General features: G+C 45.8%; 7 protein-coding genes across 8 annotated transcripts; 4 read left to right on the plus strand and 3 right to left on the minus strand.

Moving 5' to 3' along the window:
• Positions 1-7,458: 7,458 nt before the first annotated feature.
• Positions 7,459-13,770, plus strand: LOC136541935 (probable ubiquitin receptor RAD23). Its single transcript, XM_066534120.1, has 11 exons — positions 7,459-7,662; positions 10,134-10,295; positions 10,596-10,643; positions 11,296-11,366; positions 11,995-12,057; positions 12,216-12,393; positions 12,636-12,773; positions 12,859-12,972; positions 13,068-13,186; positions 13,267-13,339; positions 13,450-13,770. The coding sequence occupies exons 1-11, from the start codon at positions 7,597-7,599 to the stop codon at positions 13,591-13,593; spliced, it is 1,176 nt and encodes a 391-aa protein (XP_066390217.1). The 5' UTR covers positions 7,459-7,596; the 3' UTR covers positions 13,594-13,770.
• A 447-nt stretch (positions 13,771-14,217) lies between these two features.
• LOC136541936 (uncharacterized) lies at positions 14,218-25,728 on the minus strand. Its single transcript, XM_066534122.1, has 8 exons — positions 25,398-25,728; positions 24,021-24,173; positions 23,855-23,921; positions 23,648-23,731; positions 23,421-23,542; positions 21,881-21,963; positions 15,268-16,606; positions 14,218-14,703 (listed from the first exon to the last, which is right to left on the minus strand). The coding sequence occupies exons 1-8, from the start codon at positions 25,628-25,630 to the stop codon at positions 14,460-14,462; spliced, it is 2,325 nt and encodes a 774-aa protein (XP_066390219.1). The 5' UTR covers positions 25,631-25,728; the 3' UTR covers positions 14,218-14,459.
• Positions 25,729-38,323: 12,595 nt separating this feature from the next.
• LOC136541937 (DNA mismatch repair protein MSH6-like) lies at positions 38,324-47,522 on the plus strand. Its single transcript, XM_066534123.1, has 21 exons — positions 38,324-39,322; positions 39,401-39,497; positions 39,774-39,876; positions 39,955-40,008; positions 40,098-40,172; positions 40,292-40,360; positions 40,440-40,523; positions 40,710-40,907; positions 41,045-41,550; positions 41,627-41,756; positions 43,063-43,154; positions 43,361-43,533; positions 43,727-43,929; positions 44,014-44,115; positions 44,819-44,981; positions 45,547-45,836; positions 45,916-46,053; positions 46,136-46,215; positions 46,342-46,438; positions 46,535-46,664; positions 46,794-47,522. Exons 1-21 carry the CDS (start codon positions 38,449-38,451, stop codon positions 47,036-47,038), a joined length of 3,903 nt encoding a protein of 1,300 aa, XP_066390220.1. The 5' UTR covers positions 38,324-38,448; the 3' UTR covers positions 47,039-47,522.
• A 395-nt stretch (positions 47,523-47,917) lies between these two features.
• Positions 47,918-48,877, plus strand: LOC136541939 (heavy metal-associated isoprenylated plant protein 9-like). Of its 2 annotated transcripts, none has more exons than XM_066534127.1 (3): positions 47,918-48,179; positions 48,296-48,377; positions 48,466-48,877. In XM_066534127.1, the coding sequence occupies exons 1-3, from the start codon at positions 48,168-48,170 to the stop codon at positions 48,639-48,641; spliced, it is 270 nt and encodes an 89-aa protein (XP_066390224.1). In that variant the 5' UTR covers positions 47,918-48,167; the 3' UTR covers positions 48,642-48,877. The 2 variants fall into 2 exon arrangements, with proteins under 2 accessions (XP_066390224.1, XP_066390223.1); XM_066534126.1 differs by having other exon boundaries at positions 47,945-48,179; positions 48,293-48,377.
• Positions 48,878-48,998: 121 nt separating this feature from the next.
• LOC136541938 (dihydrolipoyllysine-residue acetyltransferase component 4 of pyruvate dehydrogenase complex, chloroplastic-like) lies at positions 48,999-52,191 on the minus strand. Its single transcript, XM_066534124.1, has 6 exons — positions 51,079-52,191; positions 50,804-50,995; positions 50,595-50,682; positions 50,445-50,515; positions 50,247-50,330; positions 48,999-49,362 (listed from the first exon to the last, which is right to left on the minus strand). Exons 1-6 carry the CDS (start codon positions 52,174-52,176, stop codon positions 49,258-49,260), a joined length of 1,638 nt encoding a protein of 545 aa, XP_066390221.1. The 5' UTR covers positions 52,177-52,191; the 3' UTR covers positions 48,999-49,257.
• A 12,343-nt stretch (positions 52,192-64,534) lies between these two features.
• On the plus strand, positions 64,535-77,640 carry LOC136541940 (cysteine-rich receptor-like protein kinase 43). Its single transcript, XM_066534128.1, is given in 4 exon segments — positions 64,535-65,522; positions 76,458-76,873; positions 76,977-77,123; positions 77,126-77,640. Coding segments are annotated over 4 exon segments (1,497 nt in total). The 5' UTR covers positions 64,535-65,071; the 3' UTR covers positions 77,609-77,640.
• A 13,758-nt stretch (positions 77,641-91,398) lies between these two features.
• On the minus strand, positions 91,399-91,932 carry LOC136546203 (transcriptional regulator SUPERMAN-like). The gene has a single exon (XM_066538166.1). It carries the CDS (start codon positions 91,930-91,932, stop codon positions 91,399-91,401), a length of 534 nt encoding a protein of 177 aa, XP_066394263.1.
• Positions 91,933-143,770: the final 51,838 nt, after the last annotated feature.

Genomic DNA, 143,770 nt, shown 5'->3' on the forward strand with positions numbered 1-143,770 from the left:
GGATGAGCTGTAGCCGATTGACGAGAGTTCTTTTTATTTTATTTTTTCTCTCTTAACTCGCAATCGAAGAAGTCGGTGCACCGGCAAATGCGACTGCTGGTTACAGCTTGATTAGCTTGAGATCAGGAAGTATTTTACATGCACAGATGCAAAGAGCCAGTAGAGCTTTTGTGTTGGCTTACGTGAGCATTTGTGAATTCAGGACGGTGAATAGTGTACTAAGCTAAACTGTCTGAACGTTTTGGAATTCATCAGGAGGGTTAGTGCTTTCTGAACCATCTGATCTGAAAATTTCTGAACAAAAAAGTTCAGCATGATGAGTTGGTAGTGCCAGAACAAGAAATGCTGCTCTTTTGTTGCATCTGAATTCTGTGATGGGGATATCGTATTAAAATGCCGCGCACGACAAACCGGATAATCATTCTCATGAAGCTTGCCAGTTGCCACGATGATTGAAAACGCGAAGCTTGCCATTCTTGGGTTCGCAAGAGCTGCGCAGCATGGGGCAGGGGCTCTGTCTGAGCTTTCTCTGAATCTGCAGCTCTGCATGGTGTGCGATCTCCTGAAACTGAAAGTGAAAGCTGATGATGGCTCAACTGCTCTCTCAGCTCTCTGAAAATATCACTGACAGTGCCGTATCTGAATCTCAACAGAATGAATTATAATTTATATACCCTCCATCAGTAATATGCCTGCGACTGCGACTGCGAGCAATGTAAAAGCTTAAACTGTCGAGGAAAGACGAACCATCGTGAAGCTTTCTGGTAGGTATAAGAGTAAGACGCGGCAGTTCTTGAGAAACCGACGGCTCGACAGCTCTCTGGTCCCGTCGTCAAACTAGACGACTCCAGATTTTCCTGACGGAACCATGGTTTTTTCAGCACCGTGGTGCACGAGTGTGAGTCAGTGAGTGTGACACAGACGACGTCGGTGAAATGCGAGACAGCGTGAAAGGCACAGAATGAAACAGCAACGCTGTCGGCGATTCAAGGTTAAAATGGCATGAGTGGCCGGCGGTCAGGTCACCCACGCACGCGGTTTCCTTCCTGTTCCTGACGTGCAGTCTCGATGCATTTTCCGGTCTCAGTGTCGTCCGGCGACCGGCGTGCGGCGTCCCCTCCAATTTTTCGTCGGTCAGCGCTGCTCGGCGATCACCGAGCTCCGGTCCGGAGGAAACGCGCGCCGTCTAGTCCAGTGTGTGCCGTCGTCGTTGCTGTCACACGTGCAGGCAGCTCGCGCCATAAACTCGTGCCATTAGCCCATTACCATACCCATTTTTCCTCATTTTTTTGTAATGACGCTAATCGTACTAATTTTTTCCCTGCGCCGTTCGTTCTTAGAACGGCCGCTGGAGAAGCTAGCTAGGCGCTGGCGTGCAGTTGCACATCGACCCCACTTGGACTTGGCAGCAGGATATATACGCAACTGAACTGAGTCAGTCAACCTATAGAATTTCCATGGCAACAACAAACGATCAGATACACACAGAAAGAAAGATCCCACGCGCTGAGCACGCGATCCCTAAAGAAATCCTCGTGCCATTGTTTTACGAATTCCACTCCGTTTTCAAATGAAATCTTCCACTCTCCTTCCAGCTCGACCACGAGGTGAAATATATATATATATATATATATATATATATATATATATATATATATATATATATATATATATATATATATATATATATATATATATATATATATATATAATCCGTCTGACTAATGAGTAGCGTCGAGAAATCACAAGTATAAATGGGCACATCAGATGGATTTGAGAATCTCGCTCGAGCGACAGGGCCTAAGAACGAATGCAGGGCTCTGACCTGCGCTGCAGATTTGCTTTGCTTTCCCGTCTGGGTCTTGACCATCTTTGTCTGCGTAATCATGGAGAAAACTAGCGACTAGGCTGTATCAACATGATTCCCTTAGGACTTTTAAAAGAGGAGTATAAAAGGAGAGCTCGCGAAAAGCGCGCAAACTTTGATATGAATTTCTCTCAGCAAGTTGCGCCATTATCTGCAAAAACCTGTCCGCCATTAAGTCCTCGGCAATTAGCCTGGATCATTAGGTCTCCGCCGCACTTGCTTAGTCGTGCCATCTTTTGTTCATTTTGAAGGAGAAAAACAATCTTGTGAGATAAATACAGAAACTCACCTTTATATGGAACAGCAATTGAATCGCAGTAGGAATACACCCTCACTCCCTGAGCGAAGGAATGGGTGGTGTCTTTTCTTTTCGTCTCATCGAAGCTAACTGATGGCTTTTCTTTTCTTTTTGTTCCTCGTGTTGGAGGTTGATGGGCTCATCATGGCCCAAGAGGCCAAATTTTTATGGGCTTGCATCCCAAATACAGTACGTAGCAGAAAGTGATGAACCGTGACAGGACGAAGAGAAAGGGATGGCGTGCGGCGGCCGAAAAGAATCCCCCGGCCCAGCGCAGAAAGCCGCCGCCATGTCGCAGAGGGATGGATCGCGGACGCGGCACTGTGCTCGTGCCCTCTGGTCGTTCAACTTGCGCGTGACTGCAAACGCGGCGAGTTCCGGTTTGTCACGCATGGTGCAAAAGTGCCGGTGTACGTGTTAGGATAAGCAAGCAATACGGAAAGAAGCCCCGGATCAATACGCCGCCTTCTGATGCTTTGTGTTGTGCGCGTACACCCCTACCTTTGTCTGCATTTGTCTGTTCAAGGCTTGTCCAACTTGAGAGTCCAAGTATCATCATCCTTCCATCAAGGTGCTGTTCGACCCTAAAGAGTTCTCGTATGACCAAAAGCTAACCATGTGACTTGTGAACTCTAATTAAGGTGTTGAATATGGATGGCAACGGGCACATTACCCGCGGGTAGAGGGTTTATAAACCCGCACCCGCAAGGCAAACCCTATGCTCGTACCTGTGCCCGCGACCCGTCACGAGCACGAAATTGAACCCGCACACGTCACCCGCGGGCACACCCGTGCCCGCCAGCCATATCACAAATTCACAGTTCACAATCACAAATCCAATGCACAACAACACAAGTTCACAAATAACAGTTCACAACTATTGTTCAACATCTTAATAACAAGAGTACAAGCCACATGTCAGGCGGGCTCGCAGGTTTACAGGCACGGGTAAGGCATTTTCATACCCGTAAATTTTTTACCCGCGGGCACAAAATCAAACCCGCACCCGTGCCCGTGGGTACAAAATGGTACCCGTATCCTCACCCTAACAGGTTTTTACCCACGGGCACATAGGTAATTTGTACCCGTTGCCATCCATAGTGTTGAACAGCTTTCATTATGGTTTCAAACCTTAATTATGTATAGGAAGGGATGGAAGACAACAAAAACCCTAGTTTCTATAAATGGCTTAATAGACTTTTGGCGAGCCATTTAACTAATTATTTTATTAAATAACTCAAATTTGGCTAATATGAAAGTGTAGAATAGGTCATGAGCTTTGATGTAGTGCAAAGTATTGACGAAGATTTGGTGTTTTGATAGTTTAAATTGAAGAACAAAGTTTGAACTTTTAGTTCAAAATGCTTGGACTTGGAAAATGCCCCAAGTCGATGAGAAATGACAACATTTCCATTTTGCCGTAGCGCGCTCTACATTTTTGCTAAGCAATAACTCATGCTCCAAATATAAAACTTGCACTACAAACATAGGACTAGAGATTGGGGGTGTTAACGATGAAATTGGACCAAGGTTTGACCTTCAAAATTGAAGTAAAAAAAGTGCAAGAATCACTGTTTTCATCCCTGTCCATGAGCTTCCAAACAGCCTGGCACTGTCAACTTGGGAGCCTTATAATTTCTAAACCATTGCCCGAATCATCATGGAGCCTTAATAGGAATTATAGTGTGACGTGTGATATCTCCAACTTTGGTAAAGGGTCATGGGCATCTTTCCATTCCAAAAATGCCAGAAAACTAGTGCCAAGACGCTCACATGGCTCTTTCTCCCTCTGTCGGCCTAGTCACTGCACCATGCCCGCGCTTACCACGCCACGCCATGCATGGCGCCATGCGTCGCCGCTACTCTGACACGCCATGCCAGGCTCGTGACCGTGTCGAGAAGAAGAAAGAGAGATATGTGAAATTAAAACCAGACGAAAGAAAAGAAAGGAAACTGAGCAGGAGAGAAAAAAAAAAGGATAAACGAACTAGAGGGAACAATAGATAGAAAGAAGAAAAAAACAAAAAAGAATTAGAAAACCGAATCAAAACCAACCCGCATGCGAGAAAAAAATGAAATGGAGTAAAACACGACAAAGAAATTAGAAATCGAATTATACAACGGGCGGAGCTAGAGGAAGGCAGTGGATGAAGAAGCAACGGGGGTTAATTTGGAAATAAAATGGCGGATTGGAAGAAACGTTTCACTCTTTAATATTAGGTAGATATAGAGATATCCATTTTTTTTCTTCTTTCCTCTTCTTTGTGTTTTTTGTTTTGGTTTTATTTCTCCGCATGTTTCTGTTTCCTAGTGTTTTTTTCTTTGTTTTATGTAAAATTCAAAAGAAAAATGTAACATTATGAACCTTTGAATCGTTGACCTTTTTTCTAATCCTAGGAAATAAAGATTTCCACCACCAAATTGTTTATGTAGTTATAATTAAAAACAACGTGTGGTGAACAAAGATTTTTACCACCAAGTTGTTCATGGCGTGCTTCGATTGGATCACAAGCTGGCTCTGGAGCCATCCCATCCTATATCCGAACCTGACAATTTAGGGGGTGTTTGGGACTGCTCCGCTCTACGTTTTTCAGCTCCGCTCCACGTTTTTTAGCTAAACGGTTTCAGCTCCACGCACTCTGCTCGAGAAAAAAGGGTGGAGTTGTGAGAGTACCTAAAGAGATACTCCACAAACTCCAATTTTTTGTGGAGCTGCTCCACAATGAAGTTTGTAGAGCAGAGTTTGTGGAGCAGTCCCAAACACCCCCTTACTTTGAAGCACGGAGCCGTCACATGCAGCACCAGGTGATCCTTTCTGTAGTTCATTTCCCGGACTCGGTTCGTCCGCCAGAAAAGCAAGGAGCCGCCTCGTCCAGCAAACCAAACAGCCTGGTAATTTTGATTAGAAATAACATTTATTCTTATTAAAACTTGGATCCGCCCATGGTCCAACTAATCAAATCATGTTTTTTCAGTTTTTTCATAAAATTTAAAAACAAAAATAGTTTCAACGTTATAGGCTGAATCATTGGTCTTTTCCATAGAAACAAATATTTCCACCATCAAATTGGTCACGTAGCTTTGATTGGAAACAAAATTTATTCTTATTAAACTTGCATATGGTCCAACTAATCAAACCGGAATTGAATTTTTAAACAGTTTGTTATCTAATTTAGTCCAAATAAATGTATCCATGCAATCCTTGATAAGAGATGCCACGTAGAAAATGGGGAGAGGTTCCCGCTATAATCATGGGCGACATTCTAATCTTAACATGTCGACAACTAACTCCTTGCCCATTTTAATTAGATATGAGTTATATATTTTTATGGGTTCTCAAAGAAAGTCACGGAACTCGATATTTAACTGTAGCATCACATAAATAGTATGAAAATTAAAGTTATGATATATTTATGCCTAAGTATTTTTGTGCTTTGCAATGGGAGAAAAAATCTATCAAAAATGTATTTTAATTCGATAGAGTTAATAGGACATTATCATATTATTACTGACATTAACTTATATGATGGATACATGGTCATCATAAAACAAATTTATATATTATAGGAAAGATAAAACGAATAGATATATCCTATAGGAGTGATTCCATTCAATTGAATGACCTTATCTGTCTTGCTATCATAGATAGGAATAATGAGAATTTCTTTTACAAGATTGAATAAGATCCCTTTGCTTTGAAAGCTATGCATATTTGCCAAGATACCGGATTTCGGAATATGATACACATAATACGTCAGATCTATCTTGACTACTTTCAATACATTTTGTTGTCGATTCAAGAAAGCATAATGATTATCCTTCAGATCAATTAATCAAGAAATGTTAGGATGATCTTCATATACAATCATGGTAGATAATATAGCCTTAGATAATGCCATCAAAAGAAGTAAATCCACTGGATTTAGACATTTATAGATACTAATCATTTCCACTCCATCAGAATCCCATTCAATCAACCATAAATAACCCGTTGATGCTTCCATCAAAAACATGTTATAGTGCATAGATGTAATATCCGATTTCTTATATTGAGAATAATCAATAGCTTCCAAGCTGTAGTTCTCTTTTTCGAGCAATTCCCTTTGCAAATATTCCATCCTGAAAGGTAGTACTCCCCTCACCTTCCATTCTTCGTCATCGTTTTTCATGAATGTTTGATAGTTTTTCTCCTATTGCAAAGCAGGAACATGTATGCTAGCTAAACTTAATAACATACACTAAACGTCCTATTAAGAATAACAAGAAGCAGAACAAATCTGAGGAGCTAGCTAGATTGGAAATGATTGTTACAACAACCAACTAATCAACCTATAGCATTTGTAAGGGAAATGATTGTAAAAAAGAGTAAATTGACCTTACTCGCAATTAATATGTAGAGATCGTATATGGATGGCTTTGTGCATCTCTTTGCTTGTCAGTTAGCAGGATTTGATGAGGATATTATCCAATCATCTTAATTTTAGATTTGTTTCGATAAGTTAAGACTAATTTCTAGAGCTAAAAATTAGCTAAAGCTAGCTAAAAACTTTGCTAAAAAGGCATCTACTAATGCACGGCCACACAGACGCACGCTCTCTCTTCTCTCTTCTTCCTCACGCCCGCACGCGCTACTCTTCTTCTTCTTCCTCCTCCCGCGGTCCCACCGCCTCGCGGCCCACCGCCCTGTCACGGGCGTGCTAACCGCGGAGCCCGACGAAACCTTAGCACAACCGCGGTACCACCTTTTCCCCCTCGGTCGCCAATGGCCATGGCGCCCCGGCCCTGACTTGGCTCGACCGCCTGCTAGGACCCTAAACCACCCTCATGCCGTCCCCACCGCCTGGCCAGCCTGCCTCCCGTGAGTTCCTTCTCTTCTAAGCCCACCAGAGTTGGGGGGGATGAGAGGAAGGGAGAGGATAAGCCCGTCGGAACCCTAATTCCAATACGTTTGAATGTGGGAGGAGGAGGAAGAAGAAGAAGACACCTCGCCGGCGCCATCACCACCGCCATCGGAACCCACGTGCACGTAGGGAGACTCGTGCGTGTGGGGCTTAAAAACGTTTTTAAGTCATTATTGCAAAAAAAACCATGTGCACGGGGCACGCACCCTAGTAAATGTCCCTATCCGACTACAACTTTAACGACGTTCTACCGTCCTGTTTACTTGGGCTTATTTGTCTATCGTATAAAAAGAGCTCCGTCAAAAACCCTACCGATTTGGATGACTTCCTGGAACAGAAACATAACATATAAATTCAGCAAACTAGAGGACCCAACCCGCAAAAAGCGCCCTTCGGCTGGGGACCGGAATAGAAATCTCCGAAGGGAGCTCGTCCCCTCTAGCCTTCGTCCCCTCTCCTCCGCCTGACCGCTGCTGTCCGCCTCCAACCCTCCAGTTCGACGCAGGCGGCGGCGGCGGCAGCGCGGCGAGATGAAGGTCTCCGTGAAGACGCTCAAGGGATCCAGCTTCCAGATCGAAGTGGAACCCACCGACAAGGTACTCATCGCTTGCGCTCCCGATCTGTCGCTATGGTTCTAGTTGCTGGATGTATTGGCGGGGCTGCTTCGCTAGATTTGGCTGCTTGTTAGGTTCGTTTGGGGTCTAGGATTTGGTTGGTTCCCCTGCGGAGGCGATGAGAGTGTTGGAAGCCGCGAGCGAAGCTGCCGTGGATCCAATCTGTAGGTTGCTGGTTTGGTTCCGGTGATGCGAGTGGAACAGACGGAACGGAGAGCTGTTGGAGAGTTCGCCTGTGGATTTTCTGGTTTCAGTTTGGGTTCCTTCCAGTTATGTTTTCGTGGATACATGAATCAGATGGCAAAGCGAAGTTATCAGGCATTAGTTCATTGGTTGCTCCCTTTATAGTTGGTAGATAGAGCATAAGTTGTAGTCAATCGATTGTCGATTTCATACATCTCTGCAGGTTGTGTGTTTGATTGATAAAAAAAAGTAAGGCAACGTGATACCTCATTACCTTGCGGGCACGAGCATTGATTAGTTATTGCGGTTTCAGTTTACGCTCAGGAGCCATTCTTGACTTGTCGATGTTAGATCTTATCAGTACAAGCTACTTTCTGCCAGTTTGTTTCTAGGCAGCTTTAGGATGTAATGCTGGACTTTCACCTATTTGGTAATTTGGTTGGAGTGGATCAAATAGGTGCATGCCATAAAAAAAAAAGCCTTTGAAATCTGAGATTTTTCAGTTCACCTAAGTTCATATAACACGAACCTTGCCGTTGTAAAAAAAAAAACGAACCTTTGATGCTATCATCGCCCTTTCGGCCTTTCATGAATAAAAGGATGCTATCAACACCCCTTCTATGGATAAGAAACTGGTAGCAATAAAGGTTAAGATATAAGGAGTAAATAAACCTTACTTGCTTACAATTGGCAGTAGAGATTGTAAGGAGATGATTTCTCTTTATTTATCAGCTAGGATAAAATGAGGACGCCTGACTACCCAGTTCACGTCCTACTGCAATTGTCTTAGATTCACACCGCTTATTTTAATAGTTTGACATGCTAGATAAAGATTCTGATCGGATCGATAACTTATGCACCAAGATAAGGCAAAGTAAGCATGACGAGGAAGATAAACATTGACAATCTTTCAAATAGGAATGGTTCACAGGTGCAATGACGCCTACCAACCATATGTATACAACATGGTCCAACTAATAGAGGCACACTTATATCCACACAGCCAAAACATGTGCACGGTGAACAAATCAGTCTTGTTGGTTTCCAGTGGTGCAAGTGGAATTGGCAGAACTGAGAGCCATTGGCCTGTTGCAGAGTTTGCTTGTGGATGTGGACATGGGGTTTGAGTTCCTCCTAGGTGATGTTTTTGGTGGATACAAGAGTCAGATGACACGGTGAAGTTATCAACAGTTAAGCCCCAAATCCATTTGTGCTTCCCTTTCTAGCTGGTCGATCTATTGTTGCTGTTATGAATTTCTGCAGATTATGTGTTTTTATCACCGTTATAAATATAAATTTCTTGATGATAGAGCCTAGGATCTGAAGGGCGGGCCTGGTGCAAGCGGTAGAGTCTTACCGCCTGTGACCAGAAGGTCCCGGGTTCAAGTCGCGGTCTCCTCGCATTGCACAGGCGAGGGTAAGGCTTGCCACTGACACCCTTCCCCAGACCCCGCACAGAGCGGGAGCTCTCTGCACTGGGTACGCCCTTTTTTTATAGAGCCTAGGATCTAAGACTATAAGAGTGAGTGGCGGTGGCCGGCCGGCGCTTCCATGATGATCGTCATGCGGAAACCAGGAGGAACCGAAACATAGTAGTCTAAGCGCAGGGGACATCAGCTGTGTTGCCCTGCTTACCCCCTAATTGCCTAATCCCTGGACTCTAATACAAGTTGGATAGAAATGCATGCACGCAACTGAACTCCCTATGCTTTGCCGCCTCTCGCGGGTGAGATCGTGGGCGTGCCCACGTCTTCTGCCGCTGTCCTGGTCTTCTCCTTTCTTCCCCTTCTCTTGTACACAATACCGGTTATAACACTGGAGGTTGTGTGTTTGACTGAAAAATATAAGGCAACGTGATACCTCATATGCTCAAGTACTGTTTTAGTTATATTGTCAATTTCAGTTTGTGCACAGGAGCTACTATTGACTCGTCGATGTTAGATGTCATCAATAAGTGACACTTTTGGACAGTTTGTTTCTAGGCAGCTTTTTAGGATGTTTTGCTGGATTTCACTTGTTTGGTACTGTGGTTGGGTGGATCAAAGAAGGTGAATCGGTTGGCTGCCATAAAAGAAAGCTTCAAATTTGCAAGATTTTTTTTAGTATATACCTCCTTCATATCTGTTATCTACTTAACAAATAAGGGTTTTGATAATGCAATCTTAAATTCTATTAGCATCCTGTTTTTCCGGTTCTTTCAGTTTCTATCTAATGAGAAATTGGTAGTGATGCTGTTGCATGCCCGCTATTGACACGAGTTCTTCAAACAGGTTGCCGACGTGAAAAAGGCCATAGAGAGTATGCAAGAGCAGGCTTCCTATCCTGCTGACCAACAAGTGCTTATACACCAGGGGAAGGTGCTCAAGGATGACACCACATTGGAGGAAAACCAAGTGATTGAGAATAATTTTCTTGTTATAATGCTCAGACAGGTAGGCTACGTGTTTGTTATTCTGGTTGACACATGGGCACATGGCAAATCATGGGTGTATGACTTGGGATGATAAGAAAGTTATTGCCAAGATATGAATAACCGATAATGTTAACTGAATAACTGTCATGGTGCACTGGATTGTTTGAAAGAATTTGTGCTTCATTTTCTATTGCTAGCTTATTAGGCAATATTGTATATATGGATGCAAAGGCTACCGTGAATTTGGAATGTGAATGGCTACAATTGCATCAGAAATGTTCTATATATCTTATCACAGTAAAATTGTAACCTTTCACAGAACAAGGGATCAAGAAGTGCAGCACCGGCTAAGGCAACCGCGAATCAGGTGAGACGTTAGAATATTTTGTTTGTGTCGATACTGTTTTTTTTTCACATTTTGTTATTTTTCTTTCAGTACTTAACTTTTTCTTGACCCAACTAATGTATAAGGAACTTTTGTCAAAATTAAGTTTTTTTATTTGTTGTAAAAGATACCCTTTCTATATATTGTCACTCTGGATAAAGCCATTAGCTATGACACAGTTTTAGTCTTTTAATTATTTGATGATATATTATATATGCAAATCAAAGCATATATGAGGTCTGTTGAACAACTGGCTTTTTAGTTATATATATATATATATATATATATATATATATATATATATATATGGTCACTGTTTTATTGAGCCAAAGGTCACCAGAGCTAAAGGCCTAAAGTTCTAAGCCAACCAAAGTGGTTCAACTACAGTAGAAAAGTTCTGAACTTGCAATTCTCTGTGTTTTTGTCATTTGTTGATGTTTTTTTTCATCCTCAATGGATCTATCCTTGTTATGGTGCTGTAAAAAGAAAGCTAAAAACATAAAGCAACAAACAAAAACAAACAGGACAAAAAGAACACAGAGACATGACAATAATATGCAAATACATATGCTTTAGTGTGCACTGTAATATATTTCTGTTGAGATATAGACATTAACTTAAACTACTTTTGCAGGCACCCCCTACTCAGACAGTGCCTGCTACTCCACCTCAAACGTCAGCAGCCCCAGCTGCACCGGCACCTATGTGAGCTTCACATTTATTTTTATGTAAAAAAAAAGCTTGATTTGTGTTAGGATTGATAGTATGGATCCTTTTCGGTTGGTTCTAGGGCAGACAACATTTGCAATTACTGATTTCAGTGTCAGTTCTATGTTTGTATTGAATTATAACAAAACAAAAGGTTGTGCATAGTAGTGCGGTCTTTGAGTCTTTGACACTGTAGTTGACAGGCTGTGAGATTTGCAGATTTATGCCACATTTCTGGCTCTACTGTTTTGAGGAATTTTCTTACTACAAACGTGTCATTCTAACCTTGTCCTAAGTCAAACAATTAAGTTTGACCAAATCTATCGAGAAGATCATCAACATTTATGACAACTATGAAAATGTGTTCCATGACGAATCTAATGGTACTTATATTTGGTAATATGAATATCGGTATCATTTTGGGTATAAACTTGGTTAAACTTAAAATAGTTTGACATAGGACAAAACTAGAATGTCAAGTTTTATGGGACAGAGGTAGTACTATTTGATTTGTCATGTGTCCTTTCTTAACTTGAGTGTAACGATGCATAAGTTGGGTATAATTTCCATTCACATTATACTACTATTGTCATCGCCAGCTAACTCCTTCCATTCTCTGAATTAGTGTACCTGTCAGTGCACCGGCTGCAACTGCTACAGCCTCAGCAGCTCCTGCTGTTGCTGTATCGTAAGTTCCTGATTTTCCTTCCATCTTAGATGATTTAACTAATCTTGTAACAAGCATAATTTTGCTTGATGATGTATTGATATTTCCTATTAAAAATATCTGTTAAAAGTTGCTAATCACATTCACATATATCTTTTCTTTTATGTTCACTTGAACAGCACTGAGGCAGATAGTTATGGTCAGGCTGCCTCAAACCTAGTTGCTGGCAGCAACTTGGAAGGAACAATTCAATCCATTCTTGAAATGGGTGGCGGGACATGGGACAGAGACACTGTACTACGTGCTCTGCGGGCTGCGTATAACAATCCAGAGCGCGCTGTTGAGTACTTATATTCTGTAAGAATGATTCTTTGTCCTCCCTTGCTACTTTCTAGGCCTCACATATGATGAACTTTCAGCAATCTATGTGTGGCCAAATACGTTTAACTAGTGAACACATCATCTATTGCATAAAGTAGATTGAAGCTGCATGCACATATGTTTAATTTGAATATTTCGTGACCTAATGAAGTTAATTGCCCTTTTATGAAGTTTTGTTTTACAATTGTAGACACTAATGTCCTTCATCTTCTGTTTAGGGGATTCCTGAACAAATGGATGCTCCTGCACCACCTCCGAGTTCCCAGCCAGCCAATGCTGTCCAGGCGGCACAACCAGCTCAAGCTGCAGTTCCTTCATCTGGACCCAATGCTAACCCTCTTGACCTCTTTCCCCAAGTAACTCCCCCCCCTGTGCACATACACTGACATTTTTTCAACTAGTCAAATTTGTTTCTCATATTTGCCCTTGTCTGAACTGTAGTCTCTTCCGAATGCTTCCGCTAATGCCGGTGCAGGAAACCTTGATGTTTTGCGTAATAACACCCAATTCCAAAACCTGCTTGGTTTGGTGCAGGCTAACCCTCAGATTTTGCAGGTCTGTTTCCATGCTCTGTTGCTCATCCTCTCTGAGTCTCAAACAATCTCCCTTTTGCAATCCATTCACCCATAATTCATGTATGCATTGTGCAGCCATTGCTTCAAGAATTGGGGAAACAAAATCCCCAGGTTATGCAGCTAATCCAGGAAAACCAAGCAGAGTTCATGCGGTTGATCAATGAACCACTGGAGGGAGACGAAGAGAATGAAATGTTTGTGCTTCTTCCTTGGGGTGTCCTTGTTATTTTTGTTCTGCCGACATGGTTTGATATTTTTGTACTTCCTGAACCAGGATGCTGGACCAGATGGCAGATGCAGCTGAGACCATTGCAGTCACTCCAGAGGAGAACGAAGCTATACTTCGTGTAAGTTGATTGATGGATCTTGACTAGTTCTTACACATTTGCTTTTACCTGCATTCTCACCACCTTGGTTTTTTATATTCAATTTACCCCATCACATTCTTCATGCGCAGCTTGAAGGGATGGGCTTTGACCGGGCACTTGTCCTTGAAGTGTTCTTCGCCTGCAACAAGAACGAGGAGCTGGCCGCCAACTACCTCTTGGATCACATGCACGAGTTCGACAACGATGACGGGCTCGGAGGGCCACCACTATGAGGCGGAATTGCTCTCATCTCTCCATGCGAAGGCTGTCTCGTCTGTCCGCTCCCTCTACATTTCTGTTTGGCTTTGCTGTTTAGTACATAAATCCTAGATTTACAGACAGACTTTATAACCTGATATAGAGGTAACGGGTCAGTTTACTCTTTTCTGGATAAATTTATTAGCTTACTATATGTTTTGTGCTACTCATTGCCGTTCTGGCCGCATTGGGCCAGCAGTTTCACCGGTTCAACCTGACAAGCGCTGGCTGGAAGCAAGATGCTTGTGGGTTTCCTTACCGGTGGCTCGTTTACCCAATCCGGAACCGCGCTGATAGTGAAGGCTTGCGGAGTTGAACTGGTTCACATACTGCTTAGCAATCAGCACGTATGTTGTATTGACATGTGCGTCACATTCCAGCAGCAACTAATTATCAATGAGATGCAGCCACCATACAGGTTAGAGATGTTTCATGCAGTACCACATGCATATCCACACTAGGCTTTAGAATCAAGACGACATATAATAAACTACTTAAATGCTGATTGAATCACCAACAGAAGCACAGGCGGCAAAGCCGCAGGGCATTAAAGTACAAGATTTTTTTTTAAGAAATCAAGTAAGCTGTAGCACCTGCAGTCTCACCTCATGTTCACGAAAGTGTTGGACGTTTAAAAATATTACAGATATCCTGTATGGCTCTCAGCAATTTAAGAGACTTCGTGGGGTCATCAGACACTACTCTCTAGTAAGAACTAGCACAATAGTATGGCATACTCGCCACATCCAGTGAGTTTGGCTGCTCATCCATACGACGCACTGCCTGTAGCAATGAGCCCAGCAACCATCCAAAATATGCTAGATATCATCATCGAAGAGGGTCAGTCATCCTCAGAAATTACTATCATCTCAGGGACAGTGCTTTGATCTGGAGAAGTTAATGGATCTGCTGGCTGAAGCAATGGAACAACATCCAGGCATGGAGCAGATGGCTGTGACTGATCTCCAGTTGCTGGAGCCACCACCACCTGATTAGCAGTAGTACCAACAGCATGGTCTGAGCATGGAGATGGTGGCCAGGACTGTTGCATCGATCCATCTTGTGGTGCCATCTCGATTCTGTGGCTACTGACAGATAAGCCTGGGCGTTCGGGTTACCCGATTTTTTCGGGTCGGGTAATTCGGATAATTCAAAATTCGGGTAATGAAAATTGCTACCCGATATTACCCCCGAAAAAACACTACCCGCAAATTCGGGTACCCGATAATTCGGGTTCGGGTTCGGGTATTACCCGATATACCCAAATTTACATAAAACAACCAACTACACTAAATTTCAATAGCGATCTATACATAATTTCAGCAGCAATTTGTATAGAATTTCAATAGCAATTTGTAGAGAATAATATATTACAGTCACTCATTCAAATAGAGAGAATTATATTCTAATAAAGTGATAAGTTAAATGGTTCAGCTAACAACACATGATAAATAAAAAGACAAAAACAAATCTTTGGGTAGTTCGGGTAGTTTGGGTACCGGGGGATATTACCCGAATTACCCAAACTAATTTCGGGTAATCAAAATCGCTATCCGAATTTGGGATCGTGTACCTCGGGTTCGGGTAATTCGGGTCCGGGTTCGAGTAATTCGGGTACGGGTAATGGGTATCGGGTATTTTGCCCAGGCTTACTGACAGAGGCATATGTCCCAGAGTTGACCGATGGCTCGGTTTTAATCTTCTTTGACCGTGAATAAGTCAGCATTTTTGCTCTCTCTCTTTCTCTTCTCCTTTGCTCTGTTCTTTTGTTTACAAGGGGCTCGGGCGATCCACTTGACCTGTCTGATTCATAGAAGTTCAGCCACGCACTCATCACAGCATACTCCTTTTCCTTCACAGGCTTCTTCCTTTTGCATTTTCCCTTTCGCTGCTTCTCTGATGCAACAAAGACTGATGCCATGGGTTTGATTCCAGGGGCAGTTGACAGAACAGGGGTTTCCTGAATGTCTTCGGGCTCATGCTGCTTGTATGCCTTCTTTGAGGAGCTCCTGTCCAATAACTTCATTTTTGCTCTTTCTCTTTCTCTTCTCCTTTGCTCTGTTCTTTTGTTTACAAGGGGCTCGGGCGATCCACTTGACCTGTTTGATTCATAGAAGTTCAGCCACGCACTCATCACAGCATACTCCTTTTCCTTCACAGGCTTCTTCCTTTTGCATTTTCCCTTTCGCTGCTTCTCTGATGCAACAAAGACTGATGCCATGGGTTTGATTCCAGGGGCAGTTGACAGAACAGGGGTTTCCTGAATGTCTTCGGGCTCATGCTGCTTGTATGCCTTCTTTGAGGAGCTCCTGTCCAATAACTTCTCATTGCTGCAGCCCATCAGAGGGGAAAGTTCTTTCTTTTCCGGTGCAACCGGGTCTTGCTTTAGTCTCTTCTGAGGGTTAGCTGGCTGAGAACAGGCTTTCTGAGCAATCAGGAGCTCATGCCGCTCTCCTGCTTTCTTTGAGATATTGGTTATTGGTGATTTTGCATTGTTGCTGCGCTCTGCTGAGGAGAGTTTGTTATTCTCTGTTGCCACCAATGCATGCTTCAGCTTTGGTGTTCCCTGGGGTCCAGAAGGGAGAACACTGGTTTTCTGAAGATCATCAGGCTTATGCCGCTTGCCAGCTTTCTTTGATGTATCTCTCCCAGGTGATTTTGCATCATTGTAGCCTTCCACGGACACAGGCACTTGCTTCACCGTTGCAACCAATCCATGGTTTTGATTTGGTTTTCCTTGGGGTGCAGCAGGCATAACACTGGTTTCCCCAACCATTTCAGGCCTGCGCCTCTTGTCTGCTTTCTTCGAGGAGCTACTTCCCTGAGGTTTCCCATTGCTGCCACTCCCTAGACAAAGATGCTTGTCTTCAGTATTTGGTTTTGTGGCTTTAGTACTCCACGGCAACTGCAATATAGATGAAATGGATTCTTGAATGGCTCCTTTTGACTTGGACATTTCTGATGGTAAAGTCAGAAGCAACTGAGCACCTGGAGGGTAAATAGTTGATATGGTAACATGGCCTTACTAGAATCACAAGCATCAAATGCCACTGTCCAGTGACGGTGGGATTACCACAATACACAGAACAACATAATATTAAACAATGATTCTAATATGTCAAGCTTTTGCTACGTATTAGGCAATAGGAGATTGTATATTGCATATATTAGGCAATAGGAGATTGTATATTGCATATTTAGGCAGTCCAGTCAATTAGGATCAGAGATTTACTCCTGTCCTTGTATTTGTAAACTGCCATATATAGCAGCAGCTGCTGCCCTATAATACAGGCGCCCCTCTCCCATTGAGAGTGTGGCTTATTGCCCCAACATCATCTTCTACATGGTAATCAGAGCAATCTGATCTTGGCCCTCCCTCTCCTCCCTCAAGCCTGCGCCGCTCTCTCCCTGAGTGCCGCCCAACCTTGCTGCGCCGCCAAACAGCCGCGCCATCATGACCACAGAATCCTCCACCACCTCCGCCACCTCTCCAGCCATGGCTGAAGCCATCAACCCAACCGTTTGCCCATATGCTCTGGTAAACGTGAAGACCCACATCCCCATGACCCTCGAGCTGCGACCCTCCAACTACACCAAGTGGTCCACAGCTTTCAACGCCATGTGTGGCAAATTCGGGCTGCTCTCGCACCTTGACGTCGTCTCCCCTACGCCCACCGATGATGCATGGGTGCAGGCTGACTTTTGCATCCGCAGTTGGATCTTCGGCACCGTCTCCGACTCCGTACTCAACCTCGCTATGACCGGCGCCCAGCAGACCGCCGGCCAGCTCTGGACAGCCATCGCCGCCCTATACCAAGCTAACAAGGCGCCCCGCGCCATCTTCCTAAGTCACGAGTTCCACTCGTTGACCCAGGGCGACTCCTCCATCGACGAGTACTGCGTGCGGATGAAGGAGGCTGCCGACAATCTTCGCGACGTCGGGCAGACCATCACCGAGCCCAACCTCGTCCTCAACCTGCTCCGCGGCCTCAACGAGAAGTACCAATCCGTCGCCGACAACATCGCCGCCCAGGAACCTCTCACTTTTGTTGTTGCCAGGAACCAACTCCTCCTCAAGGAGCTGCGTCTCAAGAACAAGGACAAGGTCCGCGCCGCTTCGGCCCTTCTCGCTGCCTTCACCGGCGCCCCTAGTGCCCCCCCCCCCCCCCCCCCGGCCGGAGTCCCGCAGCAGCAGTCGCGCCAGCAACAGCAGCCGCGCCAACAACAGCACGGCAACGGCGGCCGCCGCGACAACCCTCGGCGTGACAGCAAGCGTCAGCCCTGGGGTTTTGATCCTTGGACTGGTGCACGTGTCAACCCCGGCGAGCGCGTCATACCTCCCTGGGAGCGCGACCAGGGCGGTTCTGGCGCCCCTGGCAGCCCCCACGCCAACAGGGGGTGCTCGGTGCCTGTCCTCAGGCGCACACGGCGTTCGCCCCCGTCCAGGCTTCCTCCAACAACACTGGTGGACCGACATGGGACTCGGCCGACCTCATTGCTGCCCTGCAGCACTTGGCTGTCCAGGGCAGCCCCTCATGGGTTGTTGACTCCGGCGCTTCATCCCACATGACGTCTTCCGATGGTATGCTCCTCCAGCGCCTACCCCCCTCCACCTCCTCTATAACAGTAGGCAATGGCACTAGCATTCCGGTCACGTCTAGAGGTCACTCCATCCTACCCACCGCCACAGCAAACTTCTCCCTCAATAACATTCTCGTCGCCCCTTCCCTAGTCCGTAATCTTTTATCCGTTCGTCAATTCACCCATGAAAATCGCTGCTCTCTTGAATTTGATGCTCTTGGTTTTTCTGTTAAGGATACCCAGACGGGACGCGTGATTCATCGCTGCAATAGTACCGGTGATCTCTACACCATACCTGCTATCCCTCCGACCGCTGGCGCCTCCTCACATGCTCTCCTGGCTGTTTCGTCGACCATGTGGCACCAGCGTCTCGGCCATCCAGCCCCTGCTGCATTAGAACAGTTAAATAAAATACATGTTGTTTCCTGTAATAAAGTAGACCGCTCCCTCTGCCATTCATGTCAACTAGGCAAGCATACGCGTCTACCCTTCAGTGCCTCTCAATCTTGTTCTCATGCACCGTTTGAACTAATTCATTGTGATGTTTGGACCTCTCCAATACCTAGTATATCTGGTTTTTCATACTATTTAGTCTGCCTGGATGATTACAGTCACTATTGTTGGGTTTTTCCTCTCCGACGCAAATCCGAGGTCCACCAACACTTAGTTGAGCTCACAGCTCTTGCACAAACCCAATTTAACCTCCCTGTAAAATGCTTCCAAACCGACAATGGCACCGAATTCGTCAATACAGCCACCACCACCTTCTTCGCTGCTCGGGGAACACTTCTCCGTCTCTCCTGCCCATACACTTCCCCTCAAAATGGCAAGGCGGAACGCACCATCCGCACCCTCAACAACTCAATTCGCACCATGCTGCTCCACGCTTCCATGCCGCCTGCATACTGGGTTGAGGCTCTTGCTGCCGCCTGCTACTTACTCAACAGGCGCCCTTCCTCCTCCATATCCCATGAGGTTCCCTTCACTCGCCTCCATGGACAGCCACCCACCTACAGCCACCTTCGCGTTTTTGGGTGCCTATGCTACCCAAACCTACAGGCTACCTCCCCACATAAGCTCGCACCTCGCTCCGCGGCATGCATTTTCCTTGGGTATCCATCCTCTCATAAGGGTTATCGGTGTCTTAACCTGGCAACTCAACGCATCATTATTTCTCGTCATGTTGTGTTCGATGAGACCGTTTTTCCTTTTTCCACCGCCAGCGTCATCCCATTCCCTCGCTCCCTGGATTTTCTTCTAGACAACGATTCGGTTTCGGTGCCTTGCTCTACTGTTCCTGCAGGTGGAGGTCCCTCCTCAACGACCACGGTTGCTCCGTCCACCCTGGACGTTGTGCAGCCGCCCCCTGATGATGAGCCGGACCCGGCTCTTCTCCTGCCTGGGGGGCGCGGCCCTGTGCCCCCTAGCCCCAGTTCGGCTTCTCCACCACCAGGCGGGTGTGGTCACGTGCCCCCGCCTGGCCTTCCTGTGGCTCCGTTCCCACGGACCTACAGTCGACGACCCCAGCCGGTGCCTGCGCCATCGGCTGTCCCTACAGCACCGGCGCCCCAGGCTGCATCCGTGGCCGCAACCCCATCTCCGCCACTCACGCGCACCAGGACCGGCGCCATCCCGCGTGTGAGCTACGAGGGGCTCGCTGCCACCTCCTCGCCCTCACCATCGCCTTTACCGGCGAACTACCGCAGCGCCCTGGCCGATGCCAACTGGCGGGCTGCGATGATGGCTGAGTACCAGGCACTCGTCGACAACGACACCTGGCGTCTTGTTCCATGCCCTCCTGGCGCGAACGTTGTGACGGGCAAGTGGATTTTCCGGCACAAATTCCATGCCGATGGGTCCCTCGCTCGTCACAAGGCCCGCTGGGTGGTCCGCGGGTTTTCCCAACGAGAAGGTATTGACTACGACGAGACATTCAGTCCGGTGGTCAAACAGGCTACCATTCGGACCGTTCTCAGCATTGCCGTCTCCCGCGCCTGGCCGATCCACCAGCTGGATGTGAAGAATGCCTTTCTTCACGGCCACCTCGACGAGACGGTCTACTGCCAGTAGCCACCAGGTTTCGTTGACCCCGCCGCTGCAGATCACGTCTGCCTCCTGCAGAAGTCCCTGTACGGACTGAAGCAGGCCCCGCGCGCTTGGTACCAGCGGTTCGCGGCCTTCCTTCAACAGCTCGGCTTCGTCACCTCCACCTCCGACACGTCCCTCTTTGTTCTCACTGAGGGGACGAGTCTCGCCTACTTGCTGCTCTACGTCGACGACATCATCCTCACCGCCTCAACTCCCGCTCTTCTGCAGCGACTCATGGCCCTACTCCAGTCTGAGTTCGCCATGACCGACTTGGGTGCTCTTCACCACTTCCTCGGCGTCGCCGTCACCCGCACCCCCGACGGCCTGTTCCTGTCACAGCGACAGTACGCCGTCGATCTCCTCCAGCGGGCGGGCATGGCTGAGTGTCATCCTACGGCAACCCCTGTTGACACTCAGGCCAAGCTCTCCGCCCAAGACGGCGACAAACTGTCAGACAAGGACAGCTCAGAGTTCAGGAGCTTAGCAGGGGCTCTTCAGTACCTGACTCTGACGCGTCCTGATCTGGCTTATGCAGTTCAACAGGTGTGTCTCTTCATGCACGCCCCAAGGGAGCCCCACCGTGCGCTGATCAAGCGCATTCTACGCTATGTGAAGGGCACGCTATCCTCCGGTCTTCACATTGGCGCCGGCTCCATCCAGACGCTGACCGCATACTCTGATGCTGACTGGGCTGGTTGCCCTGACTCCAGGCGGTCCACTTCTGGTTTCTGCGTCTATCTCGGCGACAACCTGGTCTCCTGGTCCTCCAAACGCCAGACCACGGTCTCCCGCTCTAGTGCTGAGGCAGAATACCGTGTTGTGGCTCACGTTGTGGTCGAGTGCTGTTGGCTGCGACAACTCCTTCAGGAGCTCCATCTTCCGCTGCCCCAGGCCACGGTGGTTTTCTGCGACAACGTCAGCGCCATCTACATGACGGCAAATTCAGTCCACCACAAGCGCACGATGCATATTGAGATTGACATTCACTTTGTGCGCGAGAAGGTGGCTCTTGGCGAGATTCGGGTCCTTCATGTTCCTTCATCTCATCAGTTCGCTGACATTATGACAAAAGGGCTCCCAACGCCGCTGTTTACAGAGTTCAGAACCAGCCTGTGCGTCCGCAAGCCCCCCGCTTCGGCTGCGGGCGGGTATTAGGCAATAGGAGATTGTATATTGCATATATTAGGCAATAGGAGATTGTATATTGTATATTTAGGCAGTCCAGTCAATTAGGATCAGAGATTTACTCCTGTCCTTGTATTTGTAAACTGCCATATATAGCAGCAGCAGCTGCCCTATAATACAGGCGCCCCTCTCCCATTGAGAGTGTGGCTTAGTGCCCCAACATCATCTTCTACACTACGGTCTGCTTGGTTGTTCGAGGAAAATGTCAAGCATGAAACTCTCATGAAGAAAAAATTATCACGGCACAAAATTTTTGTTGCATCAAGAATAAAAACAATCATGCGCCTAGCTCAGTTTATGTGTATAAGTGTATTTGGACAGCCACATTTAGCTTCCATAATCATTATTGCATAGATCAGTGTTTACAAATATAAATGCATATTACATATTGAAACGTGGGACATATACCTCCTGCAACTTTCTTTTGAGATGGTGCTTCTAATTTCAGCATCGTTGTTTTTTCGTATGTACCAGAACAGTCATCCTTGTGGCTGCCAAAAATAATACAATCAGTAACACAGCTCCTTGCATACACCAATGCAAACATATGCTGATTAATATTATCTGGAAATACTCTTAAGTGTAGTAATTGAGTCTATTCCAAAATAGCACAACAGTGGAATGTAAATTTAGTGATAAGTTGTCGGTGTTTCGAGTTACCACCGACGAATAAATTTGTATTATTGCGCGTCTGGCTCGGATGGTGTGCTTAGAGGACACGAGGTTTATACTGGTTCGGACAGAAAATCCCTACGTCCAGTTCGTCGCTGCTGCTCGTGTTACTGGCACTGAAAGTTTGTAGTAGGGGTTACAAACGGGCGAGAGAGGGAAATGATCCTAAGTCTCTGATGGAAGGAGTGAGCGGGTGCTGAGAGCTCGGTTGCTGCCCAGCCGTGTGCCCGTGTCGTGCTCTTGTGTGGATCTGGATCCGATCGTGTTTTGATGGGTCGATCCCCTTCATGGGGCACCCTGCTTTCCCTTTCATAGGCAAAGGGAAAGTGCGGGTTACAGCGGAGGAAAAGAGAAGAACCAGAGAGGGAGAAGAAGGCCTTCAGGATTGCCGGGTCCTTCTCCTTCATGCGGGTCCCGCCGACCCTGTAGATGTCAATAGGGACGGCTCCACGTCGCGGCCCTGTCCGTCACTGGCGCCATGCGCAGGCGTCATCTGCCGGCCATGGCGCTCCACTCCGTCCTGGCGGACGTTGTGGTGGACTGATGCGCCTGTCAGTGTTAGTACGAGGGTTAGGCAGAACAGCACCGGTACGCCTGACGCTGTTCTTGATGTGAATCCTCAAGTATGGCCCATCGTGGCCACGGGTTACATCGAGGCGTGTCGGTCTCTTCCTTGGTATCAGAGTTTTGACCCAGGCCCATGTGATTGGACCTGGAGTGGTCAGCGGCGGTATGGGTCCCCGTCGGGCGAGACGGAGCCCGCACCCAAGGGGTCGGGCGAGACGGAGCCCACGGCCTAGAGGTCGGGCGAGGCAAAGCCCGCCCCCAGAGGTCGGGCGAGGCGGAGCCCACGCACCTGGGATCGGGCGAGGCGGAGATCGCGACCTCGAGGTCGGGCGAGGCGGAGCCCGCTCACCTGGGGGCGAGCGAGGCGGAGCCTGCGCACCTGGGGTCAGTTGGAGCTATAGGCGCGCTCTTGACTGCTCGGTTGAATCAATGTTGTTGGCCATTAGCTCCTCTTCGAGTACCCTAGTATTGGTCCCCGACATAAGTTTAAGGTCAAATTTTTTTAACGTAGTTTAAGGTTAAATTTTGAGAACAAATGCAACATCTAGTTCTAAAGGCACTGATTAGTTATTCGCTAGTGACCTTCTTGTAGGATAAACCTTTTAACAAGACTCAAACGACCCAATCTCCAATTTTATTGTGCCTGTGGTACAACGGGCACTCTGTCCGAATATGATAAGCTTTTATTTGTTATAGTAAAAACTCTTACTTGTGCCAGTAACAAAGCATGTTCCCACAGGATGCACTGATGTCATCGTTCTCAATGCAGCAGGCATCAGATGGAGGACCCTGGTTTATGGCCCTCAGAAGTGTATCACCACAAGACCTACACTGGAATGTAGTAATAGAGCATGCCACATTATGATAAGAATACTGCCAAAAACAAACCTTACACCAAAAAAGAGAGATAGCACAATGAGCAGATTACAGAAGTACCTTCCACACCATACCCTTGAAGCTATGGGGCTCTTCTGGGATGAAATCATGACGGGTGGTGATACTGTACCCACCTTCTGGTCTCTGAAGCACAAGAAAAAGAGAAATCACCAACAGGGCATAACAGCTTATGGGTTTTCAGACAGGAAACATAACCTGGTGGTCCTTTACAGTGCATGAGTAGGTTTCCATACAGGAAAGACTAACCTGGCGATCCTGTGCGCGGCATTTGTTAATGGCTTCCATCCAAGCACGGAAAGTAGCGCCATGATTGCTGGCATGATTTAACAGAAAAATCTAAGCAGCCGGCAAGCAGGGTAGAGCTGACAGCAATTTAAGCACATAACTCTTAATTAAGAGCAGAAGATGTTACCGGTCCTTCCTGTGAAACTTCACGTATATGATTGCATGGATCATTTCATGAAGCAATGCATTCTTCCGGTCAGTACATGAGCGATACTTCAGAAACGACTCGGAGAGTGTTATGGTATTTTGCTGTCTTGAAAAGGTGCAAGATCCAAAAGACCTGCATAGATAACCAAATCAGTGTTTCTATAATTCAGTTCAAAACTAAATCGATAAAGAAGGATGCATTTAGCTAAAACAATAAAATGGAGGATGCCAATATTGGATATAAACTTTTCAAGTACGATCTTTTCTTGGCAAGTATATCTGTTATCCGAGCATCAAAATAAATCATTAAGCATAGCAACCATTGAAGGTATCACAAAAATTCCTATTTTGTCTTTTGGTGATATTTAATTCAAGTTACCGAAGCTTTTACTACCCATTAAATTTCAAGGTGTTGCCCATCCATTTAATAAATCCAAAAGTCGGATACATATACAAAGTACCTAGTAAACCAGCTAAGCAAACTACAAACAGTTTGCAGATGAATATTGTCACTGATCAGAAACTTTTGTTTGTAGTATATAAACAATTCAATCATGCAGGACTGAAGTACCAAGGGAAAAAAAATAAACCAAAGGTATCATTCGCTCCCCTTTTACATAGAGGTACCATAAATTCATAAGCAAGATGAACGATTCATGTGAAATTCCTGCGTTACAAACAGACAATGAAGTTTTCCCCTCACCTAACATTTCATGATCGCCACAGAGCAAATGAGGTATCCTCAACATCATAATGCATATTGTAACTAGCAGTACGCTCCATATCCTAAAACTACTCAACTACAGAGTACAGACTACAGTAAAGATTCAACAATCATGGTCGAATGGAGCAGTGGAGCACAGTAAAAGGGGCTCCTTTTCCATGTGCCTGGAGCTGAAGGGAAATTAAGGCTTTTGTGAAGATCAACGAGTTGAATGCATATGATCCTTCCCAGAAAAGGAAGAAGAAAATATACAAGAATAAAACCGTAAGAAATTTACTCAAAGAGAAGGGAAGAAAAGGGTGTATGATGATGATCGAGACACATTCTGCCTGGATTGGTGGGCACCAGACTACACCAAAATCAAAGAAATGGCGAGGGCGCAGCATGTTCTACACCCAGCCGCGCCCAAATTTGCCGAACCCAAAAGATTTACCGGCACTCCAAGAACAAGGCCCCGGAATTTATCGGAGAAACAACCCTAAAAGAAACACCCGAAAAATGCAGCACAAGAGATCGAGTACAGGACGCGGAAACCCAGCGCCTAACTGCGCGAAAAAGGGGCGGCTTTGAACATGCGAACCAGAGGCGCAGGTTTAGGAGGTACGGAGTAGCCAAGAACTGGAAAACCCCAACCTGCTCAGTGGTGGTGACGACGAGGAGCGCCACTGGGCGGTGAATCCGGCGGCGGCAAGCGCGCCCCGGAAGTAGAGGCCGTCGTAGTGGTGGAACAGGTCCCCCACGTCCGGGTTCGGGTCCGCAAGGTCTGCCTCCGCCACCGCATCGTCCATGGCCATGGCACCACCGCCGAGCAGGCCGATCAACCGGCGCTGCTGGGCCCCTTCCGCGAACCCACGCAACCGCACCATGGACCCGAGAAGCCCCTCCCCTCCTCGCCTCACCTCTCGTCGGCGCCGAGGTTCCGAGTGGAAGCAGAGGAGACGGAGACGGGAGGATTTGAGCTTCGAGTGTGATTAGTAGGCGGCACTAGGCACTAGGCAGGGCTCTAGTAGGTGCATGCAGATGGCAAGGCCGCAAGGGGAGCTGGAGCCGACGCGACTCGCCGCGGACGTGACACTGACGTCCGGGCCCCACCCAGTGCTGTAGCCTTTTCAGTTGGGCTCTCTCTGACTCTCCTCTATTTCTTTTTCTTTTTCGTGTGACCACTCAACCACGGCCACGCGGAGGCCTACGGAGGGGAGACTGAGATTGACGGCTGTGATGGTCCTCCGGTTGGAGCGGGTGTCACGCTGGCCGCTGGATGGAGACGGCACCCGCGGCGATAGCTGGCGGTGTTGGGTAGCCGGCGTGTTGAGGTGTAGGACCCGTAGTGCTCCGGCCCCTTCGAAGTTCGAACTGGCGACGGTCGCGATCCACGGCCCTGCCGCGCATTGATGGCCGGCTCGGCACAAGCGCAGCGCAGCGCCGCAGCCCGCCATAGCGCCCGGACTGATCCGCTTTTTTTTTTTTTCTTCGAAAGAGTATTTTTCTCTCGTAAATTTCTCCAAACCATCCAAATTACTCCACAACCATTGTGGAGTAATTTGGATGGTTTGGAGGAATTTATGAGAGAAAAATACTGTTCTAGATGAAAAAAGAAGCGAATTAAGCCAGGTTTAAGGGCACGCGAACAGTGCCTTAGACTGTTCGCGAGTTCGATAAGCCGCTTATACTGGTTTGCATAGTTAATTTATTACGAAAAAAAATATTATACCATAATTGATAAGCTCTAGCTAAAATCAATAAACGAACAGGTAGTCGCTACTCAGACTCAAGAGAGAACTTTTGTTTCCTCTCGTCTCAAAAAAAAGAACTTTTATTTTATATTAGCTACCGAGAGAGATGTGATATGTGGTATAAGGTAGTACGAGGTAGAGAGAATTTCTTATTTGCTTTCTTTGTTGGTCTTTTAAAAAACTTTTGAATTCGTTTTCTATATGGATTGACCCTAACATTAGTTCCGTTGATGGCTTCCATGAGCTTTTGTTAAATTAGTAGGTCTTCCCCATCGCTACACCGTGGCTAGTAGTCTCATTGTTCACGTCGTTGTCCAGCGTCTAGATCAGCGTGACAGCGTGTATAATGGCTTTCGTAGAGGTGCATGGCATCCTGCAGAAGAACCACGACTTCATCTGACACAAAAAGCTCGGGCTCTTATCCCAAACGTGTTGTAGCGAGCGCTCATGAACTTTCATCTGACAAAAAGCTGACTGAAGTTTCAAAAGCAAGAGATACCGATATGACTTGACAAAAGTGAGACTGCTGCCAGCAGTGTGAGATTAACAGCCTCAACCTCTCTGTGCATACGTGGTGTGGTGCTTTTTTGTTGAGGGGGCAAAAAAAAAATTAGCAAAATGCTACTGGAGCGGTTTTCGTTGTTATTTAACAATTAGTGTTCGATTATAGTCTAATTAGGTTTAAAAGATTTGTCTTGTGGATTTCGTCTAAACTGTGTAATTAGTTTTATTTTTTATTTATATTTAATGCTTCATGTATGCATCCAAAGATTCGATGTGACGGGAAATCTTTAAAAATTTGGCAAAATTTTGGGAACAACTGGCCCTGAGACAACTGCTTCTGTATGCCTGCGTTGGGAAAGCCCCTACGAAGCGAATGATGAAAGTATGTGGGTTGAGATAAAAAGTGCGGCTAAATAGACCCTCAATATAGACACGTGGTCGCATTACGTGATTTCTTTGAGTTTTATATGGTCTTGTTTAGGGCCGCTTCTCAACTAGTTCGAGTGACTTTCTTTATTGTGATGCTCTCCCTGCCTTGTTTTAATTTCAACGTGACGGTAGAACAAGCTAGCCGCGTGCAGTTGAGAAAATCATTCTGATTCTCTCGTTCCTTAGCTTCGTGTTGTCTTCACACTCAGGCTCTCCCTCTTGCTCAAGCCCTGCCTCCGCCTCTCCTCAGTCAAGCACTAGGTCCAGAGAAGGACCCCAAGCCAAAGAATCTGCCACATTCTCCTCTAGCGGTGACGGAGACATGTTGAACTTGTAAAGGCTATCACAGACTACTAACACATGAAATAAAAGATCCATTCGTTCTTTGAATAGTGCTACAGATAAAAAATTTAATATCTATTCGGCATCTTTTCCAACAACAAGACTCAAAAGAGAATCATTTCAGTAAATGGGTTTTCAGAAGAGAGGATACTCATATTTAGGTTGTGCCTCTCAGGCAACCCAAAATAGGTCTCCCATATAGGTGCTCTGTTGGAGACTGATTTTGGATCTCTGACTACCCATTTTAGGTTTAGATCTCCTTATTGGAGACAGTCTAACATGGAGATGTCTCCTTTCTCCTCCCAATGGCAGGGCCCCAACATGGAGAGCCCGCAAACAAGCCTAATTTTTTTTGGTTTTTTGGGCTCATGGACAAATCCGCTTGCATCCCTATACGGTAGAAAGTCAACTTTGATTCAGAGCGAGGTTGAGAGGCCTATTTCTTTTTTCTCATCACTTTGGTTTATGGAGTTTTTGCATGTGTGGGCAACCTTTTTGTCATGGATGGCGTGGTTACAGAAAGACAATAATTATGTATTTTCAACATAAAATGTAAAGGTGCGTTTAGGGATTTAGATTTCTATGAAAACATTTTGGATCTAGATTCTCTCTAGAAACATTTTAGATAACAAATAAAAAACACTTTATGAATTTGTTTGGTTGATAGGTTCAATTTTGATTCTAAAAAATATTATTACATTAAAAGATAGATCTTTTTTAGATGAAGAACACCTTAAATAAAATTTATTTTAACTTGTTTCACTTAAAAAGGATTAACTGAACACTATAGTCGCTAGTACAAAAGAGGATAAGAATCATAATCACGCAAAACCAGCTAATTGACTTTTTTCCTTGCCGCAACGGGTGACTCATAAGCTACTCCCTCCGTCCCATAATACTAGACGTTATAGTGTTTAAAATTTCTCTCACAAAGGAAGACGTTATAGCCACTCACATGTATCCTAGTCTAAGTTTGACGTCCCATCACTCCATTCATCCCCTGCTCTTCTACTCTTTCCGTCACGAGGAAGTGAAAAAACAGAGATGAGTGGTGATGTGGTAGTGCTTTACGGGGTGTTTGGTTCTTTAGTTGCTCCTAAAATTTATGTCACATCAAATGTTTAGATACTAATAAAAAGCATGAAATATAGATTAATTACAGAACCAATTACATAGATGGAGGCTAATTTCTGAGATGAATTTTTTAAGTCTAATTAATCTATCATTAGCATATTTACTGTAGCACCACGTCGTCAAATCATAGACTAATTAGGCTTAAAAGATTCATCTCGTAAATTAGTTGCAAGTAATGCAATTAGTTTTGTAATTAGAGGCTGTTTGGTTTCTACAGGAACTCCTAAAATTTCTGTCACATCGAATGTTTGGATACATGCATGGAGTATTAAATATAGACTAATTACGAAACTTGATGAGTACAGGTGAAAGGTCCTTGTTTGGTTTTGGTAATTGAGTGACAACTTAGGTGGACTAATTGTGTTTATGTGAGATACACAGGTGATTAGTCCACAGGTACATGTGTGTGAGCAACATATGCCATGAAGGTGAAAATGGTTTGGAGATGTTGTAAAGCTCACACATGTGATGATGAAGGAGCTTAAATGCACATGAGACATGACATTGAGTCATGTGATCAAGGCGGAGAAGATCAAGACAAGACTTGGCTTGATGGACCGGTTGCAAGCGTGAAGGGCAAGTCGAAGGCTTTGGAGTGATGGACCGCGTGGCGGTGAAGCTTGAGCAAGACTTGACGCCGATGGACGATGGCAACGGTGAAGAGCAAGTAGAGTCAAGATCGATGAACCAATATGATCATGTGATGATATGAAGTGGATCATATCATTGTTGATCGTGTTGGTGCATGTGTTGCATCGACATTGAAGGAGATGGAATGGAATGCGCAAGGCAAAGGTATAACCTAGGGTATTTTATTTCACCGGTCATAGGTGTGTAAAGAAGTTTATGACCGGGTTTAGGATAGATGGATGTACTATCAAGAGGGGCAAACTTGTTTGTATATCGGTCATCTAGTGCCACTCGAGTGATCTAACTTTGCATTGTCGCTAGGATCGAGTGGCGTGGCAAGATTGAGTGGCTAACATCCTTTGGGAAATGATTGTGAAAATGCTAACACACATACACATGGTGGTGTACACTTGGTGGTGTTGGCACATTTACAAAGGAAGTGGTGTTTGCAGGGGTGAGATGGGTTTGGGTCCCATGGAATGTCTATTTTCTATTGCGCCGGATGCAAATTCTTGTGGTTAGCACACTTGAGCAAGGGTGAAGAGAATGGAGAAGATGCTGGCGTCGGTCAACTGACCGGACGCTAGATCTAAATGCACCGGACGCTGGCAGGCTGCGTCCGATCGCGCTGACGTGGAGTGTAGCAGTCGCTGGAGTGTGACCGGACGCTGGCTGCGTCCGATCGCATTCGACCGGACGCGTCCGGTCATGCTCGGGAGCTTACTGGAAACGACCAGACGCTGAGGGTCCAGCGTCCGGTCAGTTGAAGCTGGAGCGTCCGGTCAGGTCAAGTGACCGTTGGAACCAGGGCACGTGGTTGTCTGTGGGCGACCGGACGCTGAGGTCTAGCATCCGGTCAACACGACCGGAGCGTCCGGTCAGCCCGACCGTTGCCCAGTGAAGGGGTAACGGCTAGTTTAGCCCTTGGGGCTATAAATAGAAGTGGCCCTCGGCCATGGCTGGTGTGGAGCACCTCAAGGGACTTAGTGTCCATGCTTGTGAGTGCTTGGGAGCCCTCCATCACACATATACTTGATAGTGATCATTCGATTGTGTGAGTGAGCGATTCTAGTGCGATTGCATCGTGAGGTTGCATCGAGTGGCACTAGGTGATCGAGTTGCAAGCCGGTGGTGCTTGTTACTCTTGGAGGTTGCCACCTCCTAGACGGCTTGGTGGTGGTCTCCGTCGAAGCGCGCAAGAAGCTTGTGCGGTGCTCCGGAGAAGTGCTTGTGAGGGGCATTGTGCTCGCCCCGCGGGAGCCACGAAGAGCAACTCTAGTAAAGCGTGTCATTGAGCTACCCTCACTCGAGGGGTAGGTTCTTGCGGCGCCCGATGTGCGGGCTTAGCGGGTGATGCTAATTAGCCGCCGAACCACCAAGTGAGCGGTCGACACAACGGGGACTAGCGTGTTGGCAAACACGTGAACCTCGGGAGAAAAATCATCGTGTCAACCTTGTTCTTCCCGTTGGTTTGCATCCCCATTACACAAGCTTGCAATTACTTTTATACATATTAAGCTTGTGTAGTTGCTCTTGTAATTAGATAGCTTGTGTAGCTTGCTAATTACCTTCTTGCTTGTGTAGCATAGAAGTAGCTCCCTTGCGTGGCTAATTTGATTTTAGTAACCTTGTTAGTCATATTGCTTAGTTTGTGTAGCTAAGTATTTGCGCTCTCTAATTAGGCATTGGTTGCCTTGTTATTGAGCATTGCTAGTGAGCTTAGTTAGCTTTGTGCTTTTGCTTACTAGCATGTGTAGGAGCTCCCTTGTCACTTAAAGTACTAGTGGCATAGGTTTGTGTAACCTTGCTCCTAGAATTGTTTGGGAGAGCTCTAGCTAGCCCGACACCTTTGTTGCATAATTGTTATCTTTGCAAGGTGCTAGTGAACATATATAGTGGGGTATAGTCTTGGCTAGACCGATAGTTTTAATTCCGTATTTGTATCGGTTAGCCAACGTGATTAAGTTTTAGTAAAGACTATTCACCCCCCCTCTAGTCGCCATCTCGACCCTTCAACAGGCCCGATCTTCCGAGAGGTAGCCGGTAAGTTCGATTTGTGGAGATCTTGACGTTGGCGATCCGGCTTCAAATCAGACACGATTCGAACCCTGCAACCGTTACACCACTGCTCCGTTGGTTATCAACCAAGCACAACTTGATTGACCTCGCCAAGAAGGCTTTTCCTGTAAGCGAATCGAAGAGCACAAGCAAGAAGGTAAAACACGCAATCTGAAATTGCAAATATGAATGACGCAAATATCTATAGAGGATTCAAGAACTCGGTTCCAAAGGACTAATCAACACAGTGGAGGAGATCAAGAACGGGGCCCTGAATCACTGTAAAAGGATTTCTCACCACAGTTACAATGAATGATTTAGTTTCTCGATGGAAAACTAAACTCTAAATAAAAACCCAATTGTGTAGCAGCGGCGGCGGCTGTGTTTATAGTCTAAGACTCGACCTAGGGTTGGGGACGGCCAGGGGTTGGGCGCCCACAACTTGGGCTTAAGGCCCGACACGATACATGGCCAAGTTGGCCCAAATAGGTGACGCGGCACCTTGCCGTGGTCACACAGAATGATCCACAGACCTTCTAGAGCTGGGACCAGATCCAAAACGACGGCGGCGGCGTCCCCTTTCCAACGCATCCAAGAACGGCCCATTTCGATGTCGTATGAGGAAGTTATGACCGAAACAGTGACGACGTGTCTGCTGAATCCGAGGACGACGTGGCAGCTGAGTTGGAAACGAATTACAACTTGGGGAAGACCATGGCGTCGATGTGTCCAGCGTGGCGATGTCCTCATCATCCTCCCCTTCTCGAATTGGAGTTGTCCTCGACTCCATCTTGACGATGTTCTCATCATCCCCTCCTTGTAGAATTGAAGTTGTCCTCGACTCCATCCCATCATGAGTGAACTCCTGCAAAAGGTTAGTGACAACAGGCAATGCACCAGACATAAAAGGTTGACAAAATATAGTATAACATGGTGCATCAGGATTATCACATAACTCAGCAGTAGCAGGAGTTGTAGCAAGAAAAGCACCTTCTTTTAACTTAATCCCATTATTTTTAGCAATGTCTGTTGGAGGTTTATTTTTGATCTCATTAGCATATTTAATAATATCCGTAGGAGACAAAGGCAGCAATGTAATTTTCTTGTCCTTATGTATGATAGTGTATGTATTAGTTCTACTATGATGTAAAGCATCATTATCAAATTCCCATGGGCGACCTAACAAAATGGAATAAGCTTGCATAGGGACAACATCAAAATCAGCAGTATCATGATAAGAGCCTGTGAAAAAGCTAATGCGTGCTGATTTAGTTACTTTAGTCTTACCACTATTATTGAACCATTGAAGTTGATATGGATACGAATGTTGTCGTGTGGTCAAGCCAAGCTTGTCAACCAAATCTGAACTCACCAAGTTGTTGCAACTCCCGCTATCAATGATAGTGAGAACACGACAACCCTGCACAATGAGATACATGTGGAACAAATTGTGGCGTTGGATCTTCATCTCTTCTTCATGACCCACACGTGTACTCAACACACGCTGCACAAGAAGGCTAGGGTAGTCCGCGGCAGCAGCCACGGAGTCAATGGTGATGGCCTCCTTATCTTGATCGCCCTCGATGGGATCTGCATCAATGTTAGCAGCAAGGGCTAAATCATCTTCAACATCACTAGCACTTACATATCCATCCTCGGTAGCAATGAAAGCGCGATGACTGGGGCATTCCTTCATGACATGTCCCATGCCTTTGCATCGGTGGCAAATGATTTTAGAGCTAGACGAGGAGGAGCTAGTAGAAGCACCCGGAGTGCCACCTTTCTTCAGCTGTGGAAACTGCACATTAGATAATTTACTTACCCTGGAAGAAAATAGAGGTGTAGATGGCTGTGGTGCAACAGGAAGCTTGGGCGTCTCCGGCTCAGAACGCTGCTGAAAATTCCTCCTATTGTTAGACCTAAAAAGCTGGTGTTGTTTGCGTCCCTATACTTCTCGTTCTGCCTTAATAGCAAGATGATACAATTGGGAAAAATTGCGCCATTCTTTGTAATCAAGTATGTTCTGTATATCATGGTTTAAACCACCAAAAAATCTAGCACTAGCATCATGATCATCTTCATTTATACCACAACGTGCTAAACCAATAAACAATTCTTGATAGTATGCTTCTACTTCTTTATCACTTTGTTTTAAAGTTTGTAGTTTCAAACGTAAATCACGTTGGTAATAAGGAGGAACAAAACGAGATGTCATACGTTGCTTTAGAACATTCTAAGTTTGTAGCATAGCAGCAGCATTATTGGCATTACAAAGATCACTCCACCAGAACAAAGCAAAATTAGTAAACTCACTAGTAGCAAGTCTAACTCTATGCTCAGCAGGAACATTATGAGAATCAAATTTTTGTTGAACAGCAAGCTCCCAATCTAAATATGCCTCTAGATCAATATTACCAGCAAAAGGTGGTAGACTAAATTTAATTTTAGCAAAAGGATCATTATTACCATGATTATTACCTGCCATACCGCGACGATTGAAGTTGAGGCGGCGACGGGCACCACCGTCAGCATACGCATCTTCATCACCAAAAGCATCCGCATCTTTATCATCAGCACGATAAGGTGGAGGGCGTTGCTCAAGCTGTTCAATGCGGGTGATCAGATTATTCACGTTGCGCGTCAGCTCAGTCATAAGATTGCGTTATTCAGTCATGAACGTTGCAAGCTCGCCCTTGGACACGCACTCATTGAAGTCCGTCGGAGTTCCTGCCATGGTTAGAAGATAGAAAAAACAACACCAAAGTATTATCCATATCAACTAAAAGGAAACAAGTGGTGGTGATGGTGGTGAAAGTGGAATGCAAAATCATAAGCGACTTACCACCGTCTTGCCTGTATTCTTACCAACGCCAAATAGGAGCAAAACCAAAATAGCGAAGCAATCTGTTGTTGAGCGTGGGTAACAGTTGCAAGATGAACCTCTGCTAACAGAAGAATATGTGAAGCTATGGGTAGGCACACAATATGACAGCAAGGATTAGCAATTAACGAGTGCAGAGTAGCGATTGTTCAATCTGAATCCAAAGTACAAATCACAGGTGCTGGCTAAGACGTGTCGAGACGTAGCACAACAAGGTGAAAACAAAGAAAGATCGAAAGAACTCACAGAACAAGCAAGCAAATAGCCTGAATTTCTCCTTTTTCCTGAATTTTTTCCCGGATTTTTCCAAAAGGCACTAGTAGGAAACAAAATTTTTTTTACTATTTTTTATACTTTTCTCTGAACAAGGATCACAAAAGATGCAACCACAAAAATTAACACCTACAAATAAGGTGGGATGTGGTCTACAGAAATTCAGCACGTTCTCTGAAAAGCGTGCAAAAACTTTGACAATTTTTTTCTATATTTTCCTGAATTTTTTTGGCAATTCTGATGAAACCAAACAGGGCGAAGCCGAGTTTGGGTCTGATCCAAATGGTGTCAAGAAGCTGCTGAAAATTTTTTAGATTTTTCTGATAAACGAGCGAAAAGTTATGCCTGTTTTACCGAAGGTATCTCAAAGGTATGGTTTTCGGAAGGCACACGGCGGCGGCAGTTAGGGTAAAGCGTCCCTAAACTCTAACACCGATCATAGGATCGTCACTGTGACTAACAGCAGTAGGTATTCGCCTGATGATGTAAGGAGGGCTGCGATGCAGGCAAAATAAAGAGCGGCTGGCAACCTATCTAGTGTTTGCGCGGTGGCAAGAAGTTACACAAGGCGGCTAGCGGGGCAAGTCGAGTAATGTGGTGGCTTCAACTTGTTGTTTGGAAATGATGGATGGGATAGCGGCGGAAAACAAAAATCACAGCAACGGGCGATTGAACTACGACCACGAACACAATCCTAAACCAGCAACAAGACTCGACCACGGACACAAACTCAACAACACGAATCTGAAACAAAATTGCAAAGGCACAAAGGGCGATAGGACAGCGGAAATTGAAATATTTTTGGGCTTTTATGGACTCTAGGTAATGAACAAATATGAATCTAAGGCAAACGAGATTATACCTCACGGTAAACCTGAAATATCTGATACCAATTGATGAGTACAGGCCCGATCTTCCGAGAGGTAGCCGGTAAGTTCGATTTGTGGAGATCTCGACGTTGGCGATCCAGCTTCAAATCAGACACGATTCGAACCCTGCAACCGTTACACCACTGCTTTGTTGGTTATCAACCAAGCACAACTTGATTGACCTCGCCAAGAACGCTTTTCTTGCAAGCGAATCGAAGAGCACAAGCAAGAAGGTAAAACACGCAATCTGAAATTGCAAATATGAATGACGCGAATATCTATAGAGGATTCAAGAACTCGGTTCCAAAAGACTAATCGACACAGTGGAGGAGATCAAGAATGGGGGCCCTGGATCACTGTAAAAGGATTTCTCACCACAGTTACAATGAACGATTCAGTTTCTCGATGGAAAACTAAACTCTAAACAAAAACCCAATTGTGTAGCAGCGGCGACGGCTGTGTTTATAGTCTAAGACTCGACCTAGGGTTGGGGATGGCCAGGGGTTGGGCGCCCACAACTTGGGCTTAAGGCCCGATACGATACATGGCCAAGTTGGCCCAAATAGGTGACGCAGCACCTTGCCGTGGTCACACAGAATGATCCACGGACCTTCTGGAGCTGGGACTAGATCCAAAACGACGGCGTCGTCGTCCCATTTCCAACGCATCCAAGAACGGCCCGTTTCGATGTCGTATGAGGAAGTTAGGACCGAAACAGTGACGACGTGTCTGCTGAATCCGAGGACGACGTGGCAGCTGAGTTGGAAACGAATTGCAACTTAGGGAAGACCATGGCGTCGATGTGTCCAGCGTGGCGATGTCCTCATCAAAACTAATTGCATAACTTATGACTAATTTGTGAGACGAATCTTTTAAGCCTAATTAGTCCATAATTTAACAACGTGGTGCTACAGTAACATGCGCTGATGCCCGATTAATTAGGCTTAAAAAATTCATCTCGAAAATTAGCCTCAATCTATGTAATTGGTTTTGTAATTAATCTATATTTAATGCTCCTTATTAGTATCTAAACATTCGATATGACATGAATTTTATGAGTGACTAAAGAACCAAATACCCCCTTAGTCTATATTTAATACTCCATACATATATCTAAACATTTGATGTGACAGGAATTTTAGAAGTTTATGTAGGAACCAAACAGCCCCTTAGTCATGTCAAATCAGAAATGTAACAGGAGCATAGGGGTAATGCAGGCATTTATCCTCCACATTGATCTAGTATATAACGTCAACATTTATGGGACAGAGCGAGTAGATCTAAATATTTTTTTTTCATATTTTAAAAGAAGAGAGAGAAAGGTAGCTCTCGATTAAGTTAGGCTCTTTAAGATCATATTAAAGTGTCACAAGAGCCATAGTTGCCCATGTAGCCCGAGCCTATCGACCCGGCCCAAGGCCTTTTTTTTGGCACGGCCCAATCACGGCCCGAGCTGGCGGCTAGCTGGCACGGGCCAGGGCGTGTTCGGCAGGACTGAAAATACTGTTTCGGCTGATTGTTGTGAGAGAAAAATACTGTTCTGGCAGGATGTGAACAGTGATTCCGTGAGGTGACTGGCCAGCCAGTCAGCCGGCTACCAGCCAGCCGAACACTGCCCCAGAGAGCAGGCTGTGCTTGGGCCTTACCCCAGGCACGTGGCCTGGCCCTGCACGGCCCGCTACAGAACCGGAGGCCCGCTAGCGGCCCGGCCTGCTCGTCTGCTGCAGGCCGCAGCCTCCTCCCCCGCTCGGCCGCGCAGCAGCAGGACGCAGCCCCACGCTCCCAGTTCCCACCTAGCCACCCCCGATTCTCCTCCCCCCCCTTCCCGTAGCCCCGCGCAGTCCCCTTCCCACATGGCCGCACCACACTCACTCCTCTACGGCGCCACCGCGCTCCCGTGCTGCCCCTCGCCCCCTGCTGCCCCTCCTCTAGCTCCATCGATTGGGACCGCACCGCGCGGCGCTGGCACATGGCCCTAGAGCGGCGGCGCGCGGTCCTCGAGGAGCGGTGACGCGCGGTTCTCGAGGGGCGGTGGTGCGGCCAGGAGCAGGCGCCGCATCCACCGAGCTCGCAGCCCCGACGAGATCCGAATCCGGCGGCTTCGCGAGATCCGGCGCGAGGAGGCGGAGGACAACGAGATCCACGTGCGAGGAGGCGTGTGGCGCTCCCCGGCGGCAGATCCAGGGTGGGCGCGCTCACCGGTGGCGGATGCAGGGCCTGCCCGTCCTCCGGCAGCGGATCAAGGGTGGTGGCATCCCCTGGTGGTGGATCCAGGGCGTGCTCGGCCTCCGGCGGCGGATCTAGGGTGGTGGCATCCTCGGCGGCGGATCGAGGGCGGGCGCGACCGGATCCAGGGACGATGAGCGTGGTGGCTGGCCTTGAGCGGCTCCTCCGGATCCAGCTTCGAGGGCGTCAGCCTCCTCGGTGGCGAGCGCACTGGCCTCCTCCGGATCCGGCGTCGATCTCCTCGGCGGCGAGCGGCGTCGACCCCCTTTCCCTCTATCTCTCTGTCGGCAGCCAGTGGGCCTCGAGCTGGCACTGACATGTGAATTTGGTCGTGCTTCGCGGGCCGGCCCGGCACAGAAATCAGCCCATAGTGCCGTGCTGGCACGGTCCCGTACCGGGCCGGGCCGCCGTTGGCCATCTATAACAAGAGCCTATCACCTCCCTTTCCCGCCACTTCTCCGCGCCCATTTCCCTCGCCCGTCGCCCACCCGCCGTCTTCGTAGTTCCTACTAATCCCCTCCCGCCATCAGTTCCCCCTCACAAGGACAAAACCCTAAAACCCGCGGACGCGGAGAGGAGAGCAGCCATCTCGCCGCCCCCCGGCAATGGCGTCGCGCCGAGCCAGCAATGGCCGCTCGCCGCTCGTGCGGAAACAGAGCCAGATCACCGCCTTTTTCTCCTCCTCCCCTACCCCCTCCCCGTCCCCCTCGGGCCCGAGCCCCGGCGCGTCCAAGCCCTCTCCGTCGCCGCTGAACCCCAGTGCGAGGATGAGGTCCCCGCTTGCCGTGGTGTCCCCATCCCCTCCCAAGCTGCCGCAGCCGCAGCAGAAACAGAAGAAGGGAAAGAAGGATAAGGAGGAGCGTGATGCCGTCGCCGCGGTGCCTGCGCCCTTGGCCGCGGAAGTGGTGGGGAGGCGGCTGCGGGTGTACTGGCCGCTGGACGACGCGTGGTACAAGGGGAGGGTGGAGGCCTACGACGCGGCCTCCCGCAGGCACCGCGTGAAGTACGACGACGGCGCCGAGGAGAAGGTCGATCTCGGGAAGGAGAAGTTCGAGTGGGAAGCCGCCGTTGAGGACTCGACCCCGCCTCCGGCGAGGAAGCTGCGGATGTCTGATACCTCGGTGGCAAAATCACCGGCTGTGGCAGAGGATAGCGCAGGGGATTCCACTGAGGACGAGGACTGGAAGAGGGATACTGTTGTGGAGGATGATTCTGAGGAGGTGGAGCTGGATGAGGAAGACGATGAGGAAGTTGTCGCAATGCGAGCGCGAAAGGGAAAGCCAAAGAATTCCTTGCCGATGTCAGGTTCAACGCCGTCGACATTGGGCTCTGGTTTGACATCAGAGTCGGGGTCAAAAATTTCGAAGAAGAGGAAAAACGTGGATGTGGCCTCATTGGATTTTGCTAAAAGGTTCACCTTCGAAGCAGTTAATACCACTAGAAAAGTTGACCCAGAAGTGCCAATGAGCTGTGGCCAGAGTAAGTAGTGGAATCTCAACTGTTGATGGGCTTGAGTTTGTCTGTCCCTCTTTGTGATTTTGGTTGCTTTTGTTACAGAGGGGCAAACGATGGGGAATGACTACACTGCTCTTACTGGGGATGCAGCTGAGCGCTTTGGACAGCGGGATGCTGAGAAGTTCAAATTCCTTGGAGAGTGAGTGTTTTCGTTGCTAGATGATTCGTTTCTTTGCAATGCTAAGTTTAGTATGCTATAATGTTTTTTTTTGTACCTCAGTATGCTATAATGTGTTTCTGGATCATACATTTTTCTCATGCATCGAGTAGAAACTTTATTGCCTTGTCCTATTTCTCTTTGGTCTAGAGAAACATGTTTCTTCTCATTCTCTAATGAAAGCAAAAAATCGGTATGCTTGATTGAATCTTTAGGGGCTATGAATTTCTTACCTGCAATAACTTTTTGGAACTGTAGAGGGCGCAAAGACGCAAAAGGCAGACGTCCTGGAAGCCCGGGCTTTGATCCGAGAACGCTTTTATTGCCACCCCAGTTCTTGAAGAGTTTGACAGGAGGGCAGGTATAAGTTCATGTTAATAAACCTTATTTTCTGTGGTACAACCTATATTAATGCTAAGTCTTGGCAATTGATAAACAGAGACAATGGTGGGAATTTAAATCACAGCACATGGATAAGGTTCTGTTCTTCAAGGTACATTTATATTTTTCCACAGGTTACTGGGCACTTAAATGCAACTTTTTCATTTAGTGATTATAATAATATAGTATGAATTTGAACAGATGGGCAAATTCTACGAACTATTTGAGATGGATGCACATGTTGGGGCAAAGGACCTTGATCTTCAGTACATGAAGGCAGGAATATCTTCTCACGTTTATGCTTATTGATTCTTCTGCTATTACTCAGCAATCTAGATCTGCCGTTTTTCGTATTATCTAAAACTCACTGTCTGTATTCAATCATGTTATCTTAGGGTGAACAGCCTCACTGTGGATTCCCAGAGAAGAATTTATCAGTGAATTTGGAGAAATTAGCTGAGAAGGTAAACTTATTTTATGGTATTTTTCTCATTTAATTTCACACATAATTGCATTTTAGTAATAACATTAATTGCATTGCAGGGTTATCGCGTTCTGGTTGTGGAGCAGACCGAAACACCTGAGCAGCTTGAACTTCGGCGTAAGGAGATGGGTATAAAGGACAAGGTATGCTTAGATTCCATCATTCCATGGTGTCAATGAAAGTAAATTACTTGTGTTTATGGGAACATGCAAATGTGATAATCTCAAGGTTGCCTGCTGAATTTAGATTGCAAACTTTAGCAATATTTCTTTCCGTATTCTGTCAAAACAATTTAAAGTGTGCATAAGATAATGCTTTACTCTCTGAAGGTTGTCAGGCGTGAAATATGTGCAGTGGTCACAAAAGGAACACTGATAGAAGGAGAGCACCTACTGGCAAACCCAGATCCTTCATACCTCCTGTCTGTGACTGAAAGTCACCAACAAAGTTCAAAGAAGAGCCAAGACACTTGTACCATTGGTGTTTGCATAGTTGATGTTTCTACAAGTAAATTTATTGTAGGACAGGTTAGTGCTTACAGAATCCTGTGTCCATTTCCATTTGTATTAAATTGTAGAAAACTATTATCAAATTAGGCAAATTGCTCAAGAAGTAAATTTGGAGCTGGTGTAGCCTCTTACACTTGTATTTGTTGCTTTTACAGTTCCAAGATGATCCAGAGCGCCATGGATTGTGTTCAATTTTGTCTGAAATGAGGCCTGTGGAAATTATAAAACCTGGTAAAATGCTGAGTCCAGAAACTGAGAAGGCATTAAAGAACAACACAAGGAAGCCTTTAATAAATGAGCTGCTCCCGTCCACAGAATTCTGGGACGCAGCAAAGACTATTGATGAGATAAAGCAGTACTACAGCTCAGCCGATAAACAGAACAATGCTGATGATATACAAGACTGTGTGGACTGTCTGCCTAACTTATTATGTGAGTTAATTGGAGCAGGTGATAAAACATATGCACTTTCTGCTCTAGGAGGTTCCTTATTTTATTTAAGGCAAACCCTTCTGGATGAGAAAATACTTCCACGTGCTGAGTTTGAGCCACTTGCATGCTCGGGGCTCATCAACAATATCCGAAAGCATATGATACTTGATGCAGCAGCGCTGGAGAATCTAGAACTTTTAGAAAATATGAGAACTGGTGGCCTCTCAGGGTAATGCCTGCTTGGAACTATCTGTTTTCTTTAGAAATCAAATTCTGGTGTCTAAGTGCTAATATATATTCTTCAGGACCCTGTATGCACAATTGAATCATTGTGTTACTGGATTTGGAAAGAGGTTACTCAAACGGTGGATCGCGAAGCCATTGTATGATCGCAGAGCAATACTACAGCGTCAAAGTGCTGTTGCTACTTTCAAGGTTTCTGTTTTTTGGAATTATATTCCTAAATTATGGGTGTCATCCTGCCTAGTAGGATGGTATTCACTAATCCAAAAAATTGGGATATAAAGAGCACCATAAACACCAAATTATCTTCCTTTTCTTCTTGCTGTTCACAGTGAGAAATTAAATTATGGGAACTTTCAGAAATATCTCAATGCAGTTGCCATTCTATCTTTTTTTTCCATATATATAAATGATTCTACTTCAGAATGACAGCACTACTACTTCTTTGGAAATGAATAAAAACAAGGATTTTCATTACTCCAAAACTAATCAGTAATCATGATTGCTAACCAGCTTCTATCTTTTCTGCAAGTTTTTTTCTGTTAATTCCTGAGATTATTTGGAAATGCTACTATCTATACCTAATATTAAAGTACAAAAAAATTTCTTCATTCACTTTGACTGTTCTCGCTTTCACGGTCGTCCCTCACTCATACCCCTCTTCTTCTGTTCCTTGGTTCGTCATCTCTCACTTATTGGAGTTGCAAAACCATCATTGGCGTCACACCACTCATGTGGTGGTCTGGTCGGTCGAATCCAAGCCCATGTGCGTCTCGACTTGGCACGTATATTTGTAACCTCACAACCGATGTAGACATAGCCACCTATTTATCACACATTTATAACCTCACAAATTGCAGTTAGCACATTTATATGGGATTAACCTTACAAATTGAGTCACATTAGATGTAGACATAGCTACCTATTTAAGCTGAGTCAATCTCTAGACAATTACCTATATGGGATTAATCTTTTGTTGTAGTTAGCATTTATTATGAGCCTTAGGATTTAATTAAAATAGGGTTGGGCCAAGCCCAGTTAAATCCAGCAAGATAGCTAGCTAACTATGGGCCTTAGGACCACACAATATGCTTTACGTCGCGTTGCAACGCGTGGGCATGTTTGCTAGTCTTATATATTTGAATAAGCCATCTTTATTTTGGGCTTGGCTGTGTCTGTTTAAATCTAACTAAAATCAGGGTATGAAGTGCTTATTGTCTATCTACATAAATTTGCTTATCAGTCTTCTTTGTTCGTGGCTTGAAGAACAACGAGGGGCTATACTAAGTCATTCACCTTAGTTTTACTGTTTTACATATATTGAAATGTGACATTATGAATTGTCAAAGGAAAACTCTAGAAATTTCAAACTGATGAGTAACAGTCTCATGCTGATTATACATATGTTTGTACTCTACATAGAAAAACAGCAGCATAGAGCTTTATTTTCCATGTTTCCTATGATTTTGCATTACCATTTGAATCATCTTCATTTCAGGGAGTTGGCCAAGATTATGCTGCCCAGTTCCGTAAGGATTTGTCTAGGCTCCCTGACATGGAACGCCTGCTTGCACGTCTTTTCTCAAGCTGGTAATTTAGTATATTATATTATATTGTATATCAGTAGAGATCTGATGCAATACACTGGATCGCTGCACCTTTTGGTTGCTGTAAACTGTTTCCTTGTGTTTAGCATCAGAATACTGTCTTGCTTTTGTACTTTCGGATCTTTGAAATTTTTTGGCTCTTTGTCTAACCTGAATGACTCAAGCACTCAAGCTACATTTTTTCTGCAGTGATGAAAACAAGAGAAGTTCATCAGTTGTTCTCTATGAAGATGCATCAAAGAGACTGCTTCAACAGTTTACTGCTGCGCTTCGGGGGTGCCAGCAGATGTTCCATGCATGTTCTTCTATTAGTACATTGATATGCACAGAGGGATCTCAACTTAATGATTTGCTCTCACCAGGTAGAATAACAACTTTCTTTAGTACTCCATAACATATGTCTATTTCTAATGCATTTTCTCATTAGTTTTCTTGGTGCACCCATATGTTGCTCCTTTTGTCTTCATTTTTTATTTTCCTTGTTTGGCTGCTTTAGGTTACTATAATAGAATTTAATGCGTTAGTTAACCCTTGCAAGTGAATAACTATTTGCAGGCAAAGGTCTACCAAATATCTCATCTATTTTAGACCAATTCAGAGATGCATTTGATTGGTCAGAAGCAGACCGCAATGGTCGGATCATTCCTTGTGAAGGTTGTGATCCTGACTATGATGCTACTTGCTATGCAATAGAAGAGATCAAATCCAGTCTAAAAGAGTACCTGAAGGAGCAACGAAAGCTTTTGAGACCTGCATCGGTAGTGCTACATCGTACCTCTTTTTCAAGTTTGCATCATTTAATAGTCTCTTTGCCAATTAACAATTAGTCAACAATGGTTCAGGTTAATTATGTTGATGTTGGAAAAGATATGTACCTAATTGAAGTGCCTGAGATTCTGGGAGGTTCAGTTCCCAGAAACTATGAGTTGCAGTGTACAAAAAAGGTAATCACAATGTTTTTTCCTCTTGTATTTAAGTGTAAATAAGTACATAAATGTATAACTGAGCTACTACTGTTGTATACATTTGGTTTTCTAATATATATCTACTCTTTATTTTACAAATAGTGTGTACCTTACTACTTACTACTACAAAAAAAAGGCATCATTCCAAATCTGATTCAGCTATTTCTTTTACAAATAGTGTGACCTACTACCGCTACTACCGTGTAATCTGTAATGTAGTTCAAGGTGTTAATGATGCTTGCTGATAAACTTAAAAAGGTAAACACTAAATGCTTAGTTGCAACATTATTGTGCTGTTGTGCATAAACTAGGTACATTATCGTCATGCCTCAAAGTTCAGTCCTCTGTTTTTTATATTAATTGGAGTTCGACGACGGTTTGCTTAGGGCTAGTTTTGAAATCTGTGTTCCTTCCGGCAACTGATCTGGAGATGAGCCGCAAAACAACATGAGACTTTAATGGTCATCTATTGCTGAATTCCTATATGTGCAATGACTGCCTGGATCCCAGCGGTTCAATTTCATTTCTCTTTCTTTCATCTTTTGTGCTAAGCTACTGCATATTTGTTTTACTTTGCCTGAACACATGACAATTTTATTGAATATGGTTCATAGATGTTCGATTCAAACTGGGGTCTATGTTAAGAATTGAAGTCCTAAGACATTTTAAATGTTCCAACCAGGGTTTCTATCGGTACCGGACGCCGGTACTGAAAGAACTAATATTAGAACTTTCAAAGGTTGAGTCAGAGAAAGAATCGAAATTGAAAGGCATTCTTCAGAATCTGATTCAGCTATTTGTTGAGCATCACACTGAGTGGAGGCAGTTGGTTTCTGTTGTTGCTGGTAACGCTTCATGCAATATTGTTTTTTTTTCTCTTGCACTGTATTTTATTACAACAGTTTTAGTTTACCATAGGTTAGCAATATTCCTAATGTTCTATACTTCTATGGTGTTTCCTCCTAATTGCTCTCTATTATTTTACTATACCCCTGATTTGTTATTTTATTGAAAGAAAGTACTGAGAATTTGTTTGATGTTCTATGTTACTAATTTTGGAGGGATTTATTGAAAACAAGTTACTAATTTTGCATAGACCATCTGACCACCTGCCAATTATATATCATCTTGTTTCCTTCTTCTAAAAGGCGTGTTTGTGCGAGTGCGACCTACTATATGGAAATCTTTATTGTCAAGGGTAAACAAGTAACAGTGATGTTGGTTAATGACTAAATATTACCCGTATGTCAGTTGATGCATGGCTAGTAAAGAATTGTTATCATGCTAGCTGTACTTTTTTGAAAGAGAATGCTAGCTGTACTTCTAACAAAGACGCATAGCTGTGTATACCAGATTCATTGTGTAGGTAGATTTTCTGCTCTAAATGTTGCCTTTGATTTTATCATGCAGAGCTTGATGTATTGATAAGTCTTGCTATTGCAAGTGGTTATTTTGAGGGACCAAGTTGCTGTCCAACTATCAAAGAATTAAATGGCCCAGACGATACTCCTACTTTCCATGCTAGAAATCTTGGACATCCCATTCTACGAAGTGATTCCTTAGGCAAGGGTTCATTTGTACCAAACGATGTTAAGATAGGTGGGTCAGGGAATGCCAGCTTTATTGTTCTTACTGGTCCAAATATGGGTGGTAAATCAACTCTCCTGCGCCAAGTTTGTCTTACCATTATATTGGCTCAGGTAATCAACCATCTTTATCATGTATATCACTATATCAGCATTGTTTGTTCATGGCAACTGATTTCATATTCTTTGCCAGATTGGAGCAGATGTTCCTGCAGAAAGCCTTGAGCTTTCTCTTGTTGACCGTATCTTTGTTCGAATGGGAGCAAGGGATCATATTATGGCTGGCCAAAGTACATTCTTGGTGGAGCTCGAGGAGACTGCCTCGGTGCTTGTAAGTTCTTCCTTCGAGATATGAGGACGTATATTAATTTTTTAATTTGTATGTTCTCAACCGTGTGCAACTTTTGCCTCAGTCGTCAGCTACCAAGAATTCTCTTGTGGTATTAGATGAGCTTGGACGGGGTACGTCGACTTCTGATGGACAAGCTATCGCGTAAGTTGAATTACTGATCATAACATTGATTGCTGCCTACTCCTGATATCTATTCATTCTCTTGTAGTCTCATGTACCTTTAATAATGCTCACTATGAGATCACTGACTCGCCTTTGCTACAACAGGGCCTCAGTTCTGGAATATCTAGTTCATCAGGTGCAGTGTCTAGGCTTGTTTTCTACACACTACCATAGGTTAGCAATGGAACACAAGGATACCAAGGTAACTGATACATACCTTGTCTTTTTTTTGTTGTTGTTTCTTAATACAACTTTATCTAATGTTGTAACCTGCATATATGAATACTGAACATCGCAGGTATCGTTGTGTCATATGGCATGCGAGGTGGTCGAGGGAGAAGGAGGTCTGGAAGAAGTGACTTTCCTTTATAGATTAACACGTGGTGCATGCCCTAAAAGCTATGGTGTAAATGTTGCTCGATTAGCAGGTCATTCTCAAGTTAATGTGTTCATTTCTCAATTTATTCTGCTCTGAATTCAAATGCTCTTTTCCTAAGGCCGTATTACGTTGACACATACTGCCATGCTCATTTGCTGTCTTTGCCCTTGATACTCAGGAATACCTACTTCGGTGCTTCAAAGAGCGAATGAAAAGTCAAGTGACTTTGAGGCCAATTACGGGAAGCGACACAAAATGTCCAAAGATAAGCATGCAAGTGCACAGAGCGATGACGAGTTTTCTGTCATCAGGGATTTCTTCCGCGTTGTGAAGGCATGGCCTCGTCCTGAAGATCAGGAAGCGAGTATAAGCATGCTCCGTGAATTGCAGAAGCATGCCAAGGTAAAGGCTGTGGAAGGTTAGGCAATTGTTACATAACATGTTCGCCTGGTAGAGATCGCCTCATTTCGCTACCTTGGTTGCATTTCTTTTTGTTGGATTGGCGTCATATTATTGAGAGGGGAGAAAATTCTGTGGACACAGTAAGTTCACTGTGGAAGCAAAAAAGGCTCAATCCCATCAGATCTGTCAGGATCCACTGAGGGGCCGTGGATTCAGAATTCAGCGTCTCCAGCTTACTATCCCTTCCAACAATTTTGTGCGCTCTCCGATTCAGTGATTCTCCTACCAGAACCCCCAGGATATTGGATCAGTGCTGACCAGCTGAGTAGAGGATAGATGTGGCTCAGTTTATTCTGAGACTTGGAGAAACACCCCAGATTGTAACTTCCATGAAAGGTTTATTCTGGAAGATGTAAATCACAGACTACTCTTTTTAAAGTTGCAAACCAACTTAGGATTAGCTCAATTAGTGCCTTCTGCATTCTGAAAAGTTCAGGCTTGAGAGGTGTTTTGCTGGAAAATTTTGCATTTAGTCGAAATTTGAGCTATAATCCAAACTTACCCAAACGATACCGTCAACCCAAATAGGCCCAACTTCAATGTTCTATAGCCGTCTCGTACAATGATACAGTAGACAGAAATCTTACTACTAACCGTCCCACAGGACTTTGAGGAAACACTAGGAATATATCGTAGGGGTCGGTGAATCTGAGTAACAAAAATGCGAAAGCATATAAGCAGGTCCTCCGTCCAAATCAACACGCCAAAGAACAGCAGGCGTAGCAAAAGCTGTGTGGAAGCGGAAAGGGCACACTGCACGGAAGCCAGCCTGCGCTGCTGGTGCCCCAGAATCTGATTCCCAGAAAGCACATCGTTCGAGCCCACACGGGAATGAATCACACTCGAGTGAAGTGGTCATAAAAGATCAGGCTCACAGGTAGTCAAGTAGGGCAGTAAGCAAAGCAAAGCACACCAAAGCGAGCATCAAGCCACGCCTCGCACGCTAATCCCTTAACAACACTCGGTCGGTCCTCGCTCTCCCTGAGGCCTTTTTCACACTCTGCACCTCGCCTCCGGCCAGCCGAAACAGGGTCGCCATCGCCGTCTCGCCGCCGAGGGGAGAAGAGCTAGAGCTCCTCGATCAGTCTCCATGGACTACAGGGTGAGTACCACCATGAGGGTTTTATGTTCTGTCAGTCCTAGCTAAATGGTTTTCGAGAGCTAAAACTTTGAGAGGCAGTTAGTGACTGACGTGTACCCTCCTGTACTCTTCAGCAGCCCTACTGCATGACCCTGAGGATGAACATCGACTGCAACGGGTGCTACCAGAGGATCAGGAGGGCGCTCCTCCAGATGCGAGGTAAACACTCCAGCTGCCCATCTGTGATGATGCCTGAAACCTCGGTTTGGGAGACTTCTCTGAACCATTTTTTTTTTTGTTTTTACAGAGCTGGAGAGCCACCTGATCGACAAGAAGCATGGCCGGGTCATAGTGTGCGGCGCCTTCAGCCCGCAGGACGTGGCCATCAAGATCAGGAAGCGGACCAACCGCCGCGTCGAGATCCTCGACGTCAGCGAGGCCTCGCCGGCAGCCCCAGAAGGCGGCCCCGGCCACATGCCCTGAAGGCCTGAAGGAGCCTCGCCACCAATACGTACTCTGGAGCTCTATGCCTCTAGCAGGCTGGCAGGGGAAGCATGTGCTTGCTATTCTCTTCAGCAAGGCAGGCCCGCCTCAGAGCACGTAAGCACGTGCTTGGCATGTTTTACCTTCCTGTAACTTATAGGAATCCTGCATCATTTTGGTCTGTAACTGTAAGGCTTATTGAAGTAGCCAGAAATTTCAGTACTGTTCTACAAGTCCATCTGATGCAACATGAGAGGCTATGCTCATTTGCTTTAACTTTGCTCAAAACAGGAAAAAATGATCTGCTGAATTTCTTGCGAATTAGTAGTATCATCCAGTGAGACACAAACGAGATACTGGACAGGAAGAATCCTCTATCATTATTAATGCCCCCAGAGTGTTTATACTATTAATGGTTTCTTGAATCAGGGTTTACCTCCAAGAAGAAAAGATAAATGCGAATTGAAAATGAGTATCCAGGTTTTGAGTTCTGTATAAACTGTACACAAATTTCTCTATTTGGAGAAAACATTAAAAAGTATCTCTTTATTATCTATATTAGCATTCTCCTCCAATTGTGAATACAAAAATTGAGAACAGCTGTATGAAACTTTCCTTACAATGTGAGGATTTCAGGATCCTCAACAATCTTTGCAAATGTTTGCAGGAATGCTGCCAAATCAGCACCATAGATAATCCTGTGATCAGCAGTAACATTCACCTGAAAAATGTCAGGATCAACTTACTTAGAATCATGAGCACCATCTCTGCAAGGAAAATTGGTTGCTATAATGGACCAAGATAGTGCGTTTTTTTTTTGGCCCCTGTTCTGTGAATATGATGCCTACCCCAGCTTGCTCAGCACAAAATGCTTTGTTGTTGTTTTGAGAATAGGATGGTGTGGTGTTGTACACAAATTCTTATATAGATCTAGAATAGTAGTTCTTATTGAAAAACAAAATTTATAACACATCATTGGAGATCAGCATGTACAATTCAAAATTTAAAAGGATTCAGTAGTATGTACTTACGACAAAAAAAAAAAACAGTTATCAATAGATGCCAAGCATTGTAATTCTTGATTTTATCATGCCATGATACCACCAAAGAAAACTTGACCACAACACATAATTATGAATTTAGTATAAAAACCAACTTAGATACCAAAAAAAAAAAAACTAATCAGCACCATGCTAACATAGAAGCATGCATCTGAAGCAAGTCTACACCCTATGCCCCTTAAATTCAGGCACAGTCACCAAATCTTGTTTTGCATACATTTCATATGTGAATTGACCTTATGAAATAGATTTACTTACATGTTCTATGGAATAAGCAGACTGATCACATTTTTTTTTGGTATGGGATTGTAGTTAAATGCCTTAAGGTTTAGCTATGGTATTGACAAAATAAATTTCCTAACACGCTACTGTGTTTAGCTTTGGTAGGTATGATGAAAACAGGACTTCAATGAAATATGCTAAGGCACATACACCAATTGATCTTCACAATTACATGTAAACGCCAGAAATACTAAACAACAGTCACTAACCACTTAACCAGAGCTTTGGTATACACAAATTATAGATACGAGAACAAACTAACCAGCATTTCACTCTTGATACTAAAGAAACCATCCTTATCAGCCACTACAGTAGGCCTTGATGCTCCAACAGCCATGATAGCCCCCTGCATATAGCCATGTTACATGTAACCAATCTTCTTGTGTTTCATAAATCAATACAATTCTATCAACGTTTCATAGTAACTAGGCAGACAGCAGACACCAGGGAAGAAACCCACCTGACCAGCTGGAAGGATTGCGTCGAATTTATTCACCCCAAACATACCCAAATTGGATAGTGTAAACGTCCCTACAGACAGTCAGCTCTTCAGGTAAGCAAAGTTTTCGTGAACAGCTGATGTCAATAGATCAAAGGATATGTTGTATACCAGAGTTGTATTCATTTGGTTGAAGCTGCTTCATGCGTGCCTTCTTGAGCAGCACTCTCCACTTTTGCGCAAGCAGATATATATCCAGCTGCCATGTAAATTTTTGGAGCTACTTAGTAGACGTAAACTGTATGCACTCGACAATCCACTCATACCCTAAAATGCTGCATTGCTTCACAGGCAATTCATCCACTGCAATAAGCACCAACCTTATCAGCATCCTCCAATACTGGAGTAAGAAGGCCACCCTCGAGTGCAACAGCCACTCCAATATTGACATTATTATTGTAGGAGAAGCTCTTTCCATCTCTGCAGCTAGCATTTACTACAGGGTGCTGGGTGAGCGCCACAGCTGCCGCCTTCACTAGCAGCACTGTCTTTGTAACGCCCTTCGACTTAACCTATATCAAACTCAATTCAATCAGAAAAGCATGGTCGAGGTATGAAATTCAACGCTCTGCGTGAGATCAATAGAAAATTGTACCTTTTCATAGAGTGCATCAAGCTTGTCAGTGATCATGGAGTAGCCAACCCGGAACGTTGGCACCCTCAAGCTCTCCACCATGTTCCTGCTCACCGCCGCCTGCATTGTCGTGAACAGCACCACCGTGCCACCGGGCACTGGTGGCAGCACGGGCATTGGTGGCGCAGGGCCAACAGCAGCAGGGGGTGGAGGTGGAGGGGGCGCGACCTTTTGCTTGTGCTTGATGCCAGCAGCTGCCTCGACGTCAGCCGCCGTGACGCGGCCGTGTGGCCCGGTGCCGACAACCCCGGCGATGTCCACCCTGTGCTGCTTCGCGAGCTTCTTGGCGTAAGGTGTCGCGATGCCCTTTGTCGCTTGAGGCGCCACAGGTGCTGGAGGAGGTGGCCCCGGAGCGGCGGTGGCATGGGGAGGAGAGGGTTCCTTGCTTTGTCCCTGCGAGAGGGCCTGAGCGCGCGCCCGCGCCAGCGCGACCTCCTCCTCTGATTCGGCGAGGAGGGCGATAGGGGCGCCTACGGGGGCGGTCCCACCGGCCGGGACGAGGACGACTGCGACTATGCCGTCGTGGAACGTCTCCACGTCCATGTCGGCCTTGTCGGACTCGACGACCACCACGGGGTCGCCCTTGGCCACGCGGTCCCCCTCGGCGGCCGTCCAGGAGACGATCTTGCCCTCCGTCATCGTCGAGCTCAGCGCCGGCATGAATATCTCCCGAATCTTCGCCCTCACCACCGCCATCCTCCGCCGCCGCGGCGCCCCCGGAGCAGCAAGGCGCGCGCGCCCGGGGGCGGTGGGGACGGAGAGGTAGGGAGAAATCAGAGACGCCATGGCGCACTGGTGGACGATCACTGAAGAAATGACCCGCCTCTCAGGACTCCGTTGGGTCGAGGAGAACGCGGGCTGGGCGGCGGAATCCGGCGCGCGCCGCGGCGGCGCGAGGTGGGAGTGGGAGACGAACCAGAGCGTTAGGTGAAGGCGGCCAGCCCACTGCAGTGTGGGCCCGTGGCGCCAGTCGCCGTTAATAGTCCGTACGACCTGGCATCTCTTGCGTCCGTCTGATCTCGATCCAAATCTTCGCAGCTTGTCCGATGGATGGACCATTAGCGGCGGAGATCGGTACTGTTACGGTGGCCCGCTAATTAGCAATAATTTGAGAAACCCCCCTCGAGCTCTCCCGTAATACTTTTTGACCTCTTAAAGTTGTATCGTGATCTGAATTGCTGCCTCTTTTCATCGTCCAATCGCACTTCCACGGTGCTGATCACGTTGGGTTGGACAGTCTAATAAAAACGATTTTGTTTAGAGACCATCAGAGTGTATAGAGTTACCGCTTCAATAACATTGGATGATCTTGTCTCGTCATGTGCAAATGAGATCTCGATAGTTGGTATATAGATCAAATCGACTCACAAATCGAAACCACATCAATAATCAAACTAATTCACGATAATTTACAGAATCGTGAAGTAATTAGGTGGAAATGGAAGGTAAATCTAAGTCCAGAGACTCACCTCAAGGAAAGGATAGCTTGCCCCCGATTTGTGGTCTATACCTCGACATCTCTCTTAAAGTTGTTGTTGTCTTACTTGTACTCTTCATCGGCTATTGGCCAAGTCAAACCTATCCTAGTTCTTCTCTTGTCCATCTCCTAGTACAATCCCACTTTAACTCTTCTCATGTCTATTGCTTGGCTCAACTGAAGCTATGTTGAGAGTTTTTGGCATGGTGTTATTGTCATTAGTGCTTGACAAAAAAAAAGGCTCGCTAGGTTGGCTCATTGGGATGTTTAAAAAAAATGCTCTGTTTGAACTTATTTTTGTTTTAAAATTAAAAATGAGTGAATTTTGAGTGAATTTCGACTTCGGCTCGGCTCGGTTTGAAGTTGGTCTCAAACCATTCACGAGACTATAATAAATAGGATTATGTCAAGTTTAAAGAAAACTCGAATAGTACGATTACTCATTATCATATTTTGTACATTGAGCATCTCGAGATTATATGATTGCACAACATCCTTTTAGAATAGAACTGACGAAAACAAGCATGGAAAAGCATTTGTCAACTTACTGTGGCGCTCGCGGTGACGGGTGGAAGAAGCACGCTAATGAAGATGCCACGGCGAAAGAAAAGAAATCGACCCGGTACATTTGTGTAACGGATGTCAATGGTGAGTAATTTTTACCAACTCCACGAAATTAGGGTTTTTAGAGCACCCCTTGAGGTGCTCTATGGATTTGGTGGATCTGAGAGCTAGATCCATGTTTTTAGCAGATCTAGAGTTCGCGGAGCTGAGGCGTTTAGCTGAAAAAATAAGAGTGGAACTGTTTTCTAGGGAGCTATGCGAAACACTGCCTAAGTGCCCTCGTTCCTTCGACTAACGACCTGATGTTAGGATGTCACGGAAATATCTTTGGTCTAGATGTTCGGCCGAGTGTTGCATTCAACAAAGTAACGAATAACTGATGATCAAACAAAAACAGACAATAATTTTCTAACCATTTATACATTATCGTGCCCGTGCTAATTAGTTTATCTTAAATATCTGATGATTTCGACAGGTTACATTGTGGTAGCTTCCTGTCACCGGCGGAACCAGGGGCTCAGCAAGGGGCCGTCCCCCCCACCCCACGCATGACCCACTCCACTGAAAGCTCTAGTTTGGTTTTAGTTAATTGATGAAACCCTAAGTGCTAACCTAGTTTATCAAGATGATTATGAGATAGGTAGCACTACTCCAAGTGATGAAGCAATGGTGAAGATCATGACAATGGTGATGGCATGGTGATGGTCAAATGCTTAAACTTGGAAAAGAAGAAAGAGAAAAACAAAAGGCTCAAGGCAAAGGTATAAAATATAGGAGCCATTTTGTTTTAGTGATCAAGACACTTAGTGAGTGTGATCACATTTAGGATAGATAGCCGTACTATTAAGAGGAGTGAAACTCGTATCGGAATGCGGTTATCAAAGTGCCACTAGATGCTCTAACTCATTGCATATGCATTTAGGATCTAGTGGAGTGCTAACACCCTTGAAAATATTTGTGAAAATATGCTAACACATGTGCACAAGGTGTTTGCAGGGTTGAGATGGGTTTGGGTCCCTCTCTCCCTCCCGCCTCGCAAGCTCGGCGGGATTCGGCGTTTTTGGAAAAATGAAATGTCTATTTTCTATTGCGCCGGATGCAAAATTCTTGGTGGTTGGCACACTTGAGCAAGGGTGAAGAAGTTAGAGTTGAAATGGAGTTGGTCAAAATAATGCTGGCGTCGGTCTACTGACCGGACGCTGGGTCACTTAGCGACCGGACGCTGAAAGGCTGCGTCCGGTCGAGCTGGCAGAGAGGTCGCCAGTTTCGGTGTTGCACTGGACGCTGGACCTGAGATGCACCGGACGCTGGTTTCTGCGTCCGGTCAAACTGACCGGTCTGCACAGTGGCTAAGGGTTGAGCATCGGACGCTGGCTGCGTCCGGTCAAGGTGGACCGGACGCGTCCGGTCAAGGTGGACCGGACGCGTCCGGTTGAAAAAACATGCCTCGAGGAGCTTACTGGAAACGACCGGACGCTGGGGCTTCAGCGTCCGGTCAGTTTTGACCGGAGCGTCCGGTCAACTTCATAGCTGTTGAAATCTGACGAACAGCATTTGAAGCTGGTGACGCGTGGCGTCCATCGGGTGACCGGACGCTGAGGGCCAGCGTCCGGTCGGTATGACTGGAGCGTCCGGTCAGAGCGTGTTTTGCCCAGTGAAGGGGTACAACGGCTCTATTTGATGGGGGCTCTATTTATAGCCCCATGGCCGGCTCAAGGGATGACTCTTGCACATTTTCATTGACATAACAACCTTGTGAGCTTAGCCAAAGCCCTCCCACTCATCTCTATCATTGATCCATCATCATTGTGAGATTAGGAGAGAATCCAAGTGCATTGCTTGAGTGATTGCATCTAGAGGCACTTGATATTCGTGTTGCGCTGCGGATTTCACTTGTTTCTCTTGGTGGTTGCCACCACCTAGACGGTTGGAGCAGCGGTGAAGGATCGGCACGAGTTGGTGATTATTTGTGGCCGCCTTCGGTGATTGTGAGGGGAGTTGTACCTTCCCCGGCGGAGCGCCGAAGGTAACTCTAGTAAATTGCTCGTGTCATTGAGTTACCTCACTTGTGGGTCGGTTCTTATGGTGTCCTATCGTGTGGACGAGGTTTGTGAAACACCTCTTAGCTACCGAACCACCAAGTGTTGGTTGACACAACGGGGACTAGCGTGTTGGCAAGCACGTGAACCTCGGGAGAAAAATCGGTTGTCTCTTGTCATTTGCATTCTTCCGGTGATTGGCTTGATCTTCATCTTGTGATTGGTTCATCCCCTACACGGCGGTATAATCACCCTACTTAATTGTTTACATTCTTACAAATTAGTTGATACAAGCTCTTTAGTGTAATTAGAATTGAGAGCTTGCTTTATTATTTACATTCATCTAGTTGAGCTCTTTGGAGTAGCAAGTTTGTGTGCCTAAGTAATCATTGCAACTAGAATTATTGGATAGGTGGCTTGCAACCCTTGTAGAGCTAGAGCAAGTTTGCATTACGCTATTTGTCATACTAATCAAATTGCTCTAGTTAATTTGTAGATTTTTAAATAGGCTATTCACCCCCCCTCTAGCCATATTAGGACCTTTCACCCACCCACCCCTAAGCACAGTGAAAATTTTTAATACGTATAATAAAATCAATTGCATAGCAGAAAAAAGTTATTATTTCACTTCTTTATGACCATATTGTGTTTCTTCATTATGAGTATTAAATATATATATAAAAATGTTGGAAAAAACTATTAAGACATACACTTGTTGTATATATTTATCGTATTTACGACGTGTCATCATATTGTTCCACCCCCTATTAAAAGTTCTGGTTCCGCCACTGCTTCGTGTGAGTGACGTATGCATGCCACAGTATATATATATACTGTATATATATATACTGTATATATATATACTGTATATATATATATATACTGTATATATATATTACACCTGGGTGCATTTTAGAATGCACCTAGGCCAAACCGACCGACGCGCGCGTCCATCTGGTCCAGCCCGCACGCGCCCGAGGCCGCCTCGCCCGCACCACCTGGTCCGCACGCGGCACGCTCCAGCAAACCGCCTCCACTCCCTCTGTTCAGTTTCCGTTGTTCTTTTCCTCGTGAGGAACCGCCGTCGCTCGCGCTGCGCCGCCGCTCTGCCGAGAGAAACCGCCCCCATTGCTCCGTCGAGAAAACCGCCCCCACTCACCCTTCATTTTTGTCGCTGCTTCCCCACCCCGTACTCCCTCACACCCCCGCGCTCTCCATTTGCCGCTTCGCGTGCTACGGTTTTCTGCTCTCCATTTGCCGCTCTCCATTCGGTTCGAGCGTCGCCGTGTTGAGGCGCTCAAATTCGAATCCGCCGCTTTTTATCCCGATGTAAGTCATCCCCCATTCCCTATCCCTACTTAATTTTGAATTGAATTCGTTTTAACTGGCTATTACGCTCGTTTGTAATCGATTTTTTATGGTTTGTTTGCAATTTAGAGGATCCATGGGGCAATTGCAATTGTAACCATATTAGTACTTAATTTTGTAATTTTTACGATGACTTGTGTAACTAGCCTATTTGTCCTTATGTTTGCAACTGGTAGGGTGTTGTAGTTGTAAATGGTCGACAATTCATCTGAAATTCAACTGATTTTGTAACTGTTGCTGCAACTCACTTAATCTGAAGGTGCATCTCTAGTGTTTTATCGGTTGCAATTGGTTGACAATTCTGATTTGTTCATTTCTGGGTTCTAATATGTAGAGGATACTGTTCGATTTTTGTTTTGTTTTGATCTATGGCTCATGGGCTCAAAATGACACCATTTTTTCATGGGTTCTAATATATGCATGAATTGGGACTTTTTTGTTTTCGATAACCTTATAAGTGTTGATGGACATAGTACATACGTCGAACTCGAAACCTTTCATGTTTTGCTCTTGATGACTTGTGTAACTAGCTTCTAACCTTAGTTGTAATTTGTTGACAATTCATCTGAAACTAAACTAAAATTGTAACTGTTGCTACATCCGGCTTTTTCAATCTTTTTTGAAGGTGCAAGTGTAGTGTTTTATTGGTTGCAAATGGTTAACAGTGCAATTTTATGTTTTATTCTCTTTTTTTGTGTGCAACTGGCTTTTTTTCTGATGTGTATTTTTTTTCAATGGCAGTGGTTATAATGAATTCGAAAGGGAATGTATCAGGTTCCTAGGGCAGTGACCCTCCCCGGCGTTCCTCCCATGTTGCTTCGCATGAGCAGAATGTATCAGGTGCTCAGAGCAGTGACCCCCTCAACGTTCCCCCTGTTTTGCTCCGCCGGAGCCGAAAAGGCTGAATGTATACAAGTTGAAGGGCAGGAAGAAGAGATTAAGACTCCCCAGTCCACCCCGACCTTATGTTGAGAGTGAAGTGCATGAACGACAGGAAAGAGAGCAAGATCCAAATTTTGATCCTGGCACTAATGGTGACGCAGGGAGTCAACAACATAGAGAGGATGATGCCAAGGCTGGCGGCGATGGTGACACTGGTGCTGATGGTGATGGGGATGCAGTGAATGTAGCCAATAAGAAGAGGCCCCGCAAGCAACCTCCTGCAATTCGTTGCTCTCCTTCAAAATTTCATGAACTTCTCAAAGCTCTCCCTGCTGACCTCGAAGATATAGTAAAGGCAAGGGGTTTTGGTGGATTGTTGGGATTCAAACCAACCTGCCTGGATAGGAAGTTGCTCACCTGGCTTATGTTGAGGCTTAACCTAGAAACAATGAAATTAGAGCTTGGTGGTGGTAAAGTGATTGATGTTAATGAGCACACTGTTCCAGATACCCAAAGTTAGCGGTGACCCACCTTATATGTCTGATGCTGAAGCTCGTGTTAGGCGGAATGAGTTGGGAGAACAAATCTGTCCCAGTACATACAAAAGGCTGGGTATCAGGATTGCGGATATTGTGGATGGACTGAAGAGCAAGAAGCTCACGGGGGATTTGGGTCTCAGGGCATTTTTTATGGCTGTATTCCAGTCTCTACTTTTCTCAAACACTGATAGTTGCATCAGGCTTGAGGATGTTATATATACTAAGGATCTGAACAACATTGGCAAGATTAATTGGTGCAAAGCAGTAGTGGACAACCTTAGCAAAGCTGCACGTTTGTATAAAAAGGATTTCGCGACGACGGGCGTCCATGCACCTCTCACAGGATGCGGTATTTTTCTTATGGTAAGTTTTTGTTGCATTTACTGGCTTTTGTGACACTAGTAGTTTTCCCCTGGTTGTGTAGTAGTTTCTCCAAAAACACACATTTTGTTCATGGCAAGAGTTGCAAATGGGGTCATGGCACAGTAGTAATTGTGTTGTAGTTTTGTTGCAATTGGGTCATGTTTCCAGTAGCAATTGGTCTCCTATTGATCTTTTCTTATCTAGCATTCTTTATATTTTTTACTTGTAATTTTTTGCAGTAGTTTTTGTTGCATTTACTGGCTTGTTACACTAGTAGTATTTTTTTTCTGGCTGTGCATTTAGTTTCTCAGGAGTTGCTAGTGGGGGTCATGGCACCATAGCAACTGTGTAGTAGTTTTTGTTGCAATTGGGTCATGTCTCCAGTAGCATTTGGTCTACTGTTGTTTTATTTTTGTCTATCATCCCTTCTGTTTTTTACTAGTATTTTTCTGTAGTAGTTTCCGTTGCATTTTTACTGGCTTGTTACACTAGTAGTAATTCTCTGGCTGTGTAGTAGTTTCTCCAAAACACACATTTTGTTCACGGGGCAAGAATTTGGAACTAGGGTCATGGCACTAGTATCAACTGTTTAGTAGTTTTCTGTTGCAATTGGTTCATGTCTCCAGTAGTAATTGAATTGTTCATGTCATCAGTAACAATTGTGTAGTAGTTTTCTGTTGCAATTGGGTCATGTCTTCAGTAGTAATTGGTGTCCTGTGTGTGTTTTTGTTTTATCTTTTTTTATACATGCAGATGCTATACGCCGATCACTTGCAGCATGGGCTACAGGTAGACTCGTTCGCGCTCCCCCAATGTGCTATTTTGGATAGCAAAATTATCAACAGAATTACAACATTGGATCGCAGGGGAGATGTTCCAGAAGATGCTATTGAATATGGCAACCTCAGGGTAAGATGTTGATAATCTATTTTTTTCTTTTTTTTTTGCATGTTTTTTTATCCAGTATGTGATTTTATGTTTCGGATAACCAGTTTCATTTTTTTTGTCCAGTATATTCACCATTGTCCTTATCAGCAACCACCCTGAATTCATGTTGTGCCCAGCAGAAGCTCCCTCCCCCTTGTTCATGCTTCACCAACCACCCATTACTCATCTATGGGTCTGGATCAGAGCGAATGACAAATATTGTGCTATTATTGTACTGCTTTTTGTACTCTTGGTATACAGGTCTAGTGTACACTCTGCATAGCTGCTCACCAAATTTTGCTTTGCAAGCCCGCACCACCTCAACCTGCATTTAGCAATCTTTATTTTTTTAGTATGTTTGTCTTTTTTTTGCAATTAGAATATGGACTGTGTTGTAACTGGGGAACAGTAACCATTGCAAATGCCATGTGTTTTTTTTTGGTTTTTCTTTTACCTGTGCATAATGTGTCTCTCCTGTGTCCATGTGGTCAGCGTGCTGGAGTGAGTCTAGCATCCTTCTAGCGAACATGTGCAGGCTAGTGCTCTCACTAACATAGCCATCTTTGAGCACCCTGTTCTGGCTCTCCGATCGTTGCGTCGACGTCATCCTACCACAATACATCCCCTTGAAATAAGCAGCTATCCACCTCTCCCTCTTATCCCACATGGCTCTAATGGCAGGATGATCAGCAATGCCACACTCATCAACTAGCTTCTCCCATTCAACCTCAAATTGTGTCGGGCCCAATGGATAGTTTATCAACGATTCAAGCCTTCCCTTCAAGTTTTTATCCTTGTGCTCGGTGTACAGCTGGTCCAACTCAAACTCCCAAGGCCTTATTATGTGCTAGCGACAGTTTCTGTGTTGAGACTTGAAAAACACCAACTCAATTGCAACTTTCATTGCTGGATCTTCGTCTGATAAAAGACAGAAAACAGGGGGGAAACAGGATCAGCAACACACACAGCGGCATTTTGCTGCAGCAACTATACAATTTTTTAAGGTTGCAATCAGTGTTTTTAGAAAAGATAAGGCTCACCCGTCAGGATAACATGAGGTTCCTGTCCACCCATGCAACTCTTGAACGTCTCAAACAACCATTTGAATGATCCAATCGATTCATCACTAATCAGAGCTTGTCCAAAGGTCACGTTCTTGAGGTTATTGTTGGCTCCAACAAACATCGCCAGTGGCATCTTCTTGCTGTTGGTTTTATATGTCGTATCAAAGGTGATGGCGTCTCCAAAATCTTTGTATTAAGCTCTCTGGCTTGCATGACTCCAGAATATGTTTTTGATCACTCCAGTCTTTGAATCTGCATCCACATCCCAGTAGAAATATTCGTTGGTCTCCTTGCATTCTCTGAAGAACTGCAGCAGCTTGTTAAGATCATCTTCTCTTTCCTCCCTAGCCTTCGCCGCCTTCCTGTGAATATTTAAAAAATATAGGGCAGTTTTTGTTAGAAAAAGTTCAGTCACATGTTTTTTTGCAATTCAGATATGTGACATCTTGCAATTCAGATATGTGACATGTTGCAATTCAGTGAAAAAAAAATTTAGCATGTACATATTCTTTATGTCCTTCTCTGTAAAACCCCACATATGGCGACCATCATACAGATCCGCCATCACATTCAATGCTGCCTGATGTGGAACTCCGTTCCTTGTCATTATGTTAAATAAGTCACTCATGCCTTCTGCCATGTTCTTGTGCGCGTGCATGTATCTTGTCATCCTGGGAGACGGCTCAAGTTTGTGGTTGTGGGCTTCCTGCACATGGTCAAAGAACCAGAAATTGTGCTTCCCATCCTTCTTAACTTTCACATAAGCCGGGCAGCCACATCTTCTCGATCCCTTTTCTGTTTTTGCTCCTTCTTCTTTATTTTTGCTCTCATGTTTCCCTTCCCTGTTGCAGACCTAATGATTCGTCTCCTTGCTTGTTCTCGCTGTCCTCAAACTGAACCCAGCCAGCTTTGCATAATCTTTGTAAAATATGTAAGCATCATTTTTTGTAGAGAATTGCTGCCCCACTCTTGGCACTAACACAGCTGGTATAGTTGATTCCTGACAAAAAGAAAACATACAAAACATGTGTGATATTTTTTTCAAAATAAAATGATGCAAACTCACTGGAAAATTCTCTGTTGCAATTACTACCATGTCTTTGTTGCAATTTATACCACATCCCGAGTTGCAATCAGTTGCATTTTCTTTTTATCAGATCCATGGAAAAGCCAAACACAGGTGATTCAGTTTAAAACTCAAAGCCATGTGTAGCAATTACTACCACATCTCTGTTGCAATTACTACCAAATCTCTGTTGCAATTAGTTGCATTTTTTTTTCAGATCCATGGGAAAAGTCAGTCACAGGTTATTCAGTTTAATCCCAAAGCTGTGTCGCAATTACTACGAAAGCCGTGTCGCAATTAGTTGCACCCAGCACACAAATCACAGGTGATTCAAGCATTCAATTCACAGGCACATCGTAAGAGAGGTCAAGTGCTTTTTTTTTACCGGGTAGAACAGCTGGTTGGCATCTGGAGTCACCATGTCCCCTGGAGCCAATGTCGCCGGCGGCGTGAGTGTCGTCGTATGGTGGAGGGGATCGCTTGTAATTGCTGTTATTGGGGGAAGCATGGGTGTCGACGACGGCGGAGGCTCTCTCTGATGTGCTCGAATCAACGCAGCGACCCTCTCCGATGCTGTCGGTGGATCACGCAGGGCGAGCGGCCCAGCCTCGACGAGCGACGGCGACGTTGGCCCCATCTCGATGCTGGAGGCGGGACGCGGGGAGGCGGCTCGCGCAGCGGCTAGCGCGGCGGTGCAGGGCGAGGAGCGCGGCGGCTCGCGCGGCGGCGCAGGGCGAGGAGCGCGCTCCCCCTCAAGGCACTCCGCCGCCGGCGGCGGTGCCTCTACTGCGAGAGAGGGGGCGTGGGGTGGGATGCGTTTTTCCTCCTCAGGCGATCCCTTTTTCTGTTTCTGTTGTATTTCTTACTTGCCGTTCAAGACATCCCGTGCACACACATATATGTTGCAACCAGAACAGAATCGAGGTTGCAATCACAAGACACACGGCGTTGCAATTGGCGCTCGATTCGGACGAATCGGATGCGCGCGGCCCATTTTTTGCGGGGAGGCGAGCGGCCCACGTGCTGGCGGCTGCGCGCGGCCCACGCGCGGGTGGATGCGGGACCGCCCAGAATGGGCGTGGCCTGTTTTTGTCGGGCATGGGGGCGGGAGATGTTTTTGTGGTCTGTGCAATTGCTATATTAATTGCACCTGGTTGCATTTTAGCCTCGCCGTATATATATATATATATATATATATATATATATATATATATATATATATATATATATATATATATATATATATATATATATATATTCTTTCTTTCACTCTGTGCAATTCAGCTAGTAATTACCTTGTCGGTTCTACGAGGTAGACGTGGCATGCTGACATGTGTACGGTAAATTATACCGGATTCCGTTTTCAGTTCCCAGTTGTCACCCTGTTTAGGTCTGCAAACCCAGATATTGATCGAGTGAAGTGTGAACCATACCGGAGGTCTATATGTGCCACTAGTTCAGGGAGAGCGGATATCGCTGTTCAATCGTTACCTCATATCTCATTTTTTCCCCCTAATAATAAACAGAAGAAGCTATCTTGAGGCGATGGAAGGCCGCCATCGCGTCATTGGCGGTTACTGTCGAAGTGTCAATCGCCTTCGTATATAGTACTACTACTAGTAGTACTTGGATCGATCAAGTGGAGGTGGTGATCCTATGTTGACCTTGTAGTTGTAGCAGTGGATTATTGGACCAGGTGGTGCTTGGCACTTGGTAGTGAAGGCGCCCATCGAGTCCACCACCGTCGTCGTCACCATCATCATTCATCTAGGGCAAGAAGGAAGCTGTGGTGTGGATCGAAGAATATTGCCCAATGCATCTGGCAACTGATGGGCAGAGCCATGGCAGTGGTGCGTCCACGTGTGCACGGCGACCAAACCTTCAGGCGAAGTCAAATAGACTGTTGGCTTGTTGGTTTCAGTCAGAACTTCAGCAATGTTTTTCTTTTACAACAAATTAGCACCGGTCAGGCTTATCGACCCAGAAACCGACCAATGCGTGCATCGCTCGATCCCAATCGTTCTGATCTGGTGTGCTGCTGAGTGCTGACTTTGCTGCCTCACCGTCACAGGTGTCCGTTGTGATTTGTACTGGGAACATGGTGGATACTACGTACAACTACTCCGGTACTAGCAAGCCTTAGGCACACGATCCTCGGCGGCGGCCGGCGGGCAGGCAATCTGTGCCGCAGCCAGTCTCATTCTCATGTGCTGTGTCGGCCCTGGAAGCCTGCAACTGCGACCGTAGGGCGCAATCTGGTAGCACGAGCTATGGAACGCAGCTCAAATGCAACAGTGCGGCTGGACGCAGCTGCGCAGCTAATCACTCACTATTCCGGAGTCCGGACCATAATTGTAGTCGTACAGTATATGTGCCGTAGAAAGATGGCTGTACGGTCCGTGGCTACAGCAGGACGGGCGTGGGTCAGCATCGACTCCCTCCTGGCTCCTGCTCTAAACAAACATTCCGTACGATAGCGACTAGTCAGCCTGTTCGTTTAGTCGTAAATAACCTGGTTGATTTGGTACAAGAGAAAAATACTGTTTTAGCTTATAATCTATGATAGTATACGATCCGTATAAACCCAACCGAACAGACTGAGGCCCTCTTTGGCAGGGCATCACCGGCTCCGGCTCCAGATACTGTAGTAGAACCGGCTCCGGCTCTCCCCAGGTCATTTTCTGACGCGGTTTCCAAAACGGCTCCTGCTACAGTGTAGCTACAGTGCCGCGAGGCGAGGGGCCGGAGCCTCCGGGAGCTGCGCCAAAGAGGGTCTGAGTTTAGCAGCCTGTTCGTTTGGCTGTGGCTTGTCGTAAACGATCGTAAATTTTCCAGCCAGAACAATATTTTTCTCTCACCCAAACCAACCAACAATACAACCAACCAACAATACTTCTTTACTGACCAGCAACAATACGAACCTGCCAACCGGAGTTGCCAACACCCTACGTAAACGGAGACGGGTCGGACCAGCCATGCCGCTTGCTTCCTCCCGGTTTCCTAGGAATCCGTGCGACATGACCCGACCCGACCCGCACGGCTCCAGGTAATCTTCCATGCCGCTTGCCGCCGCGTGCTACGCTGCGCGCCCACGGACGCCGAGGGCGGCCAGGCAGGCTGTCTCTCCCTCTGTTCTGTCTGTGGAACCGGCGGGCGGAGCCGAAACCCCAACCACGGCGTTCGTCAACGCGCAGTCGCCTGGACTTTTTGCCGCGACAGAGACGCGGTCTTGAACCAGCGGCAGCACCAGCTGTCGCTTGACCCGCTGCGCTCTCCTCTTGGTCTTGGAGTCCCCGTCTCCCCGACCCCGACGAAAATTCCACACCCACCGCCTCCTCGGCTCCCCCTCTCGCTGAAGCCCTGCCTGCAGTGCCGTCTGCCGAACTAGGCAGCTACCGCACGCCGCCACGCGCTTCCCTCCCCAAACCCCCCACCTTCCACCCCCTGTCCACTCGCCTCAAGCCCCAGGTGCGGACTGCGGACGCGGCCTGCGCTCGAGCACGCGGACGCGCACGCGCAGGGGGAGAAGAAGAAGAACCCGCCGCCGCCCACCTCTCCCCGCGGCGTACGTATTTCACCCGGCTGCCTGGTATCATCAATACCCTCCCCAGTCCGCACCCCCACCGGCCACCGGCACCGAGGCGCTGGCCGCCGAGGAGGCCAGCATGAAGCCGCGGGCGCTCCTGGAGCGCCTGGCCTGCCCCTTCTCCCGCCGCGCCTCGTCCGACCAGTCCCGCCGCGAGAAGGAGGAGGAGGCGGACCTGGAGGCGATCGCGGCGCGGGAGCAGCGCGCGTTCCGGTACGAGACGCTGGCGGCGGCGACGCGGGGCTTCTCCGAGAAGAACCGGCTCGGGCAGGGCGGGTTCGGCCCCGTGTACCGGGGCCGCCTCGAGGACGGCCGCGACGTCGCCGTCAAGCGCCTGGGCGCCGGGTCGCGGCAGGGCGCCCGGGAGTTCCGGAACGAGGCCACGCTGCTGTCCCGGGTGCAGCACCGGAACGTGGTCAACCTCATCGGATACTGCGCGCGCGGGGCGGAGGACAAGCTGCTGGTGTACGAGTACGTGCCCAACGAGAGCCTCGACAAGATCCTCTTCGCCCCTTCCTCCTCCGCACACTGTGAGTCCCTTCCTTCCCCTATTGTTCTTTCTCCCTCCCTGTCTCTGTTTCTCTCCCTCTCCACGCGCAGTCAATTTCCGCCGGTCGTTTGGTCGATCGATCGCTCAATTTCGCGCGATTCCCGTTTATTTCGTGCGATCTCACGCACAAAGGGGTTAAACTTAATTGCCACTTCATTCATAGGGAGAGATTAGATTCGCAGTTTGTAGACCAGATCAGAGGTGGTTTAGTGCAATCCGTCTGCTCAGATTGAAAACAGAGGCGGCCGATGCGTGGTTGGTGGCGATATTTTTTTTCTTAGGGGGACGGTTGGGCATCAATGCACCAGGAAAAGTCGCTGTACTGTTCCCTACGTCTCAGGGCGTCTGTTTGATTTGATTCGTCGTACAAGTACAAACTACAAAGGGAACGATGAGATGATGCACAAGTCACACATTCGTCGCTTGCTTGCGTGAATGGGAGGCCGGGTATTCACATTTCACAGTGAGGCCAGTTTGGCCAAATAAAGTTCATACTTCAATCAAACGTGAGGAATTCAGGTCCTGTTTGGTTCGGTACAGAGCATCGAACATACACAGCCTCTTCGATTGGCTGGTTCATATCGTTGCTGGTTCGTTTATGTAAGAGAGAAATACTGCTGGCTGATTCGCGTAAATAGTAGCCATCTGAGGGGGCTCAGCCCAGCGATCAGGCTGACAGCCGGCTGGGAACGGGACCACCTGTATCCATTTTTACAGCGTGAGTGAGATTTACCAGTAGAGGGTACGTTCGTTTGAATTTATCAGCCAATTTATCAGCTAGTATTTTTCTCTCACAATAAAACAGTTTTAGTCGACTTATTAGTCGGTTTTAATACCAGCCGAATATACTTTTGGGATAGATGAGATTAACTATATTTTTTCGATCAACATAAGATTAAGGCCCTGTTTGGTTTCCATAAGTTAGGTGACTTATTAAGTCAGGTGACTGAAAACCAGTGACTTATAAGTCATGCCTGTTTGGTTGTAGATGACTTATAAGCTCACTAAAGGTATGGGCCCCATGCGAAAAAGGGTGACGTATAAGTTTTAAGCAGGGGTGAACCAACTTAAAACTTATAAGCAGGGGTGACTTATAAGTTGGTAGTATTTAGCAAAATAAGTCACTTTTTTCACTTTTTAACTTATAAGTAGGTGACTTATTTGAAACAAAAAGGCCTAGCTATATTCGTATCTCGTGCTGCTCTGTCCTCGTAGTTCCGTGCGTTCGTGTCACTCTTGAGCCTGGAGGTCAACAACGCGTTCTCGTTGTTTGAATCGCCGGGGAAGCACGACGACAGGGTCCGTGCATGCATGCGTCCGTAGCCCTATTCGTAAATAATTATAAATTTTTAATTAAAATAATATTTTTTTCTCACGTTAAACTAAACAGCAATAATAATCAGCCGGAACAGCACGGCAGCACCCTTCTCGATGACCAGCAAGGGTCAATCGGTCATAACTAAAGCACGGCAGCACCCTTCTCGATGACCATTAATCCTAGCTTGTGCAGTTGGGCTGTGATCATGACATCATGTAGGGCCAAAAGGGTCCACCCGACCAGTCTTCTGACGTTAGTCTTTGACGTAGTCCATGAAACGTGTTTGTTTTAGGATCAAGTAGCAGGTAATACTCTCCGTACGTCGTACCGGTTAGACTAGTCGACTAAGTTTACAGTGAATAATATTAATATTTATATCTCTAAATAAATTTATTATAAAAATACATTCTATAACTAATTTGATGATATTTATTTTATATCATGAATGTTAGTATTTTTTTATACAAATTTAGTTAAAATTTAAATTGTTTGACTTTTTAAAAAACGAGAATTGTTTTCTTTCGTGGACGGAGGGAGTACTAGTTATTTGGCTTCCCGTAAACAATCACTATCATCATATTAGACTCTTTCTGCAGCATTTGCTATCACAGGTAGAAATAAAATATGAAGTCCATTTGCTTTTCCATGACCCTGACGCAGTGGCGAAGTCAGGATAATTGGTCGCCGGGGTCAGTACCCAATACTATCTTGTAGGTTGAGAGAATATAATACCATATGTAACATTAAATTAAATTAAATTAATATTATAATAATTGTATATTATGACAAAATAAGCTTTTACAAATCGCAACAATATTTATCTTTTAGAGTGTCCCTCGAAGATTGGTGGTCAGTGTTCAACCTACCAGTTGGAACACAAATACCGGAGGGAAATGATAGAAACGAAAATCGCGAAACTCGATGAAAATCAGTTGAAACTTCGATCAAAATTTGCAAATTTTCATGAAATTTTAACTAGAATATGAAAAAAATCTGAACAAAATGGAATCGAAACAACAGGTACGTGAATTTTCCGGAGGTCACCGGTAGGAACAAAAATCACTGATTTTTGGTGAAAATCAGCCGAAATTTTGATCAGTGCCGGTGGTATCAATGTGCCCTGATTGCCTATCAAATTAGTCATATAATAAAAATTGTAGTAGATACTAATGTGCAAGTATCCATTAGTACGAGTTAAAAGTCACTGGTAAAATACAAGCCATAGTGCCATACTGAACTATTAAAGTAGCATACATACCTGGCATGTGGCATCTTGGTTTGAATGAAAAAGCACGTTCTTTACTGGAACGCAAGGAACACGGATGCCACAGAGCTTTTGGTCGGCGGCCGCTGCCCGCTGGGACTTGCGTCGACGTGAGATCAAGAACAGATGATGCCGCGACGGAGCTGTGCTGCTGCGGCTAGGAGCTAGGCTGCCGGCCAATCTCCCCCACGACCGTGGAGGATTTGAGAATTGAGATGCGATACTGCAAAGATGAAAGGGTGTGGATGCGGTCAGGTTGTACCGGAGGTCGGAGGCAAACCAATGTTTAGTATTCTGGGTCTACGAATAGAATACTGGATTGGTTTTGGGCTCTGTAGTCTGTACCCTCTGTATGCAGACGAGCTGTTCGCGTGAAGGGGCCGCGCGCCTCGTCGGAGCTCGCAGCTCGGTGGCCGACCGCGGGGAAGACGAAGACGGAGGAAACTATGAGTCTTTTTTGGGTTCGTTGTTGGAGAAGGAAGATTTTGCGTGCGTGACTCTTTCCTGTACATGACTCAAATTCTGGAATAGGTCTTGTGTTTGTGTTCTTACAGTTGGAGACAGTCTTATCCCTTCCTTTCTCTCCGATGACCTCTCTCCATTCATTCTCTGCCAACCAGAGCACGACCAGCCAGAGCAGAGACAAGAAGCACGCGATTGAACGCACAGCATAGAGAAGCGGCACCGGAGAGGAAGCAAGCGACGAGCGCGCTGCGGCCAGCATGCGAGCGAGCGCCTCCGCGCGGGCGAGCGCACGCGACGATCGCACTACGGCCAGCACGCGGGTGGCAGTGGGCAGGCAAGCGCGAGCGGCAGCCGAGCGCGAACGTGCACACGAGCGCACGCCCCTGGCCGACCGCGGACGGGTGAGTGCGGCAGTGCCAGAGAGCGCACGCGGCGCCCGAGCGCGGGCGAGCGGGGTCGGCACGGGCGCGGCGGCGCTGTCGCTGTTGGCGAGCGGTGTCGACGCGAGCGAGCGGGGCCGGCGGCGCGGCCGGTGCGGGAGCGCGCGGCGGCGCGGCCGGCGTGGGCGAGCAGGGCCGGGCGGGCGCGGCCGGTGCGGGCGAGCACGTGGGGCACTCTAGAAACCGGTGGTTTCTTGCCAACGGAGATTGCAGCGTTTCTTTGTGCATCGGGTCATGTGAAGACGTCGTTTCCCTTCTAAGAAACGATTTCATCTATTCTGGTTCTCTTTCCTCGTTAATTGATTTATCAGGTCAGCATTTTGTTTAGGTGTTACCTCATTTAACAGAGATAGAAACCACAATTAATATACCGTTGGGACTACCTAAGTTAGTCCTACGCCTGATAAGCGACTTTTCTTGTGCCCTAGGACAAACGGATTATGGACTTTTCTTCGGCCCGGTCAACCCACGCCTAGCTGCCATTGCAGCATCAGCGCCGCGCCATGGGATGCCTGGATTTCTGCCTGATTGGTTGCTTTGCAAAATTTGGTTGCCAAAATTTTGGCAGCTATTTGGTTTACTACCAAAATTTATCAATACCTCACAATTGGCATGCCAAATCTATGACAAATATTTTTGCCTAAGTTTTGGCAACTTTTTCTTGCCAAATCTTGAGCATGGTAAACTTTGGTAGTCAACCAATCAGGCCACTGGTTCTCTTGTTTGGTACTCCTGCCAAACTTCCAATGCCAGTGTGGCCTGTGGGTCTTTATAAAAAAACAAAAATTTGCACTGTCGGTGCGCACTGGATATGTTTGGATTTTTTTAGCATCACAAAGCTTTCATTAATCAATAATAGGAGTATAATCAGCGGCTGCTACTCCCAACAACCAGTCTGGGATATAGTCAAGCCAAAAATGGGAGCGCTCCGTGGTCGACACCATTTGGCATCCCTACACACCCACTCAACTCGAAAATCAATAAAACTCCTGCCTATCTCTGTGATATCGAAACACAAACCACCAATAGAGGACCTAAGACCAGAGTGATCATCAAGCAAGGTCTTCAGATTTCGGCAGTCAACCTCCAGGATAACTCGGTCATGGCTGTTCTCTGCCGCGAGCTCCAGCCCTTCCTTTGCCGCCATGGCCTCGGTTGTCAAGGCATCCGGCACATCATCATACCGTCGCGTCGCTGTCGATTGCACCCGTCCGAGATGGTCGTGGATGACCACACCAGCGCTGCCAGTACACGAATGTGAGTCAAAAGCTACATCAGTATTCACCTTGACCCAACCTTCATTCGGCCTTTTCCATTGCACCACATGTTGAGGTTTAGCCGATCGGGCAGCCGTCTTCAGCGAAGCCAACTCTTCCAGCATGGAGGAAATAAAGCGCGTTGTCGCCCCGGCTCCCAGACCTTTTAGCCATGGTGACGGGCATTCCGCCTAGTCCACAGCATCCACGCTCCACAGATCAACATGGCGGACACCTTGGCCAAGCACATCTCAGCATGTAAAACATCAGTTGCCCATGTACAAGGGTGGAGTCTTGGGATTATGATCCCCGAAAGCTTCTTGACCTTTGTCCAGAACCTCCTAGCCACCGGGCATTGGAAGAAGATATGGTACAGAGACTCGTCAGGGTCACCACACACCTCACAGAAGCTCTCCCTTGCAACATGTCGACGGTTCAGCTCAGCTTTCGATGGCAGGGAATTATGAAGAACCCGCCACCAGAAGACACGCACCTTTGGAGGCATGTCCAACTTCTAGACCACACTCCATGATCAGTCCTCGTCTGATGCTCTGGTCTCACCTGCAGTGGCCATAGCAGCCGCTGCTTGTTCCTCCTTCAGTAACCGGTACGCCGAGCGCACTGAGTAGAAACCATTTTTCTCAAACGCCCAAGCTACCACATCTTTTTCTAGGTGAGCACTAGGTTTAATTTTCATCACCTCCGCCGCCTCCAGTGCAATGAATGACCTGCACACCGCCCTTTCATCCCAACATCGTGTTCCAGGGACGAACAGGTCACAGACCAACTTCGCAGTAGCCTTTGGCATGCGAACCAGTGGTCTTAGCGATCGCAGCCCAGGGATCCAATTATCCTGCCAAACATTTATATTCCCTGGACCAACTCGGTTAATCAAACCTTTCTTCAACACATCTCTGCCGTGAGGATTGCTCTCCAAGTAGCCGAGCTTCACCTCTTTTTGGTCGCAGAAAGGAAATCACCGGAAGGAAAGTACTTCCCCTTTAGGACCTTTGCACACAACGAATCCGGTCTTGTGATAAGCCTCCATCCTTGTTTCCCCAGCATTGCCTGATTGAACAACGAGAAGTCTCTAAAACCCATGCTGCCTTGACATTTTGGCCGAGTTAACTTCTCGCACCGTAACCAATGGATCTTGTGATTATCCAGTGAACTCCCCCACCAGTAGTTAGAGACTGCCGAAGTAAGCTTGCGGCATACCACCGGTGATAATTTAAAACAAGACATCGGGTAGGTTGGCACTGATTGTGCATCCGCTTTCAGTAACACCTCCCGAGCCGCATAACTTAAGTTCTTTTCAACCCAACCGCCAACGAAGCCCACTGACCCTGGCCGGTACATAGTTGAAGGCATCAGCTACCCCTCTCTCAGCTGTAGTGGGCAGACCCAGATACCGTTCACCCAAGGCTTCATTTGGAATTTGTAGACTCGTATGGACTTCATCCTTGTAGTCTTGCAGGCAATTTGGACTGAAAAATATTGCCAACTTGTGTTTGTTCACCAATTGCCCTGACCCTCTGTTATAGTCATCAAGAATGGCAGCAACATGCTCCGCCCCCCGCTTGGATGCCTGCGTAAAGATGAGGCAGTCATCCGCGAACAGGAGGTGAGAGATCTAGGGTGCATTCCTACTCACCCGCACCCCTCTTGAAATATACAGAGGACCAATGCTCTTTAACATACAAGAAAGGGCCTCAGAACACAATAGGAACAAGTACGACGAAATTGGATCACCTTGCCAAATGCCCCATGTCGGTTTAAAACTGTCCAAGAAGACTCCATTGACCTAGATAGAAAAAGATACTGAAGAAACACATTTCATGATCAGAGAACACCAAGAATCCGGGAAGCCCATCGCCTACATAACTACGAACAGATAGTTCCATTCAACTCTGTCGTACGCTTTGGCCATATCAAGCTTAATTGCGCAGCCTCCTGACTTCCCTTTCTTGTTCCTCAAATAATGGATACATTCATAAGCGATCAACACATTATCGGTGATCAAGCGCCCCGGCACATAGGCGCTTTGTTCCTCCGAGATAATTTCATCAAGAATCGGACGTAATCGATTTGCTATAGTCTTTGAGCACAGCTTGTATAAAACATTGCACAATGATATTGGTCGGTACTGTAATAATTCTTGCGGATTACTAACCTTTGGTATGAGAACCAGAAGAGTCCTATTGACTTCATCCAGCATATCTCCACCATTCAGGAAACCCAGCACAACGCTCAACACACAATCCTTGACCAATTGCCAGTGAGTTTGGAAGAAACCAGCATTGAACCCATCAACACCTAGGGCCTTACTCGGCGCCATTTGGAAGAGAGCTGTTTCCACCTCTATATATCAGTAAAGGGCCTCACTAACATATCTCCCATTTCGGCCGTGATCTTCCGTGGGACATGATGGCAGATCAAATCTGGTTGAAGGTCCTCTTGTGCTATAAACAAATGTTGGTAAAACTCGCAAGTCAAGCGTTCAAGGTTTTCCTGATCAGTGAACACATGACCCGAGTCATCCTTCAATAGATTTATTCTATTAGTCTGGTTTCGCGCATGAGCTTTCGCTTGGAAAAACTTCGTGTTTCGGTCGCCCTCTCTGAGCCACGAGATTCTCAATCTCTGTCGCTCCATAGTTTCTTCCTAGGCCCACACATCAGCTAGCTTAGCAACCACGCTTCGTTCCTTGTCCGTTGGGCCACGATACAGGGTGTTGCTTCGCTCCACCTCTAGCTCCGCTCTTAAGTCCCTCACCTGCTGCTTGACCGAACCAAAAATTTCCATGTCCCATTTCTTCAAGGAGATTTGCAAAGACAAAAGAGCAGCGAACGTAGCAGACAAGTCAGGGTTGCCTGAGCCTGGATCCCAAGTTTGATTAACAAAATCCATATACTCCCCATGGCTTTTCCACATATTTTCATAACGAAACAACTTAGGTTTCCTCCGACCGCGGCGGTGACCAGACGGCCCCCTTTCCCGCACCTCCACTAGGAGGCCACATTGCTCGGACTCCGCCAACGGGATATGGTAAACTTCCGATTCTCCCATTGCATCCAAGAACTTGTCATCCCCAAAAGCATGGTCTAGGCGAACTTTAACATTCCGGCTCTCCTCCTACTGGTCGTCCCACATGTACGGAAGGCCATGGTAGCCCAGGTCAGATAACCGACACTCATTGACAGTCTCCTAGAAGGCTGCCATCTGCCATGCTTCTCTGCCGTTACCACCTATTTGCTCCTCCGCCAAAAGCACCTCATTGAAATCTCCTAGGCACAACCACGGTGCAGCAGATTGCGCCCTCAAGAATCTCATTAGGTACCAGCTCTCCTTACGACGGTCCCTACGAGGGCTCCCCATAGAAGCCCGTCACCCTCTACTGTGAAGTCCTCAAACTATCACATGACAAGAGAACATCAACATGCAATTTGGACTTGCTCAACTCAGCCACCATTACACCCTGATGCCAAAGCAGCATCAGACCCCCACTGAGCCCCTCGGACTTGACGATAATGGCACTAGCGAAACCAAGGTCTCTTTTCAAGCCAAGGGCACACTCCTCCCCCATCCTTGTCTCCCTCAAAAACACCACCGCGGGCCTCTTTTCCTCCACCAACAGGCGGAGTTCTTGAACTACCTCGGGCCACCCGCAGCCTCGACAGTTCACACTTAAGAGATTCATTGTGCTCGGCGGGGGCCGCTTTCCGCAGCCACCGCCAATCTTGCATTTTGGGTGTTCCTTCTCTTCTGCTTCTTGAGTGTCTCGATTATACTACCACCACTGCTGTCCCCAGCGATATCCAGTTGACTCACCCTGGAGTTCACCAGACCCACTGGGACAATCGCATTTGACTCGCCCAAAGGAATGTTCAGGTCAAGAGTTTGTTGAGCTAGAGAGGAGATCTTGGATTTCCTCTTGCGTGGGAGTGGTCTTTTACCATCATCATCAGACATATTCAGCTATCTACTAGCCCCTGAACCTCTAGAGCCCTTCCTTGGTGGGGATGTCCTCGCCTGCTGTTTCAGAGGAGACATGACCTCATGGTCCTCCGAGTCCCCCATGTAGCTTTTAGAGTGACGGGAACCATCACCCATTGAGGATCGAGCTTCACTGGACTTATTGTATTGAGTTTTCTAAGAGCGGAATGTCGAAGCAGACCCACTCCCCAAAGACTCCGCTACAGCCCCGACAAACGACTGCACACGCCGCTTCCTCTCCTCAGGAGCTCGTAGCTGTATATCATAAGGCAATTTGCCCTGCTCATTCCGTGGCACGGGCGTTGGGCACTCCAACTCCGAGTGACCAATCTTACCACAAGCAAAGCAGTAAAAGGGAAGCCTCTCGTATTGAGCGTGAAACCAACGTGGTTCCTCTGTCTTACTCATCCGAAGAAGCACCCCACGTCGCAACAGCTTATCAATCTCGATAGCCACCCGAGCACGCAGAAACGCACCACTGGCCTTCCCATCCACGTCGACATCCATTTTCACCACATGGCCAATCAAACTCATGGCCCGAGATCCCCTTGTCTGATTCATCCAGCCCAGCGGTAAGTTTAGGATGCGCACCCAAAGCTCAAGGCGATCAAAAGCAATCTCCGATGCACTGAGCTTTTCATCATATTTTTGTTCCAACCATCCATGGCGAGCCTAAAAGCATCCTCTCCATTTCATCACCACTTCCAAACTCCGCCACATGTCTCCATTCTCCTTGATTGCCCTAAATTTTAGACCAACCGGATTACCCCAAGCGGGTTTCATCACCGATCTCACCGTATTGACGTGCACCGGCGAGGGTGAAAGCACCTTCCCTACGAGGGCCCATTCCACCGACGCTGGTTTCCCTTCATCCTCCATGTCATCGAACTCCATCACGGACTCCTCTTCCTCGATGAGGTTGAGCCTCCGCAGTAAGGCAGTCACATTAGGGTTTGGAGCATCGGCTCCTTCCCCCGAACTGCCACCTCTTGCCGATGCCATGCAAACGGATCAGAGGGCAATCAATCGAGTGAACTGCATGCAACAGCGCAGCCACAAACCGATCCCGACCTAGGTACCTATGCGGCAAAACCCTAGGGGAAGTCTATGGTCGACGGCGCCAGGAACGGCTAATCGGCGATATGTGGAGTCCGACATCAAACTGCAGGCCGGTGGCGGGGCGTGGACGCCGTGACCGGGATGGTCGGCGGCGCAGCAGATCGAGATCACTGGCGGTGGTGATCTAGATCGGGGTCGGGGTCGAACTCGCACTCAGGATCGCCTCAATCGTGGCTCCGTGAAAACCAGACATTCTGTCCCCCACTCCCCCCCCCCCCCCCCACCCCACCCCACCCCACCCCACCCCACGTGTACTCCTTTTGTTGTGACCCACAATTGCGCTGACTGTAGTGCTCTATCAGCTCTAACTACAGAGCATGTTTGGATTTTGTTGGACACGGTCTTAGTACTTGGGATAGAGAGTACTGCGCTACTGTCTACTGGTACTGCTCCATTCGCAGCGTGTTTGACTCCTCTTGTGTAACCGTGTGCGCGCACGCGGTCCACCGGAGACCGGACACGCTTTTCCCTTCTTGTCCTGAGTTCCTGACTCCTGAGTATCGTCAGCGTGACGCAAGAACGCTTGTGGGAGACGACAAAAGATGGTAGTACGGGGTTTGGGTTTTCGCACTGGAACGTGCGCTTCTCTGGATACACCGTATGCGGACTGGATTGCTTAGATGAGCTTTATTGACCCCACGTGGAACGGTTACTGCTGCTGTAGTCTGACTCGTCGTGCAGGAGCCAAGAAGAAGCATCCTCTTATCTGGGTCTAGTTGGGCCCAAATGTGTAGGTGTCCTGGGCCAAGGGCATACTACTGAATTCAATGTGCTGAGTTTTGAGTGTACTGAAAATTTTTAACAAATTCTTTGAGGAAGTTTTCACGACTCCACCCTAAGTTGGATTGCGCCGAATGTTTTCTCACCATCCACAAGTTGGCGTTTTATTTCTGCCACTGCGATTTCTGGATCGTTTATTCCGATTTGTGAGACGCACGAGAGAACATTGATCCTTTTTCTTTCTTTCTTTCTTTTGTTTCTGTGCTGTATATCTGCAATTCTGCATATGCCTCTCAGCCTCTGAAGCTGACGCTGCTCGCCCTTGTGTCATTTCCAGCCAGCAGCAACAGCGACCGATCACGACGAGCGGAGCTGACCTGGCCGCGGCGGCACGAGGTTGTGGTCGGCGTGGCGCGTGGCCTGCTCTACCTCCACGAGGACGCGCACACACCCATCATCCACCGCGACATCAAGGCCAGCAACATCCTCCTCGACGACCGTTGGGTGCCCAAGATCGCCGACTTCGGCATGGCCCGCCTCTTCCCGGAGGCCGGCGATGGTCACTCTCGTGTTCATACCCGTGTCGCCGGCACTAACGGGTACATGGCGCCCGAGTACCTCATGCACGGTGACCTCTCCACCAAGGCCGACGTCTTCAGCTTCGGCGTGGTTGTTCTCGAGATTGTCTCGGGCCGCAAGAACTCCGCCTTTGTCCCGCCGCTGGACGCCGAGGCAGACAGCCTCCTGGAATACGTACGTACTCCTGTCCTATATGCAATGCTAATGCACTCGTCTACTCTTTGCTTTCCTCATCCTCCTCATGGCTAGCTAGCTTACATTGTTCTAATGGATGCAGGCCTGGAGACTGTACAAGAAAGGTCGGAGCCTGGAGTTGCTTGACCCCGCTGTCAAGTCGTCGGCAGTGCCGGAGCAGGTCGAGCTGTGCGTGCGCATCGGGCTGCTGTGCGTGCAGGCCGACCCGCGGCTGCGGCCGGACATGAAACGCGTGGTAATCATCCTGTCCAAGAAGCAGAGCACACTCGAGGAGCCGACGCGTCCGGGGGTGCCCGGGTCGCGGTACCGGCGGAGGCCCCACGGCCGGCGCGGCTCGCACTACTCTGCCGGGTCGTCGTCCGGCACCAGCTCGCCGTCTACGTCCGCAACATCGCACGCGTCAGCGTCAGCGTCGGCCTCCAACGCCATAACGACGTCGAGCACGCACACCATGAGAAGCCAAGGCTTGCCGTCGCACCGAGAAGAAGAGCAGGACGAGTAGCAATAACAGGGCGACCCCAACTGTACATTTGTCTATTCTTTCCCTTTTTCTTCAGTTTGGTGTCAGGATGGTATTGCAGAGTAGGTATAGATGGCATGATTGTTTTGCTAGCTCATAGGATCTGCTTATTGGATTTCATTAGGATGCTGCTGGCGATGAAGCTATTGATCGGCCCATCTTTGGTAGACTGCAGGCAAGATCTGTGTATATAAAAATGAGAAAGATAAAGAGCAAATTCTCTTAATGCCGCTACAAATTATATGGGTCTCTAGAAGCCATAAAAGCTGTTCACTTTTCCTGTGTGCCTGTGTGCTACCATTTAAAATATATGTATCCTATCTGCCACTTTTCTCACACGCCGTTTACTCGCTCGAACCATCGCGGGTGCCCTCGTACTGCCAAGGTGCAACATAACATTGAGAACCATTTATGTGTGTGTGCAATGCCAAACTTTACAACACAGGCGTGCGTGACAATTACTTATATTGCCACTATCATGAATGTTGCAACAATATCCTATTGACATGCTTGGCAATGAACAACTATGGTGGCAATAAACCTCAACAATTGCGACGCCAAACTAGCAACGGTTGCAATATTTTATTGCAACGCGACTTATTGCATCCATTGCCAACGAACACGATTTGGTTGCAACATATACCTTTGGCAACCAAATTGGGCCTATTACAACGTTTTCTCGTTGTTGCGCAAGGGTCAAAATTTAATTTAATCTTAAAACCCATAATAAATGCTAACTGCAATAAAGAATTATTCCCATATAGGAAATTGACTAGAGATTGACTCAGTTTAAATAGGAGATTATTATCTACATCTGTTGTGAGATTAAAAACGGAAGGATAGCCACACGCATGCATGCCAAGTTGCAACGTGCATGGGCTCGGACTTGGCTGATTAGGCCACAAGAATAGTGGGACACTAGTAAGGTTCTGCAAGTTCAAACTAAGCGAGAGATGTTGAATCAAGAGACAGAAGAAGAGTGGTAGGAGTGAAGAACGATGAACCAAGGGACAGAGGAAGAAAATTTTATACTTTAGTATTCTCTACATCCTATAGACTATAGATAAAGATATGAAACATGTACATGCGTTGCAACAGAATTTATATCTTGCATCATCTGTTCTAATACGTTTTGGAATCAGACTTCGTATCGTGGTTGGATGTGCGCTATTCTAACCCTATGAGTGAAAAAGACACTTGGATGGGCAAGGAGAGAGTATGATGGACCAAAATTTGGGGAAGAAATTTTCACTCACTACTATAGAATAATTTTTACAGGTGCCTCCTATTTTTTTTCAAGGTCAGTTTACTTGACGAACTATCCTAACCAACTCCGGGGGCATTATTCCTTACAAGCCACTCCTAAAAATACATTTTCAGATGCAACTTTGTTAAGTAAATCGTCCCAAAAAATATATCAGTTTAAGAGAACTACCCCTAAATATTGGTGATTTTTAGGGATGGTTGACCAAGTCAACTATCCTTAGAAATCAATTTTTAAAATAGTTGAACATAAATAAATTCATAATATTTTCAAATAAAGCCAGATGAAGGCAAAATTATATTAAAATTATAAAGCTTGACGAGATCTAAAACTTTATAGTTTGATAAAAAATTTATTGATACCTTTTATGGGCCCATATATATAGATCTAAAACTTTTTTGTTAATTTTTTTATTTAAGATCATTTACGAGTCAAAATATTGATTATAAGATTCGTACGTGTTAGCACAAAAGGATAGCATTAGATACGTAGTCATAAGTGACTGTGGACGGACATAGAGAAGGGAAGGCGGGCAGGGCTTGCCCCCCCCCTAATGTTCCACGGGCTTATTAGATATACTCTTTTTTTGACAAATTATTAGATATACTCTTTAATCATCTTTAATCACTAGTAATTACCTAAGTAGGTCCGTGTCCGTGTCAAAGCCCAGTTAAAAGCTCCAAGCAACCGAACAGGTAACCAGGAAGCTCCAAGCAGGAACCTGGAAGAGTACTAGTTTATTTTTTCTCCGTTCTCAAATAAGTAAATCATATCTCTTAAAGCCAAAGGTCACTAAGTGGCTAGACTAAATAAATGTGATGTTATCTCATTTATGTTTGATCCATGAATAATCTTATTTTTATCTTTCATTTAGGCATTTAATTAGCATTTGCCCAAGATAAAGAGGTTAAAACCAATTGATAGATTTTTAAGTCGAGATCAAGGTCTGGCAGCAGTAGCGGTGAAAACACTAATGCAATCAATAATAATTTTTTTTCGAAAACCTAATGCGATCAATAATAATGATCAACCTATGGAACTGATCGATTAGTTCCGATCCATTAATATTATTAAATCTTATGATCTAGCTGGTAATCGTCAACCAAAATTTAAGTTAGTGGAGATGTAATAGAACATCTTTATTTATATTACAAGATATATGCTACATCATTTTTCCATACACGTTATGACTGAATCAATATGATAATATATGTGCATATGTATAATTATTTTTGTATATACTTTATTTATATTTTTTATATAAATTTTGTTGAGGATTGCCTCCCTATGTATGGATCCCGGCTCCGTCCCTATGTGTGGTGTGGTGATAGGAGGTGGTACGCGCGAGACGAAATGTTGTGAGTTTGAATCTCCATAGATGCACTTGTACAGAATAAACTAAAAATTAAATCTTGTAATTGATGGTTAGTTTTGTAGGCCTTCGGCCACCTTAAAAATAATTTTTATTATTTTTATCATTTCTAAATGATTGCTGAAAAAGTCAGGAACAATTGAAATCATTTCTGAAAATCATTTTTTAAGGATAGTGGACTTAACAAAACCGACCACAAAAATTAATTTTCAAGGGCGGTTCTGTTAGACAGCTGTCTCTAAAAATTAATTTTTGAGGTGATTTTAAAGGCGTTCCTGAAAATGACTTATTTTTACAATTGATGGCACAATAACGGTTTTGATAACCGTTGAAAGCCCTAGTTTGGTTTTGGTTAATTGATGAAATCTATGTGGACTAATCATTACATCTAAGTGTGTGACTAGATAGGATGGTCCAATCCAAATGAAGGAGCTAGGATAGGACGGTCCAATCTAAATGAAGGAGCTAGGTGGCACTCATGATGGAGATGGCCACATGAAATGAAGTCCATGGTGATGGTGTGGACACGTGATGATGATCAAGCTCCGCGACTTGGAAAAGAAGAAAGAGAAAAACCAAAATGGGTCAAGGCAAAGGTGATATCCATAGGGCTATTTTTGTTTTCGGTGATCGAGGCACTACAAAGAGTGTGATCACATTTAGGATAGATGGTCGTACTATTAAGAGGGGAGTTCTTGTTGGACAACTCGATCATCTAGTGCCACTAGGTGCTGGAAAACATGCATATGCATTTTAGGCCTAGCGCACAATCGGTGAGAAAGTGATTAACCTTTGAAAAATGATTGTGAAAATGCTAACATACTTGCACGTGATGGTGAAACACTTGGAGTGTTAGCACATTTGCAAAGGTGGTGAAAAAGGTGAAGAAAAGGAGGCCTTGTCGGGCTTGGTGTGCTGCCCCCGGGACACCGCCATGCCCTGTTCGGTGCACCGCCACCCCTATGGCGGTGACCGGCTAGAGAGGGCAAGAAGGAGGTGCTCGGGTGGGGCACCGCCACCTTGTTCGGTGCCACCGCCACACCTAGGGCGGTGCCCACTTGGACGTGGCCGAGAGGAGCTAGAGCTAAGGTTGGCAGCGGAAGGGGCGGTGTGCACCTCCATAGGCGGGATGGTGCACCGCCAGGGGCACCACCACCTTGTCCGGTGGCACTGCCATATTTTTCTAGAGAGTGGGGAAAACTGTCTTGGTCACCGCCCTGGTCACCGCCGCTGTGGGGGCGGTGTACCGCCATTTTTTCGAGAGGCTTGGTTTTTCGGGGGGTTGGCCGGGTGGTCACCGCCACCCTATCTAGTGACCACGGCCAGTCAAACTAGCCATTGGATTCGATCGTACCATGACCCCTAGGGAGGTGCCACCACCGCCATGTCCGGTGACCTCGCAGAGGCTAGCTCCAAGGGGTAACGGCTCTATTTGCTTGTGGGCTTATAAATAGAGGGTGTGGCCGGCCCTGACCACTCTCTTGGCACTTCTAACAGCTGCATACACTCTTTGAGAGCTGAGCCACCACTCCACTCACTTGCACACTTGATTTCATCATCTTGAGTGAGATTGGAGAGCCTCTAGTGCATTACTTAGTGGTCTAGCATCTTGTGGCACTAGTTGGGTGATTTGGGCTGGTGGAGATCTTCTTACTCTTGGTGTTTGCCGATACCTAGATGGCCCGGTGATTGGTGGATCATCGAGCGGAGGAAGGTGATTGTCTCCAGCTCTGATCATTGTGATTGTGAGGGGTTCTTGTGTCTTTCCCGGTGGAGCGCCAAAGGAAACTCTAGTGGATTGTGCATGGCTTGTGGATCGTCATCTTGTGTTGGTTATGTGGCACTCGGTTGCGGGTTAGGCGTGTGATGCCTATTAGCGCATGAACTTCCAAGTGAGTGAATCACCACAATGGAGACTAGCTTGCCGGCAAGCAAGTGAACCTTAGAGGAAAATTTCATTGTGTCTTGATTGTCTCCTTGGTATTCTTTGGTATTCATTGATTGATCACTTTCCACGGCGGTATATCACTTTTACCATTCTCCCACATTACTTTGTATTTATCTTGTGTAGTGCTTGTAGCTAGTGTAGCTCTTTAGTTGTAGTTCTCTAGCTAGTTTTGATCACCTAGGTGTAAAATAGTGACTTAGCTCTTGTGTGATATACTAGAGATCATAGAAATTAGAATTGGGTAGGTGGCTTGCAATACAAGTGTAGTTCTAGCACAAAATTCACTTCACCATCTTATTTACTAATCACTTGTCTTAGTGTTGTTTTAGAAATTTTAAATAGGTTGTTCACCCCCTCTCTAGACATTAGAACCTTTCAAGTGGTATCAGAGCCGTAGTAACCGTGATTTGAGGCTTAACAACATTCAATGTCAAAATGGCTCAAACCAACAACACAAAGAAGCCACCCCAATTTGATGGCACAAATTATCCATATTAGAAGTCTAAGATGACCACACACATCAAGTCAATTAATAGAAAGGTGTGGAAGGTGGTGGAGACCAAGATTGAGATTGCCAATGCAGAGAATCCCATTGTGACCGAAGATATGGTACTCCAAAACAATGACATTGCTCTAAGTGCCATTCATGATGCAATTGATGAGAGAACATTTGAGCAAATCAAGAACATTGAGATGGCTCATGAGGCTTGGAAGAAGTTGGAGGAATTATTTGAGGGCACTCAAGCAGTGAAGGGCGCCAAAGCATACATTCTCAAAGAAAAGTTTGCAAGCTTTAAGATAAAGGATGATGAGAGTGTGCCAGAGATGTTCCATAGGCTCCAAGTGCTTGTCAATGATCTCAAAGCACTTGGTGAAGAAGTGAAGGACAAAGACTTCTCTCATAAGTTCTTGAGATGCTTACCATCAAGATTTGGCATGTTGGTCACCTTGCTAGTGAGGAGTGGTTTGGACACCATGACACCAAACCAAGTGTTGGGAGATGTGATGACTGATGACACATATAGAGATGATGATGATGATAAGGAAGAAAAGAAGGAGATGAAAGATGAGAAGAAGAAGAGTGTGGCATTCAAAGCCACATCATCATCAAAGGGCAAGGCCAAGCAAGATACATCAAGTGAAGATGATGATTCAAGCTTTGATGATATAAACGATGAGAAGATGGCTCTCTTTGTGGAGAGGTTTGACTCTCTTTGTGAAGAGGTTTAGCAAATTCATGGTGAAGAAGGGCTACCATGCTAGAAGGAAGAAGTCATCATCGAAGAACAAGGAAGAATCAAGAAGATGCTTCAAGTGTGGAAGCAAGGATCATCTTGTTGCTCAATGCCCATACAATAGCGACAATGATGATGATGACAAGAAGAGCAAAAAGAAGGACAGGAAGGAGAAGAAGGACAAGATCACCATCAAGAAGAAGAAGAAGGGTGGATCATATGTGGTCACTTAGGATAGTGATGCTTCCTCAAGTGATGATGATGATGATAGTGATGATGACAAGACCACCAAGAAGAAGGCTCTTGCAAGCATTGCTAGCAATGAGAAGCCTTCTCTCTTCGACACTCCATTGACTTGCTTCATGGCTAAGGCCACTAAGGTATAAACTTGTGATGATGGATGTGATGAGGAACATGATAATGAGAGTGAAAGTGATGATGATGATGAACCCACTAAAGATGAATTACTTGCCATGTTAGATGATGCTAAGGAATACTTTGACATTACGAGAAGGGAATGCAAAGACTTGCATAAGGAACTAAAAGCCCTTAAGCAAGCCTTTGATGAGCTCAATGCATCTCATGAGAGGCTAGAGGAAGTCCATGATAAGCTTGGCAAGGCTCACAAGAAGCTTGAAAAAGCTCATGCCTCTCTACTTGATGAGCAAAATGTGAAAGAGCATGTTGTAACATGTGATGTAGGCTTAACTTGTGATATAATTGTTGAATCATTCTATAAGCCTATTGTTGTTGCTCCCGCTAACCCTTCATGTAGCTCATCATCCACTTCCACTTCACCTATGAGTGATGGTTTCACTTGTGATGCCTCACTTATGGTTAAGAATGAGACCTTGAAGAAGGAGGTAAATGAGCTCACTCGTGCTTTAAACAAAGCCTATGGTGGTGAGGACCGCTTGCTTATGTGCTTGGATAGCCAAAGAGCTTCTCTCTACAAAGAGGGATTGGGCTATACCCCTAAGAAAGGCAAGACGACTTTTGCTCCTCATGAGACTAGTTTTGTGAAGAACAATGATCGATTTTGCACTAGTTACAAGCAAGTTGGTCACATAGAGCAAAAATGCTTAAACAAAAAATCACAAGCTAATGTATCCTCAATTAAGCTTGATTCTTTCTATGTGCTTACCAATGGTACTAATGGTGTGAAGGCTAAGTTCATTGGTGCACCATGGATGGGCTCAAGGAAGAAAGCCATTTGGGTACCAAAGAGCTTAGTGACTAACCTTCAAGAACCCAAGCAAGTTTGGGTGCCTAAAAAGAACTAATCTTCTTTTGTAGGTCAATTATAAAGCCAAAGGAAGGCATTGGGTTCTTGATAGTGGGTGCACTTAACACATGATCGGCAATGCAAGAATGTTCAACTCAATCAACACCAATGATAGCAATGGTTATGATAGTATCACATTTGGTGACAATGGCAGAGGCAAGGTCAAAGGGCTTGGTAAGATTGTAATATCCAATGACATGAGCATTTCCAATGTGTTGCTAGTAGAGACCTTGAACTTTAATTTGCTATCTATGACTCAATTGTGTAATCTTAGATTCAAATGCATATTTGGAGTAGATGATGTAGAGATCATAAGTGTAGATGTCTCTAACTTGATCTTATCTATACTTGGTTGATTTCAATGCTAGTGAAGCTCAATTGTCAACATGCTTGTTCACTAAGTCTAGTATGGGTTGGTTATGGCATAGAAGACTTGGTCATGTTGGAATGAAATAATTGAATAGATTGGTTAAGCATGACTTGGTTAGAGGCTTGAAAGATGTTGTATTTAAGAAGGATAAACTTTGTAGCTCTTGTCAAGCCAGTAAATACGTTGGAAACACCCATCCTAAGAAAAGCATAATGAGCACTAGCAAGGCATTTGAGTTATTGCATATGGACTTGTTTGGACCAACACAATACACTAGCATCGGTGAAAACAAATATGACTTTGTGATAGTGGATGATTACACTAGATACACTCGGGCATTCTTTCTAGTGGACAAGAGTGATGTGTTTACAACTTTCAAATCATTTGTCAAGGGCATACACAATGAGTTTGAAACAACCATTAAGAGAGTTAGAAGTGACAATGGTAGTGAGTTCAAGAACACTAGAATTGAAGAGTTGTGTGATGATTTTGAAATTAGACATCAATTCTCGGCCAAGTACACTCCACAGTCAAATGTTCTTGTTGAGAGGAAGAATAGAACATTAATTGACATGGTAAGATCAATATTAAGTGAGTACAATGTGAGTCAATCCTTTTGGGCCAAAGCTATCAACATGACTTGCTATTGTAGCAACCGCCTATATTGTCACCCATTGAAAGAGAAGACACCTTATGAGCTTTTGAATGGTAGAAAGCCCAACATTGCATATTTTTGGATCTTTGGTTGCAAATGCTATATCTTGAAGAAAGGCACTAGATTGGGTAAGTTTGAGAAGAAGTGTGATGAAGGATTCCTACTTGGATACTCCACCACAAGCAAAGCATATAGAGTTTGGAGTTTGGCAAGTGGTACTCTTGAGGAAGTTTATGATGTTGAATTTGATGAAACCAAGGGTTCCCAAGATGAGAATATAAACTTGGAAGATGTTAGAGGCATTCAACTTTCAAATACCATGAAGAACATAGATGTTGGTGAATTGAGGCCTAGGCAAGTGATTGATGAAGAAGATGATCAAGTGCAAGTGCTCTCTAACTCAAATGTGCAAGTTGACACAAATCAAGCAAGCACAAGTGGCTCTCATGACAATGTGCAAGATCAAGTGGCTAGTTCATCATCTCAACCAAATGATCAAGCAAGTGCAAGCAATCAAGTTCCAATACTCTAACCAACTCATATTGCAAGAGATCATCCATTGGACACCATAATTGGAGATATTTCTAAAGGTGTACAAACAAGATCAAGATTGTCTTCATTTTGTGAGCATTTCTCATTTGTGTCATCCATTGAACCAAAGAAGATAGATGAAGCATTATTGGATGTTGTTTGGGTGATTGCTATGCATGAAGAATTGAACAATTTCACTAGAAATCAAGTATGAGAATTAGTGGAGAGACAAAAGGGACACAATGTGATTGAAACTAAATGGGTCTTTTGCAATAAGCAAGATCAAGATGGGATAGTGGTGAGGAACAAAGCAAGATTGGTAGCATAAGGTTACACTCAAGTAGAGGGTCTTGACTTTGGAGAAACATATGCCCCGATTGCAAGATTGGAAGTAATTAGGATCTTGTTAGCCTATGCTTGTACCCACAACATCAAGCTCTATCAAATGTATGTCAAGAGTGCATTTCTCAATGGCTACATCAATAAAGAAGTCTATGTTGAGCAACCGCCCAGTTTTGAAGATGACAAGAAGCCCAACCATGTGTACAAGTTGAAGAAGGCATTGTATGGCTTGAAGCAAGCACCTAGAGCATGGTATGAGAGATTGAGAGATTTTTTACTCTCTAAAGGGTTCATTATGGGTAAGGTTAATACCACTCTTTTCACCAAGAAGATTAGCAAGGACTTGTTTGTGTTGCAAATATATGTGGATGACATTATCTTTGGATCAACCAATCAAGACTTTTGTGAAGAGTTTGGGAAGATGATGGCTAATGAGTTTAAGATGTCCATGATCGGAGAGCTTAGTTACTTCCTTGGTCTTCAAATTAAGCAATTGAAGAATAGTATATTTGTGAGTCAAGGCAAGTACATCAAAGACATGCTCAAGAAGTTTGGCATGAATGAAGCAAAAGCCATAAGTACACCAATGGGAACAAATGACAATTTGGATAGTGATGCAAGTGGCAACATGGTGGATCAAAAGTTGTATCGCTCTATGATTGGAAGCCTACTCTATGTGACCGCATCAAGGCTGGATGCCATGTTTAGTGTATGCATATGTGCCAGATTTTAAGCCTCACCAAGAGAAAGTCATTTGAAGGCTATAAAGAGAATATTGAGGTACTTGAAGTATACACAAAATGTTGGTTTGTGGTATCCCAAAGGAGCAAAGTTTAAACTTGTTGGATACTCAGACTCAGATTATGCGGGATGCAAAGTTGAAAGGAAGAGCACTTCGGTCACTTGTCAATTGTTGGGAAGATCACTTGTTTCATGGCCATCAAAGAAGCAAAATAGTGTTGCATTATCAACCGCTGAAGCCGAATACATATCCGCCGGTAGTTGTTGTGCACAAATTCTTTGGATGAAGGCCACCTTGAATGACTTTGGAATCAAGTTCAAGAAAGTGTCATTGCTATGTGACAATGAGCGTGCAATCAAGCTAACGAACAATCCAGTTCAACATGCAAGAACAAAGCACATTGATGTCCGCCACCATTTCATAAGAGATCATCAACAAAAAGGGGACATTTGCATTGAGAGTGTGGGCACCAAAGATCAACTTGCCGACATATTCACCAAGCCACTTGATGAGAAGAGGTTTTGCAAGCTAAGAAATGAGTTAAACATATTGGATTTCTCAAATATGTATTGATGCACCCCCACTTATATGACATGCCTCTCCTTCGAGCAATCCAAGGTAAAAGTTGATTAGCATGTATACATCCTTTGCTAAGGACATATTTAGTGCATCTAGTCATTCCTCATGTTTAATAGGCCCATTCATGAAAATCAAATAAATTTGATGCTTGTATGGTACCACTATTGTTTCTATGCTTGACTTGATCTAGTGGTAGCATATAACATATTTATGGGCTTGTGAACCTTGTGTTTGATCTAGAAAATGAGCTATAAGTGTTTAACTCAATATGGTACAAGATAACCCTTATATGGAGGTGTGAAAAAGCTTGTCCTTGGATCAAACCGAGTTAAATATCTTTGGCAAGTGTTCTAGATTGGACCAAATTTGGGAAAATGATCCTCACCCCATTGATTGACATTGATAATCTTAACCAATCTAAAATTGAACCTTTGTGATCATTGATGACAAAGGGAGAGAAGTAATTCACAAAGATAGGGAGAGGTAACATAAGGGGAGAAATATGACAAAGGAAGGGGATCAATTAAAATTTGAGCACACAAGTAGGAGGAGCAAGCTCATAAACTTATATGTTGCATTTGAATGTGCATTTCATATGTATGCTTGCATGGCACAAGTTTTAAATTAAAATTCTATGCTTATGTGGTGTATTCTAGTTATAGGTTTGAATGATGAAATGGGAAACTAGGATGCATAGGATAGTTAGATATGACTTGGTTTTGTTTTTCAAGTGTTACTAGAATCTTGCATATAATGTGATCTCACGAGGTATCAAGTGTTTGTGTTTTGCAAGAAATTCCAAGTACTATCTAACTAACAATGGTGCTAAGGATGGTATATTTGGTGCACTCCGATTGGTATCACGCTTCAAAGGTCCATCTCTTATACCTTAACATCATTTGGTAGACATTACTCTCCCACAACTTAAATCTATGCATATGTGCAAGCTTTTAATCCAAACTCTTATAACATATGTAGGGGGAGCAAATGCTACCAATGGGGTTCATGAAACTTGTCCAAATCCTTTACACATGGTAAAAATTCTTGGGCAAGCAACATGGATTCAAATTTGAATTTATTTCATATCTTTGTAGAAATTTTCATCAATTACCAAAAAGGGGGAGATTGAAAGCCCTAGTTTGGTTTTGGTTAATTGATGAAACCTATTTGGACTAATCTTTGCATCTAAGTGTGTGACTAGATAGGATGGTCCAATCCAAGTGAAGGAGCTAGGTGGCACTCATGATGGAGATGGCCACATGAAATGAAGTCCATGGTGGTGGTGTGGACATGTGATGATGATCAAGCTCCGGGACTTGGAAAAGAAGAAAGAGAAAAACCAAAATGGGCTCAAGGCAAAGGTGATATCCATAGGGCTATTTTTGTTTTTGATGATCGAGACACTACAGAGAGTGTGATCACATTTAGGATAAATGGTCGTACTATTAAGATGGGAGTTCTTGTCGAACAACTCGATCATCTAGTGCCACTAGGTGTTGAAAAACATGCATATGCATTTTAGGCCTAGCGCACAATCGGTGAGAAAGTGATTAACCTTTGAAAAATGATTGTGAAAATGCTAACACACTTGCACGTGATGGTGAAACACTTGGAGTGTTAGCACATTTGCAAAGGTGGTGAAAAACGTGAAAAAGGAGGCGTTGCCAGGCTCGGTGTGCTGCTCCGAGGGCACCGCCATGCCCTGTCCGGTGCACTGCCACCCCTGTGGCGGTGATCGGCTGGAGAGGCCGAGAAGGAGGGGCTCAGGTTGGGCACCGCCACCCCTAGGGCGGTGCCCACCTAGACGTGGCTGAGAGGAGCTGGAGCTGAGGTTCGCAGCGGAAGGTGCGGTGTGCACCGCCATAGGCGGGACGGTGCACCGCCACCTTGTCCGATGGCACCGCCATATTTTTCCTAAGAGTGGGGAAAACTGTCTTGGTCACCGCCCTGGTCACCGCTGTTATGGGGGCGGTGCACCGCTGTTTTTTCTAGAGGCTTGGTTTTTCGGTGGGTTGGCCGGGTGGTCACCGCCACCCTAGGGGCGGTGCCATTGCCACCCTGTCCGGTGACCATGACCAATCAAACTAGCCATTGGATTCGACTGTTGGAGGGTACCGCCACCCCTAGGGCGGTGCCACTACTGCCGTGTCCTGTGACCTCGTAGAGGCTAGCTCCAAAGGGTAACAACTCTATTTGCTTGTGGGCTTATAATAGAGGGTGTGGCCGGCCTTGACCACTCTCTTGGCACTTCTAACAGTTGCATACACCCTTTGAGAACTGAGCACACCACTCCACTCACTTGCACACTTGATTTCATTATCTTGAGTGAGATTGGAGAGCCTCTAGTGCATTGCTTAGTGGTCTAGCATCTTGTGGCACTAGTTGGACGATTTGGGCTGGTGGAGATCTTGTTACTCTTGGTGTTTACCGACACCTAGATGTCCTGATGATTGGTGGATCATCGAGCGGAGGAAGGTGATTGTCTCCAACTCCGATCATTGTAATTGTGAAGGGTCCTTGTGCCTTCCCCGGTGGAGCGCCAAAGGCAACTCTAGTGGATTTGCACGTGGCTTGTGGATCATCATCTTGTGTTGGTTGTGCGGCACCCGGTTGCGGGTTAGGCGTGTGATGCCTATTAGCGCATGAACCTCCAAGTGAGTGAATCGCCACAACGGGGACTAGCTTGTCGGCAAGCAAGTGAACCTCAGAGGAAAATTTCATTGTGTCTTGATTGTCTCCTTGGTATTCTTTGGTATTCATTGATTGATCACTTGCCATGGTGGTATATTACTTTTACTATTCTCCCGCATTACTTTGTATTTACCTTGTGCAGTGCTTGTAGCTAGTGTAGTTCTTTAGTTGTAGTTCTGTAGCTAGTTTTGATCACCTAGGTATAAATTAGTGACTTAGCTCTTGTGTGATATACTAGAGATCATAGAAATTTTAAATAGGCTATTCACCCCATCTAGCCATTAGGACCTTTCAACCGTCCCTAAAGATTGTTTTTGACCGTCTGTAAAAATCATTTGCATGATATAGTGTATCTTGATTAAATATATAAAAGATAGAGATCGAGATAAAAAATTAATATAGGACAAATATATAGCAGATTGATCTGACTTATATTTGTCCTCAAAGAAAGTAGCTTAAATACACAAAGATTATACATAATGTAGAAGACACATTTATATTAGTAGAAATAAGTAGCAATGACCGGAACATTATTATATATTCAATTTTCCACTCGTTCATCATTCTAAAGCAATTTTACATCTGTAGTAATCTTTGTTCTAATACATTTTAGAATCAGACTCTGTGTCGTTGTTGGATGTGTGCTATATTCTAACTCATATGAGTGAAGAAAAAGACACACGGACAGAGATTTTTGCAGTAGTGTGTAGAGAGGAGAAGATATATAAAGATAGAGATACAAAGTTTGATATAGGACAAACATGTACTCCAAGAAATACACACAGATAGACTTCTACTTGTGATAAAAGAAAGTAGCTTAAATACACACAGATTATACATATAAAGTAGAAGATACATTTAGCAGAAAGAAATAACAATGATCGGAACATTATTATACAAAGCCACGCGGTAATTCCATCATCATGCACGTACCCGGCCACACTAGCAGTTCCTCTGTCTGACTGAGGAGCTAGTAGCCCAGTCTAAGCTGAAGATCCAGACGTTCTTCCGTGCCATCGCCGCCATTACTGCACGCTCCCATCCTCAACTCCAAGGTCTTCCCCTCGGAGTAGTCATTAGTCGCGGCGGACGCTGTCGAGGAGAAACGGTTGCCCATCTTTTCTAATGGAACAGCTGGCAAGCCTCCATTGCTGCCGGCAGCGCCGCCGCGCGCTAGCAGCGACGACAAGCTGAGCCCAAGATCAGGAACTGTGCAACTAGGGTTAGGGTTGGGTGGGGGAGCATCAATACGGTGTGACATGTACTGTTGGTGGATCAGCCTGGCCCTGTCCAACCGGTGGACGTTCATGTGGCCTCCCAGCCCTTGTGCTGACCTGAACTCCTTCTTGCAATACCCGCAGGTGTAGGACGACGACGAGGGCGACGACCTTACCTGCGGCGGCGGCGGCGGCCATGAGGAGGCGGCGCCGGCCAAGCTGAAGTTGTCACTGCATGGCGGTTGCTGCTGCTGCAGCTTGATTTGGCCGTCATCTACTTTTTCCATAGCTAGCTAGCCGGGTGGCGCGTGTAACTAACTACCTTTGGGGAACGAACAAATGGAGGGAGCTGGGACCTGGGAGAGAGAGTGGTATAAGCCAAAGCTGAGCTAGTTGAGCTAAGGAGTGAAGGGTCTGTGTGTGTGTCTCTGTGTGTGTCTATATATATAAAAAACAAAATGGTCTGCATGCGTCCGTCGGTCCATGCGTCCCCGGCCGGGCCCCGCTCTCTCCCCGCTTGCTGCGAAAGCGACACACAGACGTGATCCATCATTCCACTGAACTCGACCTGCTGTCTTCAAAGGAATGCATCGGAACCCAAACCTAAAATATTTAAGAAAAAATTCAAAATCAGTCTCTAATACAGTACGAGACCTATTTTAAATTGTCTGAGAGGTATAACCTAAATATGAGTATCCTCTGTCCTAAAACCCTATTTGCAGAAATGATTTTTTTTTGAATTTTGTTGTTGAAGAAGATGTCGAATATGTATTAAACCCTTTGCCTATAACACTATCAAATAACGAATGGGTCTTGTATTTGGTTGTTGTTATTGGAGGTAGCCTGGGACGGACATGCATGCTCACACCTGCTTGTGAATTTGCAGATGTAGGCTGCAAGCTACCTTGGTGCTTCCCGCGGATAGCTACAGGACCAGCACCCATGCATGCATGGGCGGCAAAACAAAAGGCTGCATGCATCGTTGTCACACGAAGCGCAGATGGCCCGGCACACTCAACTTTGACCACACTGGAATAGTGAGATGGATCAGCATTTGGTCTTGGAAAAAAAATCCTTTTTTTTACATATCTTCAACTTTTCGCAAATTTTTTTTTCTTCTCTTGTGTATAAAACCGGTTTTTATCATTCTCAACTTTCAAAAACCATTTATTTTTAATCTTCGGCGTTTTCGATGGCAATTTTAGCTTACATGTCGCCATTAAGGGATATTGACATAAATTGGAATATGTTGATGGTAGGGATCAAATAGACTTTACGAAAAATATAATAAATTCTTTCTAAAAAATATCCAAATAGTTTTTTCTTTTCAAAATACTTTATCTCAGAAATATGAAACCCGTTTTAGATCCTCCTTAAGGCATGCTCTATATTCCGTATTTAGCTTGGAGTTATTTGAATCTTCTATAGTCCTAGTTTTGTGTTCATTTACTAGTAGAGGTGCTTTAGTTATCTATTAAAATTAGCCAACCTTAATGACCTGGACTACCTAGAGGGCTACGTGACTTCAATAACAATTAACAACATAGGTGTCATGTAACCACCTCATACTTGATCCTGTATTTAGTAAAAGAACACAAGCGCCACTTGATCAAGAGTTAGGCACGGTGAGTAGTAACCAAAATATATATGTGCTTTTCAAAAAGCTAGCCCGGCACAGTGAGTATCTCATGATCCTATTTAGTATAGACACAAGTGCACCAGGACATATATAAAGCATGATTTTAGGAAAAAACTAAAAGTGGCTTCATATTTTTTTGAGCTAAAACAAACTTTCTATAATTTTTCTAGGATTAAAAGTATTTTAGAATTTTTAGGTGCTTGAATTTCCAAGAAAAAGATATTTGGAAAATATCATTTATATATTTTTAAGTGTATTTGATCTCTAAACTATCAACATAGTTTATTTACTTCCCTTGCCACTTATGTGACGTCACGTACGCTAAAACCTCCGTTGAAACTATTGAAGGTGTTTGAAACTATTGAAGTTAAAGGAGCATAAAAACCAGATTTAAGGGAGGGAAGTAGGGCTTTGTCACAAGTAGAGAGGGAGGTCAAAAGACTCTTTGCTTTTGTTTTTGCTTATCTTAGCTACTCAGTCTCTCACGCAGTATCTATCTTATCTACTCGATCGCATGCAGCTCCTTGTTCATTCCCTTTCTTCAGCTGTTTTGGCACAGACACGGACCATTCATCCACACATGATGATTGATTACTGTGGAGCAGTGCCCAGCAGCTAGCGCAGCAGCCGGACGTCCCATCTATCGGCCATGGGCACAGGCAGCAGCCACATGCATGTGAGGACTGCGGGATTCAGCGATAAAACTGTACTGGATCGCCGTTTTTTTTTCACGTACCGCGTCCTTGCCTCCTTGGCTACTCGTTGGAGGGATAAGGCGGGCCGGTTTGCACGCGTGCGTGCATGCTCCTGCCGCAGTCCTGTTCACTGCTACATCTCCATGCATGCCTCGGAGAAAGCAGCTCTCGCGCTCGCGCAGTGCCCTTGACCCCTTGTTGGCCTGGCCGGGTGAAGCGATCGAGAGCGCAGCAGCGGCATCCTAGCTAGCTGCTAGTAGCTCTCTCTGCTACAGGTACTCTGAGCGTATACCGGCGTAGGAGCCGGATCGACCGAGGACGTGCGGGTGGTGCCGATAGACAAAGAAAAGTGAACTAGTACCAAGTTCGTACACCGAGACGTGAGGCCGGAATCTCCCGATCCATCGATCTTAGCCACACACAGCAACTCACGCACACCGTCACATGAGCCTGCATGCAGCGACAACTGATCTTTTCCCTGAATCACTAGATCATCGACAGAACGAAGGGAGTGATAAGGGGACATATTACATATGGTAAGAGCAAGGTAAGTTTTTCTTGTATCTTTTACACCATATGCTCTTGCTCTTGCATTTGCATCCAAGCAAGTAGACAGACTTTAATTTTTGGTATCTATTATTGGCTTGCTTAGGTTGTGTTGTCATCAATCACAGATATGGGAGAGATTGTAAGGAAAATGGCACCTAGCATGGGCCATATGTGATTTTGGTGGTTGATTGACAACATGATCAAATGGACTAATATAGTTTGCTAGTATACAAGGTTTTAATTTATTTGGATGCAAGGATGGATTGGACTTGGCAACGTGAAGATCAAGTGATCAACACCTTAAGAAAGACATTAGAGTTGTTGTTGACAGCAGCAGATCCAGGAAATATTTCAGGGGGGCTAAACAACACTGCTGCTCGATCTTAAGTCTCAGCCCCCTACACTATAGAACTTTGTCTAAAAATTCATGGGGGTTCCACTGCTCCGGTATGGGTAGGGGGGCTCGAGCCACCCCCCCGCCCCACCGTTGGATCCGCCCCTGGTTGTTGAGACCTAGAAGGCATGCTAAAAGATCAAGACATCAAGTAGAGAAAGCCCAGACAAGAAGACACAAAAAAATGAAGAAGAACTAGGCTACAGGCAGTCACCAGATAACTCCGCTGGAGCTTAGGCTCTGGTCAAGATCTCTACATAGGTGTTTTGCAGTCACCAGATAACTCCGGTGCATAAGTTGAATCAGTATTGGAGCTCAGGGCGTCGAGCAACAACTCCGCAGAAGGTTTTTCAACCATTCAGAATTTGTTGGTGATATGAAGAGGGGAGCACCAGAGAATGTGTCACCCTTGCGGTCCCTACAAAAGCTTTTGGAGGTCACTGGATACTCCAGTGGTCACCGGGGAAGTGGCACAAGAGAAAGGGTGCAATGGTCGGTAATAGCTAGTTTACGTGTGTGTGTCGGATGATTTAGCTCCGGCAATGCCTAGCAACGTGATCATGAAGACGGAATCAGATGGTAGCACATGAGACACAAGGATTTATAGTGGTTCGGGGCGCGGTGACACGCTAAACCATACTCCAGTTGCTGCCGCTGCTCTTGTATTAGTATGCTCGATTACAGGGGCCATTGGTCATAGCTACGTAGTAGATTGGGATGATGGAGGATGGCTTCATCCCAAGCCCGAGGTCCCTACCCTCCTTTATATAGGCAGAGGGGGTAGGGTTACAATGGGGGCGATCGGGTTAATAGATTGGATTCCTAGTTTGTTACACGGAACGCGCAACAGATTGATCCTAGCTACGTCTAGATACGCCTATCCTAGATATCTCTGGGTTACCTTGATCTCCACATTGGTCGATTGCCCCAGCCCTTCGCGGGCCTCTTCCTTGGTGGCTGCTGGGCCAATAGCATGGACGTGGTCACATATACGGGCGGTGCGGGTACCCCTGCCCCATATATCTGACAGTAGCCCCGTAGGACTTAATGACAAGCTAGCTAGTAGCTTTAGCCCTCAGGACGTCGTGTAGCCCTATAAGTTTTGAGTACTGTGAATACCGGTGAGCCGTTCCTCGGGCACCGAGGTTATGAGCAGTGTAGCTTGCTATTCTCAAGTATTGAGGAGCTAGTACATAGCTACTTGGGTGCCAAGAGCATTTCTCGGGTACTAAGAACTTTCCTCCAGTGCCGAGGAGTGTGGTGGTTCACCATTAACCAAGGAATGTAGTTCCCTGGGCGCTGTGAGCGTCTGGCTCGAGTGGTAACACCCTGTGTCGGGAAACATGGTTTCCTGGGCATGGCACTTGGGATGTTGTGAACATCATATTCGGGTGGTAGCACCTTTTAACCGGAAGCGTGGCTTCTAGGACGTTGTTAACGCCATGTTCGGGTGGTTGCACCGCTTTACTCGGGAAGTCGATTCCCGATGTATTCTAGCGTCTGCTAGTGGTTGCGTGTCATTAAGTCCTAATCAAAGAACAGATAGTTAAGGCAGGCTAACTGCACCGCTATTGTTTTACGCATCACTATGCAAGTTGATTTTAAGGTGACCCGACATGGGTCGTTGGTTAACAGACACTAAGGGCGTCACATTTTTCTTTGGGACCTGTTAAGAAATGTGATCTTGAATTTTTGTGAGCCTCTTTAGTGGAAGAAACGAGGTCGCACTCGTAGAGAAACAACTTTAGGTTCGCACCTTTAGTCTCGGTTGTGTTAAGGTTTGGGACTAATGTGAGCATTAGTCCCGGGTCTAAATTTTACAGGCACCGAATGCCCTTTTATCCCTGTTAGTAACACCAACCGAAACTAAAAGTCATCCTTTAATCCCGCTTGGTGTTACCAACCCGAACTAAAGGTCCTCCAACCTTTAGTCCCGATTGGTAACACCAACAGGGACTAAAGGGTGACCTTTTAGTCCTGGTTTGTGTCACTAACCGGGACTAAAGGTCCCCCATGGGTCAATTCAAAAGGAGAGCATCCAGAACTTTATCACATGTGGTGTGCAGTTGAGTTGGTAAGGAAGCTACGCGCGAGGCAAGGGGTCTTGGGTTCGAATCTCATGCACCGCAAGAGAGGTCTCTTAAGATTTAAACTATTTTTTTAGTTCTGAGGATGGGCTTTAGTCCTGGTTGCATGACCCAAGACTAATGGTCCTGGGCTTTAGTCCCGAATCCGTAGTCCTGGTTGGGAAACTGGGACTAAAGCCAGTTCCCAACCAGGATTGAAGCCCACCTGTGTACTAGTGTCAGTGTCTCAGAGCCCTGAGGCCAATATAGCAGTGTCCTAGGCCAGGAGCCACCGCGGGCAAATAACGAACGCGTGAGCAGCTGTCGGTAGTTGCGTATGTTACTCTTCGAGCTGATAGCGGGTAGAATGAGTGAGCATCCGTGTCGTAATGAATAATGGCAATAGGACTAAGCCTGACTAGCATGGGCACGTCATAATACTCTTTTTCTATATTCCAGGAGCTCATACTTTGGTTACAACCATTGGCCAACTTGTTTTTTGGTTTCCTATAAAGGGGCACACATGCGCTGAAATAAAGTACTTCGAGCTCGTCGGGTATTGGGAGATGTACGTGACACAATGTGTCAGAGGTTTTAGGATCATACTGGTGATCCTCCCGAATACCCCCCTGACTCTAGTATGGTAGGGTCAGTGGTGAATGAATCACTACTACTTACACCTACTAAAGGGATGAGCCAGGCCGAGTACTCGATCTGAGTGTTAGATCACTCGTCTGCACCGGCTCGGGTGATGGTGCGTCAGGTTTGGGACATTGGGCCCCATGGCCTCCATGGTTGTGCAGACAGGTTCCTTCTCAATGAAGCTAAGGCGTTGGTTTCGGTGGCTCATTTCCCCATGCATTTTTCCTAGAAGGCGTCCCTCCTAGATATCGTGGGGACATGGCCTAGCTCAAAGAGATTGCTGGGATTCCATCGGCCATGCGCATCCCCTGCCTATAAAAACAAAGGAAGAAAAGGAGGTTTAGTAAGCTTGTGCTATACCTTCTATATGCTCACCTTTCTTTGTTAGTTGTCACCTCCTCTGAGTTCTCGATCGTCATCCATGGACAGAGACAAGCGCTCGAGGGAAGAGACAGAGAAAGGGCCCATCGAGAAGCATGTGTTCCTGGGCCCTCCTCTTCTTCATGGGGAGTTGGTGAGACTTGGGTGAAAGGATCAAGATGCCCAAGAGGGGGGGGGGTGAATTGGGCTAATTCTAAATTTTCTTGCAATAATCAAATCCTATGGATAGCCCAATTAACCCCTTGTGCCTAGAAAAGTGTTTATATCAAACTAATGCACAACAACCTCTCAACCTAAGTTCCAAACTTACTCTAGCAAGCAATTCTTATGGAAATGAAAACAAGTATTGAATTGCTCAAAGTAAATGCTCAAAGTAAGTGCTCAAAGTAAATAGAGAGAGAGAGAGAGGAACGCGGCGATGTTTTGCCGAGGTATCGGAGAGTCGCCACTCCCCACTAGTCCTCGTTGGAGCACCCGTGCAAGGGTGTAGCTCCCCCTTGATCCGTGCAAGGATCAAGTGCTCTCTACGGGTTGATTCTTCGACACTCCGTCGCGGCGAATCACCCAAAACCGCTCACAACTTGAGTTGGGTCACCCACAAGCTCCGCCGGGTGAACACCAAACTCCCAATCACCACCAAGCCGTCTAGGTGATGGCGATCACCAAGAGTAACAAGCACGAACTCTCACTTGACCACGCGAAGCCTAATGAGAAGATGGATGCACACTTTGCTACTCTTGATTTGCTAGTGAGGCTACTCTCTTGGATTCTCGAATCACAAACACCTCACTAGGACCTTGCTCTTCTTGGCACTCATAAACGTGTTTCTCAGCTGTTGGAATGAGCAAAAGATACTCCACTCACGAGTGGAGCTTCTATTTATAAGCCAGCCTGAAAAACGAACCGTTATGAGCTTCTGCGGGATGACCGGACGCTCTGGTCGTGATGACCGGACGCTCCGGTCAGTTCAACCCGCGAACCAGTTTTCAAGTGATGACCGGACGCTGTCAGGGTCCGGTCAGTACCGACCGGACGCGTCTGGTCGCTCTTGGATGCTTACTGTAAACGACCGGACGCTGGATACACAGGGTCTGGTTACACTGACCGGACGCGTCCGGTCACTCTTTTCCAAGTCTGGACCCTTACTGGAGTCGACCGGACGCTGGCCCTCAGCGTCTGGTCACATGACCTCCCAGCGTCCGGTCACACCAGACTTGATCTTCTTGGTCAAATGAACTGACCGGACCCTGCGGCCAGCGTCCGGTCGCACCGGAGCCAGCGTCCGGTCAGTATTTGACCCTCCATTCACTTCCAACTTCCAAATATATGTGAATGAAGTTTGCTCCAAAGGATCTTAGGCATTCATAGGAGCTACCTAGAGCTAGTTTTAACAAGTGTGCACCACACCTAACTCACTAGACTCAACTAGGTCAAGCTACCTGTTCATACCCCCCTTCATAGTACGGCCAAAGGAAAAACAAAGTCCTAAACTACTCTAAGTGTCTCTCCAACTTCAATCGACACTTAGAACTAGTTATCCTTAACCTTGTCGTCCATCCTTTGAAAACCGAAACGATTTCCATCGTAGGGGCATGACAACCTCGATTGCCCAATCGATCTCTATTACTATGACCTAACTTAATTGTCTCTGCAAAACACACGTTAGTCATAGTAATCTTGTATTGACATTAATCACCGAAATCCAACTAGGGGCCTAGATGCTTTCAATCTCCCCCTTTTTGGTGATTGATGACAATACCATCTCGAGTATGTTATGGAGTGAGGTTTTTGACGGGCTTGGTTCATATAAGCTTTTGTCAATAAGAACAAAAGAGTTAGTCAAGCTTATATGACCCAAGCCAAAACAATGTACTCAAAGGATATGAATTGAGCATGAGTACCAATAACAAAGCTCATTTGCTTCAAAGTGTAAACGCGGAAGCAAAAGCAAATGAGCATTCCACAAGTGATATGACATAGAGATAAAGCAAAGTAGAAGTCACACATGTCAAATATCACAACCACGTAGATAGCACTATCACATATAAATAAGAATATGCATGAAAGTAAACACACGAATGCATAAGTAATAGTGTATCACACAAATAAAACTCCAAAAGTATATAATAAGCTAATACAAGATAACTAGCTCCCCCTGAAACTCGCTCCCCCTAAGTCTACATACTCAAACCCTCTCCCCCTTTGGCGTCAAACACCAAAACCTAGGGGTCGGACGGCGGGGCTGCAGCGGACGAGTCGGGCGCTGAAGTACGTGGAGCAAGGTGGAACTGGGCGCCATCATCATCTGACCCTGAGCTCTAAACTGACTGACCCTCTGAAGCAGGAAGTGTCGCTGAAGCGGTCTGGGTCTGAGCTGGTGCTGCCTGTGAAGCTGCAAGTATGTCTGTCGTAGGATCTGACGAGGCGACAGACGAGGGGAGCCGCTGAGTAGTCATGATAGCTGGAGCGGCTGTAGACGGACCGACAGTATGCATGTGAGGCGGGGTAGGCATGCCGGTCAACTCACTGAATGATGCTCCAAGACTCCTAGAGACTGACGACTCAGGCATGAATAGTGAGGACGTCTGCTCTGGTGAGAAACCCGTGTGATAAGGAGTGAACTGCGGGGCTACACCAGGTGAAGCTAACCACTGGGACACCTGTACAGGAGGTGACAGAAACTGAGCTGGAGGCTGTCCCTGACTCTGAAGCCCGATAGGCTGTACTGCTAGAGTCGTCGAAGTGGTAGGAGGCTGTGCAAGCTGGGGCGAAGTCTATGGCAGTGGGATCCCAATGGCTGTCACTACATGTTGCATGAATCCCATGAGCTGCTGTTGCATAAGTAACTGCTGGTGCTGAAGGAGCTGCTGCTGCCGCTGAAACTCGTCCTGACGAACCTGAAACTGTGCAAAGTTTGTAGCAGTCTCCTGTGCCTGTCGTGTCTGATCCTGCTGCATCCGCTCAAGAATAGCAATGAGAGCGGGGTCTGTCTGTGTAGCAGGTGGAGCAGAACTGGAGCTACCTGCCTCTGCATCGTGTCTGCGTGGAGGCATCTAAGGTATAGGCTGGTAGTCGTCGTCGGAGCTGTCACTGTACTCACTCACCTCCTGCTGTGCCTCTAGCTCCGCCTCCTCAGTGGCTACAATCCCTCTGATGATCTCGTCCTGCTGAGTGACCAACTTGGGACTGATGTGAGTGACCTCTCTCAAACCCTCATATTTTTCAAAGTATTTTGCCTTAGGCTATAATTCTTTTTAAGAAAATAAGCAACAAGAGGGCAAATGGAACAAAACGACAAAACAACAATCATGCATATGTAATGCTTGTAAGTAAATCTAGTTGCTTGTCAAGTTTGATCCAAGGTTAAGCTTCTTCACACGCTTTTCGACGGTTATCTTAACCATGTTAGACAAGCCCTATATGCATTTCCACAAATTAAACATGTTGTATATTACAATGAATGCAAGGGACAACACAAGCTCAATTTTTTGTGAAGTTACTAAAATCAAGTACATTGAGCTCGTTCCGCAATCTACAAAATGTGGCTTCATCTAGCGGTTTAGTGAAGATATCCGCTAATTGATCTTCGGATCTTACACCTTCTAGTGATATATCATTTTTAGCCACATGATCTCTTAGAAAGTGATGGCGGATATCTATATGCTTGGTGCGAGAGTGTTGAACCGGATTATTTTCAAGTTTCACCGCACTTTCATTGTCACACAAAAGAGGTACTTTCTCTAGAACTACTCCATAGTCTAGTAAAGTTTGTTTCATGTATAATATTTGTGCACAACAAGCACCCGCGGCAATGTATTCCACTTCGGCGGTGGACAAAGCCACACTATTTTGTTTCTTGGAGGACCAAGACACAAGAGATCTACCAAGTAAATGGCACCCTCCGGATGTGCTCTTTCTATCAACTTTGCATCCGGCGTAATCCGAATCGGAATAGCCAATTAATTCAAATAAAGCTCCTTTGGGATACCAAAGGCCAATGCTTGGAGTGTGCTTAAGATACCTAAGGATTCTTTTTACGGCAATTAAATGTGTTTCCTTAGGACTAGCTTGAAACCTAGCACACATACACACACACTAAACATGATGTCGGGCCTAGATGCGGTTAAATATAACAAGCTACCAATCATAGAGCGGTAGAGAGTTTGATCAACCGAGTTACCTCCCTCATCTAGGTTGAGATGTCCATTGGTAGGCATTGGGGTCTTGATTGGCTTACATTCATCCATCTTGAATCTCTTGAGAAGGTCTTTTGTGTATTTCTCTTGAGAGATGAAGATGCCTTCTTTCATTTGCTTGACTTGAAAACCAAGAAAGAATGTAAGCTCACCAATCATTGACATCTCGAACTCCTTAGACATCAATTCACCAAATTCTTTGCATGAGTCTTCATTTGATGATCCAAAGATAATATCATCAACATATACTTGACAAATGAAGATATGCCCATCAAGCTTCTTGGTGAATAGTGTGGTGTCGACCTTCCCAATGGTGAAACCCTTCTCAATAAGGAAATCCCGAAGGCGCTCATACCAAGCTCTTGGGGCTTGCTTAAGCCCATATAGTGCCTTGGACAACCTATAAACATGATTAGGATATCTAGGGTCTTCAAACCCGGGAGGTTGATCAACATAGACTAGTTCATTAATAAAGCCATTTAAGAATGCACTTTTCACATCCATTTGATATAGTTTCATTTCATGATGTGATGCATATGCAAGAAGGATACGGATGGCTTCTAATCTTGCAACCGGTGCAAAGGTTTCTCCAAAGTCCAAACCTTCAACTTGAGAGAACCCCTTTGCCACTAGTCTTGCCTTGTTCCTCACAACAACACCTTGATCATCTTGCTTGTTGCGGAACATCCACTTTGTTCCAATCACTCTTGCACCTTTTGGTCGCTCTTCAAGATTCCATACTTCATTGCGAGTGAAGTTGTTCAACTCTTCATGCATGGCATTGATCCAATCCGGATCTTTTAGAGCTTCTTCTACCTTGGTAGGCTCATAGCAAGAGACAAAAGAGTGATGAGCAATAAATGAGGTAAGTTTTTGAGATCTAGTCATCACCCCCTTTGTTGGACTCCCTATGATGAGATCTTGTGGATGATCTTATAGGAGAGGTGTATTTCTTCTATTGACCACTTGAGGAGGAGGTTGTGGAGCATCAACATCTTGTGCTTGTACCACCATTTGCTCATGGGAGATGTGAGTATCTTCATTTTCTACTCTCCCAACTTTATCACCATCTTGTGGTACATTTGATGAAGAGGGTTGGTTAATGACTTGTACATCATCTTCATCATCTTTTGGCTTGATGTCTCCCACCGGAATATTCTTCATAGCCTCCCTTAATGGTTCATCACCTACATCATCAAGATTCTCATGTGCTCCTTGGGAGCCGTTAGATTCATCAAATTCCACATCATATGTTTCTTCAACCAAGCCGGTGGCATGATTAAATACTCTATATGCTTTGGACTTCGATGAGTAACCAACAAGAAAACCTATATCACAACGCCTTTGAAACTTCCCTACGTGTTGCCGCTTCTTGTAGATGTAGCACTTGCAACCAAACACCCTAAAGAAGGAGACGTCCGGCTTCTTCCCATTGAGCAACTCATATGGTGTCTTGACAAGGAACTTTTGAAGAAATAGGTGGTTGGATGCATAACATGCGGTGTTGATGGCTTCTGCCCATAGAGCTTCGGGGGTGTTGTACTCATCTAGCATTGTCCTTGCAAGTGTGATCAAAGTCCGGTTCTTCCTCTCAACTACACCATTTTGTTGAGGAGTATAGGTTGCGGAGACTTCATGTTTGATTCCAACTTCATCACAATAAGCTTCTATGTTTGTGTTGTCAAACTCTTTGCCATTGTCACTTCTTATCTTCTTGAGCTTCACTTCAAATTCATTTTGTGCTCTCTTGGCAAACTTCTTGAAACAAGATGCAACTTTGGATTTATCATGAAGGAAGAACACCCATGTATATCTTGAATAGTCATCCACAATCACAAGACAATAGAGATTTCCTCCCAAACTCTTGTATGTTGTTGGTCCGAATAAATCCATGTGTAGGAGTTCTAGCACTCTTGTGGTTGACATGAAAGCTTTGGTTGGATGAGTGTTTGCAACTTGCTTGCCGGCTTGACATGCACTACAAAGCTTGTCCTTCTCAAACTTCACATCCTTCAACCCTCTCACCAAATCATTCTTCATAAGCTTCTTGAGTGAGCTCATCCCAACATGAGTAAGCCTTCTATGCCATAGCCACCCAAGTGTTGTTTTGGTGAATAGACAAGTCTTCAAGTTTGCATCTTCGGAGGTGAAGTCAACTAGATATAAGTTGTTGTATCTAAATCCATTGAATATCACTTGATTGTCATCTACCTTAGATACAACCACCTCCTTCTCGGTGAACAAGCATTGGAAGCCAAGATCACACAATTGACCAACGGATAGCAGGTTGAAACTCAATGAAGCAACATAGAGCACATTTGAGATGGAATGATCATTTGATATTGCCACTTTGCCCAATCCTTTGACCTTGCCCTTTGAATTATCTCCAAATGTTATTTTCTCTTGTCCATCTACCTCTTCATCTAGTGAGGTGAACATACGAGGATCACCGGTCATATGTTGAGTGCAACCACTATCAATAACCCAATGACTTCCACCGGTCTTGTAGTTCACCTACACACAAGAGATTCAAGCTTTAGGGATCCAAGCTTGTTGAGGGCCCTTCACCTTCTCAACAAGTGACTTAGCCACCCAAATTTTCTTAGGCCTACTCTTGTTGGGGGGACCTAAGAACATGACTTTCATCTTTCCACTCGAATCTTTTCTAAGCATGTAGTGAGCATTGAAAGCAAAGGGTCTAGCATGCTTGGGCAAGGGTTGTGGTGGTGGAGTTTGACACTCATGAGCAAAATGGCCTTCTTGTCCACATTCAAAACATCTCTTTGGCTTTGGCTTTGGCTTTGATTGTTGGTGTTGAGCTTGAGCCTTCTTCTTCTCTACACTTGCCATATATCCAATGCCACTTCTATCCATCTTCATGACGGTATTCATGAGTAGCTCACTTTGGAGATGCTTGCCTTTAGCAAACTTGCTCAATCCCACCTTGAGATGCTCTTTCTCCATCTTGAGCTTCTTGTTCTCTTCCTTGAGAAGATCATTGTTCTTCTCCTCCTTGAGTTTCTTGATTTCTTCTTTTAATTTCTCATTCTCAAGGATCACCTCTTTGTCATGATCAAGAGTTTCAAGCACAATGGTGTTGTGACTTTTAATCTCTTCAAGATCTTTCATGAGCTTCTCATTGTTACTCTTGAGCTTGACATACTCATTATAGTCATTGCATTCAACCACTTGCTTGCCCTTGCTACTAGATCCATGCTCAATGCTTTCATCAATTAAATCATCACATGAGGTAGCTATATCAATCTTAACAACATGGTTAGTAGCATCATGTGGCTCATTTGGTAAGAATTCTTGTGCAATAATAAGGGTATCATAATTGATCTTTAGAGTTGCATATTCATCTTTTAGCTTATTGTGACTAGTGATAAGCTCATTGTGTACCCACTCAAGTTTATCATTTTTATCTTTAAGCTCTTTCTTAGAAGATTTGAGCTCCTTGAGTTTGGATGATATAGAATCATTTGTTTCCTTGAGCTCATCATTAGCCTTTTCTAATGTATCACACTTAGCTAAGAGTGAATCATTTTTAGCATCAAGCTTTTCATTTGTAGCTCTACTCTTTCTAATGATCTTAGTATATTTTCTAAGTATTTTGACAAGATCATCATAAGTAGGTGAGCCATCATCATTGCTATCACTATCATCACTAGCATGTTCATCATCACTACTATCATCACTCTTAGTTACCTTGCGTTCACCTTTGGCCATAAGGCATAGGTGTGTAGAGGATGATGGCGATGGTGGTGGTGAAGATGCAAGATCAATAGCAATGGCGGCCACCTTTTCATCATCACTATCATCATCGGATGATCCACTTGATGAATCAATGTCCGTGAGCCAATCACCGACAATATAGGCCTTGCCACTCTTCTTCTTCTTGTAGAACTCCCTCTTTTTGCCATCTCTCTTCTTGTATGGCTTGTTCTTCTTCTTTTCATCTTCATCACTTGAATCATCTTTCTTGCCCTTGTTCTTGAACTTGTCTTTCTTGGGCTTTGTGCATTGATGAGCTAGATGACCAAGTTCGCCACAATTGTAGCAATCCATCTCGGAGATTGGCTTTCTTCTTGAGCTAGTGAAGAACTTCTTCTTTTTGCCATCAAATTTGATGCCACTCTTGTTTAGCCTTTTTAGCATCTTGGTGGTCTTTTTCACCATGAGGGCAAGGCTTTCTTCATCATCTTCATCACTTGAGCTCTCATACTCAAGTCTTGCTTTGCCCTTGTCTTGGCTAGCTTTGAATGCTAAGTCTTTCTCTTTCTTCTTTGTAGAGGATGAGCCATCTTGTGGTGTGATGTGCATGTACATCTCATGAGCATTGATCTTTCCCAAGATTTGTGTCGGTGTAGCGGCGGAAAGATCACCTTGATGTAGCACGGTCACAATGTGCCCATATTTGTCAATGGGGAGGACACTCAAGATTTTTCTCACAACGTCGGATGGTGACATTTGAGTAAGTCCAAGCCCATTGACTTCCTCTACAAGAACATTTAATCGAGAATACATCTCATTAGCACTTTCTTTGGGAAACATCTCAAAAGAATTTAGCTTTTTAATCACAAGATGATAGCGTTCCTCACGCTCACTCTTGGTTCCCTCATGGAGCACACAAACATCCAACCATAGTGCATGGGCGTCTTTGTGGTTCCTTACACGATTGAACACATCTTTGCAAAGGCCTCTAAAGATGGTGTTGCGAGCCTTTGCATTCCATTTTTCATAATTTACTTCATCGCCTTGAAGTTGTGCGGCATTCCTAGGTGCGGGGAACCCTTGAGAGGCGGCTCTAAGAATTCCAACATCTAGAGCTTCTAAGTAAGCCTCCATGCGGATTTTCCAATATGGAAAATCATCTCCCTCAAAGATAGGAGGAGGACCATCCCCGTGAGACATCTTGCTCTAAGCGATTAAGCTTAAAAACGTGAGCACGAGGCTTTGATACCAATTGAAAGGATCAAGATGCCCAAGAGGGGGGGGGGGTGAATTGGGCTAATTCTAAATTTTCTTGCAATAATCAAATCCTATGGATAGCCCAATTAACCCCTTGTGCCTAGAAAAGTGTTTATATCAAACTAATGCACAACAACCTCTCAACCTAAGTTCCAAACTTACTCTAGCAAGCAATTCTTATGGAAATGAAAACAAGTATTGAATTGCTCAAAGTAAATGCTCAAAGTAAGTGCTCAAAGTAAATAGAGAGAGAGAGAGGAACGCGGCGATGTTTTGCCGAGGTATCGGAGAGTCGCCACTCCCCACTAGTCCTCGTTGGAGCACCCGCGCAAGGGTGTAGCTCCCCCTTGATCCGCGCAAGGATCAAGTGCTCTCTACGGGTTGATTCTTCGACACTCCGTCGCGGCGAATCACCCAAAACCGCTCACAACTTGAGTTGGGTCACCCACAAGCTCCGCCGGGTGAACACCAAACTCCCAATCACCACCAAGGCATCTAGGTGATGGCGATCACCAAGAGTAACAAGCACGAACTCTCACTTGACCACGCGAAGCCTAATGAGAAGATGGATGCACACTTTGCTACTCTTGATTTGCTAGTGAGGCTACTCTCTTGGATTCTCGAATCACAAACACCTCACTAGGACCTTGCTCTTCTTGGCACTCATAAACGTGTTTCTCAGCTGTTGGAATGAGCAAAAGATACTCCACTCACGAGTGGAGCTTCTATTTATAAGCCAGCCTGAAAAACGAACCGTTATGAGCTTCTGCGTGATGACCGGACGCTCCGGTCAGTTCAACCCGTGAACCAGTTTTCAAGTGATGACCGGATGCTGTCAGGGTCCGGTCAGTACCGACCGGACGCGTCCGGTCGCTCTTGGATGCTTACTGTAAACGACCGGACGCTGGATACACAGGGTCCGGTCACACTGACCGGACGCGTCCGGTCACTCTTTTCCAAGTCTGGACCCTTACTGGAGTCAACCGGACGCTGGCCCTCAGCGTCCGGTCACATGACCTCCCAGCGTCCGGTCACACCAGACTTGATCTTCTCGGTCAAATGAACTGACCGGACCCTGCGGCCAGCGTCCGGTCGCACCGGAGCCAGCGTCCGGTCAGTATTTGACCCTCCATTCACTTCCAACTTCCGAACATATGTGAATGAAGTTTGCTCCAAAGGATCTTAGGCATTCATAGGAGCTACCTAGAGCTAGTTTTAACAAGTGTGCACCACACCTAACTCACTAGACTCAACTAGGTCAAGCTACCCGTTCATACCCCCCTTCATAGTACGACCAAAGGAAAAACAAAGTCCTAAACTACTCTAAGTGTCTCTCCAACTTCAATCGACACTTAGAACTAGTTATCCTTAACCTTGTCGTCCATCCTTTGAAAACCGAAATGATTTCCATCGTAGGGGCATGACAACCTCGATTGCCCAATCGATCTCTATTACTATGACCTAACTTAATTGTCTCTGCAAAACACACGTTAGTCATAGTAATCTTGTATTGACATTAATCACCGAAATCCAACTAGGGGCCTAGATGCTTTCATTGGGTAAGCACGAGCCTATTCTTCGACCTTGCTTTGGAGAAGGAGGTCTTGACAAATTGCTTAGTGCTGAGCTATCTCAACGGCGCGTCCTACTCGAAGGCGCTCCATTGGCGAAGGTGTAGCATCGTTGTTGTAGCCTCCAGTAGATCGAGGCATGATGACACCCGACGCCCTCATGCCTGGTGAAAGGGTAGGTAGCGGCAAGAGGAGTGTCCTTGCGGTCGTGTAGGAAGCCTACGTGATGCGTGAAGCCCTTCATGACATGAGTTAGGAGGTGAGGCGGTTGAGAGAATATATCTCAGCCATGGAGGTGGCGCTAGCTCGACGCTAAGGAGAGACCGCTGAAGCCAAGGCCGCGGCGGCGGCGGTCCAGGCGGAGCTTGCTGGTAAGTTGAACTTCATCTTCTTCAAGGTCTGTTTGATCTGCACCTTGATATTGACCGTTCTGAGTTCTTGTTCCTTTCCCAGGCGTCTAGGGGAAATTGGTTGTCGCTCAGGCTGAGGTGACTGGGCTACACCAGGCCAGCGAAGACCTGGCCAGGCAGCTAGCAAAGGCAGCCTATGGGCGAAATGAGATGGTAGCCTAGGCATGTACCTCTGTCGCCCTGGCGTAGTCCAGTGGTGAGTGTTATTCGGCTCTCCATGACGCGGTGGTTGCCGCAGTCGCAATGGTGCTGCCGGTGAGGATGAGCCTTCACAATCGGCTCCACAGCCTCCTAACGTAGATCAGGGAGGTGGTGGCTCATGGCGTTTGTCATGGGGCCATGGGGGCCCTAACTACCGCCCATCTCTGCCTTCAGCACTGGATAGACCTGCTTGGGGTGGAGACCGGGTTTTCGGTGGCGGAGGAGATTACCGATGGTGTTGACATCGAACGATTGATTGCTGAGTTCAGCGGTAACACTAATACGATTGATGTCGTCATTAGCACGGAGCAGATCATCTAGACTTGTAGTTTGTTAACATTCATGCAAATCTTTCGTATTTGATTATGTGTGATAGTGGCCCCCGAACGCTCAGATAGGTTAGCATAACTTGTTCAAGTGTTGAGGTCTTACCACACTCGATGGAGTCCCAACTGGTACACCCTATTCAAGTGGAATAGATCATCGGTCCTGAGATCACTTTTGATTTTGGAACAAGTTTTATTGCTCACGTGTAGCCCCCGAGTGCTTTCATTCGAGTCTTGTTTGGCTGGTTGTAGACATACTCGGGTGGCATGTTGGTCGATTAGCATAGCTATGCCGACATTCATGTGTTAGAGCTAGTTCCATAACCTTCAAATACCTTGTTTTGAATGGTATTAAAGGATGAGATGCTTGATGGCATCACTGTGTAGAGTTAGGACTTAGCCCTTGAGTGATCCGAGGTGGTGACCCTAAATTTTAGGGGCATAAGACTTTGTTCGTAGCAACCCGAGGCAAGCACTTCTCCTCATAGAGGGGAATAGCTGGTGTGTGGGGTGTCGATGGCTTGATCGAGTTTTGATTTGTCTTTCTATACCCTCAATTTGATTGGGACCGGCCCGAGTTCCATTGCGAGTGGTGTCGTCGACACTTTAGGCCTTAGCCTTGGAGCTGCCCTTATTCAAGGGAAAAGACTTTTGGGCGATAGTGAGCAGACTCATTCGAGAGTTGAAACGACACTTAGCATCGTTTACAACTAGTTTGTGCTCTGGCCGGCCTGCGTGTTGTCTTTCTTTGTCTTTAGTGTTTGATACTAGTTTAAGCTCTAGACCCTAACTGCATGGGGGTTATTCATCAAAACAAAAGGTCTTGATCGAGTCCATGCTAGGCCTGGTTGAGTTGCTTATACCATTTCAAGTTCTATGAGACTTTGATTAACAAGAGGAGATGTTGGTGGGCGGCGCACATAATTATTGTCGTAGCCACCGAGCACGTTAATAAGTTAGTATAACCCATGAACATGCCAGTCAGGGACGTACACGATAGGACCTTTGCACTAGCTAGCCCTCGAGTGACCCAGCAGAGAGGTTCTTTGTAAGGTCCTCGAAAGACATTAATTTGCTTATTATCAAATGAACACCCTTGCAAAGTGTAACGCGATGAGAAAAATTGGAAGGTAAAGGTGAAACCAACAAAACTGATAATCATCGGTTGTCTCCTCGAGGCCTAGTGGGGTCATCGTCGTTGCTGGGGAGTGTCCTCAGGGACAGGAGTCAGCAGTGAAGTCAAAGTGGGTGAAGATGATGATGCCATTCCTCCCCTTGAGGTTCCTCGCTTCCCTCGCCGTCTTGGTGGCGTCGTTTGTTCCCGCAGGAGAGTTCGTCCAGCCTCGTCCGTCTAACCCGAATAATCGACGAAGCAGAGGTGGCCGGTTATACGGGTCAAGAAAATACGGCGTGTCGACTGGTGCAGTCGCACAGCTCCGTTTCGAGATCAACTTTTGGAGTCTCCAGTTTTCATCGGTTCAGAGGGCGCCGGTGGTTATATAGGCTCTTTCCTCAAATAGTTTTGCTAGGGATCATTGTTTGATGTCGGTCTTCTTCCCGGTGAAGGGGGTTGTGAGTCTCGCTATCTTGCCGTCGGGCGTTAGTTGGTGGTATACGCCTTGTCTTGCACCCGGGCAGTCTAGGACCTGATCAAAGCCAAGTCCAGGCATGAGAGGGGCAGGCCCTCCTGCTGGCTGACCTTACGTCACTTGGATGGTGTCATCATCGGCTGCTTGACAACAGTACATAGTTAGATCCAGGAGTTTCCCAATTGATAGGTGCGCCATTTGTTCATCCTTCGTGGCTGATAGGAGTGTCCCATCCTTCCGTCAGAGGTGTCTGGCCAAGTTTTGGCTGTTCGTTCATCATGGACTCAGGCTAGAGTCTATCGCACCAAGACAGTTTCATCCTCATCATCATCTGAATCTGAATCCTCAAGTAGCTAGTCGCGGCCATAGAGAAAACGATGGAAAGCCTCCAGATCGATGAGCCTGGATACATAGGCGTCATCCCACCAGTTGTGTTGGTCGGGGGCACGATCACCGTCATCCTAATCCATCAGATCTAGGGTCTGGTGTACCTCCGTGGGTGGCTTGGTGCATTCCATCATAATTTACAAGAGTTTCTCATGGCGAGTCGTCACCGCTTGCTCTGGTCTTACCAATGATTGGGAAGAGGGTGATGTGGTATTGGTATCGGATCCATAGTGGAGACAAAACCCATGGTCTTGCTAATATGAAAAGTAGCGATAGGCTCACCCTCTCGGCTAGTTTCAGTGAAAAGATGGGCATAGCACTTCAGGTGGTTGGTGAGGGCGGGTGGTCCTACATCCATAGCCTCCTCCAATCTAGCAGTGAAGGCACGGATCTAGAGAGACTATTCTCCCTTCTCGGTCGGCCTGGGTTCCTGCAGGCATAGGTCGCTGAATCGATCGGCGATGAAGTCGAGCTTGCCGAAGGTGACCTTCTTGCCCGAACATAGTCCTTCCGGTTCATCGCCGAAGTTGAAGATGACTCTCATCTAAAACACAATATTAGTCTGTACACAAAAGGCCCTAAAGCATCTAGGCTCCTTGTTGGGTTTCGGTGATTAATGACAATACATGATTACTATGACTAACGTGTGTTTTGCAGAGGCAATTATGTTTTGTCATGGTAATGGAGATCGATTGGGCTATCATGGTGGTCATGCCCCTACGATGGAAATCATTTCGGTTTTCAAAGGATGGACGACAAGGTTAAGGATGGACTAGTTCTAAGTGTCGTTTGGTGTTGAAGAGACACTTAGAGTAGTTTAGGACTTTGTTTTTCCTTTGGCCATACTATTAAGGGGGGTATGGACGGGTAGCTTGACCTAGGTGAGTCTAGTGGGTTAGGTGTGGTGCACACTTGCTAAACCTAGCGCTAGGTAGCTCCTAAAAAGCCCTTAGATCCATTGGAGCAAACTTCATTCACGTACGTTCGAAAGTTGGAAGTGAATGGAGGGTCAAATACTGACCGGACGCTGGCTTTGGTGTGACCAGATGCTGGCGTAGAGTCCAGTCAGTTCATTTGATCAAGGTGAAGTCGTCTGAAAGTGACCGGATGTTGAGAGGTGAAGTGACCGAACACTGAGGGCCAGGGTCCGGTCGACTCCAATAAGGTTCTAGAGAGGAAAAATCTCAACCGGACGCGTCTGGTCAGTGCTGACCGGACGCTAGCCTGCGTCTGGTCACACTTTAAACACTAGAGTTTGGTGTGAACTGATCGGCGCATCCGGTCAATATGATCGGAGTGTCCGATCACCCCACAGAGGCACATAACGATTTGTTTTTCAGCCCATGTTATAAATACTTCCTTCATTCATGTGTGGGGGTACTTTTGCTTATTTCAACAGCTGAGAAACACCTTCAAGAGTGCCAAGAAGAGCAAGATCCTAGTGAGGTGATTGAGATTTAAGAATACTAAAGAGAGCCCTCAATAGTGAGATCAAGAGTAGCACAGTGTGCATCCACCCTTCTCATTAGGCTTGTCGTGGTCAAGTGAGAGTTCATGTTTGTTACTCTTGGTGATCGCCATCACCTAGATGGCTTGGTGGTAATTGGGAGCTTGGTGATCATTCGGTAGAGCTTGTGGATGACCCAACTCAAGTTGTGAGCGGTTGTGTGTGATTAACCGCGACGGAGTGTCGAAGAATCAACCCATAGAGAGCACTTCATCCTTGCGTGGATCAAGGAGGAGCTACACCTTTGCACGGGTGCTCCAACGAGGACTAGTGGGGAGTGGTGACTCTCCGATACCTTGGCAAAACATCGCCGTGTTCCTCCTTCTCTATTTACTTTGAGCATTTACTTTGAGCAATTCAATACTTGTCTTTACATTCATAGAATTGCCATGCTAGAGTAGGATTGGAACTTAGGTTGCAAGACTTTTTGTGCGATAGAACATTAGAAACACTTTCTAGGCATAAGGGGTTAATTGGGCTAACGATAGGATTTAATTATTACAAAGAAATTTAGAATTAGGCCAATTCACCCCCCTCTTGGGCATCTTGATCCTTTCAATTGGTATCAGAGCCTCGTGCTCATGTATTTAGGCTTAACCACCTAGAGAAAGATGTCTCACGGGGATGAACCTCCTCCTATCTTTGAGGGGGATGATTTTTCATATTGGAAAATTCGCATGGAGGCGTACTTAGAAGCTCTAGATGTTGGAATACTTAGAGCCACCTCACAAGGCTTCCCAAAACCTTGAGATTCTACTAACCTACAAGGCGATGAGGTGAATTATGAGAAATAGAATGCAAAGGCTCGAAACACCATTTTTAGAGGTCTTTGCAAAGATGTGTTCAATCGGGTGAGGAACCACAAAGACGCCCATGCACTGTGGTCAGACGTTTGTGCGCTCCATGAGGGAACAAAGAGTGAGCATGAGGAATGCTATCATCTTATAATGAAAAAGCTTAACTCTTTTGAGATGCTTCCTAAAGAATATGCTAATGAGATGTATTCGCGTTTGAATGTTCTTGTAGAGGAAGTCAATGGGCTTGGACTCACTCAAATGCAACCATTTGATGTTGTAAGGAAGATTTTGAGTGTCCTCCCCATTGACAAATATGGGCATATTGTGACCGTGCTTCATCAAGGTGATCTTTCCACCGCTACACCGACACAAATCTTAGGAAAAATCAATGCTCATGAGATGTATATGCACATCACACCACAAGATGGCTCATCCTCTACAAAGAAGAAAGAAAAAGATTTGGCATTCAAAGCTAGTCAAGAGAAGGGCAAAGCAAGGCTTGAGTATGAGAGCTCAAGTGATGATGAAAGCCTTGCTCTCATGGTGAAAAGAACTACCAAGATGTTAAAGAAGCTCAACAAGAGTGACATCATGTTTGATGTCAAGAAGAAGTTCTTCACAAGCTCTAAAAGGAAGCCAATCTCAGAGATGGATTGCTACAATTATGGAGAACTTTGTCATCTAGCACATCAATGCACAAAGCCCAAGAAAGACAAGTACAAGAACAAGAACAATGGTAAGAAAGATGACTCAAGCAATGAAGAAGAAGATGAGAAGAAAAGGAACAAGCCATACAAGAAGAGAGATGGCAAGAAGGACTTCCACAAGAAGAAGAGTGGAAAGGCATACATCGTTAGTGATTGGCTCACGGACATTGATTCATCAAGTTGCTCATCCGATGATGATAGTGACAATGAGAAGGTGGCCGCCATTGTCATTGACTCTTCATCATCTTCACCGCCATCATCCCTTACACACCTATGCCTTATGGCCAAGGGTGATCGCAAGGTATCAAATGATGATAGTAGTGGTGATGAACATGCTAGCAATGATGATAGCGATAGTGATGATGATAAATATGAGTCACCTTCCTATGATGATCTTGTTAAATTGTTAAATCAATATACTAAGATCATTATAAAGACTAGAGCTAAAATGACAAGCTAGAAGCTAAGAATGATTCTCTTTTAGCTAAATATGATGTAGCCAAAAAGACTAGTGTTGAGCTTATAGAAGCAAATGATGCTATGTCATCCAAACTCAAGGAGCTCAAATCTTCTAAGAAAGAGCTTAAAGATAAACATGATAAACTTGAGAGGATACACAATGAGCTCATCACTAGCCATATTATGCTAAAAGATGAATATACCAATCTTAAGATTAATCATGATAATCTTGTCATTGCTCAAGAATATTTATCCAATGAGCCACATGATGCTACTAACGATGTTGTTAAGATTGATATAGCTACATCATGTGATGATTTGATCATTGAGAGCATGGAGCAAAGTTCTAGTAGTAAGGGCAAGCAAGTGGTTGAGACCGATAATTATGATGAGTTTGTCAAGATCAAGAATGACAATGAAAAGCTCAAGAAAGATCTTGAAGAACTCAAAACCACCAAGTCTATAGTGCTAGAAACTCTTGTTCATGATGATGGTTTAATCCTTGAGAATGAAAAGCTCAAAGAAGAGAACAAGAAGCTCAAGGAAGAGAAAAACAATGATGCTCTCAAAGAAGAAAACAAGAAGCTCAAATTGGAGAAAGAGCATCTTAAGATTGGATTGAGCAAGTTCACAAGAGGCAAGTATCTACAAACTGAGCTACTTATGAACACCATCATGAAGATGGATAGAAGTGGCATTGGGTATTTGGCAAACCAAGAAAAGAAGGCTCAAGCTCAACAACAACACAAATCAAAGCCAAAGCCACAGAGATGCTTCGAGTGTGGACAAGAAGGTCACTTTGCCCATGAGTGCCAAACTCCACCACCACAACCCTTACCCAAGCATGCTAGACCTTTTGCCTTCAATGCTCACTATATGCTTAGAAAGGATTCTAGTGGAAAGATGAAAGTCATGTTCTTAGGACCTCCAAACAAGAATAGGCCTAAGAAAATTTGGGTTGCAAAGTCACTTGTTGAGATGGTGAAGGGCCCTCAACAAGTTTGGGTTCCTAAAGCTTGATCTCTTATGTGTAGGTGAACTACAAGACCGGTGGAAGTCATTAGGTTATTGAGAGTGGTTGCACACAACATATGACCGGTGATCCTCGTATGTTCACCTCACTAGATGAAGAAGTAGGTGGACAAGAAAGAATCACATTTGGAGATAATTCAAAGGGCAAGGTTAAAGGATTGGGCAAAGTGGCTATATCAAATGATCATTCTATCTCAAATATGCTATATGTTGCTTCATTGAGCTTGAAGCTGCTATCCATTGGACAATTGTGTGATCTTGGCTTCCATTGCTTGTTCACCGAGAAGGAAGTTGCTGTATCTAAGAAGGATGATGATCAAGTGACATTCAAAGGATTTAGATACAACAACCTATATCTAGTGGATTTTACCTCTGAAGATACAAATTTAAAGACTTGCCTATTCACCAAAACAACACTTGGGTGGCTATGGCATAGAAGACTTGCTCATGTTGGGATGAGCTCACTCAAGAAGCTAATGAAGAATGATTTGGTGAGAGGGTTGAAGGACGTGAAGTTTGAGAAGGACAAGCTTTGAAGTGCTTGTCAAGCCGGCAAGCAAGTTGCAAATACTCATCCAACCAAAGCTTTCATGTCAACCACAAGAGTGCTAGAACTCCTTCACATGGATTTATTTGGACGAACAACATACAAAAGTTTGGGAGAAAATCTTTATTGTCTTGTGATTGTTGGTGACTATTCAAGATATACATGGGTATTCTTCCTTCATGACAAATCTGAAGTTGCATCTTGCTTCAAGAAGTTTGCCATGAGAGCACAAAATGAATTTGAAGTAAAGCTCAAAAAGATTAGAAGTGACAATGGGAAGGAATTTGACAACACAAACATAGAAGCCTATTGTGATGAAGTTGGGATCAAGCATGAGGTCTCCGCAACATATACTCCTCAACAAAATGGTGTAGTTGAGAGAAAGAACCGGACATTGATCACTCTTACAAGAACAATGCTAGATGAATACAATACCCCTGAAGCTCTATGGGCGAAAGCTATCAACACCGCATGCTATGCATCCAATCGTCTATTCCTTCAAAAGTTCCTTGGCAAGACACCTTATGAGTTGGTCAATGGGAAGAAGCCGGACGTCTCTTTCTTTAGGGTGTTTGGTTGCAAATGCTACATCTACAAGAAGCGGCAACACCTAGGGAAGTTTCAAAGATATTGTGATATTGGTTTTCTTGTTGGTTACTCATCAAAGTCCAAAGCATATATAGTATTTAATCATGCCACCGGCTTGGTTGAAGAAAGATATGATGTGGAATTTGATGAATCTAACGGCTCCCAAGGAGCACATGAGAATCTTGATGATGTAGGTGATGAACCATTGAGGGAGGCTATGAAGAATATTTCGGTTGGAGATATCAAGCCTAAAGATGATGAAGATAATGTACAAGTGATTGATCCACCTTCTTCATCAAGTGTGCCACAAGATGATGATAACGATGGGAGAGTAGAAAATGAAGATACTCATGTCTCCCATGATCAAATGGTGGTACAAGCATAAGATGTTGATGCTCCACAACCTCCTCCTCAAGTGGTCAATAGAAGGAATACACCTTTACTACAAGATCATCCATAAGATCTCATCATAGGGAGTCCATCAAAGGGTGTAATGACTCGCTCATAAAAACTTGCTTCATTTATTGCTCATCACTCTTTTGTCTCTTGCTATGAACCTACCAAGGTAGAAGAAGCTCTTCAAGATCCGGATTGAATAAATGCCATGCATGAAGAGTTGAACAACTTCACCCACAATGAAGTTTGGACTCTTGAAGAGCGGCCAAAAGGTGCAAGAGTCATTGGAACAAAGTGGGTGTTCCGCAACAAGCAAGATGATCAAGGCGTAGTTGTGAGGAACAAGGCAAGACTAGTTGCAAAGAGATTCTCTCAAGTTGAAGGATTAGATTTTAGAGAGACCTTTGCACCAGTTGCAAGACTAGAAGCCATTCGTATCCTCCTTGCATATGCATCACGTCATGAAATGAAACTATATCAAATGGATGTAAAAAGTGCATTTTTAAATGGCTTTATTAATGAACTAGTCTATGTTGATCAACCTCCCAGGTTTGAAGACCCTAGATATCCTAATCATGTTTATAGGTTGTCCAAGGCATTATATGGGCTTAAGCAAGCCCCAAGAGCTTGGTATGAGCGCCTTCGAGACTTCCTCATAGAGAAGGGCTTCACCATCGGGATGGTCGACACCACACTATTCACCAAGAAGCCTGATGGGCACATCTTCATTTGTCAAGTGTATGTTGATGATATCATTATGTTGATGATATCATCTTTGGATCATCAAATGAAGATTCTTGCAAAGAGTTTGGTGAATTGATGTCAAAGGAGTTTGAGATGTCAATGATTGTAGGGCTTACATTCTTTCTTGGTTTTCAAGTCAAGCAAATGAGAGAAGAGATTTTCATCTCTCAAGAGAAATATACAAATGATCTTCTCAAGAGATTCAAGATGGATGAATGTAAGCCAATCAAGACACCAATGCCAACTAATGGACATCTTGACCTAGATGAGGGAGGTAACATGGTTGATCAAACTCTCTACCGCTCTATGATTGGTAGCTTGTTATATTTAACCGCATCTAGGCCCGACATCATGTTTAGTATGTGTATGTGCGCAAGATTTCAAGCTAATCCTAAGGAAACTCATTTGATTGCTGTTAAAAGAATCCTTAGGTATCTTAAGCACATACCAAGCATTGGCCTTTGGTATCCTAAAGGAGCTATATTTGAACTAGTTGGCTATTCTGATTCAGATTATGCCGGTTGCAAAGTTGATAGAAAAAGCACATCCGGAGGGTGCCATTTGCTTGGTAGATCACTTGTGTCTTGGTCCTCCAAGAAACAAAATAGTGTGGTCTTGTCCATCACCGAAGCAGAATACATTGCCGCGGGTGCTTGTTGTGCACAAATACTTTACATGAAGCAAACTTTGCTAGACTATGGTGTAGTTCTAGAAAAAGTACCTCTTTTGTGCGATAATGAAAGTGCGGTAAAACTTGCAAATAATCCAGTTCAACACTCTCGCACCAAGCACATAGATATCTGCCATCACTTTCTTAGAGATCATGTTGCTAAAAATAATATATCATTAGAAGGTGTAAGGACCGAGGATCAATTGGCGGATATCTTCACTAAACCGCTAGATGAGGTGACTTTTTGTCGATTGCGGAATGAGCTCAATGTTCTTGATTTTAGTAACTTCACTAAAAAATGAGCTTGTGTTGTCCCTTTCATTGCATTGTAATATACAACATGTTTAATTTTTTGGTAATGCATATAGGGCTTGTCTAACATGGTTAAGATAACCGCCGTAAAGCGTGTGAAGAAGCTTAACCTTGGATCAAACTTGACAAGCAACTAGATTTATCTTCAAGTATTGCATTGCATATGCATGAATGTTGCTTTTTTGTTTATCTTCAATTGCCCTCTTATTACCTATTTTCTTAAAAAGAATTATAGCCTAAGGCAAAATATTTTGAAAAATTCGAGGGTTTAAGAGAGGTCACTCATATCAGTCCCAATTGGTGTTTATTTGGATCTTATTGAAGTTGGGACTTGATTGGGAACATGCAGCATGAAGGACTTTGAAGATTTGCTAGAAAAAGAGTGACCGGACGCTGCACCGGACACTGATGTCCAGCGTTCGGTCAGTTCACAGGAGGTGAACCTGCTGTGAAGGAGTGACCGGACACTGAAACAGTGATCTCCTAGCGTCCGATCAGAAGGCGATCCAACGTCTGGTCGATCGAAGACGATGATGGCAGCTTGCACCGAACTCTGGCTGCGTCCGGTCGGTGTCCACCGAACACGTCCGGTCGTGATTCCAGGGGTTTTGGACCTCTCTAGAATCAACCAGACGCTGGGTGGCAGCGTCCGGTCCCTGCCACCGGAGCGTCCGTTCAGTAGAAAACGTGTGGGATTCAATCTCTTATCTTGTTTCATTTTCTGTTCCACGGGGGACCCCATATAACATAGCATCGCACCTAGCCCGTGCCCTAACTTACGCCACCGCTGCCCGCGCCTCCGCTCTCACCACTCCACCGCCGCTGCCACCCGCGCTGCTCCGCGTCGCGCACCGCCGCCACCTCCCACGCTGCTCCATGCCTGCTCCGCCGCCCGTGCCTGCTCTGCCACTCATGCCGCCGCTCTCGCCATCATGCCCACGGTGTCGGCCATCGCTCCCACTCAGTCGCGTCTGCGCTGCCACTCCAGCTTAGCCGCCTCGCCGCCGTGCCCTACCCATGCGCCAGCACCACTGAGGCCTTCCAGCACCATCGAGCTCTTGCCCTAGCTGCACCACCGTCTTGCTTCATGCCATTGAGCTTCCACCCTAGCCAACGATTCACTACGCATTGCGAACCCTAATCTTCAGTTGCCGACCTGGTGGTTCCCCGATTCGTTTCTCTTCTCGTCGCTTTGCTAGTTTGTCAGGTAGCAAGCCCCCGTTTCCAATTTCATACTTAATTGCTTGCTTCCTAGGGTTTTGTATCTCTAGATGAATAATTAAGATTATCTGTATATCCTCTATTCTATCGTGCAGCGAGTTGGTGTCGTTGTGGTCCTATTTACAGTTGTTAGTCAACTCGGGGCCAAGCTCGCGAGTACGGATTGAGGCCAAGCATCAGAAGTGATAGTTGATAGTTGTTTCTTATCAGCAACAGTTGTTCTTTTTAAGATCCATCCGATGGTTCATGTCAAGATGTTGGAGGTGGTCCCGGTAATGAGGATCCGTGACACCTGCCTTGTCTGCCTATAGATCCAAAAGGCAAGGCGATGAAGAAGCTTGCAACAAAGAAGTAGAAGTATCTAGATGTAGATACAGCTAGAGCAACTATAGTTGCAGCAGTAGTAGAGCATGCAGAGGCAGGAGGTGCTAGTAGTGGAGTCCAGATCGCAGATCTGCTCTCTCCTTCTACTAGGGCTGCACTAGAGTAAGTTGAGCACCATCATGGTGGTCTTGCTGGGACTGTCATGGTTGCAGGACAGCAAGTTGTCTTGGATGAGAGTCAGCCTCAGGGGGGTCACAGTAGGAGCCACAACTAGCAACGTAGACTCAGGAGGGAGAGCAGGCTATGGAGATAGAGCAGGCACCTCAGCCACAGCTTCGCAGCTCTAGACGTACCCATATGCCAGTCACTCCGAGGTCTAAGACTCAACGGAGGGGTTCACGTCCACCGCCTAGACCACTGGGTCTGCCCCCAATGACCCACTTGGATTTGAGGGATGCCACGGCCAAGCAAGTTTAGCAGCTCAGATTTGTGGATTTTGAGCAGTGGTTTCCACCAAGGCGGGATGAGCGTGCTTCAGAGGGTTTCTACACACCTCTGTAGGAAGATTTCTATAATGCATATCTTAACAGTGGAGCAGTATTTAGATCTCAGAGGGTGTGCAACATTGAGACTATTGTTGCAGCTGCTGGAGAGCACATTCACCCCTACCTATCTTACTTGCTAGGGCTGACAGATTTACTTGGACATATAGGCTTATATGTTCCATCTTGGGTTCGTCAGTTCTATGCTTCTCTCTGGATTGACCCACAACACAGATTCATACACTTTGCATTCAGTGGCAGATATTATAGGCTGATGAGCACTAGGGTCAGAGAGATACTTAGGCTTTAGGAATAGCCCGTCCAGCTACATGAGGTTTGCTATGGACAGACAGCGCACCCCAGACGCCCTCATGGCGGTATGGTGCCCCCCTACAGATCTAGTCCGCCACTGCTTCACAGAGCCATTCGGCGAGGGGTCTAGCAATAAACCCAGTGATCTCACTCCCACTGCTAGAGTGCTTGATGCCATTATGAGGAAGACACTGCTTTTGAGGATGGGTTATCGCGAGGGCTTGACTCGCATACAGTTGTGGCTACTAAACTATCTGATGCAGTAGACAATGTTTGATATTTGGGATCTCCTTCTATCAGAGATGGAGGATACTATTGCAGAGGCGTTCAGGGGTTATCGTTAGTTGCCCTATGCTCACTAGATCACATTTCTTATTTACAGGGCAGTTATAGTGAGGCCACCTGAGATGCTAGTTGAGTACAGTGGTGCTACTACAGAGTTTCCTGCATATAACCTAACTCATATGATCCGCCATAGTACACCAAGTGCACCTAGCCAGTCGTGTCATTGTCCAGAGGTGCCAGAGACTATAGCCCAGTAGGATGATACTATCAGGGGCATAGCAGCTATAGAGGAGGAGCAGCTTGATGCTCAGTAGGAGGGGATGGTCGAGAGCGACCCTAGCAATAGCTCAGATGAGGACTACCATGATATCCCTTAGATGCCTCCTCGACGACATGATCATGAGGCTGGTAGCTCTAGTTTAGCTCCATCTGCACCGTAGACAGACCCCGCTCTACTTGCCATACTTGAGCGGATGAGGCAGGATCAGGCTCGCCAGGCTCAGGAGATTGCTGCCATGTTTGCACAATTCCAGACTTGATAGGATGAGTTTCAGCGGCAGCAACAGGCCATATAGCAGTAGTAGCAGGCCATGCATTAGCAACAGCTTCTCATGCAGCAGTAGCTACTTGGGTTTATGTAGCATGTTGTGTCAGCTATTGGAGTTCCACCGCACAACCTTCACTCCAGCTTGGTCAGCCTACCACCACTTCTATGACTCTAGCTTTACAGCCTAGTGGGCTTCAAAGTCAGGGACAACCACCAGCACAGTTTGCTTCACCTATAGAGCAGGTGTCCCAGTGGTTTGCTTCGCCCGTGTTAGCCCCGCAATTCACACCTCTCCAGATGGGCTTCACACCGGCTTAGACTTCCTCGCTACTAGTGCCAGATACTTTAGTCTCTAGGAGTCTTGGAGCGACCTTCAGTGAGTTGATAGGGTAGCCTACTCTACCATATCTACATGTCCCAGGTCCTTCTATAGTTGCACCTATTACCGAGACTACAAAGACGCTCCCTTCCTCAGTGGCATCATCAGAGCCGGCAGCTCCAGTTATACCTACATAGTCTACAGCAGCTCTAGTTGTTAATCCGACCTAGACCGCTTCAGCGTCGCTTCTAGCTCTAGAGGGTCAGACAGCTCAGAGCTCAGGGTTAGATGATGATGGCACTCAGTTCTAGCTTGCTCCTCGTACCTCAGCGCCCGACTCATCCACTGCAGCCCCACCGACCGACCCTTAGGTTTTGGTGTTTGACGCCAAAGGGGGAGAGGGATCGAGTATGCTAGACTTAGGGGGAGCTTAGTTTACCTATTTGACTATCTATTATATTTGGTTTTTATGTGTGATACACTATTATGCATTCGTGTGTTTACTTTTATGCATCAAACTATATCTATGTGATAGTGATATCTATGTAATCATGATATATGACATGTGTGCTCTCTACTTTGAAATATTTATATGTCATATCACTTATGCTATGCTCAGTTGCCTTGCCTTCGCGTTTCACTCTAATGCAAATGAGCTTTATTACTTGTACTCATGCTTATTTCATATCATTTGAGTACATCATGTTGGCTTGGGTCATATAAGCTTGCCTAACTCTTTTGTTCTTATTGTCAAAAGCTTATATGAACCAAGCATGTTAAAAACCTCAACTCTTTCACATACTCGAGGTGGTATTGTCATCAATCACCAAAAAGGGGGAGATTGAAAGCATCTAGGCTCCTTGTTGGGTTTTGGTGATTAATGACAATACATGATTACTATGACTAACGTGTGTTTTGTAGAGGCAATTAAGTTAGGTCATGGTAATAGAGATCAATTGGGCTATCATGGTGGTCATGCCCCTATGATGGAAATCATTTCGGTTTTCAAATGATGGACGACAAGGTTAAGGATGGACTAGTTCTAAGTGTCGTTTGGTGTTGAAGAGACACTTAGAGTAGTTTAGGACTTTGTTTTTCCTTTGGCCATACTATTAAGGGGGGTATGGATAGGTAGCTTGACCTAGGTGAGTCTAGTGGGTTAGGTGTGGTACACACTTGCTAAACCTAGCGCTAGGTAGCTCCTAAAAAGCCCTTAGATCCATTGGAGCAAACTTCATTCACGTACGTTCGAAAGTTGGAAGTGAATGGAGGGTCAAATACTGACTAGACGCTGGCTTCGGTGTGACCGGACATTGGTGCAGAGTCCGATCAGTTCATTTGATCAAGGTGAAGTCATCTGGAAGTGACCGAACACTGAGAGGTAAAGTGACCGGACACTGAGGGCCAACGTTCGGTCAACTCTAGTAAGGTTTCAGAGAGGGAAAATCTCGACCGAACGCGTCCGGTCAGTGTTGACCAGACGCTGGCCATCGTCCAGTCACACTTTAAACACTAGAGTTCAGGGTGAACTGACTGGCGTGTCCGTTCACCCCACAAAGGCACATAACGGTTCATTTTTTAGCCCATGTTATAAATACTTCCTCCATTCATGTGTGGGGGTACTTTTGCTCATTTCAACAACTAAGAAACACCTTTGAGAGTGCTAAGAGCAAGGTCCTAGTGAGGTGATTGAGATTTGAGAATCCCAAAGAGAGCCCACATTAGTGAGATCACGAGTAGCAAAGTGTGCATCCACCCTTCTCATTAGGCTTGTTGTGGTCAAGTGAGAGTTCGTGTTTGTTACTCTTGGTGATCGCCATCACCTAGATGGCTTGGTGGTGATTGGGAGCTTGGTGATCATCCGGCGGAGCTTGTGGATGACCCAACTCAAGTTGTGAGCGATTGTGGGTGATTCACCGCGACAGAGTGTCAAAGAATCAACCCATAGAGAGCACTTCATCCTTGCACGGATCAAGGGGGAGCTACACCCTTGTGCGGGTGCTCCAACGAGGACTAGTGGGGAGTGGCAACTCTCCAATACCTTGGCAAAACATTGCCGCATTCCTCCTTCTCTATTTACTTTGAGCATTTACTTTGAGCAATTCAATACTTGTCTTTACATTCATAGAATTGCCATGCTAGAGTAGGATTGGAACTTAGGTTGCAAGACTTTTTGTGCGATAGAACATTAGAAACACTTTCTTAGCACAAGGGGTTAATTGGGCTAACGATAGGATTTAATTATTGCAAAGAAATTTAGAATTAGCCCAATTCACCCCCTCTCTTGGGCATCTTGATTCTTTCAGGCCCCTACCTAGCGCACCAACTATTGAATTATTTAGCTCTGGCAATGCCTAGCAACATGATCATGAAGACAAAAACAGATGGTAGCACATGAGACACAAGGATTTATATTGGTTTGGGGTGCGGTGGCGCGCTAAACCCTATTCTAGTTGGTGCTGCTGCTCTTGTATTTGTATGCTCGATTATAGGGGTTGTTGGTCCTAGCTGCATAGTAGATTGGGATGATGGAGGATGGCTTCCTCCAGAGCCCAAGGGCCCTACCCTCCTTTATATAGGCAGAGGGGGTAGGGTTACAATGGGGGCGATAGGGTTAACAGATTATATTCCTAGTTTGTTATACAGAACATGCAACAGATCGATCCTAGCTATCGTCTAGATATGCCTATGCTGGATATCTTTGGGTTGCCTTGATCTCCACATTGGTCGATTGCCCAGCCCTTCACAGGCCTCTTCCTTGATGACTGTTGGGACAATAGCATGGACGTGGTCACATATATGGGCGGTGCGGGTACCCCTAGCCCATATATCTGATAGTGTGGAAGTCACGATAAAACTCCGGTGGAGTTACCAGAGCTTTCGAGTGCTCACTGTGCGTGTGCAGTTCTGTCCAACAGCAAGGTTTAGACTTTGGGGCATATATATATGCCCCAAGGACGACCATTTGGGAGTGTTAGAGTGTGCTGAAGTTGTAAGGGAGTTAAGGCTCCCTTCCAAGTGCTCTATCCACCACAAGTGCTTAAGGAAATATTAGGTGATTAGAGTAGCGCTTTTGCAAAGTGCCTAGGCTAGTTAGATCCACACATTGGTGCTTTGCTCTAGGCTTAGGCTTAGTGTTTAGTAAGGTGTGCATACCTCTTACCAACCCAGTGCTTATGCACACAACCATTGCTTGTACACTAGGGGCATGTAGTTTTGCGAGACCCTTCGACATGTGGAGAGGCCGTTGAGTGTGTATGAAAGGGAACATGCGACTACCGACATTTTGGCAGGAAACACGATAGTGAAGATGCAGTGGAGCGCTTTGGGAGCATGCCTAGCGGAGACCCACTTGCCTGTGGAAAAGGCCCGTGGGCTCCATGGAGTAACTTGACTGAGAGCTTGGCCATTGCGAGGGCATCTGTTGATGGTAGTTAACAACCATTAAAAACCCTTAATTAAACATATATAAGGGCATAAATGTAATCACCAATGAAGGTTTAGGGGTTTAAACTAATGAATTCCATGAGCTCTGGTGATTTCATGACTGCAGTAGGATTTATCCAGAAAATAGCTTCCAGGACTACTGTCATACACTCTAAACGAGCAAACCGACGACAACAAGTGATTCTACCCGTGACACCTACGAAAGCCAACCCAAGACAGAGCCAAGCCTCGCCACCAGAAGGAGGAGCCCACCTAGCACCATAGTGGGTTGGCTGGCCCACTAGGGAGGCTGCCTGGCCCATGGGGGTGGGCCATCACCCTTTGCTACCGCGTACTCCTTCCTACAATCTACACCGTTGATTTTAAGGCGGTCTTAGGTTGGTTCATCCAACGGTGGTCGAGAGAGATGACGCGGATTGATGACGTGGCAATTTCTTGCCCCCTACTCCTCCTAGAGTCCTTGCCCCTTACTCCACCTTGATTCCTTGGCCGCTACTCTACCTCTAGCCTATGTATTGCAGCCCCTACCCCCTTCCCTCATTAGATCCTGAAACCCTAATTCATATTCTTCTCATGAGGATCAGAGCTAGCTATCAAGAGATGGTTGCTAAATTAACTTTGAGCAATAAGCTTTCTAACACCATTGTTGGGGAAATGAGTGCTGAATTAACTTCGAGCCTAGCTTAACATTTTTAGCATGGATTCCACTCCTATTTATCAATATGCTAAACCCACGAGCACAAGCCTAAAGCCACCAGAATCCTCAGAGCCTATCATAACACCTGGTTATGAGCTACGCCCATGTTTAATAAAATTGATTTGAGATAAATCCTTCTCGGGAGAAGGCGATAAAAACTCCTACTCACACCTACAAGAGTTTGAGCAGATATGTGCACGCTTGCGTATCGCTGGCATGTCTAACAAGACATTAAGATAGAAGTTATTTTCGTTCTCTTTGATGGGAAAAGCTAAAACATGGTATAGTCAAACCGTAAGAAGTGTGCAAGGAGATTGGGAAACGTTATGCTCTAAATTTTGTTTATGTTTCTTTCCCATCTCTAAAGTGGTTTGCCTTTAAAAAGAGGTTCTAAATTTTAGACAACTAGAAGAAGAATCTCTTGGTACATCAAGGGATTGTTTTAATGAACTCATCTTCACTAGCCCAGACCTTGCCATTCAAGACCCTATACTTCTTCAACATTTTTACATAGGTATTAGCAAGGATTCCATGGAATCCCTTGATGTAGCCTCTAGAGGAGCTTTCTTTCATTTGTCTACTAATGAAGTAAGGGCTATGCTTGATAGAATTAGTGGAAAGACTCTCTGCACTAGCATTTATAATGAACTCCCCAAGAAAGGTAAGAAATCATCCCCAATCAAGAAGAGAAAGTTTTGATAGCCAAATCACAACCACTTCAATCCCAAGATTTAGCTATCAATTCTGAACTACCAATACCCTAAAATCCCCCAAGAGAAGAAGGAATTCCACCTTTGAAAATCCCTATTGAAATTAAGGATGATCTTTTTTATGTTGATTTTGGGAAAAGCTTAAACTTTCTACTACATAAGAGACCTTCGAGCGAATATAATTCAAATCCTTTCAAGAAGGGATCTCTTAGAAAGCGTCCTTATTCCCATATAGGGCATTGGGAAGAATTCAAGGATGGCATGTCTAGTGAACCCATAGAAGGAGAGCCAAGCCATTTAGAAGCCACTCCTATTCTCTCCCCTTCTATGCCCACATTAAATGTCTTATCTGAACCCATCCTTGACCCCGATGATCCCTCTGATGCTCTCTTTCCTAAGTCTCATGATGATCCTAGAAATCCACCAAGACACCCAAAGCATAGGAATCATGAAGGCCACAAGAAGACCAAGATGAGCAACAACAATGGCTGGAGGATATTAAGAACTTATGTGCAGTTGTCATTGAATGGATGGACGAGGCTTTAGATGAGATCAACCCGAGAGTCACCGATCCATGGGAAATCTTGGACAATAAAATGTCCAAAGAATGTCATAGGCATAGAATAATGGAGACAATGTTTCCACCTATAAACATTCATGAAGAAACACCCCTGGAGCATAAAAAGGAAGATGACATCTACAAGCATGGAAGTTATTGCATGAACACCTTATCAAATCCATGCTCACATGAGAAATTTCCTGAATCAATTTGTCGGGTTCATAAACCTAGGGTCCCTCATGGACTAGCTTTCCAACTAAGGCTCGGCCCAGCAGACAACATTGCAAACGACGCGCAACTCCTAGGCCAGCCCAAAAACATAAACGATAGTCCAGAAGGGCGATCCAATCTCCAACCAGAAGGCCTAGCCAAGGAGGAACAGTGCCCGCTTCTGACTCTGGCCCGCCTCTCTGATCAAAGGAAGAACAATGCTCACTTCTGACTCCAGCCCGCCTTCGGATGGCCTCTCCGATTGGAAGGCCTGTCCAAACACCACTTCTGACTCCGACCCACTTCTTCGACTGGGAATGCATTGAGCCCTTGCCTATAGCTCTTCTCCGACTGGTGCAACCAGAGCCGACTAGGACCAACCGATCGGGGATGCCCCCTCGGTGAGGACCAGGAAACAGATGGAGAAAGTAAGGCAGGACACTCAAGTCAACCATAATACCAAGGATCGTACCCTATACACCTATAGGATAGTACCCTATGATCTTCCTGGCATGACAAAACCCAATCAGTGTTTTGGCGCTGACATTTTCCCTACAGTGTTATGGATGCCATCAACTCTCATACCAGACAAATACGGTAAGGCTCCCCCCACATGCCCTGGGCATCAATAGTGTTGTGGGAGCCGGCTTTTACCGTACCAGGCAAACATGGTAAAACCCCTTACATGCCTCTCGGCATCAACAGTATGGCAGGCACCGATGTCTGCCATACTAGAAGAAGATGACACAACCTCCCACATGCATCTAACATTTACAATGTTATGGGCGCCTAAAATCATCTTGTACCCGACGGCGTGGGCAACAAAACTCAGCATATGTATACTCTCCCTCTCTCACTTGTAAGGCCACCCTCTTCATCTATAAAAGGGGTTGCGCTCTCTCCCAACAGAGAGAGGGATCAGTCCACAACAACTCGAACAACACACATAATAGGAGAACCACAAGGTTCAAACCTCGAGCACACGCTCGAACACTTAGCACATAACGGATCTCCCATCACTCTTGGCCCTTTAGACCAGAGTCCGACTGGACCTCTTGTACCCCCATCTTTCTCCCTTCTATTTGTAACCCCACATCAAACTTTGAGCACCTGGGCTCAGGAATAAAGCCACCGACTGACTCAAACTGGACGTAGGGCACATTGTCTGAACCAGTATAAACCCTATGTCATTAAGTGCTAGGCCACCTCCAATCACAATGTATAGCAAAACTACAAATATTTATGTGTTGGACATTTTCTGTACTGACAGTTGGCGCCGTCCATGGGGAAGACGCTGTACGTTCACACTTTTTGGTCATCGGATGGCCCACTTTTCCGCCAGCTCCACCATGGCGGGCTCGAGCAATACGACTCGCTTTGGCTCTCTAGACTTTCCCGCACTCCCACCTATTGGGATGCAGGTTCCACCCGCCTTCAAGCTATCCTAGGCCTTCCTCTTCAGAAGCCTGGACTTCACCGCTGACTGGCTCGGTGTACTACACCTTTGCGAGGAGGCACTTGTTCCGGTGCCCGTCGGAGGGGCGCCCTCCATCAGCTTTGGGACACACGACAACTTCAACGATGAGGTGCCTATGCTTCAATCCGAGCAAATGCTCTGCTCAAACCCCGTTGTGAGTAATGTACATGCTGTTATTTACTCACTATTTACTATCTTTCGCTAATTATCCGGAGGGACCGCATTGTCCGCACCGTGACCACCATACGATCGTTTCCCCTATGGCCTCGTGTCCCCCATGGATGCATGTGCTCGGGGGCTCTGAAGGACGCTGGCATCGCTCCCTCTCATGTCTAAATTCGCAGGAATGGCGAGCTATGCTCCCACCTATTTCCTTGACCTCATGGATGACGATGTCGAGAGCGACGGCTCCAGCATCGGTGACGTGGCAACTAGCCACCGTCTGTCCTAGGAGTGTGCTATGGCGCATGCTTTGGGATAGCTACCAGTGGTAGCGAAGTCCTTGTAGACTCACACCCCTCCGGACCCTCATGCGGGGGCCCTTGTGCTCGCACAAAAGCATGGCGAGGGGCTACGACAACGATGGTAGAACTAGCCGCCACATGCGCCAGCGTGCTTAGCACACCACGTCATGCTCCATACACGTGACATGGCAAGCGGCGCCTAGGGTCATGCCCGCTAGGTCCAGCACAACATCATGGATGGGGGGAATGATCCCCCATAGTTTGCTCGGGCCGGCTAGAACATCGCCGCCGTGGCAATGCTTCTATGGGGCCTTTTCAAGACGAATGACCCCTAGGAACAGGTGATCCACTGAAACCTTTAGGCACTGGTGGAAACTGTCACCGTTCAATAGGCGGAGAGCTCCGCATCATGACACTGACTCATGGCCTCTCTCCCCACCAGGGGAGTAGGGACGCACCAAACGAATTGCTCCACTCGGTCACCACTACAGCCATCGAGCGTAGCATAGGAGGCCGCATCTATGTCCTAGCTTGGCCTGCCACCCGCTCCGCACCGACCGCCTGTACGTGAGTGGCTCAGGCCAAACCAAGACGTTCACAGCGTCATCAGCAACCGACGTCAATCTTGGCATGATGATGACGTCCATCGAGCAGCAGTGATGGCAGGCGACATAGACCCCATCGGACCATCATGAGGAGTGGTGAACCACACCCTAGGTGCGATCGCCGACCGAATGACTGGAGTCCTAGCCTGGATGTCTCGGGACCACATGCCTTTGACCAACACATGCAGAGAGCATCATTCCCACAGTGCTTCAATGGAGGCTAGGACAAAGGCAAGGCCAAGCACGAGGATCAGGATGAGGGCCCCTCCACATAGAGGGGCAAAAAGAACAGGAAAGATCATTGTTGATCACACGGGCAAGCAGCCCTAGCAGGGCCTACTAGACCACTTCAACGAGCTCATGGAGAGCCCATGCATCAACCATGCCAACCCTGTCAAACACCTCTATAAGGACTACGAGCTCCTCAAGCGCCTTCTGCGATAGGTCGGCGGGACAAAGGAAGGAAAAGGCAAAGAGGTAGTGGCCAAGAAAGGGGGCATAGTGGGCAAGGATTTGGACTGCTGAAGGTAACTATATGGTGATTGTGGTGATCAGACCGGGCGCCTACCGACTGAAGGACGAAAATGGCAACGTTCTCACCAACACTTGGGAGAGCAAATAGCTATGTCATTTCTTCCCCTAAAATCCAGTCTTACCATTTTTAACTTAATGTTTGCTCCTATAAAGCACCCTAACCCAAACACTTTCGGCCCAGGTAGCTCAGGGGCTCCATGGAGGTGCAATGTCACCCCCCTTTTTACTATCATATGATAAATATGTTTTTCCTAAACGAAAGGGTAGTCCGTTCCTTTAATTATCTTACATAACTTTGCTCTAAATATTCCGACCGATTGCACCCCACCACTACCTATGGTTACGAGCAGCTGAACCTCACGGGCCATGCCTAGGCTCTTAAGGTTGCAGCCTATGGTGCGAATGGGCAGGTATGAAAAAGAAAGAATAAAAAGCAAAGTTATGCTAAGGTAAAAATAAGGAACGAATGGGACAAGCTTCCTCGAATGAAGTAGTTCCATCACAAAAAAACACTTTACACAGGGGGCTCCCCCACGACATTATCTTTTACATTTGCTAAAGTATTTCTACTCTAAAAACTTCTACTATGGCTCCTTGGCGGCATCGGCTACCGACTTGACCGGCGAGGGTAGGGGCTGCTCGTCTTTCGATTGGGCAACGTTCGGCTTGGTCGGAGGCGGGGCGACGCCCGCTTTCGAACTAGGCTCCACGCCATCCATAGGTTGGGCGATGTCCTCCTGACGCACGCTGGCGGCCATGTCCGCATGGCGAGCATCCATCACCCACTACATGGAGACTTGCTCGGCCACCAACTTTGCGTGTGGCAGCAAGCTCTCCCCGAGCGACTGGATGTCCTCCGCGCTCTAGTTGTCGGCATACCCACTGTAGATGGTGGCGAAGTCTAGGTCCAGGTGGTACGTCGCCGCCGAGGTCAACACCCCCGACGTACCACCTATAGACGGTGACGAGGGCTCTAGTTGTCGGCATACCCACTGTAGACGGTGACGAGGGCATGAACCTCATCTGAAACCTCCACCAGCCAGATGGTGGGTGCGCTGGTACTTGGCGCCAACCCGAAGACCTCCAAAATGACTAACTAGGCAACATTGCATATCTGGTCAAGTTCCCCCTCGAGAGCATGTCGCTCTTCAAGGGACTTGGCCAGTGCTTCTGCATTCCGGCCAATCGTCGCCTTGGCCGTCTCCAGGTCCTGCTCGAACAACTCCACCTTTCCACCTAGCTCTGGAAGAAGGACGACAAGCTCATAAACAAGCTAAAGGAAGAAACCAACATGCTGAAAAGTAGAAAAGATATGTACCAAGGTGGGCATTCTTGAGGATGGAGAGTCCCTCCTTCTGCTGAGTCACCTGCTCGCACAACCGAGCGTTTGCCTCCTTCATTCCCATCACCCGGCCTCGAAGCGCGAGCACTTCCTGGTCTATCTCTGACCAGTCCTTTTGCTCTGATTCTAGGGCATTCTGCTCCATCTCTAGGGTCTCTAGGGATCTTTGGAGCACCGCCTCGGTGTCCGCTAGGGACTTTTGCAGTGCCGGCTCGGTCTCCACCTAGCGGGCCTTCGCCGCCTCAAGCCCCCACTCGACGGTGGTCGCCCACTCTGCCATGAGCTTCTCTACCGCCTACGCCTCATTCACCTCTACCTCTTAGTCTTGGGACTCATGGCGGATGGACTCTAGCTTGTGCTCGAGCTCAGCCATCTGGGCATGCTCCTCCCAGAGGAAAAGAGACTTGCGGCATGACATCCCCTCCAAGCCTTACAAAACACAGAGCTAGCACGCTGAACCAACCCGCAAGGAACCAAGGAATCAAGGACAAATCACAGAGGACTTACCTCTATGACGCAGGGTAGGTCAACCGTAACTGTCCGTTGGAAGGACTTGACCTGCTCCAAGACCTCCTCAAGCCTCGCCCTGGTGTAGGTGAGATCAGACTCCATCAACACTCCGCTCTCCGTCAGGAAGTGCTAGAGCGCCACCTCCTTGTCATCACAGAGGACGAACCGAGCCTTCCGTGGGTCACTGAGGTAGGGCCACACTAGATTATGGCTCACCCCAAACCCACTAGAAGGCCCAGCTGATGATCCAACCATTGCTAGCTCCCACGATGGCATCGGTGGCTCCACCTTGTCACCTGCTTCGCTGTCAGAAGGGATCTCCACCACCTCAACTTCATAGGCCACCACCAGACATTCCACCTTTGGCCTAGCCATATCTCCCCCCGACACCTTCAGCTCTGACCAGGAGGGTGAGCCATATGGCCCTCCGCCCAGCGAAGTAGGGAGCCCGGTCTCCCTCTCCTCTTCCACCACTGCCGGTGGAGGAGGGGCCACAAGGGTTACCTCCGATGTGGCCTCTGCCATCACCACCGGGATCATCGCCAACACTGCCGCCGCCGCTGCCGCCGTACTAGCGACCGACCCAAGGGGCTGCACCCCCGGAAGGGAAGGACCCATCGCCAGTACCCTGCTCTCCCCGCCGCTCACCACGCACGCTACAAAGTGGGCCTCCAATCCTCCCACATGGGAGTTGGGGTGATGCTCAGCCCCATTAGCATCTGGTTGCTATCGAAAAAGTATAGGTTAGTCACACTCCAGAAAACTCAATGGAAAGATAAAAAAGAAACAAAGAAAGGCATATCGGGATGTAAGTGGGACGACTCTAAAGCCCTGACCTGACGTCAATGGGTCCATCGGGCAAGGACCGCTCCCGGATAGCGACCCATGCCCCTCACTTCAACTAGGGGGAGTCGACCCAACCGGCTCCTGCTCAGCCCATGAGTCACCACGACCTTCAGCTCGGGGCAAGGCATCCTCCTATTGTGGGTCATGCGCTGGCGTTAGCCCCGATGATGCGCGAGTGCGAGCCCGCTCCTTGACTGCCTGGTTTGCTCTACCGCGTCTAGAGTAGGTGGGGACAAGGTCGGCGATGCCACAGAAGGGCACGGTGACCATGTCCGCTTCGCCTCCCATTCACCGCTGGCATCCACGCTCGTAGCATGCTTCCTCAACGTAGGAACATCACCACACCTCTCTGCCTCCTGCTCACCGCCAGCATGTGTGGTTGCAGGATCACAATGCTTTGCCAAGGTCGCAATGACCTCCCGGCTTTCCTCCTCCTCAGAGAAGATCATGTCATCTCCCACCTCTATGGGGTCCTCTGACTCAAGCTCTGACTCGACGTTGCTCCTATTTTCCCTGGCCCGCACACACCGGGCTATCTCCTTCTGCTTCTCATGCTTCTATCGAGCCTCCTTGGCTTTCTTCTTCTTCCTCTCAACCGCCGCCTCCTTCTAGGTGGCCTGCCGGGCTATGCATTCTGGCCCCTTCGGAAGGTGCGGTCAGGACTTGTAAACTCCAAGTCCCTATGGAACAGGCGACTCAAAATAAAAAAACTAGAGAGCAAAGGGGAAAAGAACAAGGAGTAAAGAGAGGGGAGCATACCAGTTTGGACACCGTCGCAGCGTTGAGAGGTCCGAGCTTTCCATCGAGGGTCTCTTTGGGCTTCAGCTGCAGCACCCAGTCAACATGACTCTAGACCTCGTCGTTTAGTAGCTCCTCTAGCGATGCACAGTCGGGGTCCATCAGGCCACCATACTTCCACATCGGCCACATCCTCTCCTCTAGCAGAGCAACCCGATGGTGAAAGAGGGTGTGGAACACTCGCACCCCATCAAGGCTGCACCACATGAGCTTCAAGAGCTCCACCTTGATAATCTCCACCTTCTTCTTATGCTGGCTAGCGAGGCCACACGACCAACTTTCCTGCCTCTTCGACCTCCCATTGGTGAAAGGCGGGAACAACGCCTACGCCGGGTTCCTAATGTAGAACCATTCCCTGTGCCACCCCCAATTGGAATCATAGGGGGCTGTACACAGGGTACGAGCCCGACGCACTCGGTTTCTTCTACAGCGCGAAGCCCCCCATCGGTGCAATCATGAGCGGCTTCCCCTCCAACAAAGCTCACCTAGAGAACATCCACTAGAAGAAGTCTGCATGCTGCTCCATCCCAAGGAAGGCCTCACACATGGTGATGAAGCCGGCGATATACAACACCCCAGTTGGATTGAGGTGCTGTAGCTCTAGGCCCCACTCATTGAGGAGCCCACGTAGGAACCACTGTGTGGGGTATCCTAACCCATGCTCATGGAAGGCGAGGAAGGAAACAATCTCGTCGGCCTGAGGTTGCGGGAAATCCTCCCTCCTAGGAGCCCTCTAGCGTGCCACCTCCTTCGGTGGCAGAAACCCCTTCATGGCAAAGGTAGCCAGCACTGACTCCCTCATGATGGATGACCTCTAGCTCAACATTTTGCTCTAGGTTCGTGAATGGATCTATGAGTTTTCTCCTCTCCCTCGCTCTCCCCTTTTCTCTCCTAGGAACCGCCGTGGCACTCAAATGCTCTTGGCGAGAAGGAAGAAAGAGAAGAGACGGCAGATGAGGAATGGGTGAAGGAACAGGGCGAAAGCCCTCTCCCTTCTCCTACTTAAAGAAAGAGGCACAACAGTTGGGAACGGCGTGGCGATCGGGGAAAGGCAAAATGATGGGGGCAAAAAACCATCTCCCTTCCCCCATTCAATGCGAATGGGATACGATGGGATGCGTCCTGACTGATGGGATGCACCCTACCCGATGGAATGGTGCCTGGTCAAACAGGACATGGCCTAGGTATGGCCCACCACTATCGCATGCTAGGCATGAGAAACAAGGCGCCACTACACATAGGCAGCCCTCTGCCTTCCTAGGCAAGACTTGGAAAGGCCCAAACAATGGGATGTCCGCCAGGAGAGACCAATGGGCTTCCTAAGTCGATCAAACGGCTCAGGCGAACATCGAGAGATAGGTAAGGAGCAGAGGGACGCCCCATACGGGCCATGCCGACTCTATCACGAATGATGAGCGTGGATCTCGGTCAGACATATCCGATAGGAGCTCCTCAAACCCCGTCAATCGAGTCATCAAGGTAACGTTACCAACCCCCACTATTTCTTTATATAAAACATTCATTCATCCATGCATGCATTCATTCATTCCATACATCCAAAGCATTGCATATGCAGTCAAATGCATCACAACGCTCTATGTTGCGTCATGAAGCGGTGGTTGCCTCATTCAACATGAGGAATGACCAACCGGGGTTTGAAGGTCGGCCCACGAAGGGCTCAAGACTGCCTCGTGTCAAACAAAGTCTGGTCAGAAAACACAGATGAGCCCCGAGTGGCCCTCGCCCAGTCTACCCCGAAGTAGACAGGGTCATCTCAACCTTCTTATTTGATCCTAACCTCGCCAAACCCACAGAATTTCCATCGAGGAGAGGCTAGTGGGCCACCTAGGTCGGTCTCTGAAATGACCCTGGCATCTGTCGGGTTGCAGGTTAAGGAGCAGTGGAGTGCCACGTGAGGGCTATGCTGACCCCATCATGAATGATGGACCCAGACTTCACTTGAACATACCCATTAGAGAGCTCACCGAGCATGTCACTCGAGCCCGAGCCATCGAGGCAAGTGACGTTAGCTCAGCCCCTTCGGTTGTGAGAAACCGCGGATGGGGTAACGCATAAAAACTCATCTGACCCCTACCCAATGGGGCTCAAGGGCTCAAGACACCCAAACACTTCGCCCACGACTCCAACTCGCCCGATCCCTCGTCGTGCCTGATGCCTGGATCCACGACTCTAACTCGCCCGATCCCCCGTTGCGCCCGACGCTTGGATCCACGACTCTGACTTGTCTGATCCCTCGACCATGACCAAACACCTAGGACCATGCTCCCATAAATGATGGGTCAGAAGAAAACTTCACCCACTATAGTGCACACACTCATGCCCGCTAAAACAAAATCCCCTAGGCGACTCCGCCCGAATCACCCGGGGGCTCAGGGGCTACACCCGTGGGTGCGCTCACGCGCACCCGCTGATGAAACAAAACTTCCCCCGATGGCAACATGAAAAACCCTCTAGATGATTCTCCTCGAATCACCTGGGGGCTCAGGGGCTACACCCACGGGTGTGCTCACGTGCACCCACCGTCAAGACAAAAATCCTTCAAACGATTCTACCCGAATCGCCCTAGGGCTCGGGAGCTCCTGTTGGGTTCATAAACCCAGGGTCCCTCATGGACTGGCTTCCCAACAAAGGCTCGGCCTAGCAGACAATGTTGCAAATGATGCGCAACTCCTGGGCTAGCCCAAAAACTTAAATGATAGGTTGGAAGGGCGATCCAATCTCCAACCAGAATGTCTGGCCGAGGAGGAATGGCGATCGCTTCTGACTTCGGCCCGCCTTTCCGATCGGAGGAAGAACAACACTTGCTTTTGACTCTAGCCCGCCTTCGAATGGCCTCTCCGATCAGAAGGCCTAGCCAGACACCACTTCTAACTTTGACCCGCTTCTCCGACTGGGAATGCATCAAGCCCCTGCCTACAGCTCTTCTTTGACTGGCGCAATTAGAGCCGACTAGGACCAATCGACCAGGGACGCCTGCTCGGTGAGGACCAGGAAACAGATGAAGAAAGTAAGGAAGGACACTCAAGTCAACCGCAATACCAAGGACCGTACCCTGTACACCTATAGGATAGTACCTTGTGATCTTCCTGGCATAACAGAACCCAAGCAGTGTTGTAGGTGCCGACATTTTCCCTATAGTGTTATGGGTGCCATCAACTTCCATACCAGACAAACACGGTAAGGCTCCCCTCCATGCCTCTAGGCATCAACAGTGTTGTGGGCGCCGATATTTACCGTACTAGGCGAACATGGTAAAACCCCCTGCATGCCTCTCGGCATCAATAGTATGGCGGGCACCGACATCTGCCATACCAGAAGAAGACAACACAACCTCCCACATGCATCTGACATTAACAGTGTTATGGTCGTCTACAATCATCTTGTACCCAACGGCGTGAGCAACAAGACTTGGCATACGTATACTCTCCCTCTCTCACTTGTAAGTCCATCCCCTTCATCTATAAAAGGGGATGTGCTCTCTCCCAACAGAGAGAGGGATCAGTCCACAACAACTCGAACAACACAGACAATAGGAGAACCACTAGGTTCAAACCTTGAGCACATGCTTGAACACTCAACACATAGCGGAGCTCTCGTCACTCTCGGCCCTTCAGACCAGAGTCCGACCGGACCTCTTGTACCCCCCATCTTTCTCCCTTCCGTTTGTAACCCCACAGCAAACTTTGAGCACCTGGGCTCAGGAATAAAGTCACCGACCGACTCAAACTAGACATAGGGCATGTTGCCTGAACTAGTATAAACCCTGTGTTATTGAGTGCTAGGCCACCTCCGATCACAACATGCAGCAATACTACAAATATTTACGTGTTGGTCATTTTTTGCACCAACACAATTGGTCTCTCCAACATTGCCATACACAAGATCTTCAACCCCCTCATACTCTCTGTTTATAAAAACTTTAAAAGGGTGGTTGTAGATGCATATGTTTATCATAAATATTGTAGATCTTGTTGTGTGGATCTTGAGATAGGTACAAAAAGGTTGGTGTTGGAGGGGAAACCACTTCACCAATTTGAAACACAATTAGAAGGTTTCCCAAGGACGAGCTCCTATCCTAAAAAGGCACTTTCGGTAGATAAAATGAGCTTTCACTTTTTGCTGTTATACCCTTGTGAAGTGAGCATAGAAACATAATTGTGAAAATATTTCTTTGGGTATTTTTGTCACTAACCATTCCAGGTTTGAAGCAAAAAGAATGAAGGATGATGACGCAAGGTATGTCCAACCCATTATCATGCAACATTTAATCACATCCATCCAAACTTGATTTTGCATTTGCAAAATTCAAGCATGGGGGTTGGACTTCTCTGGAAAATCTCTTGTCATGTTGCTAAATTTATCTTGGTTGTCTCTACCTTTAAACCACGCTCAGTTTGCTAAATAGCAATCATGCTCTTCATTTCTATTTGAATAAAACTCTATAATGTTTTCATACTACCTTTGTTTGCTATAGTATGCTTAAGGTTTGGAGTATGTTCATACATCTTTTAAATTAAGCATGGTGCTTAGTTTAGGAGTGTAGATCCTACTTCAAAAGGCTTTTTAAATTAAACGTGGTGCTTAGGTTAAAATGCTTTCCTAGATTAAATTAGACAAGGTGTCTAGTTTGATTTTTCAACCAAGAATATGCTATAGTAGATACTGGTCATTTTGCTAGACTAACCTCTATAGGAAACTCTTAATTCAATTTGGATAAGTCATGAGATGAATTCAAATCAAAGATGAAGCAAGGCACATGGTGAACTCCAATAACTTTACACAAAGAAGACACAACTCATTCATTAGGAATGAAAGAACTATAAGCATCAAAAGTCATTCACTTTGTCTTCTACTGCAAGTTACCTTTGCCTTAAGCCATGTCTGCATAGAACATGATAAACAAAAACTACGTTAAAATAATTCTAACACTATCTTTTCATTAGCATAGATGAAAATTACAAAATTCTAGACAAACAACCTGTATTTCAAAATTGTATATTCCTTTGGGTATGTGTTGTCCACTAATCCTTTGCAGGCATAAAACAATGATTGAGGCAAAAGGTCTAACAAGGTGTCAAAAGATCAAAGAGTAGAAAGATGCAATGACAGAAGGATGAGAAAGAAAAGATGTGAACTAGGAAACAAGAAGCTCATGAATAGCTCAAGCTACGAGACTAGCCGAACAAGGAAAACTACAAGGAAAAAGGAAGGACCATCACGAGTCATCTACCCTTCGTCACATGGTGTCATCATGCTCCAATGACAAAGGTAACATCCTAAAGTAAATGATTATTATTTTAAAAGTTTTCCTTGATTCTGGTAGGCACATAAATAAGAAACAAACATGTTTTAGTTACAAATTTACTTGATCCAATCTGATTAACTCAACATATTTAATTCTTTAAACTTATTCCTAGCACCACTTTCTTGAGCTCATAGTCTTAACCAAATAAGCTAGATATTGCACATCCTATCTCTGAAAAATGGTAGTGATAATCATATAAATTTTGATACAATATGAAAAGATAGACAATCCTTCTGTAGGTTAAGCAACTCAATCTTTTCTGCCAAATATACTTAAATGCTACATTCATGCATAATCTTCTAATCTTATCACCCATGATATAAATAAACAAAGCACATAACATCAACTTTATCTTGTTCAATGTGCCTAGGCTAGAGAAGAATAAATAAAGTTTTGGTTCTATTGGTGTCTTCCCACCAACAGAGCCCATGCACTTGATCTCTACTTTGTCTTATGAGCATGACACACTTCAAGCAAAGTATGGGGAAGTTAATCAATCCCTCAATTTCTACAAGTAAAAGTTCTAAGTCTGTCAAACTAAAATCAAAACTCAGAATCAAGATAGGTTTGGCAAAAAAAGGTGACATTACCATTGGAGACTTCATCACAAGAATTCTCATCTTTAGAGCAAATCAAGGTAGTTGATCAACGAACTTCACAAGTAGAAGTCCAGTTCAAAGGACTTACAATACCGAACCCTCACCAAAAGAGCTAGCTTGGTGGAGAAGCACCTCCGCGTATCCAGGTAAGTCTTCTTTCCCCTTTGTTTTAGTTTTTAGTTTCTTTCATGTTTAAAAAATGGTGAAAGAAAAAAACAAAATAAAAAGTTATCTATATAATAAATATGTATAGTTATAGTAATAATGTGTGATCTAGTAAAATTGAAAACAAAATAAAAAGGTATGTCTAGTTTGTTTTAATTTGTTTTTAAGAGCTGAATAAAATAAAGAGGACTTAGAATAATCTCTTAAATGAAAATGATTAATAGTTGCTCTATTATAATTCCTTTCAAGTACCTAGTTTTTAGCCTTAAATTCTCCTGAGTTTTGGATACGACTGATTTGATATAAAGATTTACTCTAAACTTGAAACTCATGGGTAGCGAATGCTTGATCTAAGTCTAGGTAATTGATGGATATGATATGAGAAGGTCTGAGCTGCTGTTTATCTTTTTCCTAGTGACACTAAAATTCTAGAGATTTTACTTTGAAAAACATAAAAATGCTATATGATGAGCTCCTGTATGACAATGCTTGAATTCCCACCAGAGTCATATATGTTATTTAGGCTAGAAAAACTTCTACATATATGTTGCTTGCTTTTGCATTGAGTTTTGTCAAGCTTTGTTAACATTTATGAGAGGTTTGTCATGCTCTTAAAATCAAGATCATGTACACACCACCCAAATATGCACTACTCCTACACCGGGCGTAGGCGTAGATATATGCCTTCCATCTAGATCCACCCAAAAAATATTCTACTCCTACACAGGGAGTGAACACCAAAAACATGCTTGATAGGTTTTTCATTCACCAAATAAATGCTCTAAATTCTTGTTGCTATCTCTCAAAGTTTTGTTGCAGAATAAAGACATGGGGCTATGCAAAAGTTATTCATAAAAAAGAGATAAAAGAAAAAACAATGACGATGAGAAAAAATGGATGCAAAAGTTTCAGAGATATTTAAAACAATGGGTACTCAGATGCCCGCCTGAAAAAAAAGAGAAAAGATGAATAAGATAGCCCCTGTTCTCTAGCAAATGTTTCTAAGTTTCAAAGGAGAGATATGTTTTCAAGGAGCATATTAAAATTAGGTTAGCCACCATATATCCACACACATGCACATCTTGATTTGATTGTATGACTCAACTCTCTTTGGATCTGTTGTTTGACTTTACAATATATGCATTACAAGTATTTTCTAGCTTTCTCCCTACCTATGAACTCCATATAAAGCCTTAGTGGTAGGCAGAAAAAGGCATAACATCTTTATTGCCTTGGTGAGGATCCACAAATACCACATATATTGAGAGACTTGACACTGTCATACAATAGAATCTCTGAGTTTTATTTTGAAAACCTATAAAAACTCCAAAACAATGGTGGAACAAAGAATTTTGAGACATAGTGCTTGACTTGATCATTCTGTCCTTCAATTGCTCAAGACCTAAGTGAAGGCTGAGAAGCCCCATAGTTGAAGGTAATACGGGTAAGTTTGAAAGTCAGATCAGTTTATTCTAATCCAAAGGAGAATTCTTGTTTGAATGCATGTGTACTTTTGAGGCATGAAAACATTGTAGCAACTTCTGATCCATTGTTGAGTTTAGCTTTGCTAAAGGACTAGCAAAGGTTAAGGTTAGGGGAGTTATTGATGATAGTTAACAACTATTATAAACCATCAATTAAACATGTATAAGAGCATAAATGTAATCACCAATGGAGGTTTATGAGTTTAAACTAATGAATTCCATGAGCTTTGGTGATTTCATGACTGCAGGACGATTTATCCAGAAAACAACTTCTAGGACTACTATCATACACTCCAAATGAACAAACCGATGACAACAAGTGATTCTACCCACGACACCTATGAAAATCAACCCAAGATGAAAGTGGATACGATACTTGGAATACTTCCAAGTGAAAGCTACAGCGGTATTCGTGTGCTTGCGGAATTATATGTGTGCATTAAAATATGCCAACAACATCCTTGCAAGGGGCTCCGATGAGGACTATGAGGAAGCATAAGCTTCTCGATACCTTGAAAAAAAATATGTTGTTAACAGAAGTGAAAGGATCAAGATGCCCAAGAGGGGGGGGGGTGAATTGGGCTAATTCTAAATTTCTTTACAATAATTAAATCCAACGGTTAGCCCAATTAACCCCTTGTGCCTAGAAAGTGTTTCTAATGTTCTACCACACAAAAAGTCTTGTGTAACACCTTGGGTGTTAGCCTTGCATAACTTGACTTGCATAACATGAGCATGAGCATCAAGCATTCATAAACAAGCATTTACAATTGAAACATTGGATTGAAACATCTGCAATATTTGCTTGTTATCGCATGTTTCCTTGAACATATGCAACTTTTCTCATCATTTCATGTCTCCATGTGTAGATGCATATGATCATGAGTGTATACATATAGATGGTTGATATGAGTCACAAAAATATATTGGCAATACTTAGGTTAGCAAATGGAACATGGTTCATGAATGTCACTTCCCATGATCAAGCCCTTAAGTCATGTTTCATGTGATTACACTAAATAGCTC

Source organism: Miscanthus floridulus, chromosome 3 (genome assembly GCF_019320115.1).
Source record: "Miscanthus floridulus cultivar M001 chromosome 3, ASM1932011v1, whole genome shotgun sequence".
Taxonomy (NCBI): domain Eukaryota; kingdom Viridiplantae; phylum Streptophyta; class Magnoliopsida; order Poales; family Poaceae; genus Miscanthus; species Miscanthus floridulus.

Coding starts and splice junctions, on each gene's coding strand:
- LOC136541935 (XM_066534120.1), top strand. CDS start 7,597: ATGAAGGTCTCCGTGAAGACGCTCAAGGGATCCAGCTTCCAGATCGAA. Junction 10,296..10,595: donor TTGTTATAATGCTCAGACAG/GTAGGCTACGTG, acceptor AACCTTTCACAG/AACAAGGGATCAAGAAGTGC. Junction 12,394..12,635: donor CTGTTGAGTACTTATATTCT/GTAAGAATGATT, acceptor TCTTCTGTTTAG/GGGATTCCTGAACAAATGGA.
- LOC136541936 (XM_066534122.1), bottom strand. CDS start 25,630: ATGGTGCGGTTGCGTGGGTTCGCGGAAGGGGCCCAGCAGCGCCGGTTG. Junction 23,732..23,854: donor GCCGCGCACAGGATCGCCAG/GTTAGTCTTTCC, acceptor CTTGTGCTTCAG/AGACCAGAAGGTGGGTACAG. Junction 21,964..23,420: donor ATGCTTTGTTACTGGCACAA/GTAAGAGTTTTT, acceptor TATTTTTGGCAG/CCACAAGGATGACTGTTCTG.
- LOC136541937 (XM_066534123.1), top strand. CDS start 38,449: ATGGCGTCGCGCCGAGCCAGCAATGGCCGCTCGCCGCTCGTGCGGAAA. Junction 43,930..44,013: donor AGCTTTTGAGACCTGCATCG/GTAGTGCTACAT, acceptor ACAATGGTTCAG/GTTAATTATGTTGATGTTGG. Junction 46,665..46,793: donor AAATGTTGCTCGATTAGCAG/GTCATTCTCAAG, acceptor CTTGATACTCAG/GAATACCTACTTCGGTGCTT.
- LOC136541939 (XM_066534126.1), top strand. Junction 48,378..48,465: donor GGCGCTCCTCCAGATGCGAG/GTAAACACTCCA, acceptor TTGTTTTTACAG/AGCTGGAGAGCCACCTGATC.
- LOC136541938 (XM_066534124.1), bottom strand. CDS start 52,176: ATGGTCCATCCATCGGACAAGCTGCGAAGATTTGGATCGAGATCAGAC. Junction 50,996..51,078: donor TTGATGCACTCTATGAAAAG/GTACAATTTTCT, acceptor AGTTTGATATAG/GTTAAGTCGAAGGGCGTTAC. Junction 50,516..50,594: donor ACCAAATGAATACAACTCTG/GTATACAACATA, acceptor GACTGTCTGTAG/GGACGTTTACACTATCCAAT.
- LOC136546203 (XM_066538166.1), bottom strand. CDS start 91,932: ATGGAAAAAGTAGATGACGGCCAAATCAAGCTGCAGCAGCAGCAACCG.